This window comes from Epinephelus moara, chromosome 14 (assembly GCF_006386435.1).
Source record: "Epinephelus moara isolate mb chromosome 14, YSFRI_EMoa_1.0, whole genome shotgun sequence".
In the NCBI taxonomy this organism is placed as follows: Eukaryota; Metazoa; Chordata; class Actinopteri; order Perciformes; family Serranidae; genus Epinephelus; species Epinephelus moara.
In genome coordinates this window covers 21877110-22021288 of record NC_065519.1, presented here as the reverse complement: position 1 = coordinate 22021288, position 144179 = coordinate 21877110, and the positions used below count along the sequence as shown (strand labels likewise).

The 144179-nt window shown below is 41.2% G+C and overlaps 8 protein-coding genes across 11 annotated transcripts in view; 4 read left to right on the top strand and 4 right to left on the bottom strand.

Moving 5' to 3' along the window:
• The window catches only part of tmem63c (transmembrane protein 63C), a 44415-nt gene extending 37393 nt beyond the window's left edge, over positions 1 to 7022 (bottom strand). For both annotated transcript variants that reach the window (XM_050061506.1, XM_050061505.1), the window contains exon 1: positions 6934 to 7022. The gene's annotated coding sequence lies outside the window, so the exon portion shown is untranslated. The remainder of the gene's footprint in view (positions 1 to 6933) is intronic.
• A 1511-nt stretch (positions 7023 to 8533) lies between these two features.
• On the top strand, positions 8534 to 13994 carry zdhhc22 (zinc finger DHHC-type palmitoyltransferase 22). Its single transcript, XM_050061509.1, has 3 exons — positions 8534 to 8881; positions 10868 to 11425; positions 11520 to 13994. Exons 2-3 carry the CDS (start codon positions 10870 to 10872, stop codon positions 11798 to 11800), a joined length of 837 nt encoding a protein of 278 aa, XP_049917466.1. The 5' UTR covers positions 8534 to 8881; positions 10868 to 10869; the 3' UTR covers positions 11801 to 13994.
• An 83-nt stretch (positions 13995 to 14077) lies between these two features.
• Positions 14078 to 18889, bottom strand: cipca (CLOCK-interacting pacemaker a). 2 transcript variants are annotated; one of them, XM_050061507.1, is made up of 4 exons: positions 18759 to 18889; positions 17382 to 17498; positions 16756 to 16925; positions 14078 to 16541 (listed from the first exon to the last, which is right to left on the bottom strand). In XM_050061507.1, exons 2-4 carry the CDS (start codon positions 17485 to 17487, stop codon positions 15747 to 15749), a joined length of 1071 nt encoding a protein of 356 aa, XP_049917464.1. In that variant the 5' UTR covers positions 17488 to 17498; positions 18759 to 18889; the 3' UTR covers positions 14078 to 15746. The 2 variants fall into 2 exon arrangements, with proteins under 2 accessions (XP_049917464.1, XP_049917465.1); XM_050061508.1 differs by having other exon boundaries at positions 17382 to 17521; positions 18759 to 18881.
• A 2210-nt stretch (positions 18890 to 21099) lies between these two features.
• pgfb (placental growth factor b) lies at positions 21100 to 38529 on the bottom strand. The gene is given in 8 exon segments (XM_050062514.1): positions 21100 to 22479; positions 22575 to 22637; positions 22746 to 22775; positions 23144 to 23223; positions 23317 to 23513; positions 25680 to 25716; positions 37958 to 38119; positions 38122 to 38529. Coding segments are annotated over 8 exon segments (624 nt in total). The 5' UTR covers positions 38155 to 38529; the 3' UTR covers positions 21100 to 22457.
• A 32823-nt stretch (positions 38530 to 71352) lies between these two features.
• slc35f4 (solute carrier family 35 member F4) lies at positions 71353 to 94837 on the top strand. 2 transcript variants are annotated; one of them, XM_050061849.1, is made up of 7 exons: positions 71353 to 71683; positions 89648 to 89948; positions 91639 to 91858; positions 91969 to 92094; positions 92191 to 92383; positions 93476 to 93565; positions 94120 to 94837. In XM_050061849.1, exons 1-7 carry the CDS (start codon positions 71455 to 71457, stop codon positions 94359 to 94361), a joined length of 1401 nt encoding a protein of 466 aa, XP_049917806.1. In that variant the 5' UTR covers positions 71353 to 71454; the 3' UTR covers positions 94362 to 94837. The 2 variants fall into 2 exon arrangements, with proteins under 2 accessions (XP_049917806.1, XP_049917807.1); XM_050061850.1 differs by lacking the exon at positions 71353 to 71683 and adding an exon at positions 83196 to 83707.
• A 3823-nt stretch (positions 94838 to 98660) lies between these two features.
• On the top strand, positions 98661 to 102085 carry LOC126400660 (uncharacterized). The gene is made up of 6 exons (XM_050061545.1): positions 98661 to 99163; positions 99299 to 99366; positions 99547 to 99606; positions 99700 to 99783; positions 101484 to 101598; positions 101688 to 102085. The coding sequence occupies exons 1-6, from the start codon at positions 98965 to 98967 to the stop codon at positions 102074 to 102076; spliced, it is 915 nt and encodes a 304-aa protein (XP_049917502.1). The 5' UTR covers positions 98661 to 98964; the 3' UTR covers positions 102077 to 102085.
• Positions 102086 to 102160: 75 nt separating this feature from the next.
• ap5m1 (adaptor related protein complex 5 subunit mu 1) lies at positions 102161 to 108627 on the bottom strand. Its single transcript, XM_050061544.1, has 8 exons — positions 108419 to 108627; positions 107610 to 108270; positions 107288 to 107515; positions 107065 to 107204; positions 105462 to 105547; positions 105239 to 105351; positions 104785 to 104881; positions 102161 to 104681 (listed from the first exon to the last, which is right to left on the bottom strand). Exons 1-8 carry the CDS (start codon positions 108484 to 108486, stop codon positions 104599 to 104601), a joined length of 1476 nt encoding a protein of 491 aa, XP_049917501.1. The 5' UTR covers positions 108487 to 108627; the 3' UTR covers positions 102161 to 104598.
• Positions 108628 to 108714: 87 nt separating this feature from the next.
• On the top strand, positions 108715 to 119283 carry exoc5 (exocyst complex component 5). The gene is made up of 18 exons (XM_050061543.1): positions 108715 to 108888; positions 109279 to 109373; positions 110851 to 110998; positions 111129 to 111323; positions 112725 to 112789; positions 113020 to 113048; positions 113160 to 113269; positions 113431 to 113475; positions 113573 to 113713; positions 113797 to 113879; positions 113967 to 114176; positions 114296 to 114443; positions 114537 to 114645; positions 116315 to 116435; positions 116576 to 116662; positions 116778 to 116886; positions 117099 to 117314; positions 118047 to 119283. Exons 1-18 carry the CDS (start codon positions 108862 to 108864, stop codon positions 118233 to 118235), a joined length of 2127 nt encoding a protein of 708 aa, XP_049917500.1. The 5' UTR covers positions 108715 to 108861; the 3' UTR covers positions 118236 to 119283.
• Positions 119284 to 144179: the final 24896 nt, after the last annotated feature.

Here is a 144179-nt window from a genome sequence, read left to right as displayed (position 1 = left end):
TCTGCCACTAATGTTTTTAAATTTTCATCTAATCATATCATCCGTCAAATGGCACAAAATAATTAAAATGTCTGGAACAAGTCCCCCCAATACCGGGCGAGGTACTCAGTGTCCAAATTTGCTGAGTCATTGAGGTCTTCTTGAGTCGCTCTTAGTCTGGCCCCTCCTGTGGGACTACTTCGCCTTGGGAGACCCTACCAGAAGCCATTAGCCCCGGCCAACACAGCTCCCAGGATCACAAGGACATGCAAACCCCTCCACCATGTTAAGGTGGCAATTCTCAGAGGAGCCTGCTGCCCCCGCGACCTGGCCACGGGTAAGCGGATGAAAATGGATGGATGGATGGATGGATGGATGGATGGATGGACGTAATGACTTCTCAGAGCCCATGTTAACATGTTTGAACAGAGCAAGTGATCGCTTAAAAATGGTTGTTGATCCATTTCCTGTCGTTAGGCTCATCAACTAATTGACTTACTGTTTCAGCTCTAATGGGAAAAATATGTTATTTGTAGTTAATGGATTAAAAAAAAGAGCAAAACCACCAGCGTGGTCACTTAAAAATGATGGAGCATCTGGGTCACAGCCAGCTAGACAACAAAGTCTGCTCATACCACAACATCTGATGTACCTATAGGACATCTGCTACTACAAAGAGAGGTCCTGCAGGTACATCAGGGAATACACTCCGACAGTGCACATACAGCAGGTGGAATAAAATGTGTGACAAGGGAGAGGATAAGATCATCTGTGGCTGTGAATATCTAATGCTGCTTCCTGATGTTACAGTAAGCTCATGGCAGCGGCGTGCTCCTTGCTGGTGAGTATCTGTGTATGATACAACAGATACGATGCTGCATGCGTCAGTATCACTGTGATGGACCCCTGTGGGATCGCAGGGAAAGTTCACAGCAGGAATCTCAAATAGCAGGGAGCCTACTCTTCTCAGAAGACAAAAAGAACAAAGCCCAGCCTGTGGTACATAACCGTGGTGGTTAGATGGCAGGTGGAATACAAATGGAGGTTTCACAGTATCACCAGCCGCCGCTCCGTTCTAATATTCTGTTTGTGTTCGATTTTCCGTCAAGAGGCTCTCACCAAAGTGTTTCCTGACATATTTATTCATACCCAGCAGCCCCATGACATGTGGCTGGGGAGATGAGTCACAGAAATACATCTCATTTACTGTATGATGCAATCTTTGATGTATTGCACACACACATACACCTGCACCACACATCTCACTGCCACCACCACCATCATCATCACTACCAGAGAGGGCAGGCAGAGAGTACAGAGGAAGATGTCTGTCTGGTGTTACACAGCAGAGTGAGTGCAATCTGTGGGTTGTTGCTCTCAGATTCTCAGTCTGGGCTCAAGCATAGAGCTAACTCTCATTCATCACTGTATTAATAGCAACAATATACAGTATCCACCTGTGAGACTAGAGATCAAATTGATCTTGCAATATAAAATTACACATGCCATGACAGAAGAATTTATCAGGTTTGCCAGCCCCTATGTAGCACATGTATATTAACACTGCTAACTCAAAGGACACTAAAATCAATAATTCCCAGAAGAAAGAGCACTTTGTTTTCGGGCCTACCCTCAGTCCCGAGATGTACAAATAACCCTCTTATGTTCTGAGCAAAAACAGATTTACAGCTTTTACAATTGCCAACATCCTTTTACCCAACCTGTAGCCACATTATCAGCACAACATCTATCTGTGCGGACCATACCATTATCACAGTTCATGCTGTTTTCACAGACTATGCTGTCACTTAACATGTTTGTAAATGCTTCAGTTTTCTTCCCAATACCAAAATTATGGATCTTTATTTTCTTATAACAATTGCTTCCACACAGCATGCCAGAAATGAAAACCTAATGTTCAAAACGCTAAATATAAAGCATGAACTTCGGAAGCAACAGCAGCTCAAAAGCTATACTGAAACAGCCGAAGGGCATTTTTGAATGAACAGATCACTGCAACACTGCGATTGCATGAACATAAATAACCTGTTTGTGATGCTTATTCTAGTTATGATTACATTCAGGATATGGTATTTACATGAGCACAGAGAAACTGTGTTATTAATATTCCCCATATGCATCTTTAAGAGTACTCCAGCTAACACATTCAGGTTTCTCACATGCTCAAACACATAAAGAGAACACTCCAAAAACTAGGGTTGAGCTGAATACTTGGATGAAACGAGTATCTGCTACAGATAATGTACTTTTTATGAGCGTGAGTATCATATGAGTAAAATGTGTCATTATCTGATGAAGGAACATCTGCATTTGGGTAGCTATGTTTAATCCATTACTCTTGTGATAAGTAGTGATCTGAAGCTCATTTCTGAGGCTGTTCTCTAAGTACTTTTCTCATGGGTAATAGATATCGCAACTTCTGATCAGTCCATATAAATTTCAGGCTTGAAATAACAACTTCAGATAAGGCCCAAATCACTTTCAATTTAAACTCCACCCATGTCTACCATCAACTTCGCCCATTTTAGTACAGTTACAAATAAATTATTTGGTTTAACAAATACAGACACAGATAATGGTGTACTTGCTCATCTCTACCAAAAACCCAATCATAAACAGATAGTTTATGTTCATGTAAACTCACTCATTCAGCTGATTTACTGTAAATAGACGTCTGATTCCAATCTCAGTCGCAGACATAACCAGATGTTTAAGTTCTTTCAGTTACAGACATATACAGTAAAAAGGGGACTTGTTTGATTAATTTTGTTGCGTGTGGATACAAAACAACACGGAGCAACAGGGAGAGAAAAAACATGTCTGGACAAGTGAGCGGACGAGTTGTTTTTTTTTTTAATGTATTTGTGCATTCTATTTTTACACATGCGGAACCAAAGGCTACATTTTCTAATCACTGGCAGCAATTTCATTTTGCTAATAAGCTTTTACTGCAGCAATTTTCTCTTCTACTGTAACAGGGTACATTCAAAAAAGTAAATGACTGAAATGAAAAAGTATAGAGTGGTATACAGTAAAAGAAAACAGACATACATTTTTTTGTAACGCCATCACCTGTTACTTTGTAAGTTGTTGTGTTATGATTGACTATGTTGCTCTTGCAAAGAAAACGTTCTATGTTGGAAAGCATGATTTGATATTGAGGCAGATTGGCCATGTTATGATAGAGTTAGTTCATGCAGGCAGAGGTGGGTTTTTTTGCATATCAAAATGTAGAGTTGGTATTCAATGAATAAAAGTGGGTTTGGGGCAGAAAATTAACTTTTTGGCTAACTGTGATGTAGGAGTAAGAACTTGTTAGCAATTGTGGTAAACTGTTAGTTAGAGATTAAATGTAACAAAAATCAGGTTTTAGGGAAGACAAAAAAAAAAGTGTCTTAGAATATGAGATATCACTGTGTTAGTACGAAGCACAATTTCCATATCACTTAGGTCTCCACATATTAAATGGATTTTTGTACAAAAGTATTTTACTGCAAAAGTGGTTCAGTTGAAAGATGTTTTGACACATTCCTAAATAGAAGACGTACAAAGCAAAGTCAGGCTGAACGGGAGATAATAGACCTGAACTCATCTAACTTCGTAATGCGAGCTCTGAATGATTCTGAGGAAATACAATACTACAAACGCATGAGCGTCGATATCAGATATGAAAGTCTATGATGAATGACTCATTTGTTTTAGGCAGCTTTGGCTGAGACTGTCCCAGAAACACCAGTCAGGATTTTCTGGAATGGTATGACTGTGCTGAATCCAGCAACAGGCCTTTATGATGTGTAGCCTAACTGTAGCAGGTGGTCAGTCGTCTAAGATGTGTTTTAAGCTAAATAAAATTATATATATTTTACTTAATTAACGTCACTTCCTTGAAATAATATTGACACACCATCTTCAACCAAGCTCGATATGTAGTCTCTGTATAGACTATACTAGTCATGTGATTGATTCAGCTGCCTGGCAGAGGGTTATAACCAAGCTCTACTGATTTTAAATCTTTTTCAAACTATATCAAGAATCAAGTCACACTTAAACCTCCTACTGTCTTGATGTCACACGTTACTGACAGGGGACAATATTCATCTGTACAGTGTTTCCATGTGACGCAGAGCAGATAATGTGATTTTGATGCTTTGCAACAGCAGAATAAAGCCGCCACCACCCTCCGCTGGTCTACTGTCTGATGATTGTGTGCAGCTGGAGCTGTCCACCTGCTCAAGGTGCTGAAACAAACAGACTAAAACAAACACCACGGATCCATGGACAGAGGCGTACGCATGATTCTCCCAAACATGCAACTTTCTGTCATCCGCATGTTCAGCAGCTGTTTGATGCTGTACGAGTACATAATATCCAGCTCATTACTACAAGATCTCTTTTCAATCTCAGCTTAGAGTCTCCTGAAATATTAATATCTGTGTGATACTCGAAGATGACCAGCATTCATTTGTTCTCTATTCTTGGGAGACTTGCTGTTCACTCTTACTTCCAAAGATCAGATTTTAAAGTGAAGGCACACTGAAAATCTTTAGATTATCAAACACTTAATATAACTTTATTGAGGTCATGGATCAGGGGTACTCAACCTGCTTTCACAAATTGATGGATGACAAATTGCAAATGACAGGAGGCCAGGGACCAGTTTCTAGGATTTGTGGACCTTGTGGGCTGAGCCAGGACCTCTTTCTGGAATTTTAGGGGTTCTCCTCTGGCAAGTTTTGACAATTAAGCTCCATTCTGATGCTTTTTATGCACTTTGGCACCTTATTTACATCCCAAAAAAGGCATTAAAACATGAAAATATAATATATGTAAGCTACAGGCTGATTAAACCAGTCAAAAAGGAGTCACACCTGAGTCCACCGCACTTTCAATAAAAAACTTACATTTAATATTAAGAGCCTGCCTTTCTGCTCCTTATGTGATCAAAGGGGACCCGGTGGCAGCAGAGCAGCAGCACAAGTATTTCGGCACTGTCTTAGACGACAAGTTGAATATTTATGTGAACACTGACAGCATCTGTAAGAAGGCAAGCTGAGGAGTTTTGATGTAGATAGGACTATCAAGAAAATGGTCTATTCTGCTTTCATCGAGTCTGTTCTTTCTTTTAACATTGTCTGCTGGTTTGGTAATCTCAGCCTTAAAAACAAGAACAAGTTGTAAAAAATGGACAAGTTGTGCTGCAAGATCACATCACACAGAGCATCTATATAAAGAGAGGGTCACCTCTAAAGCTCGGTCTATTGTCTCAGACTCTCAACACCCCCTCCATGTTTCCGATGCTTCATGTTTTGCCTCCCTAAATGCAGCACTAAGCATTACAGATCCTCCTTTGTCCCATCTAATGTCCATGATTTACCCCTGATACTGTCTATTCTGTTTTACTTTTGACTACTGTCTGTATCTCAAACTGCCCCTTGGGGACATTAAAGGTTACCTTACCATACCTTATTATGCAGAAGTTTATCTGCACAACCAGATATATATTTGATAATGTATATACATATAAAACACTCACTGCCTGTTTGATTAAAAGATTTTGGTACAAAAAAGTTTGTGATCTTGATCCTGTCAGTTCCAATAGATTCAATATCAGTTTGACCAGTTTTCAAAGCCTGTTATTGTTGTGAATAAGGATTTTCCCTGAAAAACTTTACGAAATTTCTAAGAAATCTTTTCAGAAGCAAAACATCTCTATTCATTAAATATTCATAAATGACAGCTTGGAAAAACGACAGAGCTCCTCTCTTATTGATGAACAACACAAATTGCCACCACCACTGTCATTTATCCTCGGATGTGATGATCTGTGTATGTACTGACCTCAGCTGACATATCACTAATGTAACAGGGCTCTCTTTGTCTTAAATAAACACAAACAATAACACCTTTCTCCACATGAAATTCTCCTTTGTGCATACTCACTCTCACCATATGGCGCGACATATTCTCCAGCATGCTGCCATGCAAATGCTATGCATGAGCGACCCATTAAAATGTCAAAAACCCATTCGAAATCTGGCATTTTAAAGGCCACTTCCCTTCAACACAGTCAGGTCCAAATGGCAAGAGTTGTAAATAGCACACTGTTGAGTCTGTTTTAAAAATCAGACAAATGCAAGTACAAAATTCACCCTGAAAATGTGTGTATGTTCAGGAATATGAATGGCAATGCAATCATGGGAAAATGAACTCAGCATATGAACAACTATGACCTCAGTTTACCTCAGGAGTGTTTTTGAAAAAGCTATTTTAGGAGGCAACAGAGGCTGTCAGAGAGTGTTAAACATGCTGGATATGTAATTAGCATGGATTCAACAGGTCAAACTACATGTTCACGTGACCAATAAAGGCTTTGTCTCTGTGTACATCCAACAGAACAACAGGCTGTACAGCAGAGAGAAAATAATGGTCACAGCATGGCTGGACACCCAAATATTTATTATTATTATTATTATTATTATTATTATTATTATTACAATGAGATCTCCTAGGGCGCTGATTGAATAGATCCCACTCAGCTGACTCCATGAGGAACAATAGGTGTTAGTGAGCAGATCTGTTTTGGGTGTAATAGTCTGACACGTTGCCAGAAACATCCTCATCCCGACCAACCAAACACAACACTGCACCATGATGCAGGCAGCTTTTACACATCTATAGCCTATTTCACCTACTTCTTAAATCAGATTTATATAAGAAAAGGCGGTTCATTCTTCAATAACCAGACAATTTTCGGCGACTCTGTATTACCCAGCTCACTGCAGCACTCACAACAGTCTGCACACCCACCTTCCTCCAGCTCTGTAACTTGATGAAAACGATTGCGCCATAAATAGCGCATTAAACCCCTCCAGTCCACGTTTAGATCACAGTACGGATACATGACTTTAAAAGAAAAAAAATCACATCGCTCACCTCAGAAAGCTTCCTGATCGCTGGCGTCTGCTGATGATGGGGCTGCTGCTGTGTTTTTTTCCTCCAACACCAAGAAACAAGAGAAACTCCCTCCTACTCAGGGGCCGTCTGACAATTAAACACCTGAAGGCTGCTAAGGGAGCGTCAAGTAATGCTCACACTCCCATATGTTGTTTTCTACTCTAATTTAATTATCATTATATAATTATCTTTAATATAATTATTTTACTACTGAAAATATCATTACATTTCTAAAGCCTAATGATACCAGCAGTGTTTAAGACCATGCTTCAACGCAAGGTAAGCAAAGTGTGGATTTATTCCGCCTGCTGAGTATTAGCAAAATATAATAAATCTGTAACACTAATGTGACAGCACTCTAGACTAAAAGTTGAAACAATTGAGGATGCAATGCCACCTACTGGAAAACTGTCTTTCATGCATTGTCCCAAACTTCTGCAGTCTGATCAGCCCAGACAGACTAAACAAAGATATTTTAAAAACTACACAACAGTATTTAAATGAGTTAAAATAAGCCAGCTACAACAGCTGCTCACACATTATAACATGGATAATAATATTAACATAATAACCAAGAATATAACATGCATAGAGATCTTTATGTGCAAAATTTAAAGTACCTTTAGAATACATTCATTTAAAGTAATTCAAGAGTTAATCTCAGTGGCACTTCCTGTTAAAATAATGTTTATTATTTATTTACTTAATTGGGTGGTAAATAGATTGGGGATAGTTGTATATTAGTTGTAAATAAATTTGGGAATTTGTTGAAATGATATATGAATTAAAAGTTAAAAACACTGTTATTTTGGTCTTGTCTTGTTTTTTAAACATATTTGTATTGGTTTTTAAACAATACATAAACTACACATATATATGCACAGAGCCTTCAAAGGAACAGTCAGTTGAAGAAGATGAAGGGCTTATCAGGGTCCATCCGATTGGCTACAAGATGTAAAATAAATAAATAAATAAATGAATAAATAAATATATTAAATATGACTTACTTCAGATGGAGTTATCAAGAAAGTGGGGATTTAGAGTCTGGCTTCTATAAATTCCAAGAATGGATTCCAAATTCTCCTTAATTTATCAGAAGAGGCATTTAATGTGAGTCTTCGTTTCTCAAGCTTGAGACATCTTTGTTTGTTTTTTAGTATGTTAATTTTTTTTAATTTTTTTTTGTCTCGAAATAAAGTCATTAATTCACTCATTCAATGTAATAAAATAAATAAATAGAATTACAAATAATGCTATTAATAGGCTACTTACATAGGTGACACTTTTACATGTGATTAAATATTTAGAAAGTGATTCTATATAAAAGTATTTTTTAAAGCCAAAAGCCACTCAAGCCAAATGCTGTGACAGAAAAAGAGAAACGTTTTTCTTAAATTATTTATTTTCACACAAATAATTTTATTATCCAAAAAAGGGGGAAAAAAAGAAGTCAGATGACAGAAACGGCTGCAAAAATACACAAACCGTAAAATAAAAATGTCCTAATCTGAATAAAGTGCAAAAACAGAACATGCATTTCCAGAAGTTTTGATTAAAGGTTTTGCAGAGAAACATTGTTATTTTACATGTTTTCCTAAATTATTACGCTCAAACACCATCCATAAAGTGATGGCACTAAAAGTTCAGCATAGAAACACTGTTATTATTCTTTAGTTTATCTGGATGTGGTCTGAATATCCAACAAAATAAAAGGCAGGAAAACTAAAGAATAAAACAGAATAAAATCAGACGCATCCAGACCAACAGGCGGCGGTAGACAAAGAGCACACACCCCCCTGCTGAAAAAAGGACGTCGATGAGGCTCAAGCCAACAGCACCTTCTGTGTGTCTGAATGACCGTGCCGAGCTGTGAGCCGAGGCTCCTTGGTGCTGAAAGGACAGCTCCCCCGCTCTCTGACATCTGCAGGTAGGCAGCCTGGACTCCAGCTGAATGATACGTTTCATTGCGTCGTCATGGAAATCAAATGATTGACGCCATCATCTGTTTTCTGGAGACAACAGAAAACACGGAGGAGAGGAAACTGCGATAGTCCTTGATTTGTGCTGTGTGTGCTTTGTGTCATCTAGGGCATCCATCGGCCTACAGTAGGGCTTTCCATCGTTTTCATATATGAGCATAAAGACCCAGATTTAGGTTGTGTCTGTGGGAGCTCCTTCCTCCCTTCTTTCAGTGCTGTGATTGTGATGTGCACATCTGTTAGTGCTGTAGGTTAGGAGATCACAGAGAAAAGGGTGAGATATTCTTGGTATTCTCAGTGGCCCCTCAGAGTCCCTAGACCCTACTGTGCAAAGAAATTAGTTTTTCTCAGCAGCAGACTTAAATTCTCTTTATTAAATGAGCAGCCGGTTTGTATCTATCTGACCTAATAGAAAGTGTGCTACTTTCTCCGAGATGCTTCATGTAAATAGTCTCTGTTATCTGCCAATTTCCATCAGAACTAAAGTAATCTGCTTTAGTAAGAGAAGAAGATACAGTAAAGTGTATTGTAATATAAATAACATGTTGAAATATGTGGCTTGTTAAGAATTATATATACATATGAGGATGATAAGGAGTTAAAGGTCCAGTGTGTAGGATTAAAGGGGCATCTATTGGCAGAAATTGAATACGATATTCGTAGTTAGATTGTCATTAGTGTATAATCACCTGAATCTAAGAATCATTGTGTTTTCGTAACCTTAGAATAAGGCCCTTACATCTACAAAGAGAGCAGGACCTCTTCCACAGAGCCCGCCATGTTGCACTGCCATGTTTTTACAATTAGGATAATTGGATAATAAGGATGCATTTCTACCACTATTTATTTACACTATACTTACAGTATCATAATAACAATAACAATATATCTGTCTACTTCAGTCTCAGAAAAGTGGTAGGATAGTATTGCAGCTTCCAAATAGAAATAGCCGCCCACAGACACCACAACGGGAGATATGATGAACTCACTGTCTTTGGTTTAGTTTTACTGACTAAATGTGTTTGATGATTTCAGGGTGTTTTGGTTGGTTTTAGAGTTGACAGATTTGCAGGATGTATGGAGAGTTGCTAGTAGCTATGAACTTATGACTATTGTGTCCAAAGAAAACAAACATTCTCCAAATAAACAGGGCTTTACAAAACCAAAGTTCAAAACAGCGGGGTATTAAACGACTTCATCAAACAATTAAAAACTAAGATGAACCAAAAACATGGCAGTTGAAGACCGTAACCCTGTGGCGTCTTCCACGCTCCACCCTTAATTTAGCACACCTGTCTGTAATTACAGATTCCTGAGATGCCAGATCAGGTGGTGCATTACAGTGACTCAAAAAATAATAGGAAACTAGGACTTGCTAGTAATGGGTCTAACAGATAGTAATCAGCCGAGTCCACAGCAGGCCCTTTGTGCCCGCCCACAAACATGTCTTGCCGGATAATTTTCAGAATATTACATGTAAATTATGTTCCCGTCTCATCTTTTTAAGTCTGTGGTGTTTATAAGAGCAAAAGTCTATATTCAACTTCAAGCTTTGATCGCATTTGGGAGGAGTATTTGTAAGTTATTACTTGGTCCTATATGCCGTACTTTGATACTTTGATGTGGGTACAACTTTGATGAACCATAATGGGACATCTTGACTGGATGTCCAAACAATGATCATTGCTGAGGAGGGGTATTCAGTTGATTGCAATCTGCAACATCACCACTAGATGGCACTAAATCCTACACACTGCTTTAATTGGCTGGTGGAGCATGTTTTTTCTTTACTTAGACAAGATAGGATATATTTTATTAACCTAGTAAACCTTTTAAATGTCAAACTGCTGTGACACAGTAACTCCTCTGAGCCTCTTGCAGTTGTCAAAAAGTTTAACAAACATTTTCCTTTCTGTGTCTTCACTCTCACGCAGACATGTTCACCCGGATGTTAAAGCTGAGGCTCCTCAATGCTGTAGCACCTGCCTACTTCTTCATGGCTACAGCGGCCACCTTCGTTTTGCACTTCTGCTTTTTCATCCCAACAATCTTCCCAAACCCGGACACATCACTGAGGGGGTCTACAACTCTTCACACAGTCGTTTTCCTTTTCTTGATGTTCAATGCACTGGGAAATTACATAATGACTATTAAGTATCCTGCTGAGAGCACCAATGAGACTGTGGTTCCGGTGTGTTCGGCGCACTGCTCGGACAAAGTGGATGCACACTACCTCCTGAACGGTCGCCACTTCTGCAAATTGTGCAAGAAAGTAATTCTCAAGAGGGATCACCACTGCTTTTTTACCGGAAACTGCATCGGCAACAAGAACATGCGCTACTTCATCATGTTCTGCATTTACACGTCGTGCACCTGTTTGTACTCCCTGGTTCTTGGTGTGGCCTTTCTAACAGTGGAGTACTCCATCTCCTTTGAGAACCCGCTGACCTTCCTGACTCTTCTCCCTCTCTCCACTGGTTACTTCTTCATGGGTGAGTTGTTTAATAATTCTAATTAAGGCTGATAATTCAAGATACATGTTGACTTCCTGATTATTACATTTTCCTTTTTAATCCTTCCCCCCAGGAACAATCTCAGGCTTGCAGTTATTCCTGGTGCTGATGCTCTACGTGTGGCTGGGCATCGGCCTGGTCTGTGCAGGCTTCTGTTGCCAGCAGGTGCTGCTGGTGGCCCGGGGACAGACCTGGTGTCAGATGCAGAGGGGGCAGCTCGTGGAGAACCGCACGCCCTGGAGAAACAACCTTAAGGATGTGTTTGGTACCCGCTGGATCCTTGGCCTTATCCTGCCTGTGCAGACTGCACAGTCGTGCTCTGAAGACACAGATGCGAATAATAAGCAAGACTGAGTTATAACGTGTCATATCAATAGCTCCTTATAGGTCACACAAGCTGAACAAGTTGTAGAGAATGCTTTCTTGGGATCCATGTGGTGATTGATTTCATATTAAATGGATGCTTTATGACCTTTGACGGAGCAGTATGTAGGATTTAGCGCCATCTAGCAGTGAGGTTGAAAATTGCAACCAGCTGAATACCCCTCACCTCAGTCCTTCCTGTACAAGGTTGCCTGATATCAGACAGAACTGTCAACTCGTTACACTCCTTTTCCATCTTCAGTCTGACATTGCCTCCACTCTGACAAATTTCCGTGGGAGAGGGGGATTTGATTTTACCTAATCAATCACTAGACACCAATGTATCCGCCTGAATCTAGCGTCATTTTAAAAGCCAAAATAGATGGAGCATGGATGCAGAGTGACACATCTTCAGCATTCCCACAGCAGCGTGTCCATTTTGAAATTAATTAATCAGATCGATGCATCCTGTAGTTAAAACAACCCAGTTAATAATTTAGTATCAGTTAAATAGCATATATATATATATATATATATATATAACATTATCACTGCATTATCACTTGGTAAAACTTACTACACACACAGTCTGGCATGTAACCACATGCTTCAGAGAAAGATTCTGTGTAGCAAGTAAAGATCCCTGCTCTGCCCCCGCGCATGTAACACGTTGTGTCAGTGCCCAATGTATTTTGGCTGTAATTCCACACTGATGCGTAGCCATGCCAACATAGTGGGTTTGCCGGGTTGTGTAACAAACTACAATGTTGGGCAATATTGAGAGGGCATGTCGACTTTTGTCAACTTGATAGCAGCAGTCTGTCTTGTCCATATCTGTCATCATTATCATTACTCCTGATTGGTTCCAGTTCACAGCTTGACAACTGTGCTAGTCCTGACCATGGCGCTGATTGACTAGTCCCCCGGTGCATCTGCTGGAATCTGCTGTCTTGTGTCAAAATGCCAGGAGAATCTGTCAACTCACTGACATGGGCTGATTCAAAGGTATGGACCCAGGCAATTTCCTATTGTGTAGGTGAACCTATGGTGCATTGGTCTTCAGGTGCATTCATACCACCAAATCCAAGCGGCCACCTCAGTGTAAAGATGCGAAAGTCTCTTTCCAGAGCCACGGTGTCTTGGTTTGTCTGCTCTGGGCTACTGTAGAAACCTTGTAGTGTAACATGACGGGCTCTGTAGAAGAGGACCCGCTCACTACTGTATGCACAGATGAAGGGCTCATTCTAAGCTAACATGAACGCAATGATTTTTAGTTTCAGGTGACCATACACTAAAGAGACGATGACTATGGATAATATCTGTCAATAGATCCCCCTAAATCCTACACACTGGTCCTTTAGAGAGGTTCATGAAATAGTTAGCTGTTAGCACACATTCCTTTAAGGACAGGAGCCATATATCAGTGTGAACTTTTGAATAAGTGCATAGTGTAAGTGTATCCTTTAAGTAAGTAGCTTGACAAGGCAATATTAGGACTAATAAGTTGGTCATATGGGACATCCAGCAGTTTTACATGCACTACTACATGTTTGCGTCTAATATATAAAGATGGCTTTGCGTAAGTGCATGCATTCACAGCTTCGCTTCCTTCTATCTCGCTACTGATTTGAACGCCTGCGCCACGCGGTGCTCTGAGATTACCATTAGAAGTGTGTTGTTCTCGCACGCTTCCTCGTAGGATGCTACAACGTGACATTCAGGAAACTTACAGTAGTTTTCACAATAATTTTCTTTGATGTTAAGGGCTAGCAGACAAGGAAACTACAGTATGTGTCTACAGCGTAAACTGCCGGGCTCGACACCATTGTTCTGACAAAAAACTGTTACATGTGGAGCCTGATTTCTACTCAAATGAATGTGACTCAGACAGTACAGTATTATGGGGGGAACGTGAAGATGACAACCGTATTATTATCCAGGGTATTGTTCACAATGTGCCATAAACACATCTTTTATGCTTACAGACGACCCCAAAGATGATGTACTCACTACACTGCTAACGATAGGGCCCTCTGTACAGTAATAGTAAGGACTTTTCACTGTTATGCTGCTGCTGCTGCTACAGCTACAGACATACTCAACATCATGTCAGAGATGTTTTGGATTTCAATAAATATACTTTTTAGAGCTATTTTGTCTATTCCTGTTACACCAATAAAAGTATTCAAATCACAAGAAGCCATTCTTTGTTTTTTTAAACTACACATGCTGAGATAGGAGAGTGAAATAAACAACTGAGAGAAAATGGTCTTTAAACAGAGTTTTATGACAGTTCATTATTAGTCAAAGTGACATTTGCTAAAGAAATGACACAGAAAGCACTTTTCACAATAACAAGGAAAACAACAATCTCTGAAAAGTAATCTTAAATAACGTCTGTAACCCCTTTTTTAAAACCAAGGCTATTAGGATTATTTCTTAGTTTAATAACTATTAACGATAAGAAAATAATGTAACAGTAGCATATTGTTACTAAAATAAATAATACAACAGTTAACCTAAACATGTAAAACAGAACCATTTTAATCTTAACTTGTCTTGCTATTTTTTTTCCAAATTTTGTTTCAGAGAAGAATATTAACTCTTTGGAGACCTTTGAGGACATTTAACTTTCTTCTACATGAAGCTCACAATCTAAGCTGCTGAAGCATCGAGATAAGGTGCAAACATGAACATATTCAAAAAGGCACAGGCATCCAGATTAACATTTATATTCACATTGTTTCATCGAAACAGAACGCTCATTTCAGGATAGCTACAAGTTGTAACATCTGTCTAAAAAAGGTGTCGGTAATCTTAAATCTAAAGTGCAAGAGTCTGTAATATTAAACTAGCTGTCATTTCTCTGCCTTGAATTCCTTTAATTTTTAATTAACACATGACACTAAGCTGAAACAGCAGAAATGAACATGGCAGCAACATATGCAAAGTCAAGAGAAAAATATAGGCTACAGTACTTCACTTGCTACAGTTTAAGCTCTCGCAAATGCTTACGTAGTTCCTAAAAGATATCTTTCTTTTTTTTTTTTTTTTAAAAAGGAACTTGCTTCACCAGTGAATTGGCAAACTTGTTATATGTGCCTGATTTGTTTGTATTATTCACACAGCTTTAGTCTTGGTCAGGAACATTATTACAAATAAATAATACTGACACCAAGTCAGAAATTACAAAAAACAAACAAAATGTTATGGTTGTGCCAGCGCTCTGAACTCTCACTGTGAGCTACTCAGCTGCTGTTTCAGAAGAGAAGATGTTCGTATTTACACTTCTTCACAAAAGAGGCATCTTCTCATCCACTTTTATTTATGAACAGATATAAAAACAAAGTATATTTTAAAAAATGGACAAGACACTGTCCTGTCAATCCAAGATCTCAGTAATGAGGAAACTGAATCACAGGCTACATATATCCACACCAGGATTTCTATTTGATTCATAAAGTAAAAATTTTGCTTACATTTTCTCTAAAGCCGTCACATTCAGGGCATGTATGAGGAGTTAACCCCATGTGCCCTCACGTGATGTATACATGCGTTTTATGCAATTAGGAGTTCAACATATAGAAGCCATAGCCCTATTGCAAGTCATACTTGCGATTTTGAAATAGCAGAGGCAAGAAAATTCATTATAGGCAAGGGTTTTAGATGTAAGCATGCTTCTTAACTGCCACTCCCTATTAACGTGTGCTTCGGCTTTACACCAGACCAGCAGTTCTGAATATTGAGATGATTTGTGCTGTCCTGATAAAAGCATGAAAGTTTATAGTTTTGTTTAGTTTAAAATTATTGTTTGTTTAGTTATAATGCTATAAATACTGTTTCACACCAAGTAAACTGTTACTACAAAGATTTTCACATTCAATAAATCATCTTGTGACTCACTGATTGAGAACCGCTGGTCATGTCCCTTGATATATTAGGCAGGCACACTCTGAGCTTTCGCTCCACACTGCTCCTTGTCTGTGTGCTGCAGAGAGAGCTGCAGTTTAGTCCAGAGCTGCGGGTCTCCGCTGCTCAGAGCCTCCAGCAGCAGAGCCGTCTGCTCCTGAAGCTGCTGCAGTTCACCTTGGGTGCGCTTATTCTCCTTGATCAGCTGCTTTGTGCGCATGGTGATCCCCAGCAAGCCGGATTTGTTGAGAATGTTGTAGGTATTGCTGAAACGTTTCAGTTTGTTAGTGTCCACTGAGAGGGCGTCGTCCTGGTCACTATCCATCCTGTTGCTGTCAATATCTGTCCTGTATTCATCTGTGTAGGGGAGCAGAGAGCTGGTCCCTGCCAGCAGGGAGAGAGACCTGTCACTGAGTTGCTCCTGACTCTCAGCTGATTGTAACTGGTTGTTTGCTGCTTCAAAGTTGGAGATGGGCTTGAGGGTAGGCTGCAGTGTTGGCTGTGGGCTGGGGGGGCTGTAGAGTCTGTGGCTGTGGTGGTGCCTCCTCTGTCGCTGGTCATATCCTGACGTTGAACTCACCCTCACCTTGGAGGATCCCACCCTCTTAGTGGGCAGGTCCGCTGGGTGTGGGGCGATTCTGGGATATGACTTGAGGATGGGCATGTAGCTTTTGGATTGTCTGACATTTTCAGAGCCAGTCTTTGGAGCGCTGTTGCTACCATTTGATACCATGGGTTGAAGAAGAACCACCTGTGACTGGGGCATCACTTCCAATGGTGAAGGAAAGCCCCACTGTTTCTCTGCTGGAGCCATCTGGGAAGGCTAGGGAGAAAAAACAACTTTAAGTGTCATGCTAACCTATATGTGAATACCTTTAAGACAATACTTAATCAATACAAGGAGTGTATATAAAATGAACAAACATTTAAAACAGCACAAAATAAGTTTCATCCATTACAAATGACAAGACTTTACATTTACACTCTCTTAGCTGACTTGTGCTCTACACAGGCAGACATACATTGCTGTATTTTACCTGCTTTAAGACAAAGTTATTCATGATGATCATTGGAGAGAGTCCAGCATATGAGCCTCCCATCACAGCCACCTGCGGACCAGCTGGGTCCTGGCCGACTATCGACCCATTCCTTCCTGCATCTTCAGAGTCAGTCAGATCAACTGCACTGAGGTACTCAGAGCTGGCATCTGCGGAAGGCGAGACAAGCATATGGGTCTCGTAATGTTTAAAAGCAACATATTAACCCTTCTATTGTGCACAGCACCTGGAGCAGAACATTAGTAATATGAAAACAGTGGCATATAAGCCTCTCCAGAGCCTCTGTAAAAGGATACCATCAACATGATGAGGAAGGCTAAGCCAAATCCAGGTCAGCCTTCATAGTGTAAATAAAAGTCATAAGAAAAATACAGGATAGCCTACATAGAAAATGTGACCTAGATCCCTACATTTGATTAGGTTTGACCTTGTTTGTGACTTGATAGTATTTTTTTCTCATCAAGGAAATACTAATTATCTGCAGGTACAACCAGTTCACAACACTTTCCACACTGGCAACACTATGGTGCCAACAATAACCTACATTAAGACAAACACAAAACTAAAAAGGAGTATAGTTGCAGAGTAACGTAACTGAACCAAACCTGAGAAGCCTGAATCTCTCTCTAGGTCAGACTTGGATGCTCCAAGGTGTGTTGCCCGGGTGAATGACGGTGTCCTGTGTCTGTCGGGTCTGGTAAAACCGCTCATGTTTGCCTCTTCTGGAAAAAGGGATATTCAAGAGCTGAAAGGTAACTGACGAGATTAAAACAAGGCTTTGACAGAGTTCAATGTGCTTTCTACTTGAGTTCAGTGTATGTAACAGCAATACGAGACAATAGATTGGTTTGCACCCCATACGGACACTACTTAAGACTGAAAAAACTGCTTGTAAATTATTCACACTGCGTTACTTTTATTACTACATTTTAGTGTCTTGTAGCAGAGTGGTTGTAGAGGACATTTCACTGACTGGATTGCTTTCAGTCTAATTAACGCTGCTGTAAATACTTCCTTCCCTAAAATACAATATCTCACTGAAACGGAAACTTTACATAAGGTAAGGTAAGGTAAGGTAAGGTAAACTTTATTATCCCCGAGGAGCATAGTGTGTGTGTTGGCCACACTGTTAAGTACGTTTTGCACATGGGAGAGCTTTCAAATCAAAACTCATCCACCAGCCTTTACCAAGATATCCCTTTCTGGAAGAAAGCCCTGTAAGAAATCTTTTCCCAGCTGTGTACAGCAGTCTGTATATTGTGCTATTACTGTATACGTCACTAAACGTCATTGCTTGGACGTGTGTAGTATTTTTTAAGACCTAATTTAAAGAGAAAGGCTAATGCAGACGCCTACAAATATTGTGTTTTGAACAAGACATTAACAGGTCAAAATATTTTATTACATTTATTAGAAAAGTTGTCCCCATGTATTGCATTGAGCTTCACGTTAAAGAGGCCTGTCAACCTACACAACCAGTCTGATAACTGTAACACATGCTTTTTAACCTAACCTATGTATTTAACATTTACCAACACTGCTGAAAAGACAGCGACCCTAACGGAGAAAAGACGTCAATAGTACCAATAAATATCGTAAGCTGTAAGTCTGACCGCGAAGTTATTTATAACTTCCTAATGACGCTAACGTCACAACGTTAGCTTATTGTTTACACGCGCATCTGTCAACACTAGCTAACGACACTTAACTTGCTGCCAACATTTAATTACCACACACTAGTTAAATTCAACTCGTTTAAACAACTACGCGTCTGTAACTTATAAAAATGTCAGTACGTATAATGCAACATTAGCTAGGTGTTGCGTGTATCCACGACATACTGTCAGGTTGTTTACTGCCCTGCCCCTGCGCTGTTAGCTCATTAGCTGTGCAATTCTAGCTACCGTAGCTTTAGCTTGGCAACCAGCTCGGCGCGAGACTGCCGATATGATATATGGCTGTTATTTTTTTGCAAACCTTACCAATGTGGCCTTTGCTTAAAAAATATCCGTTTATCGTGGCATCCACGGTTAGCTTACGTTATAGTTTCCTTCCCTACACTTGTAACGTTGCTCGACTCTGATCTGGCTGCTAGTTACTTCTTCTTCTATGAGGTTTGAATGTAGCTTGCGTCCTTAATGTCGCATTACTGCCACCTACTGGAAGTAGTTCACTCCTACAGGGCACAGCAGATATTCCTAATCAGGCCTGTTCTCCTCAGAAGCTGAGCTTTGCCCACTTCAGCCTTACTCCAGCATGTTCTTTAACCCTGGTCCTGTTAGATTAAAGATTTTCATTTCTTCCATCATGTCCTTTCTCTCTAATATACACTTCTTACCTAACAGGCACATGTTTCTGGTACCTGTCAGTGTCCCCAAAGACCCCCTCCTCGGTAGAGGTTATAAAACAATGGTTGCACTTCATGTCAAATATGGAGCAAATTGAGTATGAGACCTCCCTCTGAGGCAATACTGAGGGCTCTGATAACCATGGCTCACCGTGATGCAAGTGGTTGCCAAGGAGACTGGTGTGTTCTTCCGGGATTGTGCCAAGGAAAACAAGAAGGAAAGGTCATGACGACAGTGACAGTGTCTGAGGAGCCAGACTTATCTATGGTCTATGGAGGTCTGCACTGCAAATCACACTTTAACCCATCATATCTTTGTTGTTTCAACTTATACCAAATTAAAAACATACATTACGTCATGCTTACTGACGTCTTTTTTATCTAAATATGCATGTTTGTTTTCCTTGTTATTGGCAAGGAAAATATAAAAAGTTTGTTATCTTTTGTTCAAACATTATACAAAAAGCCCTTTATATTTTTCTTGGATTGTGGGGCCTTTGTTTTGCTGTGTGTGCGGCCCCATAAGGCCTATGTGGCTCTTCAGCAGCGAGAGCTGGACTAAATTAAAGGGGGACACCACCTAAATTAAGAAATCCAAAATATTATTTCCATGGCCTAGGAAAGTTCAATCAATGTTTGTGAACATGAGCTGCTCTCTCAAAGCCAAAAACCAGACAAGTAAAAGCTGATTTATGGTTGGGCACTCTGTTGAAAAGTGTTGTGTGACAGAAATTAAAGAGCAGCATGACATTTCCAATTTAGGCCATGCTTCGGCAAAAGGTTTCAGGCGTCTTCATGGTAACCCCCTGTTTTTTTTGTTGTTTTTTTTACGCCATGAGTCTCTTTTTGGTGTGTTTACTGAAGCATAATCTGCACAGACAGCTGTTCATAATCAAACAAATATCCCACTGTATGCTTGTTTTAACATATTAACCATATCTACATTGATTAATCTGCTTCCAGTCTGTCTGCAGATTCCCCCTCACTTATTTTGGTGGGCTGGGAATACACAAATGAGTCAGTAAATGCAAACACTGTTGATTTCTTCCCGCGGCACTGGCATGGAAAATGTTTTGATCAAGTAAATGTATGCTGTCAGTCCACCTGGTTAGGCACTTTGGCAGGCCTATAGACGGCCTCTGTTCTCTCAGCTCCACAGAAACTGCTGCTGACAGACCACTGCTTCTGTGGACAGAGATGCTTAATGCAGGTTGAAGTTGGTGTGGATTCAAAACTATCATCTCCATGGCGACCAAATGTAACACTATCAATCACATTGCATGACATAACAAAATTCTCCAGGTGTGTGACATGAAAGGAAAGTGGGTGCTCTCAGTTTCATCTAGAACAGCGGTTCCCAACTGGTGGGTCAAAAGTGGGTCACGGGTCGATTCTGAATGGACCGCAAGCGACTCATGTAGTGAATTTCCAGCACAGAGGTTTTATTTTGAAGAGCCGTTTCCAGCTGTAGAGTGAGTGACTATGGGACAGCTACTTCACAGAGACAGCAAACTAGCTCGATGACATAGCCAAATGCTAGTATGATGCTGAATATATTAAACTGTGTGGACCTTGAACTAATGACTGAGGAGAAATCTGGCTGGAGCAGTTGGGAACCACTGCTCTAGAACATCTTCCACCATTCAATGTCAGTGGAGCAGCTCCACATGTATACCCTATGACATCACAGATTTGAGTTTAAGCACTCTAGCTTTGGATTTGGGAAAGAGTTGTTCATTTTTACCACTATTTTTGGACTGTCTTAGGCCATCGGAATAACACAAATTAATTTTGAAGAAAGGTGTAGTTGTCCTTTAATTCTTTCTACACTTCTACTATAAATAATACTTGTATTTTATAAAACATTTATAATTTCATAGTACACTATTGTTTGTGAGGATGAGAATGAGAAATGAAATTAGTCATCAGTATGGGTTAGTCTGTATTGAATAAAATAAATCACACAAGAAAAGAAGCTGACAACCATAACAATTTTATTACAAAATAAATATTTAAATGAAATAAAAATACTAACACAGTAGAAATGTTACTTTGCTCGTTTTCATAGAGATTTTCTTTGTGTAGTACGTCAAAAAAAACAACAACAACAAAAGAACATTCCTTAACTACAATCCCTTTCTTACTGCAGTGTTTCCAAAAACAGACCAAGGACGACCTGTGTGGTGTGGGCTTCTGGGAGTCCTCTGTCACCAAGGTGGACACACGTGTGCTGTTTAACAACACAAAGCCCAGAAATGCTTTTATATCTCTGAGAAACTTGCAATCACAGTAAAATAAGAAGAGAGTAATTGCAACTGATACTCTAGTAGGCACCGATGCCGAATGAGTGCTGCTTGAGCATATTGATTAAAGTAGTATTAATCTGCTCGTGCTGACGTCCCTTCTGCAGCCCACGACACACGTCCTGGTGTGATTTGAAATAAACTGGTGTTATCTGATGTGATCCAACCCTCTAAAACAATAAAGAAAGAGATAGATTTCAAAGAACAATTTAGATTTTTGACAGTTTGATATATCATATGCTTAATCTTCTGTGGACGTGTCTTCAGTTGATAGATTTTCTGATAAATATTGCTCTTATTTATGTCTGAATTGACAGTAAAACACTTCATACCCATGACTGGCCACATGGCGCTAGAGAGGGAGAGGATTTATAAGTGACATGTATAAGATTCTAATAAGCTGATGTAGTAAGTGTGACTGACAACACTGTCCTACGTCCATACATTTGTGTAGAGCAGCTTTGAACACTGTTTCCACAAACACTAGAGGGAGACATTTCATTATTACATGTACACAGCAGCTGCACACTCAGTCCAACACACGCTGCTGTGACAAGTCAAGGCTTCTTGGATAATATTCGAACAAAAGATGACAAACTTTTTAAAGGTTGCTAGTCCAAATATATTCAGCTGTATCAATAAATATAGATTTTAAACAAGTGTAACCACCTATAAATACCACAGAAATGACCAAATTAACAATAAGTGATACAGTAATAACTGGTATAAAAGAGAAGGCGTCATCGGTCTGTTTGGTTCGACATTGCACTGGCTCCCAGGGATGTCCATTGTGTCAGGTGTGTAACACCAGTGTTTCCACCAATCAGAACACACTTCCTGTTGAAACTTGTCATTGCAAACACTCTGCCCGTCAGCAGGAGGGCATGTCAGCAAAACAACCCAGCTGTTTGAGTCTCTGGCTGCAGACACAGTATTGAAAGATGAGCGGAGGAGACTCTGGATGCTGTCGCTGGGTTGGAAATAAACAGTGAGCCACACTGCAACGGGGGGGGGTTGGGCCGCCACTGCAGTTACCTGCGAGGGTTCTGGCACCTGAAAACACACGACAGAATAATAATGCCTCTTTAATCCTGTTATTGACAATTGGAGATAATTTGAATGTCATTCATGTAAGATTGCGCCATCACCTGTCACATTCTTTTGGTTTTTGTCTGTCCTTTCTCTTCCTCCCTCTTCCTCTTTGCCTTTTCCTATAAGGGGAACAAAATAGCCAATAAGCCTCCATTCTCTCAGAGAGAAAATTATGTTTCTCATCAACATCTCAAAACTGATGTTATAGCAATTATTCATGTTCTTACCTTTCAACCTTTGCAACAGGTTTCCTGACTCTGAGGAACAAATCAATAAATTAGAAAGAACATCCAGGTGCAATATCATTTGTCATTGTAAGTATTTGCCAACCCTGTCTCCTAGAAATGACGTTTATGTGCTACTAATCTGTTTTGGCAAATACATTTTGTGGGAGACATAATTGCTGGATTATGTTCACTTTTAGTCTAGACTTTTTGCAGATATGTTCAGTGGGAACATTTTGCAATTTGGCGGTAACATTTATCAGAACTGTTTCCTAATTATGTTGATAAAAATGTACCTCAGATAACACTCATTTGCTGTTGTAAATTAGTAGGATATAAATGTAATTTCTGGGTAGGAAGGGTTGTTATTGGCATAACAAAATTATGACTTGTTTTCTTACCTACATTCACATGTCTGATGCTCCACAAACGTCATCTCAACATATTCTTTACCCGGCTCTGATGGCCTGATTTTCAACAGCTGAGGGATGAAACCAGTTCAGATTACAGATAGAAGCAATCACAGCACATGCAGTAATGGATCACACAAGTGTAACAGCGACCCTTGTCTTACCTGCATGGTGACGTTTGTGGTTTGGGTGGGATGGCACTCCAGGTTTTCGTCCCCGCAGCAACCTGCACACCTCACCAGCGGCACACAGGCGGGGCTGTAGATGTGCTCCACCTCTGTCGGGTACTCCTGCACCACCTCCACCAGCTTCTCAATGGTCCGGCAGAAGCTGCGACCCCACACTTCTTGGAACATCAACACTGTGGGTGAGAGTGGGAAGCTGAGTATAATAAATTCATATTTGCATTGTGCTCTGTCCACCTATCTTTCTAGCTTACATTCACAGTGCAGGGTGCAACCAACATCCACCTTATTTGAGCTTGTGTGTGATGCTTAATTAAAAAAAATTACTTCTTGATTTAAACTGCAGTGTTAAAGGAGCTGTATGCAACATGCAAAGCATATCTATGATTAGTCTGAAGTAGTTCTCAACATGGAGGTGGCTGAGCTGGTGCCAAGCAGCTAATGTTGCTTGCTCAATAAAAAGCGCCATCAACTGCATAAGTGCTGACAGAGCTAATGGTTTTAATCTGGGGAAAGCTGCTGTAAGAGTGCCGGTGACTAGCTAGCCATTGGGATACACTCACAGGGACTCACATGCACTAACATGCATGCTCCGCCGGACCATCAACCACAACAATGAGCAGAAAAGCTCAGAATATATCACAATCAGAGGTGGTATGAATTTATTCTCTGCTCAGGACGCCATTACTCCACTATTTCTTTACACAGCAAACAGAAGTTTGCAGCTATATCAATGCTCTGAATGTTGGATACAGCTCCTTAAATCACCATACACAAACAGTATCAGAAATGACCCCAATATTTTAACAATGGCAACCTTATCCGATGTGTACAGAAACATAAAACCAGTTGCAATATGCCAGTGTGTATCCTGTTTTCATTTTGCAGTAAAATGTTTGTGTAATGTACAGAACACTTTCCTGTGGGAGTATATGTGTGAAAGAGTTCCAGTTGCACAGTCTGTGGGGGAGGAACAGGGATGACTACGGCCGAACAAACAGAGAAAGAAGAGAAAACAAACATTGGAAACATGGCCATGAACAAAACCCTGCTGGAGCTGGAGCTGAGTCGCCCCGCAGGCACTTCTGGGACTGCTCTGACCTCAGGGGTCACCGAATGGAGCCTGACACTACAACAGCTGTTTATAAAAGCAGACAGGCTGGGAGGAGACGGCTGGGGAAGCATCTACGGTAGAAGGATGAGGCCATGAACTATAATGTTGTACAGCACAAAGGGCCGGTTCATTGGGCAGCTACAGCTTTTGAGCTTACAGTATACCTGCTGCTGATTTGACCCTTTTTTGATATAAGTCCTCTAACCCATCTGGCTGCAGGTTCTACAAGACTTTAATGTTTGATTTAGCAACATTAATTTACGGTGAAGTGTGAGTGGGAGTAGATTTAAGGAGAGAAAGTAAGCAGTAATGAGTAATCCCTGCTGGCCCCGACATGTCCTTCGACTATCTAAATTCAAATCAAACTCATTGACTAACTTACAAGACGGAAGATATTGATGTTCATATTTCTCAACAGTGCATGACAAACACAGGATGAATGAATACACCTCTGTTCAAAGGTATTTTGTCGGAGCTGGCATCCATTCATGTGGTTTGCATCAGACTCTGGCTTCTACCATAAACAAAATAGTTGGAACTGCTTTTAGTCAGAGGTGGGACCAAGTCATTGTTTTGCAAATCACAACTAAGTCTCAAGTCTTTGCACTCTTGTCCATAGTCAAGACTGACAAGTCCCAAGTCCTAAACATTGGGTTCCATGTCCTTGGTACTTGATGAGGTGGGTGTATTGCTAGGTACATAGGTTACCGATGAGGAAGTAGGCATACTCTCCTTTATATTACAATGGCTTTTTAGCCGATAGGTGGGTATACTGTAACTGGATAGAAAAAGAAGTGGGTATACCCCGTATACCTGAGTATACCCTCCACTACACCACTGCTCTTAACCAGATGTGATGCTGCTTTAACAACAGTGTAATATATTACGTTATCAAAAATCATGAATACTTTGTAAAAATTAAATATATGTGAAAACAAGTTTGTTGGAAGTTGTTGCTTCTGTAATTTTCGATTTTGTACATTAACAAAATTATCTTAAGTATCATTTTTATTCCAGCAGGTCCTCAGTAATGTGAAGTCACTGAGGGCCTGAGGGCTGAACAAAGTTGACAGCATCCAGTCAAACTGGTTCAAACAAAGTGGATTACCTGGGAAATTAAGTGTCGGCTTGCTGGGATTTAATAATGCTAATGTTGGGTGAGTAGGGAAATGAAGGGAAATGAATTGGGGCACACTTTTTAAATAACATACTTATTCTTAATCCTTACCTTCAGTTGTATTGGTTATGCTTGCCACGGGAAGACTCTGCAAAACAGAAAGAAATATGTGGATTATTTTTTCAGGTTTACTGCAACTACATAGCATAGTGTAAAACCCTTAATCATTTTAGTGCATCCAATTCAAATGGTTCACACATTAATAATGGCAAACACATATAAAATAACATGCACCAGCCTTACAGTTAAATACCAATATCTATAGGTGTACATTTCAGGGGGGCGCAGGGGACACGTACACCTCAGTATTGAGAGCATGTGCATTTGTTTCCCTCAATAAAAGCATGAAAGTAGCGGAGCAGTTTTATTTCTTACAAAATAAAGACCGATGCAGAAAAAGCACAAACTGGTGCACAAGAATTCACCAGAATGCAGGATATTAAGGTGGATGATGATCAACTTTTTTTGGCAGAGGACCCCCAAACCAGCTGTTTCATATGTGTACCCCTCCAATGTTAAAAATAAAATAAAATAAAATAAAATAAAATAAACCTATGCCATTGCCAATATCAGACCCACTTTGTCCCCTCGTGGTGGTTGCTGGAATTGCGGTGAAATACAGCGGATGATCGACACCTTTTTTTCCCATCCTGTAGTGGAAAAGTCTCTCCGCCGAGCAGCAGATCCAGTCTCTCATATATATCACGTTCCTCTATGTGCCCAACTGTTTAGGTTCAAAACCTGTTTCCTGTGGTGTAAGACTCAGCTCTCTATTTATTTTCCCATTGATGGTTTCCCCCTCTGTCTTGATTTTTTCCCATCATCCCATGATAAACAGAGTGCATTTCTCATTCGCCTGGGAAAACACAAAACCTCTACTTGACTCCATCTCAGGAAGGGAAATCTAACGTTTGATAAAATACCCTCCAGCAGAAGAGCCGGACCGGCGACAGACAACCTGCTTCCGCAGTCTCCCCTCATCACTGGTGTTACATTACAGTTTTTGTGTAACACACACACCTGATGACATTTATACTGTAACACTGTCTGCGCACACAGTGATTGTGAGATTAACTGAAAGTGCTGGACTGAACATTGTTATATAATAGCACGCAGACAGACAAGGACTTTTCCCAAATGCACCAATAAAGGACTGTTGCTTTTTACACCATCTGTCCGTCGCTAAAATACATCTACTTCCTGTTATGGATCAAAATGAGTTTGAGGGTGAGGATAGCATCTGTCAGCACAGTGCTACACTCTTTTTCCAAACAATGTGATTAAAGAGGAATGTCCTGCTTTGATGATGATGCATTCACACTCACACAAACATTTCAAAGCGTCTTGTAAAACTGTCACTGAGATAAGTGGCAAGGAAGACTCTATATTTGGGACAGATCTGTTTTTTCCATAACAGAACATACTGTACGACAATAGATGCACAAGAACTTCCAGTCAACCACTTAGGTGCAGTCCTCCCCGCATTAGGCAATCTGTTCAAGCATCTCCCTTTTTTTTTTCCAGAGTGGCTGGTGGTCATCTGAATGTACAGCTGTTCCTCAGACAGAAGAGCTGTTCTATAGAGCAGCGTTCATTGAACTGTGTCGGCTTTACAACAGCACCACGGGATAAGCTCCGCTAGCAGAAAGCTGCTTCATTCACAGCATGGGAAAGTCACAGTTCAGTTTAAGTTATTGTTAAAAGTCACTTCTCTGCGGGCATTGATTATATTTTTTTCATCCTCTCTCTAGCAATGCCAGGCTTATGAAATAAATCCTTTTTCCAGTTTTAATTGGCATATGATTTGCACTCTCTCTTCTTTGCCATTGCTGCTCCATATCACAAGGGCTTTTTGGCTCGGGCCTCTCAGTGGCTGCTCAGAATGTGGTAAGGTGGAGAGGATTTTCTGACCTTGGTCATGGGTTAAGCCTTCATGTGGTGAGGAAGCATCGTTGGCACCTCCTGTGGTTGAGAACAGAGGAGTGAGCTGCCCACGAGAAACTGCCAGATTATAAAAGGCTGCATGAAGATCCTCACGTAGCCATTCCTTCCTCCTTGTGCACTTACAGTAATACTCTGTGATTAATGTGGACTGGGAGGTAATTCAGCACTGGTGGGAAGGGAGAACCACTTTACATCAATAAATGTGTATAAACTTGTCTAATAAATCACAGACTCTTCCTGAGTGGTTGTGAGTAGGTTTCTTTCACTTCATTCCCTGATGACCTTTTTTACTGTGTTTTTACTCTCACAGTGTCGTGTGTCATTTTCATTTATTGTTTTCATAGTTTGGGTGTTAAGACCGCTGAGAGTTAACTGTGATTAAAGGTTATACAAATAAACTTCACTTGACCCGACTATAAATTTTTCTACACTTGGCTAATAAAGGAATTCCTCTACTTTGTGTCCTCTGCAGTGCATTTACAACATGTGGGATTTGGGAAATACAAAAACTGCTGCATTTAAAAGCTGCATTCCAATCTAGACTAAAAACAATAACAACAACAACAACAAAAGGAAACTAGAGACCTTTCCCTACTTCTATCCCAGACATGTAAACACCTGACAAAGCACTCGCAACCACTTTTGTGGTAGTTTCCTGCGGCAATACGTGTTGTCAGGAGTGCATTTTGCAATGATGACACACACACACACATACACAAGCTAAAGCAATACCAGCCGCTGGCACGTAGTCCTGATGTTGTTCTGACGTTGTTCCAGCGTTGTTCAGGCTGGTAAAGATCCCTTTTTCAACTCACGCAACTCACAACTGCTTTCAGTTTTAAATAATATATGAGTTACTTTTTTTAATAAACTGCAGGATCATTTATTTTAAAATGCCATAAAAATGAAAAATGCACTAACATTGCCCAGAACAACAACAACATCATAAACAATCATTTGCCTTCAATTTATGATATGAACTGGGAAAGGAAAGACTGCATATCAAGATTGTCGCTGATTTATTGTCTCTTCGTTTCAGTACTAAACAGCCCTTGAGCCAGAGAACTTCTGTGAAGAAGCTGCCACTGGATAATTAACATGGTGGATATCAGGGTCGTGCTCGACCAGCCCACTCTTATCCCATAGTTGTGCAAGTTGTAGTCAGCTCTTTTGCCAAGCAGCACAGTGTATCTCGTGCTTTTAACTGGGTTGTGTTGCAGATTTAGGGGGACATAGTTTGAGCAAGAGGTCAAATTAAGACGAGTATAACATCTATACGCAGTTAGAAATGAAACTGTGCCATTTAGCATTTAAGGGTTTGCATGCTTGATTGCAAAGCTGCTGTAAAAACTAGTCTCTTGTGTTTGTGAAGTCTCTGGTGAAAGTTTGCAAGCTGCTGGCTGAGAGTTCGCTCCATCCTCTGGGTCAGATCAGAGGACCTGTTGTGTCCTTGGGCTTCTGCTGTCAGGCCACAGAGGCTCGGGGCCTCATTACTCTCCACTCCCACACAGCTGAACTGCGTCATCTTTAACCTCTTCACTTAACTCCATCTGTCAGAGGAAGGGCAGCGTGCGTAGGGAGCAAAAGCAAAACATGATGGGGATCCAGCATAATGGTCATGAAAGATTTTTCAACTCTGAGGGTCAAGCTGGGGAGAGAGGGGTGATGGGCAGTTCCACAGCAGGTACTGTGGCCTCTAGCCAAGGGGATCTGGACACCAGCCAACATATTCCACAGTGTGTTTCCGAAAGAGAAACGAAGATGACTTACAGATGAAGTAAAGTAAGGAAAATCTCTTTGCTAGTTAAAGAAGTCGACGTAAACTCCGGAGAAACATAGTTGTTATGATTATTAAGTGTCATTCATAGTTCCTCACACACACAGTAGGTGGTTTGCGCTGACTGCCAAACCAAAGCACTGTCTTTCACCAGAGTTACAGACAGCACCTTTAAGCCTAAATAGATTCTCAGTGATTTATTATTCTGGGGAACTTTCTCCTGGGTGACTGGGCAGGGACATTACGAAGATTTGGAATGAGTCATCTTAAGTTTCTCTTCTCCTTTGAATTGCAAAACAGTGGCAGTAAGAGTGAGCCATGTTTTGTTTCCTGGTCATATGAAATGAAAGGAAGTGTAAGACATGATCAAGCAATAGCAAATAATCACAGTGGCACTCTTTCACTGTAGTTTGAATCCAGGGGAAATGCAAAAATAGTACACACACTGATACAAAATGTAATTTTGTATAAGAAATATGTTTTTCATTAATATATTGTGAATATAGGCATAAAAGTGGAGTATCATAAAAGATTTTTGATCAGGCAATGATAAAAAACACTATCCAGCTTACTTGTAATGTAAGTCTACGGTGTTGGTTGGCAGCATGACTGGCAGTTGGCAGTCTGCTATCCACAAAGTGGGAAATCATAGAAGACACTCAATTAGCTTTTTATGATGATGACAGGCTTGTTGGATCATACCTCTTGCGGTTGACACATTGCCAAAAATGTTTAGAGTACTCTGCCCACAGCGGAGTAAAATCAAGTTTGTATTTTCACCCATTAAATCAACTCCAGTTCTTTTGGCTGAACGGCAGCTTCACAAGAACTTCCCCATATTTGGCATAGAGGAGAGGAATTTCAGTTTCAAATCCTTATTGGTAGAGGGGGAAAATTAGAACCATAAACATGTAATTGCCAACACTTAGCACACAAATATTATTCAGAGCAATACAAGGTGTCAGCTGATGCTCGTACCACTGTGGTACCAGTGAGTTGTGATGTTTTTATGGTCTTCTGACAAGGCTCCTTCATCATCTTTGACAAACAGCTTTCATGCTGATCACGTCCAAGCTGAGTCAGCTGACTGAGAATTGAGAAACAGAATCTCTAGTAACAGGAAGCTACATGAGCTTTGGAAAAATGTCAGTTTGAGAGTTTAAAAAATAAGGAGTATTATGTGCTTGGTTTAATTTGGACTTTTTTTGTGGAAAGTCCCTCTTTAATCTTTCTTAACTTGAGCAAATAATGATCCAAGCTACATTGGGCATCATGCCATTATTTACATTGCTTTCCAAAAGGATCTACTTTCAAACTTAAACTTATTCGGCGAGGGTGACAGTTTGGATAAACAGACCACAGATGAGATGCAGACTTGTGGTTTGGTAATCTCTGTCAACTAAATCTGCTTTTGAGCAGAGTTTGGTGATTTGCAGGATGCATGCAGAGGGAATGTTTTGCACACACAAAAAAAAAACAGTAAAAGTTGGCAAACATCCCAGTTGTAATTCAGACAAGTAAAGCACCTGCATCTCCAATTCACTGAAAACATATAGGCCAAGAGGAAATGTGTCCTAAATTTTGGCTCGACTGCAGCTTGACTCTGAACACGAGACCACACAGGACAGAGAGCACCAAAGCAGAACAAGTGAATACAAACACCGAGACGGCTAGACGAGTGAGAAACAGAGCGACCTCCCTGCCTCACTGATCGTCCTCATCCATCCTTTATCGAGGACCAGATTCCACATCATCAACACCATGACCGCCACATTAATTCTCAGGCCCCTCGCGGAGCCCTGCAGGTCACTGTATCTATTTTCCGCCACTACAGAAGAAAGCCAGCTTCTGTTGTGTATACACAGGGTTGGGTGAAACTACAATGACAGCAATGCCATTACAGGTCTGACAGTATCCAGCTGGGTCTCTAGGGTGGTCAGGTCAGGGCTTGTGATCATAGAGTGCTGCCACAACACCAACAAACTTAAACAAAATATGTGGAAACTGTGCTACAACACTTTTTCAATTAATCTGGGTTAATGGAGCCTTCCAAAACCACAGTTATTCCACAGTTTAAACACACTTTTAGTTAGTGTGTCATGGAGATTTAAAGCCACAGAGTAAATATACAAATGTATTACTGTACGATTTTGAAACAACCAAAACCTCACCATTAATTTGTAACTATAAGGAATCAAAAAATGATAAAAGATGAGAAGACTGACATCACTTTAACATCTGTCTGATGAATATGAAGCTGGAGCCAGTAGATAGTTTTGTTTAGTTTAATTTAGCTTAGTGTAACAGCTGGAAACAGCCTGTCCCAGTTCCATTCAAACAAAATCCACCTACCAGCACCTCTACAGCTCATTAATGGACATGTTACATCTTGTTCCTTTAATCTGTATAAACCAGTGTGTAATAATGGTTTTATGGGGGTTCAAATCCAGTACTATTTCTTGCGCCTGGCTAAAAAATAGCTTGGTATACTGTAAAACAAAAACATTTTTACGCTTCAGTGTTTGTACAGATTAGAGGCTAGTCTTATGCTAACACGTGCCAATTGTCTCTTTGCTCTATAGCTTATTTAAAGGTCTAGTGTGTCAAAGTTAATGGCATCTAATGGCTGCAGAACTGAAACCAAAATGGCCTCAGAGCCACTGTTTGGTTTGTCCATTCTGGGCTACAGTATAACAACATGGCGGACTCCATGAAAGGGAACCAACCCCAAAGGAACAGTGCTTGACTTTGAAGACAATTTTACATAGTGGCCAAACGATGGAATTACAACATCTGGATCCGTCGTGATGCCATGGTTACAAAAGACTTTTTCCCATAGACTTACATTGTGCAAGAGACGGCTGTAAATCAGCGGCTACATTTTTTTGGTCTTCACGACAATGCTAGCGAAATGACTCGTTTCAGTATCGAGATTTAATAAATTTGGTCCAATAACATTTCCAGAATGTAGATGAGCCACATGATGACTTGTTTTATCCCCACTAAAGTTAGTTGAGCACTAAACCGGAAGTTAGCCGCTCGGTGCGCTTGCTAAATGAGCCCCACTGTGCTGTAGATTCGGGTCTTTTCATACAGTGGAAATAGAGCTTTTTTGGCTTCAAGTACCACTGAGCAATTTTTGTAGGAATGAACGGGGTCCCGCCTGAAAGGCTGTATCCAGTGGTCTTTATACATCCACGAAGAGGACCTGCTCCATACATTGATATAAATGGCTCATTCTGAGGTAACGAAAACACAATTCCTATTTTTGTGTGATTATGAAATTATGAAAACATGGTTACAAAAATTATAAACCTTTTTGCACCTTTATGCACAAATATGAGAGTAGTATTAATCTTCTATGTGTACCATCTACCTCTCAGCAAGAAGGCGAATATTAAGTTCCTTCATCAAGATAAAGGTAATTATATCATTTAATATAATAATTTTGTCTTCTGCTGTGTTTGGAAACATTACAAGCAATCATGTTTTCTCTGAGTTGTCTAATTTTTTAAACAACAACAACAGCAACGACACTAAAATTAGGTCGTGACAAGGGAGAGGTAAAGTCCATATAAATGTTGATTTAGATAAACATCATTTCCTCAGTATAAGTCCATTAATGCATGCACAAATGTCCCCCTGAAGACACACACAGGACCACTGTGTAAACCATGCACAGTGTCCGTACACACATACATACACAGACACACACACGACACAGGTCTTGAGATAAGGCTGACCGGTGGTAATTGTGGTCTCTATTACAGTAAACGCTGTTCTCCCTGTGTAAACCACAGTAAATTACATCCAGATGGGAGATTAAAGCTCGCTGTGTAGACGGCTGCCTGGAGCGCCACCGCTCCTCCTCCTCCGCAGGAGGAAGGAGAAATCCATATTTCCTGATTGCAATTGCGGCCCTCCCTTGGGCCGGGACATTACAACTAGAGAGAAATACAACAACAGTCAGCAGGTCACTGCCACTGCAGACATCTGAACTACAAAGATGTGCAAACGTACGAGAGCCAAGGACACAGGGAGAAGGGAGAACCCAATCTTTTAATTTTTGATTGTCAATAACTGAGCTGCATCTTCACCACAATTGTCGCTGTTTGATTCCAAGAAACTGGAACCTTCACCCGATGTTTACTGATGATGTTTTAGGAAATGTTTTGCTGATGAAACCATATCGTAACTCCTGGAAATATGACATCATGCAATCTACATTTGGCTAGTTATGAACAAAAATAGGAAAAACACATGACGATCACAAACACAGAAACATGTGTGCAATGCAGATGGTCAGACTCAAGTATTGTTTTGCAGCAAGTGGTGGCGTAAAGGAAGCACCTGTGCAACGTCATGTCCTCACACACAGACACACAAGAAGAGGCTGAGGCTCACTGGCTTCCTTTTTTTTTGCAAAGAGACATCAGGAACATGCCTCACTGATGAAGTGATGAGTCTCACTGTCTGGCAAAGTCAAATAAGTTAGGCAAGAAGTTTTCCTGTTTCAGGTTTCCATGGTTTTATCCAACAAAAATGCTGTATTTAGAAACAGACACGTGCAAAGAGTTTCATAATCTCATATGAAAAAGGCTTCTCAATCTCATCCTTCACAGATTTTCTTGATATAACAAAAATGTGTCCAAATTCCCAGCACTCAGCTGCTTTCCTCTGGAAACTCTGACTAATGTCAGTCAGGTTTGGTTGTGTTGATGCAAGAATTTACCTGCATTCATCACTATGACAATAAGGAGGAGGTATTGTACACACAATGTTCTATTACATTTTTTTTATGATGTGGGGGAGAATGCCAAGTGGGCAGGAGGCAACAGGTACTGCAGATTTTGGCAAAGCTCTTTCAATCTGCCAAGTGAAGTACAGGCAGGAGCTGAGCAGTGATAGCCTTTACACGGGGCTGCAGTTTAAACACACACACACACACACACACATACACACACACACACACTATACATACAGAGACAGAGCACAATTAAATCCCGCCCCCACTGGAGAATAAACAATTAATTTCACTCCACTGACTTTGTATTGCCTGAACTTGCTTCCTTCTCACTTATATGTGCTAGCAAACAACAGAAAAACGCCTAAAAGTGGCTGTGTGGTGGGATGCACTACCAACAGGGTAAAGAACCCAGAACTAAGTTCTTCATAAACTGCCAAACCAAAAAACTGAGCCTTTAAGAAGACCAAAGTGGATACAGACGTGTGGCACCAGCAAGAAGAATGATAAAACTGTGGGATCCTGACACCGTGCAGCAAGCATTGGGGTTGGAGTTAATTAAGTTATATAAGGTCTGGTTTTGATCTTTGTTTGGTTAAATGACAATCTTAACTGGTGATTTGATCAAATCGTTTTAAATATTTTACTTCTGGCCTTCCGGTGCGATCATTTCCCCATGAAAACAAGGTAAAGAGAAGGGACACTGAGACAGACTGACAATATTTAGTTTGTCAAAATACCCTTTCCTCTCTGGTGGACATAAGGAGCTATAATAATCCTTAAATATGCTGAAATCTTATATTTTTAGGAACAAACAAACACTTTGTTACAGTTTCAGCCCTTGGTTGCATATTGTGGTGCCCCCCCCGCCCCCCCCCCCCTCATATTTTCAGAATATGACGCATTGTACTCTGTCTCTATTTAGTATGTGACTTATACACACAGGAAGTAGCAATAACACACTGAACAGGAGAGAGGAGAGTGTCGAGGAACAAAATAACCGGTGCACGCCATTGGTAACTAAGTGACTGAGAGGTCACCATTGTTCCAAAGGGAAACCCAGGTGCTTCCACACGCTATCATGAGCCATGACCGCCACCAGGACTGTCTCTGACAGAGAGCACACATGACTTGAAATCACAGGACCTGGGACAACATTAATTCTATCAGTTGTTTCAGCAATTTTGATGCTAACTGTTGTACTTTATGTTTTCATCAGCACTGATTCAGATTTTTAATTTGCATACTCAGCTGTAACCACTTCCTCATGTACATGCCTGTGCTCCACCTTTACACTGACCCTAACTTATCTCCACCTAATTACAACACCAGCGGCTTATTGCTTGTCTTCTTGCTTGAACATGCTGGTAAAGAAAAGATTCAAAGGGTAAAGTAAATATGAAAGAACTATTGATGGCTCATTTCTACAGTGGAACAACTACTAGTACCCAGACCCACTGAAAGACAACAAAATGAACATTTATGTAACACAAGAATACATTAATTTTTTTTGGACATTTGTCAAAACATTGTTTGTCTTTGTATAAATACTATAACTTGAAAATTGGACCTCTCCCGGCCTTTAAAAATGACTCAAAACAGCAGGTGAAAAATCACTCTTTGGTTTATCTGGTAATAAACTTGAAGAAGACTGATGAAGAAGATATGAAGATATGAGAAGAAAAGACCTAAAGGGCCACAATAAACATCCCACTTGTTTCATCGAACATATTTAAATGACAGACCTTTGATTAAAAGTGACTACATTTCTACCACACACATACACACACACACACACACACACACACACACTGAGCTATGCTGTAAATCCCTGGTAGTAAAGCAAAATCATAAGCACATGCAGTTAACCCCACCCTCTCTCTTGGCCACTCTCTTAGCGGACATGAATGACTGCATGAGTCATGGGGCTGCTGACTGCAACTCCAGCTGCGACAGTGATGAGAAATCCTCATTATCAATTAGTGGCACATATTTATGGACAGAGAGTCCCAAAGAGAGACATTTATAAATCACATTCCCAACCACACGGCCAATGTTTGCTTTTTCCACTTTGGTAGGCCAGACAGTTTACTGTGAGAGCTGGCAGGACGGACACCTACCAGAAGAGGCTCATTTTGTCACTGTGACTTGAATAGAGCTGCTAGTCGCTTGTGTGCTAAAAATGTGAAGTATTTAGCTCCTCAGACTTATTTATGGCTACATCTTTGGGCGCGTTTTTGCACTAAAGCAGAACACCCCCTCCTTTTTTTTAACATAAAGGAATTAATGGCAACTGAAGTGTGAGAGAAGGGCCGGGACCTCAGAAATACCAAGCTCAGGTCTGTATGTTCTGACAGGTTGATGAATCTCAGAATTTAATGGTTTATATTTGCTGTCAGTCTTTTGGGCATCGGGGGACCAGTTAACCTGCTTCATGTTGAGGGCCCTGGATTTTGTCACTCTTATTTTGACTGAGCACGCCATGAGCTGATTATGAGGATTAGTGGAGATGTGGTGATCCCATGCCTCTCCCACTCACTCTCAACTCAGCAACAGCTGCAAAGTCTCCAACTAGAGAATCTGGTGGGACATGGAGCTTTCTCCAAACTTGAAAGCCTTTCTTAGTATGAGTGTAATATATCTATATGGGCACTCAAGCCTGGCAAAAGGGAAACTGAAACCATCTCACTTAGTTCAACAGGCGGCAGCAGTGTATGAATTGTGACGGGGGCAGTGAATGGACGGACACAACAATGGTCTGGTTTTGCATTAAACATGAGAGCCGCCAGAGATAGCTGCCAGCCCTCCGCCACCTCGGGAGGAAATCAGAGACTGAATGGGTTCAAGAGTCTGAGTTGGCACAAGTCCTGCACATCCTCTTACAAGTGTTTCTACACAGGTCTTTTGAATAAGTTCTCACTCCAGTTTCAGCTCTGTCCTGATCTGGCACATTGTCATTTTAAGACTAAAAGGCAATGCCAGGCAACAGAGAACAGTACATCTTTGTACTACAGTAATCCCCTGCCAGCCTGACAGTGATATGGCCGGCCTGAAATTAAGTTTCAATAGATATTTTTGCACACATACACACACTGGCTTATCTTTATCATGGTGATTACTTACACTGCACGTACACATTTAAACATGCAGATATATGCTGAGATCAAACAAGATGGGAAGGGAAAAGCTGCAGGTGCAGATGAAAAGAAGAGAAACTGAAGACTGTAAAACTTTGTTGCCAGGTTTTACCTGATGCACTGCCAACACTTCCAGTCTGCCAGGCAAAGCAATGTGCCAACTCACCAGGATCTGTTTAAAGACCAGCTAGGCAAGGTATTGCCACTGAAATATTTATAGAAGACTGTTTTATTTTTAAGGAATTTCTCACCAACATATAAATCAGAGTGTTTCCTATAAGGAAATGTATACTGAAAAAGAGAACATAGGCTACAGGGAATAATCCATGTCTGTGAAAAGTATGATGCGGCTGTAATTATAAGCTTAGAGAGCCCCGCCACATAAAACAGTGAGTCACTTTACATCATGTGTTCCACAGGCAGAGAGTGATGCAGTTTGTCACGTTTCATCTTATGAATGAAGTGAGAAGAATGGCGCTCATTCAAAACCCGTACAAAGGCGTCAAAGCACAATGGATCATTATCACTTCATCAGCAACCATATTAAGCACTTCATATGCACATTTTGGGCTGATAACAGACTTTAATAGGCTTTAATATTCTATCTAAATTATTACTTTGTCATTTTTATAGTAGACACATTGCACATACTCTAGGTGAGTCTAATTTTGAGTTAAAATGACAGACAATCCCATCTTCTTGCTGCGCGTAAAGTTGTATGACTTACCTGTGCAGGTGAGAGCAGCAGATGAAGCGCCACCGCAGTCTGGATGACAAGACCGAGTTTCATTTCGCGATGTCTGCGAGTGGAGAGAGGGGGTTGATGGCTCCCGGCGCACACAATAAAACAATCCAACAAAAAAAGTGCCAAACTACTCAGAAAAAGAGAAAAAAAAATATGCTGACTGGGAATTTCCAACTCATCCGCTCCCGGTTCAGAGAATGAGTGCAGTCACGTAGCTCCCGCTGCCGCGTGTAACCTGATGAAATGGATTGTGCTTACTAATGGATAGAGGCCCCAGACGCGATCAGGAGTAGCTGGAGGGCAATAAAACAACAGGCTAATAAGAAAAGTTTTTGAATTCACATAAAAAAAATAATAAACTGGATCATAGCAGGAATCCTAAAACGCCTCTGCAGCATGAAGTGGCAGCCAGTTTAGGCAAAGCATATTCAGTGCACAAAGGAAAAAGAAAAAAGGGAGTCTCTTCAGTCCAAAAACGTGTGGTGGATCCGCTCCATGCGTCAAGTTGCAGCGACAGTTTCAGTTTTCAGTGCTGCTCTGAGCTCCGGTCTCGCCTCTAATTGCCCCCACACTACCTTTTCACTAGCTGACCATTTAAATCTCCTCCCCTTCTCTGTCCTCCCCTCTGCTCTGCTTCATCTGTCCTCACACACTCACTGATGAGATTTTTCTTTACTGCCTCTTTAAGCTGCAATATGTAATGATAATTTATGTGATGCTGTAAATGGTTAGTGCAGGGATTGTGACACTGCTGCTGATGCTTTATTTCTCAATTCTAGACTATACACCCCAGGTGATTTACAGAGTATACACAGACTTGCTGAAAAGCTTCTTCTGAGGACTTTCTGTGGGGGCTACTCAGGCAAGGTAAACATTTAGAGATCTTTTGCAGTGGATGGTACACTCGCTGCTGTTGTCCCAGGCTCCAGGATGCACAGAGATTTTCCTCTGAGGCTTTAGTGTTTGCAGAGACAGAAAGGGAGACTCCACTTGTGTTGACACATAGAGTTAATCTTTAGTGTGAGTCTTCTGTGTTTGGAGAAAGCCTGGAACCAAAGGATTCCTTGTGGGCTTCCACACATTCCTTCAATAGTGCTGAATAGCTGCAGCGGCTCCTGCCATTGTACAGACCACACTCAGGAGTGTGGTGTTTCTAAACATCTCAGACACTTTAAGCAGGACGAACCATCCCCCCATTACCATCATCCCGGACAGAACATCAGTAGGCGCAAACAAGCAGAGATTGTAAAAGACGTTTCTTCTAATTACACTGGGCAGTATCACAGTGCTGTTTTCCTAAATTGTATCTCTACATGGCGATGATGGATGCTCTTCGAAACCCAAGGAGAAGACAGAATGTAAGCAAAGTAAACTGTGGCTCTTTGGGGAGCTGGACTCTACAATTATTCTGTTCTAGCTCCTCTGACTTTGTCACTATCCACCCTGTTGCTGCAGTCTTGCAAGTGCAGATGGACCAAGAATTGCCAAGAAGCTGTTTCCTGACTTTTAGACTTTGGAATTAATACATCAACTTCAAGCAAAAGTAGGGCTACTCTGATGTAGACACATGTTTTGTGTCAAATATTTTGAATAGAAGAGCTAAAGACCATGACATCTCCTCCCTGCCTACAGCAGCAACACAGGCTGTGTTTGCTCAGAGGACAAAGCCAGACTCCTACTGCTGCCTCGCCATCTGCCCAGTGATCTATCTGTGTTTTTAAAGGTGCACGAGCTGATAGGGCCTAATAAGATCACTGAAAATGTTTGCACTATAAATACACGCTGACAAGACAAGCAAACCTGGCTCTAGTGATAGCGTATTCCAGGAGGAGATATAGCTTGAGGCCCTTGTTGCTTTTCCTCAAACCACAATGATAGTGTTAACCCAGCCCAATTGCCAGAATAAATGTTGGCATTGTATGTTTCTGCAAACCGCAATTGTGTTTGCCTTAAAATATCCAGGTTTGGTGGCACAGTCATGGTTTGAAATGCCACTGATGTTTCACTAAATGTCCCAGCTGGTTTACAAACTAACTGGTCAGTGGCAGATTTTCCCACAGGCGGCACAGAGCGCCAAATGTGCTGTGGTAGGCACTGTAACTGGTTCCGATACATGTGAAGGTGCTGTATGCTAGATGACTGTGATGTAGTGCTCACTTACTGTATACAATCATATTCACTCCAGCACATATAAGAAGCAACTTGAAAATCGCCAGTGATATGTTTGTGAATGTCTGGCAAATATGGGGACAAATGCAGACCACAGCGATTGCTGTTAGGTATGGTGTATGGTAACCAGTTAGTTTGAAAACCACTTGGGACAAAACAGTGGTTTTGGTGGCACAATTGCTGCTAAAAATGCAGCGGACGTCTTGCTAAAAACAACTGGTTTTGTTGTTTGTTGCGCTCAAACAGTTGTCCGCAGTTTGACAGTCGTCTCGCCAAGTTGTCACACCGTCCACCACCCTCTCCACCTCCTGCTTACAAACTCAGCTCATATTCATGTGATCAGAACTACATCTCTTGAGAGACATTGATATGATGAAACGATCAAATGTAACATAGCCGTGGTTTGCAGAGACGTACAATGCTGACATTTCCCTCTGGCGACTGCTCTGGTTAACTATGTGTCTTCATGTTGTTGTGTTGGGAGACAAAAAGTGTCTTTCCTGCTTTGATTTTATGTTATTTTGAAAGATTTATTCAAACAAGACACAATCTGAATGATGCTTCTTTAATGAAATCAAGTTCTAAAAGAGAAATAGGCCTCTGTTTTCTGCCTGCTGTGAAGATAGACGAGATTGTTATGATCAGAGATTTATTAAAAAAAAAAAAGTATAAAGAATGCTTGAAAGCTTTTCACTGATCCAGAAATGGAAATATAAAGATCAAAATGTCAACTGAACCTCTTCTCTAATTGGGTTTGTGATGAAGCTTCGTGATTTAGGGAGAGTCAGCTGGTCGCATAAATAAGTCCTTCACAGCCTGCGATGTCTCTTGATGTTGTGAAGACCAAACGGGTGGCTCTTAAAAACTGGAGTGCCAAATTAAGCACATTTTGCCTTTTGCTGTTGACCCCTCATTTTCCCAGATTGCCGAGTAAAAGGTAAACAGATGAACAACATTAATGATGTCCATTCATCATTGTTGGGGCAGCTTTGGTTTCCTCCACAGTGGGGCCTTTTAGGGGAAGGTGGAAGCCAGAGAGCCCCTTACTTTGAAGGATCTCATTAACAATACTTAGAGCCCAGGGAGGCAAAAGTTTCTGTTTATCATCTTTGACTTAAATGACGCTGCTGCTGCTGAATACATGTTTTTAACACTGAAACCGCAAAAACAAATGTTTCAGAACAGAGAGAACGACCTGAACAGGAGGTTTCTGGGATATGATGTAATATGATTTTTCTCGTGTTGGACCACCTGGACAGCAGACCCAAACAGGATACGACAATATTTAACATCCAGACCTTTCTTCCTGTCATTAATTAGATGTGACAAACCATGAATCTTTTCCTCCTGCGCCAACTGCATCATTGTGAGGAAAACTATATTTGAAATAAGTGGTAAATAGGAAGTGCTCCAGCCATGAGTAAAAAGCTGCTTACCGTTGCCTAAGGTGATTAGCATTATATCACAACAAGTTCTTTCATTTAAAACATGTCAAATCCTGTTTACACTTCCGTGCTACATTGACATATTTTTGTCGCAGACGCAAGGTTGTCAGGTGTCATCCTGTTTTCATGCCCATGTCTGTGCATGTCTGAGCATTGTTTCATTCTGTGTAGGAAGCCAGTCAACATGTAAACAGACAATAGGAAGTTATTTTAGTCTGAAGGTATCATGGATCAGTCATTGCAGAACTCTCCAGACAGTATTTAACTTCACGCAGCTGTGTCTTGGACATCACAATGTCAGCCGGCTGTGGTAACCACAGGCTACACGAGGATTCAATTCTTGATGTCACAAGAAAATGTGGCTCAGTTTATTCTGTTTAATTTGAGGAGCAATTATAGCGAACCATATGGCATTAAATCATTACTGAACAAAAGCATAACAGGAGAAACGCTAGCGGAAAGGAGTTGATACACTTCTGTGCTCTGACATGACTTTGACATTTTGGAAAAATCGCTTGTTCGCTCTCTTTTCCCAAAGTTTAGATGACAAGATTAATTCCACGTTTAGGTGTGAGCGTATTTCCCAAAATCCCTTTTAAAGGTCCAGTGTGAAGGATTTGGGATATATCGGCAGCAATGGAATATAATAAGTATGTTTTCTTTACTATATAATTACCTGAAAATAAGAATCAAAGTGTTTTCATAACCTTAGAATGAATATTTCTACTTAAGAAGCAGGTCCTTGTTCAGGTAGTCTGCCATGTTGCATCACCATGTTTTCACAGTAACCCAGAATGGACAGACCAAACACTGGCCCTGGATAGGACCATTTGCATTTGGTTCAGTTCAATCGAACTCAAGTTCCTTTGCCCTGGACACAACAATCGCACAACGCACAACCTGACCGAGACCTTCTTGAAGAGGTGGTCTCGGTCAGGTTACATACGTACTCTGGTGGTGTTCGTTTGTGGTGAGAATATGTTCTGACCTCGATCCGAACGAACTGCAGTCACATTACGCATTGTTTGGGTTAAACATGAGCAGTCCTGGACACATCCAATGCAACAAAGGATTGTTTTCTAGTTGGAGCCGCACCAGCAGTCCTGGACACATCCAATGCAACAAAGGATTGTTTTCTAGTTGGAGCCGCACCTTGTTTTCAAACTGTATGGTTTGACTAAAATGAACAATGACAGCAATATAGTCCACGATGACCAGCGCTAAAATCAACCTGCGTAGTTGTCCCTCCATTATGACATTAGAAAGTGTTGCATTTATCTTGCAAGTGTACTCTTCTTCAACGTTTTGTTTACTTCCCTGATCTTTCCAGCATGTAAATTCTGACCAATCAAGAGCAGCTTTCTTGTGCAAGCTTTATATCTGGTCCACTTGTAAATGCTGCCGTGAGAACATGAACCAACTCTGGGCAACTATAAAACTTTGTGACAAAATTAGTCCCTGATTCAGACCAAAGCAAGACAACTCTAGATCTGAAAGCACCTTTAGTTAGCAGCCTCCCCTGCAACAAGCAGCGTCGGAAAAACATAGATTTTTAAATTTGAAACTGCTTTATTCAGTGTGTTTATTGGGTATGTTTTGAAGCAGAAGAAACCTCTGCAGATAATTCAGCCCCCGGTAAAAACTTCCTGAACATCTGTATGATTCAAAGGGTCAGTGCAGATTAGATTATCAGGGGAACAAAGGTAGTCACTCACATTAGCAGGGCTGAACAGCATCAGAGAAACACTGATTTGTCACGTGAAACTGCTTTATTCAGCGTTTTTACCAATTTTAATTACCTGCTCCATTTGTTTTGGAGAGGTGGAGACCTCTGGGGATAATACGGCTCCTGGTATAAACAACGAACACTAAAGGAATCCTAACCAGGAGTTCACAATTGGCCCACATGAGAAGTTTCAGCTTGTTCCTCACTGCTGGATGCCACTAAATCCAACACACTGCTCCTTTAAGACAGCGATACAGGCACAATGTTTGATTGTTGTAATTGTGGGCAGCAGCATCACATAGTCAAACATTACAACACATTCTTCACTTCACTTCATGTGCAGCTATAGAAACGTTTATTTGAGCTTACAAAAACTTTAATGCCATGTTTATGGTAATTGCATAAGTGTTACACAGCTACTGTCAGTACTCAGGTTTACTTTATGAATGTGCCTGATGTGTGTGTTTTCTAAGGAAACCTTTTAAAACTCTTACACATAGCCCCTGAGGGAGGATAAACTAATTTGAGGTTTTAAAAAAAACACTCTGTAACCTGAAAAAATAAACAGCAGCACTCGAGTGCGACTGCAGTCCAGTAAATCTTGCTGCCTGATTGAGTTCATGTTTACTCAAGTGTCTCCTGCTTCTAGGAATAAATCTCATCTCACTGTGAATCGATCTTAGTGCAACATTTACTGTTAAAGCCTATATTCCATTGGCCTCTGCCTCCTTTATCTCTTTTAATAACATGTCAGAGGGCTGAAAAAAGTCCTGTGAGTTTACAAGGAAGCATGTTTACAGAGTAACCTGAGGCTTGCTGCGGTACACCTGCTGGAGCTCGCAGAAGTGAACATTATATTTACATTAAACATAACGTTGGGGGTATAATTCGAAGAGAATGTTTGAACATGAGAGAGATGTTAAAACAACATCTCATTTATCTGTTTGATAGCTTAGGCTGAACCACCACCAACAGCGTCAACCCATGAACTTGTGAATGTGCTCCACATGTGGGACCTCTTAATGGAGTTTAGAGTATCACCACAGGCCTGAGTTATAACCTGCTCTCTGACTGCAGGACCACTTCCGCGCAGTTTGCGCCGCTCGCTCTTCATTTATAAAGCTAATGGCTTTTACAACTGGCAATGACACTAGGCGTGATAACTCACTCTCAGTGTTGTTTTCCTCTTCTATATTACTGACCGCAGGCCCTTGTTCCCGCAGCTTGTAGAGGTGATGAAATTTTATCTTAGACAAACACTCAGTTTCCTTTTAGAGTGCTGCTGCTGCTGCCCAGCTCCTGGTCCTCCACACAGTTAGTTGGGGGTGCACAGCCTCATGTGCAGGCACAGAGATGCGTAAGTCAGGTCCGTTGTGGATGTTCTGTGGATTCTACCAAACTTGAGCCAGTCGGTCCTAATGAACAGTTTAGCCACTCGTCCAGCACTTTTGTGTTCAAAATAGCTCTCGCACGTAACTGGCCAAACCACAAATTGGCATTTTCTGTTGAAGCCAACAAAATACAGTTCTTAGTCAGCTGTAGTGGTGCTGGAAGGAGTATTTTTGAACTTTGGACAGAGCTGGGAAAGCTGTTTACCCCTGTGTCCAGTCTTAATGCTAAGATAACTAGGCTAACCACCTTTTTGTTTAACTTAGCAAATGTACAAATACAAATGTATCATGAGTGAGGAGCTGGTTAGCTTAGTTAAGCATAAAGACTGGAAACCATGGATGTGTAAAGAGAACTGGATACAGTGTTGAAGGTGGGGCCCCATGCCCCATGCCCCATGCCCCATGCATTCCTATGAAAGTTACTCATCGATGCATGAAGCCAAAAAAGTTTGACTGTAATAGGCTAACTTCCATCGTCCGAGGGGCTAACTTCTGGTCTAGTGCCCCACTAACTTGAATGAGGAATAAATGATTTAATAGTGTGGCTCTTCTAGACTTTGAACGTTATCGAACGAAATGGATCAAATCCCAAAAGTGAAACGAATGTTTTTGCATTGGTTTTGATCATAGGTGTATAATTATAACTAGATACCGGACACCAAGATGGCGCCCATTCAGTCCAGTGGAACTGCTCATCTGCCATACACGGCACAAAAAGTTTCTAGCTTAAGGGTTTAAGGCCCACTGAATATGCGCAGTAGAGTTGCTCCTGGTGGCCCCGACTGCAACTCCCCACTTGGCTCATAGTCCTGAGGAACGTTTTACAAATATACCTCCATAGATCAAAAATTCATAATAGACAGAATCATAATTGACCCTGTTTGCAATTCGAGGTGTCCTGTCAACAGTTTTACAGATATCTCTTTTACAATGATGGTCTATGGGGGAAACAATTTTTGGGCTTGCAGGGTTTTTTTTGCTGCAAGACCACCAGTGGCCACTGGGAAAAATTGGAAACAAAGCTGAGCAGTTTTCCTGGTGGCCTGGTTTTTGCACTAAAAACAATATCCACTGATTTACAGACATCTCTTTCACAATGTAAGTTTAAAGGAAAAAGTCCTTTTGGGCCTAATGGCATCACATGACAGACCTGGAAGTTGTAATTCTGTTTGGCCATTACAGACATTGGCTTCCAATCCTGCTAAACTAGCCTGGTTCTGTCCAAAGACAACAAAATCCAACTATCAGTGCCTCCAAGCTCACTAAATAAAGCTGTATATCAAGTTTGTTTAATCCAAGCAAACCAAAAAAATGTCAGACAGTTCCTCTAATAGCTGAATACATGTTTGGATCTGATTAAAAGGATTACAGGGAAAGATCATCAGTAATTTATGAGGCCTGATCTTTAAAGTGTCTAAACATTAGCAATGCGAAAAGCTGGAATGACTCATCTTAATTCTAACCTAGAGAGACTAATTTTTAAAGTGACTTTGAGGTATGGCGGTAGGATGGCTGATCGACTTTCAGAAGAGGAGCCCTTAGAGAAAAAGTACAGAAGTAGGCCATGGCCTCAGCAAGTGTTAGGTGAAGTTCATCTGTGTGCAACTGTTTACACAAACTGCAGCCAAGCCAAAATTGTGCGCTGGGATTTATTTATGTGTAGAGAAATACATTTACTCAAATAGCTATAGCTTGTAGAACAAGGAACAAGAAAATGGGAGCAGAGCAGGGAGAGGGTGGGTGGAGGTCAAAGAGCAAGGGGAAGTTAATAACTTGAAATAATAAATCATTGAGCCCACTGATGGGAATTTGGCAGCAGTGCTATTTATTATCATCAGTTAATTCAGTTTGCTTAAAAAAATGTCTGAACTGCTCACTGCTTTGCGGCTACTGTGCACTTGCACAGACAAGGAGGTTTCATTACTCAGGACAATGTGTATGTTTGCTGTTTTACTCCTACGATTAACTGTCTGGTCTTGAAGTGTTGCTGCCAGGGAGATGGTGGGACAACCAATCCCAGATGGCGCTATGCCCAGAGGGGACAGATAAATGAGGACCACCAGGGTGGATAAAACAGCCAGACAGGGATGAACACACATTATAGTAAGTTAAAGCAAATGAAACAGACAGAGAGAGGTTTGACTAGTACATCTGAAATCATATTCTCACTTCGCTCAATTAAATGAGCCTTAGTTCTCAGTATGACTTTCCATTTGTAAAGGAAACATTTTCAGTGACATTGGATGATGATTAATTTTCCATTACCCTACAAAGGAAATAAGCAAATAAATACACAACTTCCAGGATGGTGAGGCTGGGGCTGTGAGAAAGGAGAAACAGAAGTAAGTCTTTTCTTGCTCTGCAGTTTCCATTGTCAGCTACACCGCACAGAGACAATCCCTCAACTCATCCACACATATCCCTCAAATATTTGGAAATGGTTGAAGATAACTGCAGGCACACAATAGTGCGCTCTTGCTGATTTAGTGATTAAATTACAATGATTTTAAAGCTGATTTCCACGTCCAAATAAAAGCTGATCACTGATGTTGCTCTACAGCTCCTTCACAGCTCTTGCATTACATCTTATTACATTTGCAGAGGCTCCAACAATGCAGTATGGTTAGCAGATGGATCAGTTGCAGAGCCAAGACCCCTTTTCTTTAGAAACCAACTGTGAGGTCCTTTCAATATACACCACTGATGAAGACCAGGACAACCATCCTGTCCATCAGACTGAGACATCCAAGAAATATCAAGCGTGATTACAGGCGTGATTGCTTTCAGACTATACAAATCTGTTACCGATGGCGAACGCCTTTTATCTCCTCAATGATCGGCTTGGGAAATGATTGAAAGCTTGTGTTTGACAATTCCAGCTGTAAAATCAACAAAGGCGGAAGGCAGGTCTCGTCTGGGGTGTTCGGGAGCAGATCTGGCATTGAGAGTGTTGGGGGGTTAGAAGGTGTCATGATACCACAGTGGAAAGAGCTGGTGTTGAATGAACACAGACCACTGACTGACTCCCAACACCTTGAGCCGTGAACGAGTGAAAATGTGCAGCACTAATCAGGAGAAAATAAACAGAGCAGCACCCCCGGGCGTCATCGTTACAAGAGGAATGAGCGTGTGATGGTGAGGCCTGGACATCATGAGACACAGTCAATACATATTCATGTCAGTTTTCTTTCCTGAATTATCACAATATCCAGGCGGTTCTCACGCATTGTTTGTACATATACCTACTGAAAGGAATACACCACAATTTGAATATAACACATGTAAATAAGAGCCAGTAATTTGTGTACTGATGGTAGTAAAGAAAGAAGTAGTATAAAGAGCAAAAGTCCATGTAAGGACGTAGGTTGGGGTGATGGATGGGTCAAACAAACACAGGACTTTCCCCTAGGAGACAGATGTTCAAGACCATGTGAAACCAAGTGAACTTACTGAGTTATTTTAAGGTACGTCGTCACCATGTTTCCTTGTACTAAACCTGACCTACAAAACTCTCTGTCAAGTGCATAACTTTACCTTGTGGGGGGCTTATTTGTTAGATATCATACAAACCGTTGTATAATATTATGTTGCAATGTCACAATTCCCCCACTAAATGAGACCAGTTGTATGTGGAAGCTCACAAATAGGTCAATAATAACTTATTTTGTATTTTGTATTTGGCTTGTTGGGGGTGTGTCACTGCGATACAAGCAAAGGTTCACTCACTCAAATGTGTTACTCTGGAGCAAAGCCAACAAGGCCTGAGGGAGCCTGCTTACAAATGGTGAGCCTCGGAGGAGCCAGCGTGCTCTGTCTGGGGGACTCCATCCTAATCTCCACGATCGGGGGAATTTTCCCATCGAGATGAGAAGCAGATGTCTTTTTTTTTCTGTCTCGTTCTCGTACTGTCGCACCGACTCTGTTTCTTTCTCCCTCCCTCATTCAGTCAAACCTGGCCCTCCGTCCCCCCGGGGACATGGGGAGGAACATGAGCACCATGGGAAGGGTGGCTGTCCCCGAGCCCAATCACATGACGAAGGAGCCCTTTTTGTGGGAGGCATTGCATTAGGTACAGAGCTGCAAGCACATGGAGCTGGTCCAAGAGCTCCCAACTTTCTCATGGAAAAACACAAACAAGGCGATTTGATAAAAACGTCATGTTCTGGCGATTCTTACTTAAGATGGACAAGTACTGGTTAGCTGGCTTTTCTAGGTGGACTGGAGATACTGTGACTCTACTATTTTGTTCCCAGTGTTGATGTAGGGTTTGACCCTGACTTATGGCAGGAAGAGGAATCATGGAGCTCAGACTGTAGGGACTGGTCCATGCCTCCTCTTCTCATCATGCCTCTGGAGTTGGCACACCACCATAAATACTCAGACTCTCTCGCTCCGCCTCACGCACCTGCGGCTCCCCTGGGTCCTGGCTTTAGCCTCCCAAGAGTCCAACCCCTTGGCTCTTGTGGCTTGGTTGTGACGTGCGTACTCCAGCTTACAGCGTAAACAGACAGAGACGAACTGTGGGCCAGTCACCGGGTGTTTGGTCGTGGTCTGTAAACAGATCAGCAAGAGGAGGAACAGGAGCTCCCAGTGGAGATGAGACTGACTGTCTATCCTGAGGCGGGAGAGCAAAGGAATGAGATATAAGGCTTATATGGATGCCTGTTACATGTCCAGTTACCATGCCATCATCCAAGATAAGGCTTAAAGATTGTGTAGGCAGCTAGGATTCCAGGATGGTCAGAAAGCTCATCCTTCAATCAAAGCAGCAAGGTTAAAGCCCCCAATTTAACATGAGTTTCACCTCTTGAAATGTTTTTGAGCAAGATACTGAAACCCTGAAGCCTCCGTGATGTTGCTCTGTAGCTGAAGAGAGCAATCACAAGACAACAACCCTCTGGAGACAAATAAATATCTTGTTAAGTTCAGTCCCTGACAATAAACAAAATAATTTAATCCAACTGAAGGGGAACTGTGCTGATTTTACACAGTGAAGTCTGTTCAAAGTTTTGGGGAGTACTTCTGCATATTCTAAGTGATATCATTTGAAACAGCAGCAGCTGGTGCTGAAGACCTCAAGTTCACTTGACTGTATTCATAACACACTGAAATCTCTGACCAAACTGTTGGAGGTGGAGCTGCATTGTTGGTAATGTAGGCTCAAGGTAGGAAAAAAAGTGTTGGATGAAAGAGACGATAGAGTGGTGCAGGAATCAGTTAGCATTTTAGCACTCAAGGTTCCCTTGTCTCAAAGTCAAGGGGTTTTTGGTCAGATGCCTGAAATAAGGTCTGTGGTGAACACAACCTTAAGAGACTTTCACGTTTTGATCTACGACAGAAAATACCTTAGTAAATACCCCACCTGTGAATTTTGAAGATTTTATGTGTCTCAAAAAGGTGGTTGCTAACAAGTGGCTAAATGAGACTACAGAACATCATAAAGCCAAACATGGTTTTACAGTCTTGTTGTGGTGGTGATGTTAAAGTTGTGTGATCGTGATGTAGTTCGTTTACAGCCTAACGATAGCTTTTTACTTCTGGCAATTGCATTTATTCTTAAAGAATCATGAAAGTGGTGTTTATTTGTGAAGCTTATCTTGCTGAACAAAACGTTTGTTTGCCACAGAACATTAACCCTAACCCTTATTTTCTGTTGTAATCCAAAATCCAATGGAAAAACCCATTGACTTTTTGATGAGAGTACCAGGGTGACGCTGACTTGCACATCAAACTTCACGCCTTTGGCACTCTATATATCACTGGTTCTGCTGCACTTATTTTGATACTTAAAAAAATGTTTGTTGTGAGTCCAACAATGTAAGAGTGAGAGCAATGCTAAATCAGTGCAGTCTTTTAACTTGTTTTTAGGTCACACTGTGTTACTGCGTCTATCAGATAGAAAACAAGCATGACCTGAACCTGAGCATTTGGGGGAAAGTTTTAGAGGGAAATTCTGGGCAACAGTCAACATATTTCCAGCAAAACATCAGGGAACTCTGTTTGTAACTCTTATCATCTGCCTTGGTTACATTCCATCAAACAGCGTGTAAACACACTACAACTACAACTCTCTTCACTAATGCTTAGTCATTCAGATGCTTTTTAAAATACAGCTTTTTGAAAATATTTTTTCTGCTACAGTTTAATCTCAGTGCATTGTGAGGTGACAAAATATTGATGTCAATAAAATATCAGATCAATCAAGTCTAGAAATGTGTTGACTCTGAACTTAACATGTCTGTACAGTGTACACTGCATACTGAGCAAAACCCAATGCACATCTGAGGCTGGAGCCGAGTCATGGTTGAAGGTTGCTGAGGAAGATTACTGTGTTAATAAGGCTGTGTTTACATTCTACGGCTCCATGTTTAAGCAGACCTGAATGACCCGGGATTAAAAGGAGGCTAGTGGTGGCTTGAAGGCACACACAAACACACACACACACACACACACACTCAGATGACAAAGTGGTGCCGATGAGGGTTTAAAGGCTGTGTTCAGGAAGTGCTGAGTGCTTTCATATCAGCAGGATTGCGGGAATGGTATGCATGTTATCAGACAGAACTGCTCTTTCATTAATTAGACTTATCATTTGGTAAATATTGTGGATGAAAAAAAAGAAGACCCAGACAAACTACTGTTAATAACCACTACTTGGTTTATAGTAGATAACACATTACCTCTTCTCATACCTGAAAAAATTACAACACTCTCTCAAACCTACGTCAGAACAGGTCGATTTCCACTTACTTCCAAAACTATTTATATAACTGTCCCCAAAATGACATATATCAGTGTCCTCATGGTTGCAGTTCAGACACGTCCATAAAGTTTTGAAACAATTGCAGTCAGACAATAAAACTTTGTGGTTAGGGTTAGGCTGCAAAATTAGATGGTTAGATTTAGAAACAACATCATGGTTTGGCTTTAAATAAGTTCTTTTGCTACTAACATAAAATGACTGACTATGTGTCACGTCATATACCTCATTAGCATAATATGCTACACATGCTAGCAGACTACACTACATTGTTCTTAAAAGAACATTGGGACGCAAACACCATCCTCCTGGGTGAAAGTCCTGTGCTTGTTTGACCCCTCCACCACCTGCCCCACACACCCTATAGGGACTTCTTCGATCTTCATACAACATTTCACAGACTTTGTCGCTTTTTATACCACATCACCTCACTGCTTCCTCTGCTCCCATAATAATTACGACATCCACTTGAGGGTGCCACTGTACAATGAATCTAAGTATGGGTCGTAATAAGCTGCTTATACAGTCGACTTACAGATTATGGCTTTTTTTTGGTGAAAGCGGGCTGAAGAATTAGCAGCAATGCACAAATGCACTATAGTTGGGCTTTTAAATCCCCTGAAGAAAGAACAAGAGCTGTGATAGACAGGTCCCAATTGTGAATCTGATTATAGGTCATTCCAGTTGCTTGCAGGCAATATATTTTGACGCCTAAATGTGAAGTAAAACACCCTCAAATGCACAAATGTGGTGTTACTTGTGTGATGGTTACCACTAATACATAAGGACAAATATTCCCTCACCAGAAGTCTGACAGTTGTTTGTCAGAGAAAGTGCTGTGGTTTCAGATAACAAGATGTCAGGAGTAGTTTTGATTTTTATGGCATGTTAGCTAACATCAGAAATGGGCCATAGAGTGATTTAGGTGGGTCTGACCCATATACTTAAATTGGTGCTACTGTATCACTTCAGACGAAACAGTGAGTGACACATTGGAGCATTACAGGAAAATCACCGATACAAGATATTAACTGGATTCAACAAAGAGGATTTCATAATTTGTCAGACATGAATCCAAGACAATCATCAGGTGTCTTTGTGCCTGCGATCAGAGGAGAATCAGTCTGTGGTTTACTACTGATTCTGTATTCTCCCAACATTCAAAAGCAAGCACTTAGCACCCGACTCATCTATCATTTTGACATATTTTGGAACCGAACAATTGCCACTCTGCTCTAATGTTCCTCTGGCTAACCTCTGGGGTCTCTCCATTCGCACTCCACTACACCTGGCTGTAAAGAAACACCAGCCCACAGGCACCTGCGCAGCCAGCACGCTGCAGATGGAGAGATTAATCACGCAGCGGATGAATGCTGGTGATTTATGGGAAACTGTGACAGTGTGGTCATAACACACAGAAATGTATATGTGGGACGGCCTGGAGACTAAATGGTACAGCAGGAGACTAAATGGGCCATTATTTGGAATTCAACGCTGGGACTCAAACCAAAGGGGGTTCCCCTGTCTCTCGACCAGGGGAACTGAGAGGAAGGAGCAGTCCCACATCTACCGCCTTTGATGGTGCTCTTACAAGTGATTCCCCCCTCCCCCTTTGTCCTCTTCCCCGTGGTTTTCATCCTCTTCTTATTATCCTGCTCCTTCCTGAGAGGACATATTCCCACACTGTGACCAGGATGAATCTGGGTCCGCTCTGTCGTGACTTTGTCCACTTTCACCGCAGAGATACCCAGAGGCTTTATGACTCTGCCGGGGGCGAGGTTAGAGGGGGTGAGGGGCTCGCCATCCCAAGGGACCCAGCTCTCTACGGTCTTCCACATAACAGATAAACTCTGACAAATGGGTTCTGGCAAGTGGTTTTTACGCACTCACGTGATATCAGCAATTACACTGGTGCCCCCCCCTCCTCTCCGCACTCTGCCCCCTGTGTCCCCTGGGAAGGCTCTTATCAATGTGAAGAAGCCACTGAAGGAAATGCCAACTTAACTTGAGGAGCCTGCACACTGCTGTTCATCTTCTGTCTTCAGTGACAAGGGATATGCAGCAGCGAGAGGGGGCCACCATGTCTCATAACTATTAGGCAGCATGCCTTGTGGCACCGTGGACAGCCAGCTACAAGATCTGTGTTGTGCAGGATCAGATTACAGGCCTCGGAGACGGGGCACAGAGCATACAAGCAACAGGATCAGGCCGCAGCACGCAAGCATGGGAAATGCGCTCATGAATAGAAAGACCTTTCTACTCAGGGCAGGAAACACAAATCTGCAGATGTTGAACAGCTGGGAGACATCAGAAACTACAGCATGGGAAATAAGTGCTCATGAAATATAGTATACAGCTCTCACAGCTGAGTTGTACATCGAATGGCATGTGAGATATAGTGCTACTGTAGGTATCTTCAAACTGAAAGGAACAAATTGGAGAGGCCAGGTGGAACTGATCTTCTGTTTCTGTGTTTTTTTTTCTTATGTGCATATTCTAAACCCAAAGGAGGCACAATTGACAGTTGATGCATACTTATCTCTTGATGTGGAAATGAGGTGGAAGCTGTGGAAAGTGGAGCACGGGAAGAGATGAGAGCACTTTGTAATTTCAAAGATGTAGGCAGATAGGAGCTAAAATACTACACTCATTGTCTTGTCCAAAGCAGATGGTATCTGGGATGATGTGATGCGTGCAGGCCAAGAGCGAGTCTCCTGAGATGTGGGAAATACTTTAAGTAAAAAATCTTCAAATAACAAGTGGTTATTCCCATGAACTGGTTTCATGGAGGACAAGATGTTATGCTGTTTGGTGCTTATTTTGGTTAGTCGTTTTGCTTTCAGGTGAAGAAACAGCAGTTTTATTTGTATGTGTGTGTGTGTGTGTGTGTGTATATTGTCTTTCAAGAACTGATTTACCTTTAATAGCCAACAGAAAATGGGAAACACAGTACACTGCACATTGCTGATTTACATGTCCGAATCAGAAACATCTGTTACGGTGCACCAGTTTAAGATTTGGAACAGACTGGGGTTAATTGGCATGAGTGTCACTCTACTATTTTTTGGCATAATTTATGTTGGAATATTCTAACGAGCAGTGAATTAAAGGTTAAGGTCCCTGCTATAAATAAACATGTTTTAACGTACATCAATGTTTTGTAAAATTAGGTAATTAAAGTCAAAGTGTGCGTTTGTGCCAGTGAGCATGGGGTTGGTTGGCAAATGTTATGGGGTTAATTGGCACAATTTGAAAATGCTATAACACTGCAAAACAAAAAACAAAACAGATTCATCGCTTCCTGCCCTCCAACTGAATTTTGTATGGCATAATAGTCACATGATTGCAAACAAGCTATAAAAGCAATTTGAGCATTTAATCCAATCAAGAACCAGAAAAGAGGAGCATTTTACTGAATACCTGCTCATTTTCAATACAAACAACATTTTGAAGCATTTCATCAATAGGATTGTCAAATTATGTTAGCCAGCAACCATCACTCATCACAGACTTTCAAATCTTATTTAAAAATGAAGCTGATTCTTTGTCTATTAACCATTAGTATCACATTTCCAATATCTCTTTTCAACAGGGTTTAATGATACATTTAGTGCACTGACCATGTGAAACATCACCCTGACCAAAAAAGTTGGTGACTTTCCAACACATTCTCACTCCTACCTCGTCACATATTGATGTATGGTCATGGACTTCCCATGTGCCAGATATGCAAGGTACCCTGGGTGCATTGGTTGTCGACATTCAGTCAACAGTACACTTCCGTTTTCACAGGAAATTTACCGTTTACAGTCTCTTTCAAATTAAATGCACTATGTCGATACAACCCCACAAATTGAGGGTTTTTTTCCCCCTAATGCATGTGATTGGGTTTAGGCAACAAAAGCACCTCGTCCCTCCGCGTCTTCCTCTGACGCTGCTGAGCGCTGTTTAAGTTTGACAGTTACATACTATACTATGACTTTTTCATGATTTGGGATGACATACTATACTATGACTTTTTTTCATGATTTTGGGCGACATACTATACTATGACTTTTTTTCAAGAATTGGGACAACATACTATACTATGAATTTTTTTCATGTTTTGGACGACATACTATACTATGACTTTTTTTCAGGATTTTGGACAACATATTATACTATGACTTTTTTTTCATGAAATTGATCAACATATTATACTATGAATTTTTTTCATGACTGGGACGACATACATTTGTTTGCTGGTGTCTCATTCTGCAAGTCAATGCCGGATTTCAACAACTTCAGAGTGAGACCAGGTTGGACTTTCAGATGTTTTAACATAGTAGATGAGTTCAGGTGAAAAAAGCAAACAATTCCATGTTAGATTTTTGTTTCTGTGATCTTCAAAGGACCAGAAAATAGCTGTGTGCCAACCAACCCCGGTCTCCCCTACACATAGAAAACAAGATTTTTGAAAAGACCAGTCATTTGCAGTCATTGTCTGACTGGCAGATGTTATTGTTTTTGTGTTTTTATTTAGAAAAATATCTCTGTGCATGCTTGAATGACATATTTACAAGTCTCATAAAAATCAAGAGTATCATATCACAAGCATCAGCCTTGAGCACATCAACTATGTGACCTCAATAGTATAGTTCAATAGCTTCAAGCCTTTGAAAGCCAGCAGATGTGAAGTCAGCCTTATCAGATCGGTGAGGCTTTTTTCTCAACACATTTTCAATGAAAGGAATATTATTAACAGAATTAGGAATGAGCCATCAGAGACATCAGACGTATCTAAGGTCAGCAGTTCACAAACTATGTTGTGGTATTCAACAACAATGAGAAACATTTGGAAAATGCAAAAAAGAAAAAAATATTGTGTAGATAATATGTTAGAAGAAAGGTTTCCATCAGGCAAACATATCCTGCTGGAGTCAGTGTTATGTTGTCTTATCTAATGAGAAAAGTCAGAAAAAGTTACCAGTAAGGGAGAGAAGAAGGGTCAGTAATGCAGTGTTGAGGGAAATCAACGAATGAAAGTTTCAGCCGCCAACGTAAATTCATATATTAATATAAAAGCACATCTCACAATGTATTTCATAAATAAAATAGACACATGACAACAGGGAAATTCAGGATCAGTTTTAAATTCTTTGAAATGCCACAATTCTCTCCATCTATTGAATGACCGACCAAGGTTGTATCAAAGTTTTTTGCCTGTGCACCCATCACTGTCCCTTTTAGGTTTCTTTTTCTTCAGACAGTTCTTCACTTTTGCTCTTTGCTGATCCTGCCCAGGTATCAGCGGTGGTTTTGAAACACCTTGCCAAAGGACTGCAGTTGAAAATTAGCCAGTTGGCTAACAAATGTTGGTTAATGTGCATTGTCCTTAGAAATAAAATAAATGTAATGGATCACAAAATATAACATCGAAATCAAAATTCTATACGGAAAAATCTCCTCCTGCTTTCTTTTAACTAGCTAACGTATTAGGGCTGGGACACCAAAATATCGATGCTACAAACTACTTTTTTGTTTTGAAGGATCAATACCAAAAAAAGGTATCAGTTTCTCTCTTCTACGTTGTAGTACCCATTTACTTCAAGAGTTAAACTGTCTGTGTAAACAACGTTCTGTCACAATAAACACATGTAGTGCAGGTACTCTTTGGTTTTCCACTGCTGTTGTCATGTTATTGCACAGCAGCGTGCATCCAGACTAGTTTAATCTGACGCATAATTGCAGCGATGGCTGAACAAAACAGGAACAAAACATGAGAAAGAGAACTTTGAGGTCCAACAGTAAAGAAGGGAGGAGGAGGGAAACACCTCAGCATCCAGACGTTAGATCTTTAGATTTTAGTTGAATCAGATCTTTAGCATTGGTCAATGTTACATCTTCAAATTGTTACTGGTCATCATTTGCTGTTACTTTAGCAGACTGGATTAATGTATTGTGCTCTTACTACCAATAGGTCGCACAAAAAGTGTCCACAAACGAGGACAACAGGTCTTAGTTAGGAAGAATGCAGTATAAGGTCAAGTAAACTCGAAATGTGATGTCGTCATATGAGGACACAGGGTCTCATAAGGATATAGAAATAGCCATTCTTCTTGCTGATGGTCTCATTTGCTTGTGTATACATATTATAGAGTCATAAGTATTAAATTGACACTGTTTTATACAGTTATAACTGCTTGTAGCTGCTTTAAAGTTAATGTGCACTAAAGTCAGGACATAAATAAGGTCAGCAGACTGAATGATGTCATCCGTGATGTGAACACGTACTTAGAGTCCAAATGCGTCACATGTAAATCATCAAATGAAATTTGAGAAGCTGTGCTATCTGGGATAATTGCAGCCTCTTATTTGGGTAGATTTTACTCAATGATATAATCAATCTCAACATTTTGTAAACTTCAGTATATCTGAGTCATTTGCACAAGCACACAGATATATTACAGTCTGTCATAAGTAATATTGATCATTTTGAGCTGATCAGAGTGTTCCATATGCGGCATGCTTTACAGACAGATTTCATCTCACTGCCTTAGTATAAAAAACAGGGGTTTAGACTCAGTTAAACTTTGGGAGACTTGGCAATCGCTGTAACATCTGAAATTACTCCTAATCTCAGTTCCCAGAAAGTGGTTGGGAAACGGCTTCTTGCTGTGCAGTTGGAGCCCCCTGACTCGTCCAGCCTGTAAATATTCTGTTTTTCGTGAGGTGCCAATGCGATAAGTTTTGGCATGCGTGAGGAAGGTCTGGTTGATGCACAGTGAGCACTGACGCAGCAGGCTGAGGAGTGAGAGGCAGCATTGCTCTCTGGGATGACTGAGTCATGAGTTTTCTGGATATGAAAGTCAGATAAAGGTTCATCTGCCCTTGAATTTAAAGTCACAGGGTTCATAGTTAATTTGGTCAAACTGAGCAGAAGGAAGAGAGCCGACTCTTTAATGTGTGCTAGAAGCTGCCTGGGGATGATGTTCATTTGAGGAGCATAAAATCTACCTGAGAACCAGGATTTTGCCCTAAATTCTATCTTTAATACCACGATTTCTGCATCCTCTGTGCTCTGTCTTTGTGGCAGTTAAATCAGCTCTTATTGCAGTTCATAAAAAGAAAAATGAAAGCTTTAGATTTAAACCCCCCAAGGGAGGCATAAATAGACAGCCTCTTCAGCCAGACGCTGTCTTCCCCCTCTTACAGAATGTATCTGCCGCTCTGTATTAAATTGTTTTAAGAGAGTGTTAACGTTCTTCAATTTACATGTTTTATTCCTGTCATAGAAATATTACTGCTGCTTAATGATGGTGACATAGAGTTCAGTAACGCTGGCTGTTGTACTGTTTTTGCACATGTGAAAACCTTCTCAGTGATTTAATGCTCTACATGAGGATAAGTTAGTGCACTAAAGAGTTCACCACCTAGCCACACTTTGAGTTTTCAGCAGGATTCTGAATCTTCCTCTTTGCAGACCAGAAAGTTTCTGTGAATTAACACAGTGCCTCAGAAACAGATGCCATCTGGTTTGCAGTGCAGCTTGGCCAACTGAAACTTGAGCCAAAATCAAGAAGAACATCAATTAATTCAAAGTTTTAATTTGTAAGGCATGTACTGGATTGTAAAGGAAATGCTTGGAAGTGAATATGATGATTGAAATTAGGCTTTAATTATGAATTCAAATTTTATAAAGGCAGTGCTCTGCATACTGTACCTCTTCACGTTTTATGATCTGTCAGCTGGGCCTTATTCACTAAATTCAGTTTAGCAATGAGGCACATTTTTACTCTGCGACATGAACATACCAAATTATCATTTGCACAGGATGCTGCCTGGTGTTAATGACTTGATTACAACGGTTGTAGTCTCATAACGTCAGGAGCTAGGGGCGATGCAATCTCATATTGGCAGAAAATTGTGTGTTAACTCAAAAGTATGTAATTAGAAAAGGACAAATATTGTAAAGTCTGGGTATTTGCTATGAACACAAATTCAGTCACACAGAGATAGTGCAATCTGACAGTTGTGTTATTTAATGCAATATTTCTTCTGGACTGCCAACAAAAGATTTTCATGAATAATAATCTCACTTAAAAAGAGAAAAACAAGATAATTTACTTGTGGTTTCTCTGATGCTGTCATACTCCTGAGGTGTCGTGTCTGAAAATATAAAATATAAAATCTGAAAATAAAAAAAAGGGACATAATTAAATATTTAAAGGGACAGTTGGTGTTTGGAATCCCTGAAAGGCAGCAGTACATCTGTTGTTAGTGGCCATTAGTTTTAATTGCAGGCAATAATTGACTCTTGTGTCCCTCTAGAGGCAGTTATCTGATTTCCTGAAATCAAAACATAAAAACATACAGATGACAAACCTTTTTGTACATTGCATTAATGTCCCCTACATGAGGGAGCACTGGATTTAAAAAGTCATATACCCGAATGTATCATTAGTGCAGATGAGTGCAGTTAAAAGAAACTTCAGACGTGCTGGCAAAGTGATGCTTTGATGATCCGTCTGTAATGTGCAGCTCCCAGCTGAGAATATCTATATCCTTAAGAACATGTTCTGTCCATGATAAGTGCAAAAAACACCAAACCATAACAAGACTCACTCTGCTTTTCCTTAATCTTGAACATGTTTGAGCAAAACATTACTTTTCTTTCCACTATATTATTCAGTGCCTGTGGGAATGGCCCCAGTTGTGCGATTAGCAGGTTGACCAGAGGGTGGCACTCTGGTAACAGCTGTAAAAATGATTGTAAACAACATAAAATCATGGAACAGAAAGGGAGGATAAATATAGCACCACCATTTTACTCATACTATGGAACCAGGATATGTATTAAAAACTGAGATCCTGAGAATAAAATGCACAAGTTCAGTAATCCTGCTTTTACAAAAACTATGTTTGAGATATAAGAATTAAAAAAGTAAATATATTAATCCCTAATTCAGCTACAGTCAAATTAATTTAAATTAGTGACACTTAAATGTAATATAGCTTTGCTGCAAGCATTGTTTTTGCATATACACAATGCTATAAATATAATATGACTATTTTACGACACTAATGTTCCAGTATGAGAAGGCATTCAGTACCCTGTGTTAGACTAACACACATACACAGTGTCATCTGCAGAACATACAAGAAACAATACACAGGAATCTGTGTCATACAATGATAAAAATAAACAAACAAAACACCCACCACCGTCACGCTCCTTCCTTCGATTCAGCAGTGTGAAGCGGAAGAAAAATCTCACAAGCTATTATTCATTAAAGTTAATGAGATGACACGTGGTAATGGCTGCATGTACTTCCAGTCCATTTAAATTTTTAATGTTCAATTGAAGTGTTTTATCTAGAAGTAAAAGCTTGAATTAGAGACTGAAGCTGTAAGTGTAAGTGTAAAATGCATTCACTGTGTAGTAAATGTATATATAATTATTCATGTAAGTTCTGTTCCAAAGGTTTCAAGTTCTCCTTCACTCCTGAAACAACAGCGTGTGCCTGCCACCATGTATTTCAGTACTTACATGCTTTCTATAAGGACAACGACAAGTTATATTTCCTTCCTCTTTTGCTCACTGGTACATCTATTAGTAAGGGTGAGGGCAGTCTACACATTGACTCTGCAGTTCAGACGATGTTGAATAAAACATTGCACACAGCCAAAGCAAATGATGTATCAATAACCCAATCAGGTGTTGCTGCACAGCATGTGCTTTGGACCATTTCCTGTTTCTGAAAACTCCCCAGAGATTTCGTTATCAGCGAGCATCGATTCCTTCTAAACTGCTCTCTGGTGACGGTGACCATAAGAAAAGAGTGTGACCCTGCATCTTTGCCTCCTTAACGAACTAAGTGGTTTAATAAGTCTGTATCTGAGAAGGAAAGGGGCTTCACGGGGTCAGAGGGGATATGGATCAATGTTTCTTCAAGAACATAGGTGTAGTTTTGGGGGAAAGCAGGGGACACATACCTGGGAATATTTAGAGCATGTGCACTTGCAGGCTCTCACATATTGTTTGTATGCTTTCCTATGAAAAGCAATGCACCCAAATTCATACATACCCCAAGTATATTGAAAGGCTGCCACCACATGACCAATGCACTAACGGCAGTAAACAAGTAAGCAGTCCCAAGCTCTTATGAGGACACAGGTTGGGGTGGTGGATGTGTCACGAAAGAACTGACTTTTGCCTGGAACTTTCCCCTGTTTGGATCCGTGTAAACTTTGAGTGAACTTCGAATCATTTTAGGGTACATCCTCACCATGTTTCTTTTCCTAAACCTAACCACAGTAACGTAACTTTTAGTGTACAATCTCACCAAAATGCAGGAATTTAAGTGTTTGATGCTCTGAAATTTACCCTATACCCCCTGTTTCATGTGTCCTCCCAGTAATACCAGTGCAGATGTGCAACTTTAACTCACTTACCTGTCATAAAACAACTTGCTATTAAGAGATTTAATATCAGGCAGAGAACTAAAGGAATCGTTAGTATTTTGGGAGGAAATACACGTACATGTTCTCTTGTCAAGAGTTAGATAAGAAGATTGATGCCAGTCTGTTAATGTAAGGCTACTGGCAGCAGCCAGTTACCAAAGCTTGTCATTAAAACTGGAAACAGACTGAACATTGAATTTAATAATTCATACTTCCATGATTAGTGCAAATGAATGCAGTTAAGAGAAACATCACACAAACTTGCAGAGTTATGCTTTGATGGTCCTTCTGTAATGTGCAGCTCCCAGATGAGAATATATACATCCTTAAGATCATGTTCTGTCCATGATAACTGCAGAAGAGGGCACGTTGCCTATCAGGCACAGCCCTATATTCACACCTATTTTCACCAGCTTTTATTCTCTGGTTTTATGGTACCAAAAGACTGTTAATGCAACATTATTTAGATGGTGTTTACAGACAAAACTTTTATTCCCTTGGTCAGTGGCTCTACTGTATGTGTTTGAGGGACTATGAAAAACAAGAGTTCAGTGAATCAAAGTGGACACAACGGCTGGAGCCGCTTGGAGAAGATGATTCAAAGCGACACAGGTTCTGACCCACTGGGCTGTGTGTTCAGCCACGCGTCCCCACCACCTCACCAGCCACAAATCTACTAGAACAATTGCGGCCTTTCTTCACCATTCTTCATTAAAGAACAAATGACAGAGGCTGGTGCAGAGGGCTCCGTGGAGACCTTCCAAATCCCTTAATATATCTCGCAGTCAATACCCATCTCAACCTTGAATTCCCAGTGTCAGCATGCCATCAGAGTTCAACGAGTTTGACTCTGGGAATTGACCCTCCTGGCTGATTTCCTCCCGTATTAGATCATACTTAATGAGCTGTGGGGAGAGAGGCTTTAGGCTGAGTGTTCAATGGGACCATTAATCTGCCTGTGGAGCAGAAGAGGGACACCGATCTCTACAGTCAACTCCACTGTAATGGAGCTGATGTAGTGCTGCAGAGGGAGGATACTTCAGTGTTAACATCACAACATTAAAAGAAACTGACCATCCACAGTGAAGTCAGCTGTGGTTCAATGGCTGCTGTGTATTGGATTGAGGTTTATGTCCTGATTAATGGTCTGTTGGCTCAGACTCAACTGACTATACTGCTTCTGGGGCTGATGTCCCTCTGATCCTGATTGTAGGATGTGATGGGGTGAAGGAACCTGGACTTTCTTTGAGAATGCACTTTCTCCTGTTCTATTTATGTCTGTGGGTGTGTGTGTGTGTGTGTGTGTGTGTGTATGTATGTTGAAATCTGAATTGTGAATTACATATAAAAACTGATGTCAGACCCCTTTGCATGGTGTGTTCTTTTTTTAACATAAGCGTGCATGTTTCCATGTAAGCTGAATCTCAGCGTCTATTTGATGGACTGCATTCAAATTTTTGTACAGACATTCATGTTTCCCAGATGACCCTCCTAGTTACTTTTCATCTAGTGCCATCATGAGGTTGACATTTGTGGTTTGAGTGAAATGTCTCAGCAAGTCCTGACAGTCAAATGTACCCCAGAAATTTGAAAACGTAGATGATCCGCTGACTCTGTACAGTCGCTCCATCATCAGGTTACACTTTCAGTTTGTCCAATTAATTGGTTTATGGCATGATAACTGACATTCCCATTATCCTCAGCTGTACTTTGTGTTGCCAAATAGCAAATGATAGCATGCTAACACGCTAAACTCAGATGGTTAACACGGTGAACATAACACCTGCTAAACAGCAGCATGTTAACTGTTGAGCCTTACAGAGCTGTAGACTCTTGGTATATTTCTGAAATCTTGTTATTAAAATAAAATGTTGGTACCACTTTCTCATAAGCCACTCTTTACAGAGGGGTAATAAATCATAACTTATGGTTTTATTAAGAGTCAAAAGGATACTTTGCCAATTTTAAATTAGATTTATATCATAACAGTGTGGGTAGTATGTGTACATGATCTGTGGTGAACTTCCCTCCATCTTGCCAGCGCCCAGATCTCCCTGCTCATCTCTGCTCAAATGCATCATTCACTGGATTTGCACAGGCTCTGGGATTGTTGCTTGAACTACAGATGAATGCCACCACCACTGACACAAAAAAGTATAGAAGTGGATCAAGGGAAAGACCCCCCCATCTGTCTCTCAAACTAAGATCAAACGCCAAAACTAAGTGGCACTGATCACATATAAACCAAGATCCTCCAATTGTGTTGCCTATTTCTTGCCTAAAATGTCTTCAGACACATATGTTTACTTACTGTCTTACCTAAATTCGACATTGCTTGTGACCAGTTTGCCGCCATATTGTTTCCTGTGTCAAAACAGCCAAGGTGGCATTACCTCACCCACCAGCAGGGGCGTTAATTGGTCCACCCTGGTAGTTGTTGGTTTTCTGAGCAAAAGTGAATGCCACAGTCCTTTTCTCTGTCTTCTCTGGTCATACAACACAAAATTCAAAAGTATTTGCATCTTTCTACTGCATTGACAGCCCGCATTTATGAAAAGACCATTTTCTGCAGTGAAATATTTCTGTACTAAATAATTCAGTGAGGCTTTACTGATCTGTTACAGGCCATTTATGAGAGCTTCGAAGGTGTTGTGAAAAATCTTTTTTAGTGGTCAGGCATAAATCCATTTAGGAAACTTATTAATGTTGCTACAGACCTGATGAATTAAAAACTCATTTTTAATGATTTAGTAACATAAACTACAGATCTGATGGTTTATTCGAAAGTGAGAAACTCATCAGCATTTATTAGCTTATTAGTGATCTACAAAACATAGATAAATGATTCATTTACAGTTGACAAAACCCATGAAACTTAAAATCCCTTTAAAACAGTAAAGAGTGCCATCTGATTTTTGTATTGAGGCTGAAAACATTTTTCATCTCAGCATGTTTGTTTACTATAATGCAGTCATTTTTCTGTCAACACCCCAGCGGTGCAATAGAAATAAAATATCTGCAGATGCAATCTGTCGACGAGCATCTGTTACAGTAAACATCCTGAAATCATCTAAATTCCAAGCAGGAGAGAGTGACACAGCCCCTGAGCTAATATCGATGTGGACATTACTAACAACCCTGCCTGGTCAATCAGACTAAATGTCCCGTCCCTGCTGTTGTCGTCCAGCCTTTGCTCCTCAGCCCCCTCACACGAGCGGCCTAATCCATCATCCTGACTGCAGTGAGGAGGGATGAAGCATGCTGAAAAGCTACACTGAGGGATTTAACTTTGTTATCTCCAGAGACCATAAATCTCCAGCAGTCTTCTCCTCCCAGATCCAGCAGGTGAGATTAAACTTCACCCAGAGGAGTACAGCCTTTGTCTACTTTTATAAAATGAGAAGAGAGACACACTGCGTCAGGGTTATATGTTTAAACACAGGGGATAGAATAAGGGATGCATAGATATCAGAGAGATAGTTAACCATGTGACGCACATGTGTACAAGGCTGCTGTGATACTGTTTTACTGCTCAGTCCCTTAAATTAGGTTTACATTAGTATATTGTGTAGTGCTTGAGTTGTCTAAGAGAGCAATATAATGGCTGAATAAACAAATTATCTTAACTTGTTCATGACAAACAATGTGCCCAAATGGAGAGAAAACCTCTCAGTAAATCCTAAATAGACACATTTATTTACTTAAGAATCTAAAACTTGTGTTTTAGTTATTGTTATTTTACACTGACATTTGACCTTCACGGTGCAGAATGATACACAAAGTTCCAAACTAGAAGATATTTTCACATTTATCTGCTGAAGGAGGCCTTCAGCTGTACTTACCTTATATCTGAGTTTAAGACATCATGTGCATGGATGGATTACTGAACAAGCCTACCGGGCAGAGGCCCAGAGGCCTAAAGTGTCAGGGCTCCCCCCCAGGCTTCATCTGCAAAATGTCACTCGAAGAGACACGTACCGACCAGGAAGATTCTCAAAATAACCACAAAAAGATGCAAAGGAACTGCAAAGAGCCACAAAACGGGCAAAACAACCACAAAGAGACACAACAACCAAAAAAGAAGCAAAACCACCACAAAGTCTGTGTTTCTTGCTCCTATGTAGGTGAGGTGGTGATGCCTTGTGTGCATATCCATGTCAAATGACTGTCTCATGTGTGAGTATGATTTCGTGACATCACAACTCTTTTAAAAGTTGGTTCTGATCAAATATCTACATACACAATTTGAATTTTTATGGAAAAACAACATCAGACATAAATTATTTCTCAAAACAAAGTATTTTCATATGTCCGGAGGGGATTTTTAAGGATTTTTTTTGCCTTTCAACCTTTTAAACACCTGTTACACCCAACATGCTCTGAAGTTTCTTCTTCATCTAATAAATGGGCAGCATCTCCAAATGCATCTTATGTTTTCAAGACAAAGACACACACGCTGTGACATCATATACCCAGAGCAAAGACATATACATGAATGAAGGGGAACGAAAAATCTATACAGCACAATGAACGATGTCAAAGCTCGTGCAGTATTCCGTTAACACATGCTTCTCCCTGGCAATCTCCTAATGATGTGATAGAGAGCTTTACTGTAGCAGTCGTTTAGATTGGTGTATTGATTGTCCTTTAACCATATAGCATAAGGTCAAAAGCTAAGTGCCTTTTTATGTCCAGCCAGCCACATGTTTAAAGCATACTGTGATTTCCATTTTGCTGACGGTTTCAGTGACGTGCCTCCAGCGTCGCCTGTCAGGCAACATTAAATCATGTGTACATGTTTTACAATGTACGGCCACATGTGGAGATGCTGACCTTCAGAAAAACGGATACCTAGACAGTTGCTTATGAAATTTTCATGTGCAAAAACACTTCCAGTTTGAGGTAGTAGTGTTATTCAGGCTAATTGGCTGCTGGGTCTGCTGTGTTGTACATGTGACAGTGGCGACTTGAGAGAGAAGAACCAGAGAGTCTGTAGTGTGGACTGTACATACAGTATCCATCTTCCACAAAGAGCATGTTCAAACAGGCATGAAACATTGCAGGGAGTGAATTGGCATGACAGAGAGGCGAAGATCTGTGTATCGTCTATTTTTAAAAACGCAGTCTGGTCATTGTATATTTTATTTATGCGCGGACTGGCATTCTTAAAAGAGAGCAAGCATTCGCCAATCGCCTCCTCGAGGCAAATTAACTACTGTTGCTCAAGAGAGACAAAGAGGAGATCCTATAGGCTGCTCAGTGCTCTGTGAGACTTCACAAGCAGGTGACTGTTTTTCTTTGCATGGAGACAACAAAGAAAGGTCATAGGAGGCTTTAAAGGACATTATGATATTTCATCTTGTGCACAACCACAATGGATAAAGAGGGAAAGTAAAATCAACACTCTGTCTTGTTGTGCAAGAGAATGGCCTCTAAAGTAAGAAGCCAAATATCACATTCTTTGCCTAAAAATTTGATTATCGTACTATAAATCTGTTTCGATAGAATATTTATTTATTCCTTGTTACACTCACATTCCTTTATCTCCCTCTAATTAAAGCCATACGTTACCAAAGAGACCTGGTGATCAAAGTTATTAAATATTTACCAGGCTTTCAAACATGACCTTTGCAGGCCAACGCGCCACGCAGCCACAGTTGAGCTCACTATATTCAAATGACAGCCCCTTCTTCTGCCGAACAGAACCTCTTTCTCTCTCCCTGCTGCACGAGCCAGGTTATCTTTAGTGCACATTGAATATTTATACAGCAGGTGGCTGGGGAGTCGGTCACTGATCTCTAAGGTGACTTGCTGAGCCTCTGTGGGGGGTGCTCGTGCGCTGGGGTTGGCCTGGGATGAAGTCACATGGGACATATTGTCTCCTCGGTGTGTCCTTTTATTCCACTTAGTCAAAAGGATTAGGTTTTATGGCTGAATGCCTACCACGAGCACCGAGGAGAAGAGTCAATGAGCTATTAGAGAGAGGCAGTGATGGTCAAACTCTCATTTATCTCCAAAAATACAACATACCTCAGCATCAAAATCAGAACCAGGATCTAAAAATAGAAGCCACACTCTTTGCACACAAGCTGCACAGAATAAGCACAGCTGTACAGTAACAGAGAGATTTCTCATCACACCACAAGTGAAACAAATAATGGGAAATGTTTAAGGGTCTAATGAGCATGTTATTAAGCTGTGGCCCTTTGATTTATTCTCCTGAAATAGAAGAGGTTAGAGGAGAGGAAGGTGATGCTCATCATGCACAGAGGGGGTTGTGTCCAGGGGATGCTCTGAATACCAATCATGTTGTCGGAGATTGAAGTCAGCCTCATCCTGTCCTCATGGCTGGGGGACAATAAGACATGATATTAAAAAGGATACGAGAAGAATCCTCCTTTCATGATAGCTTTTAAAACATCGCTCCAAGAATCGAATGATTTCTATGGAGATCACTTGACGATGATGAAACTCTACAGTGCAGTATGTGTGCATTTAAAATCTAAAAGCCAGAACTTGCATTGTCACAGCTCATGCATAAACAGTTTTCTTAATGTGGGTTATGGCTGCAAAGACTTTTAATGAGCCCGCCGCTGTCAGAGAGCAATTTTCCCTTTGAGGTGGATTCTTTTTTTAAATGCATTAGCAGCTGATAGAAAATAATAACTCAGACGAGTACCTTAGAATCGAGAGGGGGCAACCAATGCACAATCTTAGCTGTTTACATTTTGCATTGCATAAACTATACAGAATAGTGGAGCACCACAGCAAAAAGTAGGCGACTGAAGAAAACTTTTTTTGGACTGTAGCTGCACAGACTTGTAAGAAAGTGTCCAATAATAAATGAGCAATTCTCAAAAAGCGTGGAGAAACTTTCTGGGCATTGGCATTTCATTGTTGTAGCCACAAAGCTGTCCCTGAACTGAATGTGTGAGATAAGTGCTTTGGAGCACAAACAAACTGAAACAAAAGAACATGAGGTGGAGATTGGTTTAGTAAGTAAGAGAGGGGGAGGAAGCACTTCTGGAGTCCAAGGGCATCATAAACCCCGGCATGTGTCTGCACAACAATGCCAACAGGGGCGCAAATTCTCCACACACTGGGAATCGATTTCACACAGAGAGGGGAGGACTTGGAAAGAGGCGTATCGGAGAGGCACTGAAATACTGCATCTTGTGTTATTGGATTTGGAGCCCAGTTTTCTTTTTCTTTTTCTTTTTTTTTGCGCAGCATCTGCAAGCTGGGGGATCCAGTCGAGTGGAGCCAGCCCGGAAACCTGTGGCCAAGTAAAAGAGAGGAAAGAGGAAAAGAGATTGTTCTGGGTTTAACTTTAGAGTAAAATTCATGTCATAATAAAGGCTTGAAAATAATACAAAAAAACTTTATTTGTGGCATAAAAGCAATGTGCACTAACTTCATAATCTGTCAGCTATTATATTATACTTACAGGAAAACAGGAAAAGTGATGAAAATAACACTTGTGGCTCACATTCAAGTGTAGAGGGGAGTCAATAGCTGTGAACCAGTGTGCGAGACAAATCTGTGCCACATTTGTTTCTCAAAAGCACATACATATTTTATTGTGAACAGCAAATGGAAACATCACCGAGGGGTTGAAAAGGAGAGGCATTAGTCCACAAATATCTGAGACCAGAAAGAAGCAGTGAATGGATGCTGAAAATAGTGTCTTAAAAATACATTCTTGTTGGATATTTTTGTGTGGTGTTAAATGAGGAAATTTATTCAATTGTATTGAAGCTTCTGTCTTAAAAACGACTGTAGAGGTGCACAGTTATTTTAGACTGATTAACCTCCAGTGATTTATTTTGAGAAAAACCTGAGAGCAAACATTTTTTTTAGATCAATAAAACTAACTTCAAAATGAATGAAGCCCCAGATATAACAGGAATATCACAGTCATGCCAAAAGTCATTAACTTCAGCTGTGAGCATGGATGGATTACTGAACAGGCCTTCTGGGCAGAGGCCCAGGGTCCAAAAGTGTCAGCGGGGTCCCTGGGCTTCACATGCAAAATGTTACTCAAACTGACCAGGAAGAGACACAAAATGACCTTTAAAGAGACAAAGAGGATTAGCAACAGACACAAAACAACCACAAGGAGACACAATGACTAACAAGAGACAGAAAATGACCAACAAAAGACAAAATTACCTCAAAGAGACACAAAATGATTACAGACTGACTCAAAACAACCACAAGGAGACACAAAATGACCAAAAAAGACAAAATAACCTCAAAGAGACAAAAAAAAATTAAAAAAAGTCACAAAATAATCTCAAAGAGACAAAAAAAATTACAAATAGACACAAAATAATCTCAAAAAGACAAAGGAATTACCAGAACACACAAAACCACCACAAGGAGACACAAAATTGACAAATAAGACACAAAATTACTTCAAAGAGACACAAAATGACATCAAGGAGACACAAAACAACCACAAGGTGACACAAAATGACTAACAAGAGACATGAAGTGACAGATAAAAGACAAAATTACATTAAAGAGACACAAAATTACTTCAAATAGACACACCATGACCAACAAAAGACACAAAATGACCAGAAAGACATAAAAAGACTTAAAGGAGACACAAAATGGCCTCAAAGAGACACAAAATGACTACAAAGAGATGCAATGGATTACTAATAAACACAAAACAATCACATGGAGACACATGACTAATGAGAGACACAATTGACCAGAAAGACATAAAAAGACTTCAAAGAGACACAAAATAATTTCCAGCAGACACAAAACAGCCACAGTGAGACGCTAAATGACTACAAAGAGACACAAAACCACATAAAGATGCATAACAACTACAAAGAGATGCAAAACCACCACAAAGTCTGTGTGTCTTGCTCCTATGTAGGAGAGGTGGTGGCGCTTCTTGCATATCTATGCCCAGGGGCCCATTGTCTCATAATCCACCCATGGCTGTAAGCATACAGGAATAACACAGTGATACCAAAGGCCGCTTTGACGTCAGCTGTGAGTGTACAGGAATAATTCAGGAATATTATGGCGGTACCACTGCCACCACCAAATATTAAAAATACCACTTATCTGTCTTAATAAACACAGAGGAGTATCACAATATAGAGTATTACAGAGACATTATAGGAGAATCAAATCACCACAAGTCATTATTAAAACCACAGATGCTTTATTTCACTGAGTATTTTTATGATGCCAAATGCCATAAAGATTTCTGTTTTGGGGAACTTGTTATGAAGGCTGTAATGACTGCTGGCTCCTCTGATCAACGCTGCTGACTACAGCCAAGTTTTTCCTCCTCTCCTAATTGAGTTCAAAGCATGTGATAGTAGTGACACGCCCCCTAGTGTTTGATATCTGCCAGGCTCCTGGAGTGTGATAACCTTGCTCTGCGTCCGGGAGCATCACTGAAGGAATGTGGATTTGGATGTGCTCCTCTTGTTGCTAATTGTTGATGCAGCCCCGCAGGGTCTCTCGCATGGTGAGCAGGGCTCTCTTCTGATCTCTGTCCGCTCGGACCTACAATGATACGCACTGAGAGTGTTTTGGAGATTGGGGACCAGCCTTGCATCCGGCTGGAGCCCCTGATGAACACGCACTTGCCGGGCAAGGCGACGCCGACCGGTGGCAGCTGCGCCGTCTTCATGGACGGCAGCTCCAAAGTGACACCCAACGGGCTGCACGACATAGAGGACCGGATCCTGAGGATCACCGGCTACTACGGCTACAACCCCGGATACTCCAGTCACAGAAGTGAGTGCAAAGAAAACAAAGTATGCTGATGGCATCGTCAGTGCATGCGACAATATCACGCCTTTCTTTGCCAGGTGTGAGCTCGTGTGAATTAAAGAAACCACAATTTTATGAGGATGTTTTGTTAGAAATAAATATCAAGGGAACTGAAACTATCACAGGAAACAAAAATGCAGTGTGTGCAAGAGGTGTGTGGAGGAAGAACCTACGCACGCATCCTTTTATCTTGCAAATCAGTTTTCATTTTAATTAGGTTATTACAAAATCCACTATTGCATACTCAGCTAATTGGGATTTAATTACGGCTATTAGGGAGCAGCTTGATGTCAGTCACTGCCACTATGAGCTGGAGGCTGGTCCATCCATCTCTGAGGCACAACATCAGGGAGAGAGAGAGAGATACAAAACAAATCAAACACTATCAGGCTGTGCAAAGTGTCATGCACAAATTACACTGGCATTTCAATTTCAGAGTCAATTGTTTAAACTGTAGCCTCATGTTGTCCACGTCAAACACTCATGTTGGCGAACTCAGCAAACAATGTCTTACATGACATATTGAATTCCAATTGTTTAATTTAAACAATCAATTTCCCAGATGACAAACACAGCAGCTCTTCCTGTGATGCATGTGAATATCGCCCTGACGTGCTTGAGATATTGCAGCTCCTCAATACTTTAAGCTTCTCTATAATTTCCATTTGTCAACGTGGCTTTGATTGGTAGAGCAGTGCTCTGGGTTTTGCTGACGCAAAGACAATGGCTGGGATTGGAGAAGGGAGCTGATGGTGCACTTTGTTCAGGGATGATCTGTAAAATCTTGCCCCCCAGTTCTGTTGAAGTATTGCCGGTGCCAGTGGGATTATAACAAGGGGAAGAGAACAAACATTGCAATGCTCTGCGCACAGCTAATCAGTGGTTTTACAAATGGCTTTATGGTAATGAAGCAGGGCTATGGAGCAGGATTTCACAAGGTTTGCATTGAAGTCACAAGTTCTCACCTTGCTTTATTGGCCTATTCATTGTACTGCGTCAACATGTTTTAAGGTAGGGATGAATTGGTGCATTTCTTAAATACATCCCCAAAAATGTAAGTGGTCATCTATCTGTGAGCTTCTTGAGTTTCAGATGCTGGATTGGACTTGTCACGTAAGCTCTCTAACATCTCCCTCTGGCTGTTACGTAAAAGCCTCACTACAAATTCATGACTTAGAGATACACGTCTGGAAGAGAGAGATACTCCCAATGTTATGACGTTCCTGCTCAGATCAACTGCTGAACCCTGGTATACTCTGTGACACATCACTCTGACAAACTTGTTTCAAGTCTGAAAGGGAAAGTGAGTACGCAGATAGGGCCTCATTCGATCAGTTTCAGCTGAGGCTCATGTGGATGAGCAGAGAGCACCTCAGTGGTTTTTTAGATAGAGGCTGAGGAGAGGGAAATGAGCCTGTCTCTCATTAGCTGCCTCCTGTTTATCAGGGGTGTCAGTTGCAGTAGATTAACCACGAATGCAATCACACACTTTCATTTGAGAATATATCTGCTGGTCCAGATTAATCCATCAGAGGAACACCTTAATGAGGCACCCAAAACTTTAAATTGAAAACAGATTGAACAACTTTAACAGTTCAAGGGCTTCTGAAACAATGACAATAATGCATAACTAATACAAGATTATTGGCTGTGGTACTGAAAATGATAATTAAGCTAATTAAGACTTCTAATGTTGTTTTGTATGTGTACACTTATGCAACAGACTTTAGAAGCCCGAATTCATTGGGATTCAATGATTAGTTTTAAAAGTTTAAATGACCCAAATATTTGCTCAGTGTATTGATACGTGAACGACAAGATCCACTATGTGAATGTCAACATATGCTATCATCATGGGCTAATATCATACATAGGTGTAGTTCTCAGGGGGACACAGGGGACACATCTCCCAGAATATTAACCACAGGGGTCGGCAACCTTTACTAAAAAGAGTCATTTTTGACCCCCCAAAAAATCCCTCTGGAGCTGCAAAACATATTTGTATAAATATCACAAGGTGGCTTCTTCACAGTTGGCTATTTATGGTTATTTGGAATTTTAACCTTGTAGAGATCGCAGAGAAAGCAAATGAAGCTGTTCACAGACTATTCAATTCTATGTTTTCCTCTGAGACTGAAACTTTTTTAGATATGGAATCCATAGCTAGCCTAGCTGCCTAGCTAGGGAGACTCAAGACTAGGCACTGCAATCGAGGTTTGGCAAAATCTGGAGGAAAAAGGCGTCAGGCCATAGATGTATGATGCACACTGTAGTTGACGATTTTTAAAAAAAAAATGGTTCGTAGGTGCAGAATTTCTTTTGGCCTACAACAATGATTCATGAAATTTAAAATGATTATTAAAATTATTTGGATGTTTTTTTGTTGTTTGTTTTTGTCAAAGCCACAGGAAGTTACTGAAGAAGGGCCATAGAGCGGCAGGTTGTCTACCCCTGATTTAGTGCATGTGCATTTGTTATCAGTATATGATGGCAAACTGAATACTTTTTGGTGATTTGGACTGTTGGTCCAACAAAACAAGACTTGTGAACTGAACACAAAACTAAATAAACGGTGCATTAACTGATAATGAAGATAATCCTTAGTTGCAGCTTTTGTTCCTAGTATATAGGCAATGGCGCCCCCAAGGAAAATAGTTTGAGGTCAACATTGCTGCCTTTAGGAGGCTGTGGGGCGCTCATTTATTAAACTAGCCCAAAGGTAGTGGTATCTTGTGAAACTAGATAGCCTAAGGTATCCATTGGCACTAACCTTGTTGGCATTGCTTGTCGGTCAGGGGGTAAATAATGTTACAAACTTAGGCTAAATTTTGGCAAGGGAACACCTGACATTACCATTTGCAAAGGGGTCCCTTGAGTTCTCACCTTAAGATGTCTGACTGAAAATGGGTTCCGTGGGCATCCACTAGTCTAACCTAAACTGGTGAAGGCTTGTTCCCTAAATGTTTTGTCCCTTACAATCAACATACTCCTTAAAATGAAAGGAAAAGGACAACCAGCCTATTTAAAGAACAATGAATCACCTAACATGTGTATACAGACACATGACAAATTAAAACAGAATTGCTGTGGAACTCAAAATGTTAACTTTGCCAGTATTAGTCTGCGTATCAGATACGTACTTATATTGACTGTAAAATAAGAAACTGAATACTAAACTTTCATATAGACATAGGTTTCAACAAGACAATATACGCAGCTGTTTATAGGCTACAGAAACAGCATGATCAAATTCTTGTATTCAGTTATGGCTTTATGTTTTGGTGTGCCACCCCAAGATTTCAGTGGCCCCTTCTGGCCCCCCTATGGAAAAAATCTGGAATATAGGCCTCCATTTGTCCCATCTCATAGCCTCCTGTATATTGAAGCAGACAAAGATGAAAGATAAGGTGTCATCTTGTGTAATTTCAGGTATCAGGAGCAGGTGTGCATTGTAATAGCATCCACACTGAGGCCTATAAAAGCCAGTGTATTTGCGGGCGGAGAGGTTATTTGATTTGAGAGACGTTCCCCATTTCTCTGATGAAATATGCCATCTGTAGCCCCGTGTTTCTCCGTCTATCCATCAACTGATTTTTATGCATGCCGGAGTCGACAGAAGATATTCCTCAGGGCAGCATACTGGTCACCATTTTTCCTGCTTGCACAGCTCTTAAACATGCTGTTGCTGGTGCTGTCACTGCGAAGTAGACTGGTTATGTGCACCCCCGTCTTCCTCTGAAATTCTTTTCATCGTTCTTAGAAACAAGGATGTGAAAAGTCACTTTTGTTTGATGCTGCTTGCTGCCTGAAAGCGTCACATTTGTTTGCTTTGTTTACTCATTTGTAAACCTCAAGTCGAGAATCACACGTCCCTCAATGTGCTGAGTGTCGTTTTCCATGAGGGGTAAGACAAAGGAGCACGTAAACAGAACAGTGGGCTCATCCTGCAGAGCCTATGGGGTAATGATATATTTAGTAAGATTCTTGTGCCAGTTTATTATTGCCACTTGCCATCTGCGTTGAATTAGAAAATGCCTCTGAGGGGGATTGTGGACTACATTTGGTGACAGGCAGTACGGTCGTGATACAATGCCATATGGGCTGTGATATGAAAGATATGAAAGCAAGAAGGTAAACGTCATTATGAACAAGTCTAAACAAGCAAAGTGTGGTATTTCTTATGGTGCCACTGTATGCACATGATATCACGACAACCAACATTTACTCAAGAGAGAAGTTAACATAAAATTGACTTTAAATCAGAAAAAGAAAAGACAGCATATTCCTACAACACCCACTTAACTCCTGTTGGAGCAAACAACAATAGTGTGTGCAGTAAATGCTTCCTCAGCGTCTCCTGGAAAACTATTACAATAATTTGCTGTGTATCTTGCTTTGAGTAGGTAATTTAGAAAAGAGCAAGCCTGTAGTGCTGGCACGCACCCCGCTGGGTAAATAGGTAAGGTGCAGGAGAAATGACAGGTACTTGTAGTGGCACTGCAGCTCAGCACTGTGCCTGTGTTGTTCACAGCCGGCATCACAGCTAGACGGCATCACACAGGCACTCAGAGGAAAAAATTTGATGGAGGGGTGTGAAAAGCAGACATTTATCACAATGGGGCGTGCTGTTGTGTGCACTTCATTCTGCAGAGAAAGTCCGAAGAGATACAGAAAGAAAAATAGCCATGCTTTTGGATCCATTAATTCACCTTTGCAATTTTTAAACTATTTATATCCATGTGTTAACAGCAGGTGAATTCACTGTCTTCCTCAAACATTGCCTTAAACATTCTGTATGTGCATGCACTTATTTTGGACCGTCCCATTCCCATGCCTGCTCACTCAGTGCTATTTATAACTAGCCTAGCGTCGAATGGGATATGAGCTTTGCCTGAACGACTCCTGGAGTGCTGTTAGTTTCACATGCTCCTGGGAATGAGCAAAAACCCAAGTAATGGGTGCAATGTTTCTCCACAGGAGTTACGGAACTGCTGACCTGTACTCATGATACAGTGCAATCGTTCATATGTTGGAGTACTGTATGTCAGGACTTCATATTTTTAGCTGGACCCAGCAATCCACTTCATAGTTGAGAGTTTTCTTTTTCTGTGAGCAATTTTCTGTAATCCAAATGTAATATTACATAATAGAAAGGCACAATACGTGAAAGGTTTGTCATGGCTTTTCCCTGATGCTGAGTACACAAACAGTCTTGTCAGCAGCCTAACACTGCCCTCTTGTGGTCTATAAATTGAACAACAACAACAATAAAAAGTGACCTTAAAAAATCAAAATGTCAGTGCTTAGTCTAATTACTAAAATCAGCATAAATAGATCAATGTAGGCTACTTTGAATCACAGGTCATTGTGTCTGCAAAAAACAAAATGATCCTTAGATTAAAAAAAATGCATTTAATGTACTGCATACCTTGTAATTTTTGCTGTTAGGCTATGTTGAGAGGTTACTTCACCCAAAGCAGTGAAAAACATATATAACCACTCCACTCCACTGGGATCTAGCCATTCAGATAATGTTTTTGCAGCTGCTTTGAGATGTGTGTGAGATTTCTGATGCTACCCCAAATCAACAGAGGTAATTGAATAATTGAATAAAAAGTGACATTTGAATAACTCAATAACAACGTGGGCAACTGCACTGGGGCCCCCACAAGCCCCAAATTAAGCTGACTAATTGCAGATTTGTTGAAAAGTTTGTACAGTATAAACAAAGACAGGTCCTGCATTATTACCTTATCATGTGGAGAGTACTGGTTGGTATTGGGGCAAATAATGAGGCTGCCCTTTACAGTGTAGTCTGCTGTGTACTTAATGGTAACTTGGAGGTGACTGTGTACATGCACAAATACATAATAGGGGCCCAACAGCAAATTACTGGGGCCAGCCAAAATATTTTGACATAAAGTAGGCTACTAGACCATATGACCAATAGCTCAGTGGCCTGAGTACAGGTCAGCAGTTCTGTAACACCTATATGGACAAATATTGCATCCATTACTTGGAATGGATGGTGTTTGTGCCCTGGGGACCCCTAACAGACTAATCCAGCCATGTGCTTTCCAATAATATTCCTGCCACTGCACACACCTCACTGTGAACAGATTTTATTAGGTGTTTCTAGAAGAAATAGGACCTATGAATAAATGGTCTACAGTGATGTCTGTGAATTAACAAACACTGATTGAAAGAGACTTCACTGCATGTTTTAGTGATATAAAAGAATACTTCACTCCCCAAATGATCATTTGTATTTCAATGATTCATTAAGTTGACTTTCCCGCATGCCTCCATGTTGAATGAAGAATCCAAAAATGGAGAAAATGTGATTGAGTTGTTGTGTGACTTCGGTGTTTTACAGGGTTAGTTTAGATACAGCAAAGTCACACAACAGCACAAACCAAATAATCAATCAGGGCAGCAGCAGCTCCCATATTCACTGAGGTAAAATCACAGCTTTTGTCAATAGACTGTGGCTGTGATGAGAGTGTAGATAAGTTTTACTTCCAGTTCAGGTCCCTGTTGGAAAGGGATGTCTGTTTGGGAAGTATACTGAGCATCCAATCGGATAAATGAGACTTGGATTATGCTGCACTAGTTGTGTGAGAATATGTTAATAGATGTTTTAATATAGTTTTGCTATTTTTAAATTTGGAGCTCTTATACTTCAGTTAATCAAGAATTTTCTCCATTCCAACTCTTCAGATTCAGACAACTTTATTTATCCCACCTGGGGCAATTTGTTTAAACAGTTTACCTTGCACACATACTGTCACATACAGTAACATGTAGACACATATATAGATGAGTAATTAAATAAAAACAGAAATAAAAAAATATGTCAAGAAGTTCAGTGGAACAAAGGAAGCTATAAATAACAAAAAAATAATAGACTGATTATTAATAAAATAGATTAAAAAAAAACAGTTACCGATAAAGCAGACAACGCCCTGATGGCAACAGAGACAATTTGCCTGCAAGAGCATGTCCAGCAAAAGTTATGGTAGTTGTGGCTTTCTGAAGGATTTGTTCGTACTGTACATAGTCATGTGTCACTCCATTAATCTTAGAGCAGATTTCAACAATGCTATTTGGACTATCTCTGTCTCACAATGTGAGGCTGTGAAACTAGCCAATAAATAAAGAACACAGGATGCTCTCAATAAAAGACTGATAAAAACAGCAGAGGATGACGGGACTGACAGGAAAGGAATTTTGTTTATGGAGAAGGTAAATTCTCTGTTGCCCTCCCTTCAAAATATCTGCAGTGTTTACATCAAATTTAAGATGTTCATCAAAAAAGGTACCTAAATATTTGTAAGGGGGTAACCCATTCCACAGTTTCATTGTGAACTGATACACAAATTGTCAGTATTTTTAAGAGCCACAAAAAACATTCCATTCACTTCCACTGGTGGTAGTTAAAAGTTCAGCAGCTGATGTATTAAAACCTCACCACATCAAACTATATGCATATTAAGAGACCACTAACACTAAGTGACACCCGGCTGATTTGACTGAAGCATGGTGTGAGCGAATAGTCTCATTGAGGAACATCTGTCCTCATGTCCCTGCCTACGCACCTGTAACGCAACCCATCACATTCACCACTAGGTGTCCTCATCTTTTAATGTTACAGCTACTCTGAGTTGAGTTGATGATAGGAGGTCCAGTGAGAGCAAACTAACAGTCAGGACTTGATTCATGGTCTGTCCAGTCTCCACTACAGCTAGAATAAACTGCAGATAACATTCATGCATCTGTCTCTCGTCTCTCATCCTCCTCCTTCGCTCCTGGTCGTCACTGAGATATGATGGGGAAAAGAGAGGGGCTAAAGACAAAGGAGCGCTCATCATAAACTGAGGAACATCGGTTAATCTAAATGACAAAAGAGCATGAATTGGGCAAGTGCGTCAGTACACATGAGGCCCACTGTTGCTATGGAGGTAAAGAGAGAGGATGTAGTATTTTGTGCTTTGATCTGTGATGCAACAGTATCAGTGATATCAGTTTTCTGTTTATGGGTCATGATGTTTGGTTACTGTTAAAACTGTTTAAGAGAGATATTAATTCAAGTTCATGGTCAGTAGTTTGTAGCGCTGTTGAATTCTAGTGTTTCTCTTAATCTGATAGCGATTAGCATCCTGGGCTCTGCTGACTGGGTGGTTTTTCTGTCCCCTCCCTGTCTAGCTGTTGGCTCCACTCATCAGCAGGGCTATTTTTAAGTTTAACCCTCCTTGTCTCAGGGGATCCATACCCCCCCAGCTCATCCCCTGCTTACACCTGATCAAAACATTCGTTTCAGCCAACATTTTAATCAAGCCTCATTCTCACGACATCATTTAATGCATTAGTGTTGTGCTCATTCTGTCACACTCACTGGCCATGGGAAATAAGTGTGCTTGCACTGTGGCATTTTCCTAAGAATGAAAACAGTGTCGCCTGTTTTCAAAGCGCCTCCTCAATATTGAATTCTGCGTTCAAACAAATATATTACCAGGGTGTTACTGGAATGTGGTCCTGTATTTTTTTTTGTATTGTCACAAACAGCCACATAATAACTGTGCTGTCTCTCAGAGCCTGAGGAATGCACAGAGAAGTGCTCTGATCTGCTATGCTCTCTATGAAAGTGCCAGAAATTTGGCTGATGAGCAGTGGAGAGAGAGCGGCAGGACGGGAGGGGCTTGGAGTGATACTGATGTAATGAGCAAACATGACTGTAAAATATAACACTCATTTAGTGTTCTTAACAAACCAACATAGACACTGCAGTCACTATATTACATGTTTACTTTGAGGGTTTTCTCTATCTCAGGTCATAGTGCGACTGTTCGTGGCCTGGCTAGTATAGATTTTACTTGTGAGAGGGTAAGCATAGCATCAGCTATATTAAGATCATGTTTCAGACTGCATGGCCTCATGTGTCTGACTGCATACACTAGACAATGATATGTTGTTGATGTAAAGGCCCAAGCAATATTTAGGTCCATTAAATCTTCAGGCAGAGAAACCACAGCTGGAGATAGAATGGCCGGAGGGCTTTCCTTGAGATGGAAACTCCTGACCACAGTCCCGAGGGTGACTCACACGGTCCAGACTGACCCTCTACACCTTCTGCTGATGCGAGGGTTTCCCTCTACTGTGCAACAGTAATGCAATTTTTTATTAGCGTAATATCATCACACTGTAAATATTTAATGTCAAAAACACTCTTTTAACAGTAAACGTCCTGCGCTGACATTTTTACTCAAATAAAAGTGAAGAAGCACCAGTCAAAAGTGCTTACACATGGGTTTAAGTGATGGAGCACGGCATTTGTCCGGGCAGAGCACCGAAGTTGCGCCTGCATTAGCTGAGTTGCATCAGTTGTTTTCTTCATGCTTCACAATCATTGGCTCAATCACGACTGTGTGGCTATCAGCTAACCGGTAACACCCAGTCATACTAATGCAGGGGTACAATGCCTCCAACAAGACGTGCCACTTCTCACGATTACTTTGCCGATACGCTCATCCCAACACTGTTTGCTGTTCAACCACCACAACAAACTATTTTTTAGTATTGTTGATTTGACTAGGATTATGTGTCATGTGTGTTTATTAAGAGGGGATTAGTTCTCCCAGCAGGACACTGGTCACTGCTCAGATTCTTAAAGAGCTCCCTCATAAAGCAGAATGTCTGGGGAAATATATTAACACTGCAGGCCTACCTGAACCTCAGTGAGTTCAGCTTGTCTCCACCAGTGTCAGTTCACTGTCCACAAGCAACATTACATGTCAAAGTGCCATTTCATAGTGAGCAGTACTCTAATGTGGGTGATCCAGATGCTACTCAGTCTAACTACTATTCAAGTTCAGGTTCTTTATTCCTATCAAATGCTCCACAATTACACAGAAGCAGTCCTTGGCAATGAATTTCTAAGGCCGCAGGCTCCCACCAACACACTCGTTAAAGAAAGAGAAAAAGTTGCCAAGTGCTGTTGGTTAGTTTTAAGCCCTAGAAATACATCATATATATTTCAAGCGCGGTGGAGCTTCTGCATGACCAGTCTTTTTACTCCCTGCCATCAGATTTGGTGAGAGAAACACTGTAGTACAACATTTTCCTCTAAAACGTAGTAGAGTAACGCTGTAAAGTCTTACAGAGCGAAAACAGGTCATCTCAAATTTAACTTAAGAGCAGTATTTGAGTAAATGCTGCTTTCTGCTGCTGTGGAGAAGGCAAACACGCAGGTGCAGAAAGTGCTGATATGTCCAGTGGAGAAGAGAAATATGATCAGACTGGGAGGACTGACTAACAGAGATAGCATCTACCTGTTTATTGTAGTTACTATGATAAACAGTTAAATCTTCCATACACTAGCAATAAGCCTGTAACATCAAACATCCATTGCTCCCATTATAAACAAATATAGATCATATTTTTACTGCACAAATCATAAGTCAATGTCACTTTAAATCCTGCATGCTGTATTACATTATATGAACATGAACACATGCACGTACTGTACATAATCATCCAGTCCATGTATATATCTACTCACCCACAATTGTATATAGACAAAATTGGTATTTATGTATACTTAAATAATATGTATATAAACACATTTTCTTTCACATAATAGTCCTGTTTATATAATATCTTTATTCGCCCAGCTTTGATGGCCTTGTTTCTAGCTGTTATGTCTATTTATGTGTTAGTACATTGAGAGCAATGCAATTCCTTGTATGTGTACACATACTTAGCCAATGAAAGTGATTCTGTTTCTGAGGAGAGGCAATCATAATGCCAGTAACAGATAACTAGAGAGACTAAGATCTGTGGGACCTATATTCTTGATTTAAAGTTGCAAACACAAGTAGTATTTGTTTAAGAGTAAATTTGAGTTTGCCGTCTGCTTGATACCGTCTTTGGAAGATGTAAATATCATGTGGGTAGCATGTCATAGTAGTGATGTGTAGATGTGTAATAGTGGTGTGAGTACCATGTGGGCAGACACCCCCTTATCGCTCCTCTAAATACTAAAGAGCAGGAGGATTACTCCAGTGGATGACAGATTTTACATGTATGGGACAGTCATGTCTTATGATAGTTACTGATGCAGTGGTAAAAGCAACAGGAGTGAGCTCTACTTATAACCTGACTCTCAAGGAGCAGTGAAGAGCAGGAGATGTGCCAAGAAGAGAGAGAGTCATTGAAAGATGGGGGACAAGAGTATATAGAGAGAGACAGGGATGGAAGGAGTGAGAGCCAGGTCAGGTAGAGAGGGGACGGGAGGGAGGAAAGGAGGGGGCAGCAGCTAACGCAGCATAATTAGCCTGGGCTGCTTGGTTACCTTCCAAACAAAGCTGCTGATTTGTGGAGCAACAGAAGAGGAGGGGAAAAAGCGAGTGAGATGGAGAGAAAAGACGAGGGGGAGGATAGAAAGAGATGAGGGGAGTGATTGCGCCATGCCACACACACTTGAAGCTCAGTCTCCCTTGGAGACAGTGGCAGCGCTGGATCACGGCATGACAGTGCAACAGTAGAGTCTCCACTTCAGTGCACTTCCACTGAGCTATCTCCACTGAGCTGTGTCACTATCCAGACAGACAGAGAGAGACAGAGAGAACGAGAGAGCACCAGTAACAGTGAGAGCGCCGGGCTGGAGAGGAACGGAGAGTCAGGACTGGAGTGCAGGGGAGACGACAGAAGAGTTTGACAGAGATCCGGGAGGAGGGGGGCAATCAAGAGCGTGAAGAAGAAGCGGAGGAGTCAGGAGTCTGAGGATGCACGGAGCTAACAGGAGGAGCTGCTGAGCGTGCAGCAGCAGCAGCCCGGGCACACTTACACACTCACACACATATACATACACACACCTCCCAGGGAAGGACAGTGTGTTGTGCCCCCAGTGGAGGATGAAGAAGCACTCAGCCCGAGTGGCTCCTCTCAGCTCGTACAGCACTCAGGTCCTGACCTGCCCCATCTCTGAAGGTAAACTGAAAGGATCAGAGAGGCCTTGGACGCTATTTAAACTAAACTTTGTATACTTTGTGTGTATATGTTAGCAGTTAGCGAGTTATTATCAACATTAGCTCGGAGGCTGCTTAAAGTACTTTTTGACAGCTTTTACAGTTGACAACATATTGTTTCCCATAAGATATCATATGCTCTGAAGTGTTAAGTGTACAGGTATTTAAATGTAATACAAATAGTGTTATGTGGATGTAGTTAACTTAAGTCAGTGCTGTGCTACATTTACTTTGAAAGCATGATAGCAGAAATTTATATCAAAAGACCAGCTACTGGCTCAAACTGTTTCCACCTGGACTTTGTGACCTCTGGATGGTGTAAAGAACACATTTGTTTCATTTCGGTTCCCTGCTGGCAGAGTTGAGAGGCTAATGTGTTGACAGGAAGTGTAGTTGTAGCTGCGGCATGTTTTTGGCTGCCCAGCACTGATGTAAAATAAAACCAAACGGGCCCCAAGTCAGCTGCTTTCACATCTGTTCACCTGTCGTCATCTAACTGAGCACCTCTCTTCAGCATCCTCATCGCTAAAAAGCTTTGACCCTTACCTAAATCCCTCCACCTTTTACTTTTGTAACAGAGATTACAGTGATACCGCTGTCATCATAACCATCTTCAGACCTGACTTAGATTAAACACTTAATGCTGTTTGACCTGTAGTGAGCCGGCCTGATGCTGCAGACCTCACTGTGAGCTTTGTATTGAATTCAGCAGGGGTCCGTCCATCAACGTCACTGGCATGCAGTGTCAGTGACGGGGATAAAACACAGAATGGATTGAAATGTGAGGTTTGAGGAGCACACTGCGTCACACAGAGCGGATAAGCTCTGTTAATGGGTGCCAGCAGTGAGTGATCCTATGCAGCACTGTGATTTCTGTAATGAAATGGCATGATGTTGACACTTTCAACTTTTTGTAGCCATAGTGGGCCAGTCAACCATGTTTGAATTTTTTATATTTTTTTTTTTAAGTCTGGAGCGTTAAGTCTAGTATTGATTAGCATTTTAGCCCACTTATAGCTTAAAAAGTATAGATTCTTGTTTGAAAGATGTGGGATTGAGCTTGTCTCAACTTCACGTTCATCTCATACTAATGGCAGATATTTTTATGTGTTTGTAGAGAGTTGATATTTTAACATTTAGACATTTTATAATACTTAATGTGATGCTTAACTACAAAAAGGATGCTGTTCTTTTTCTGAATCATCTTTATATAAAAGAAAGTGGGCTCATAATTATGCTCAAATTGTTTCTAACAGCTGGTGCTCAGTTAATAAGTCTAAGTACTTTAAGACTGCGACACTTCAATTAGAGCCAAACAAGTACACTTACTCTGAGTTGACTTAAATTAACCCCAAACAGGAGTTTTTCTACTTAAATGAAGTATTTACCGCAGTACTGTGCTGACAGTCTGTCAGGTATTATTGTTTCCTTTGCAACTTTTTAGCATCAATGTTAGTCAGCAATAACTCTGTCTGTTATGAGAATACAATGTTGGCCAGCAGAGCTGCTTTTATGAGGCAGGGGAATAGTAGAGTTATAATATTACTGCATCTTGGCACTAGATCAGCCTGTAGTGGCTTTTACCTCAGGACAGAAGAGCCCGTATCCAACACTAAAAGCTTTAGGTTTTGTCGGTGCTTTGAAACACGAACCATCTTGCTCCGTGGAGCAGGAGAAGGAAACATAAAGAAGAAAAAAAAGGAATAAAAGAGCTGCTTCTCTTTTGCAGAAATACCAGATCTCAGTTTTTCCAGCTAGCAACCACCAGGCTCATTAGGTTGATTAAGAATCCTTGCTGTGACAGAATGTAATTAGACCAAATCCCTCGATGAGCCTGTAGAAAAGAAAACAGTATCGCTGTTGAGCATTTTGCTCTCACCAAATGCTGTAGATCTGCTCCCAGGTGGGATATACTGTAAGGTGAACCGTTTTATGTGAGAGTTTTCTGCGGTGATGGTTGCAGGCTGTAATGAAGTGAACGAAAAAAGAACAGAGTCTGGCCCAGTTGTCGGTGCGAGTCATCGTTAATTTAACACTTTCTTGATGCTTAAGGTTTTCGTTGTAACTTGTAGTTTAAAGGTTTCTATGGTCTCTTGCTTCAAACATGGTGCTGTGAGTGGAAACTTTTAGACAGGCTCAAGGCCAGTGCTGCACTGGCGCTGCGACTCATTACATTTAAGTACCGTACCTTGTACAGTTTTGAGGTGCTTGTACTGAACTTGAGTATTTCCAATTTATGCTACTTGATACCACTCAAATACATTTCATTTTATACTTTTACTCCACACATATTTATCTGACAGACAGTTACTGTTTACTTTTAGATTAAGATTTTACAAACAAATTAACATAAGATAAGGCTATAGATACAAATTTCCCTTCTAAATGCCTTACATGGATTTATTTAAATAACCTTTCGAGACTCAAAGAGGAAGAATTTTCTAAAATTTCACAAAAAAAAAATATATTAGAGAAAAGTCCAATATATGAATACAAATTTGTGTAACTTTTTTTTTTCCTCCCTCCACCCATATTAATAATTTGCCCCTTAGATTTATCTTGTGACCCTTTGGAGGCAGCCCAACCCCAATATTGGACTAAACTCAGCCCAGATGCCAGAATAAATGTTGGCATTGTAGGTTTATGCAAACCAAACCTAAATTTGTACTTTTTATATGATAGATTTTTACATTTCATGTGAGGAAATATGTTGAAACTTTACATTTCTTTACGTTTCATTTTTCAGTTTTAAAAACAAATTTGTTAGGGTTAGGAAAACATTATACCTTGGCTGCTATCTTGCCCAGGTCTCACGCCATCACCTTCACCTCCTCCTTAGCTCAACACGTAATCTGAATGAAGTCACTTCAGAAATGCTGATATGATGCGTCTGAAACTTTCAAATGTAAAATACTTGTGGTTTGCAGAAACGTATATTGCCAACATTTTATTCTGGTGACTGCTAAACTGCATCAACTGTATACAACTTTGTAGGCCTATATAAAATAGTCAAAACAAGCTCAAACATGAGCGCTTACAACATCGATACATCAGTGTAAACAGATTGTTCATTCTCACTGTTGAGGCAGTGAGAATGGACTTTTATAGTTTAAAATATTATGATGTATCAGTCAGTGGGACCAATTTTCTGTAGCAGGAGTACTTTTACTTGTGATACTTTAAGTACATTCAGCTGTTAATACTTTTACTTAATTAGGATATTAAATTCAGGACTTTTACTTGCCATTTTTTACATTGTGGTGTTGGTTCTTTTCTTAAGTTAAGGATCTGACTACTTCCTCCAGCGCTGCACTGATGTGACTCTAATCTGTGACTTTATATTCACCATTGTTTCTCAGATATGACAGTTACAGCCGTGTCTTATCGTTAATACTCTTACCAGGTGCCAGCGATGATCTCATGCATTCATTAAGCTTATAAAGTAAGTTTGGCTAGACTGTTGAGTTCTTCTCTGAACAAAAGAAGTGGCTGCAGAAAAGACACTTTAGAGTACAAAGTGGCATCTCAGCACTCTGAATTACTTAACACAGAAAAAAATGAATCTGCTTTGTTGAAGAGTTTGTGCTCCACACTGGGTTATGGGCTTCTTTTGGATGAAAGAAAAAAACAATTTCCTCACAGGTACAATCCACTTTCATTAGACCTGTCAGTGACACTGCTTGTACTCCCATTGCTTGACTTCCTGCTGAGGTCTCATTGCTGATAACAAACAAAAGATTATCAAATGCAATAATGAGCATCCCTGAGATGCCCTGCGACTGTAGAGGGGAGATACTTCCAATACTTCCAGTGCTTGCTGCAGCCATGGTAGAAATGGCAGAGCTTCACGTGCTGAGCTAGCAAAGAGAGCACAGGCAGCAAACATCCACATGTCATCTCTTATTCCTGCCCTGGTGTAAATTGATCACGCTGTCGAAAGTTAAAGAACGGATCTGAGCTCTCTCTCTCTCTCCGGAAATGCTCACACTCACTGCACTTCACAAATTATACAGCACAGTTAGGGTCCACTCAGTCCCGCAGTCCATTAAGGCACTGGGCCAGATCAACCATGCGTCACTGGCTTAAGATTAAAAACAAGTACCCTCTTTCTATATATAGCCTAGTTCTGTAGTTTTAATGTATAATTTTTCTGCTGATAATACCTTACTCTTTCCCAGTTACTCCATAAAGTTGTCATGTTCCAGTATATCACAAAGGCAACATTTCCATAGCCTAGTAAGACTGTACCAGCAGTCCAAACAGTGGCTGCCAAGGTTGACATGACTTTCTTGTGGAATGTCATGTGGTTAGGTTTACTCTTGCTTTCTGGGCGTCGGGTTTCTGTGCACACCTGACTACAACGGGTGTACAGTACGTGCTGCATCATGAGGCGGCAAAGCTATTTATGACATGCACAGCCACAATGCTAACCCAACACATTTTCAACAAAGCCTTGCCTTGTGCATCAGCGCCTTTACAGCAAGAGATGCAAACTGTGGTAGTGACCACGGAGGGCAATTGATCAATAAATGCTTATGTGCTGGACCCAGGCCAGAGAGACAAGCTACACCCTGTATATACAGTGATACAATGCATTAAGAATATGCAAAGTGTGGCTAATATAAATGATCTGTGAACAAGGCTTGTGCACAGCAGTGCAAGTAGGGCTATGAGCTAAAGGCTAAGGTAGGTATGCTAACATGGTCGCAGTGGCAATGCTTAAATGCTTGTCAGGCAAGTTATTGTTTATCATGCTCACCATCTTAGTTTAGCATGTTAGCGTGTTAACATTTGCTGATTAGCACAAAACACATAGGCTGCATTGCCAGTCTCATACTTTTTCCTTTTGCTTTTAGTGGCTATACTGTAGCTGCCCTTAAACAGTGTGCACACATTAGGAACGTACTACTTCATCATAACATTGCCCTAAACTTTGACCCTCTTGCTCATAATATGAGGATATGGATATATTATATCCATTACCTCGGAGATAAAACAAAATGCCATTCGCAGAGCTCGCCAGAGATCTTACATATTTTATTCACAACAGCAAAATTGTACATGCATTTCTCTATCATTGTTGTTTTCTTTTTTGCTTTTGGTAATCTTAATAATTATTTTGTTCACTTAAACCATTGATATTACTATTATTACTAATCGACTGGTCATCTAATTCTCTGTCATCTGTCATTGTGGCTTCTGACAGCTGGCAATGAGCTGTCAGTGACTGCGGTTCAGTTGAGTTGATGTGTTGGATACGGGCTTGATGCTGGCTTTTACACTGCAAAATGTGACCTGATGTAGTAGAACATCCTGGTATTTTTGGCACACTGCATTTGACATACTATGTATTGGGACATACTGAATCTTTTTCTGGCATACTAAATAGTATGGTGGTACGGTATTGGAATGCACAGATAGTCCAGCTCGTGCTGTTATCATTAGTTGTTCAGGTATTTGGTCAAAACCCAAAGTATTGGACAAATTGAAATTTTGATCTAATGATGGCACTAAACAAAACAAATATGAACCTCAAGGTGGTACTACAGAAAAAGCCGGATGATTCCCCAAATTTATCCTCTCGACTCCATGGATATTTACCAGATTTTATGGTAATCCATCAAAAAGTTTAACTAAAAGCCATTAGTACCAACCTGATGAGGGGGACCACATAGGGATTTATCCTCTGGAGACCCTGAGTGTTTGTACAAAATGTCATGGCAGTCCATCCAGTAGTTGTTAAGATATTACTGTGTAAACAGAAGTACAATTTTAGAGCCAAATAGCTTCATAGCTGGGGCTCTCTGTTCTTATTTGCCTTTGAAGAGGAAGTAGAGCCCACAAGTAGAGACGCTGCAAGTCATTTTCTGTAATTATCTTTTCTCCTGTTGTCTCCCATCAGGAGAGGATGGTTCAGAGTCTCATGCAGAGACACCGGGCAGCGAGACCAGTGGAGAGAGCCGGTCCTATCAGACATGTACCAACACAGCTCTGAAGGTGCTGGGTGGTCTGCTGCTGGTGCTGTGTGTCTCCTCCTCCTGGGTGGGCACCACTCAGGTGGTTAAGCTGACCTTCCAGTCGTTTTCCTGCCCCTTCTTCATCTCCTGGTTCAGCAGCAACTGGAACATCCTCTTCTTCCCCATCTACTACTCCGGACTTGTGGTCACCACACGGGAGAAGCAGACTCCCATACAGAAATTCAGGTAAACTGCTGACAAAGTTATCTGAATTCAAATAAAGACGATTGTATACTTACTTAACAAATGCACAATCTGCCAAATTGGATTACTGAGAACATTTTACAGTAAGCTTTTGCATTATGTGTGCTTGCCACTGTTACTGCTCTGTAAAAAACTCATAGCAGACAGACAGAGGATTTACAGATGTATCAGTGAGATCCATCACCAAAATAAAGAGATAGTCATCTGGCAGTTGTTGTTAGTTATGGTTGTTGAAGAAATTTCAGAGCTGATGACTTAATAGCTGAAGAAGACCTCAGGAGATTTCCATGGATCACGCAAAGTATTTAATGAAGACTTGATTGAGGGGAATCACAGCTCACCATACAGAGTGCAACACTGTGTATGCAGTCCAGAGATTCTGACGGTGTCCTTGCCCAGTCCTTGCATTTAACTCAAACAGTATTCCCTTGCAAGTAATTCCATGTTCCTAAATAAGATTATTCTGTCCTGATCTATGGCGATGTGAAGTTTCTATTGGTTACTAACTTTAAACAACAAGCACACTCATCTGGCTCGCTCTAAATCACCTTGACTGTCTAACAAAATACACATATCTAAAAAGAGACTTCTCTGTTAAGCCCTGAGCATAGGGCAATCTCCCTTCCCCTTAACCTTTGGAGCTATGGCATTGAAGCCCCTGGGCATCCTTATCTGCGCTGCCATACTCCCTCCGCCACAACTGGGAGACGATAGATGGAGAGCCTTCATAACAAAGGTCAAGTAGCCTGACCTCTAGGCCTTTTTTAGGCCTTCTGCTGACCCGACTGTTACCTTAAGCATAACTATCATCCATTTCCTTTACTGACCGAGGCTAAAGGCTGTAACACAACAAATTTCCTTCACAATGGTGACAACACATTGTGAAGGGCCATAAAGTGTATCACACTCAGTAGTTGAGAAGTCCCTTTTGTCCTGTTCTTACACCTATTTTCCTCACTAAAATGAAAATAACTAGTCATCTAGTTAGTTAGTCCACTGTTTTAACAATCACCAACTCTGGTTTGGTCGAAATAAACACTTAATTCACCAGGTAGGTGTGAAAAAAATGCTGATCTGCACGCTGTTCATCCCCTTGGTCTCTCAATGCCTCTCAGTGGCTCTCACTCGTTCTTCAGAGCCAGCTACAGTTTCAGCTTACATGTTTCAACAAACACACAATAAATGGCAATAAAAGAAACAGTTACAGTAATATTTCAAAAGTAATGAAGCGCTCATTTGAAAACGTATTACTTCACTGCCCACAAGTTGGTTTGTTTAAACTGAATTTTATATGAAAGTTAGCCCACTACAACAGTTGCAGTGGCAAAAGTACCCATATTGTGGTTGTGCTCTGACCATCCTGCTATGTTGATGTGAATGGAAATTTCCGTTCTACTCTCATTCTAATACAAAAGTAAACCAAGTACCTGTTTTCCATAAAAGTTCCACTAGTGCCCCCCAAGAGGCCTTTCTGCTCTTTACACTCATTTGGAGCAAATTTCTAACCAGCTGACTGTCTATGGGGAACAAGGCAACCAAGCAACCAATATTTCCATCCTCAAAGTTTGTGCCTCTTGATAACAAGGCTAAAAGCCTAACAGATTACAATGCACTGCCAATAGGGAAAAAACAGGATGATATCACTTCCTCTGTGATTTGTTCTTTCAAACAGGGAGTGCAGCAAGCTCTTTGGGGAGGATGGGATGACGCTCAAGCTTTTTGTAAAGAGAACAGCACCCTTCTCAATCCTGTGGACACTGACCAACTACCTGTACCTCATGGCCTTGAAGAAACTGACCGCCACTGATGTCTCTGCCCTCTACTGCTGCCACAAGGCCTTCGTCTTTCTCTTGTCCTGGATTGTTCTCAAGGACCGTTTCATGGGTGTTCGGGTCTGTATGAAAACATGAATGATGATAATAATAATAATAATCTCAGGAGCCGTTTTTCTTACTTCTGAGGAGTTCTAATGCCTCTGATTGCTCTGAATCTCTACCTACAGATTGTGGCAGCCATCATGGCCATCACAGGTATTGTCATGATGGCCTATGCTGATGGTTTCCATGGTGATTCCTTTGTGGGTGTGGCACTGGCTGTGGGTTCGGCCTCCACATCAGCTCTCTACAAGGTCAGACCACATTGCAGTTTGAACAACTTGTGTTACGTGACTTTAAATACTTGTACAGTCCTGCTGTAAATTATCAGCTGTGTCCTCACCATCCAGGTGCTGTTCAAGATGTTCCTCGGCAGTGCTAACCTTGGAGAAGTGGCTCACTTCCTCTCAACAATGGGCTTCTTCAATCTCATCTTCATCTCCTGTGTGCCCCTCATCCTGTACTTCACCAAGGTGGAGCACTGGGGCTCACTGTCCTCGCTGCCCTGGGGATACCTGTGTGGAATGGCAGGACTGTGGCTGGGTGAGAGTGCACGCACATCCCTGAGAGAAGAGTGGAGATCATGGTTTCACCCATGTATTTCAATGAATATGCATATTCAGGACACTAGTTAGCCAGTTAGCACATGAACAACATAACTCCATCTTGTAAAACAAATGATATTTACTGTGCATTAACAAATGATAACATAAACAAAAGAACATTTTCTGCTAGCTCAATGGCTAAAACCATAACCTTACCTGATATAACAAATTTGTTTCAATCTCACAACAACTTGACTTGGCCTTTTGTTTACTTTCCTCACTTCCATTTCTCTTCTTGTGCACTGAACTGTCTCTTACACTGATTTTACATGCTGAACTGGCTGAAAGCAAGCTGATGAGGGCCAGCTAGTGCCCAATGATGTGGGACACACTGCAAAAACTAGGGCGGCAGATGCTCACGCAGCCGTTGCTAACTGACTGCTGACTGACAATTGGGTGTGTCAGGGCCCTAACAAATATGTGAAATTAGTTTTTTTCCTTCATAAAATATCTGTAAAGATAATTTCTATATATTAAAACACATATTAACTTGCGAGCAGTCCTCTTTTTCACAACCTTTGCTGGCAGTTGCTACATCATTTTTGGTGATTTACTGCCACAGACTAACAACAGGATGTAAAACACACCAGCTGCATGCCTGTGTATCCTACTAAAAACATGGCTCCATGTTAGTACTGCTGGTCAAGAAACTCCACAAGGTACCCTGTGGCTTTGGATGTAAAATGTCAAAAAAATTATAGAGACCCTTAAGTCACAAAAAGTGATTATCAATCAACTTTCGGGACTTTAGGGGCTCTGTAGAAAACAGTGAAAAATACCAGACAATTTCCCAGAGCCTCAGTTGACATATTTAAATAGCTTGTTTTGACTTTTCAGTTTACAATCTTGGAAGACAGACAGAAAAGCAAATTTTCACATTTAAAAAGCAAGTGACTATTTGGTATTTTTCCAAAAAAGGAACTAAGGGATTATCAAAATTGTTGCTAAATAATTTTTTCTCCATGGACTGATTAATTAATCAACTTGTCGTTTCAGTTCTAATTAATTTGTACTTTGATGCCTTTCACAGTGTTCAACATCTTGGTCCATGTTGGTGTGGTGCTGACGTACCCCATTCTCATCTCAATAGGGACACTGCTCAGTGTGCCGGGCAATGCAGGTAGGTTTTATTAATGTGGCTCAAGTATTACCTCTAATTTACTGATCATTATTTCTTGATAATGGAAATTAATATGATTGTGAGAGTAAATGGCCCCACATACTGTGGGTTTTTGTTGAGAGGTCAGCACTTAGGGCCACTGTAGCAAACAGATTACACAGCAAGTCTGCCTCTCTCGTCCTGGAAACCCAATCATCAATGTGCCTCAACAGACCCTGCAACTATTCTCTCGCTGAGGGAGGATCAGGTTGCTAAGGCGACACTAAATGCCTGCAGACGAGTTTTCTTTAACCACGATGGACTGTATGAAGGTCAGTGGGTTACGGCAACTCGTCCCAGGGCTCCAGACCGCAAAGACACAGAGGATAAAGTGGATAGCTTGTGCTGATTATAAGCCGCATTTGCCACACTCATCCCCTCCAGCCGCAGTGTCCTGTGGTTTATCTTACTTTATGTAATTAATCTCAATTTGTTTTTGTTTCTCCCCCACCCTCCTTCCTTGTCCTGCTCTTCGGCTCCCTCTTTTGTTCCTGTCTTTCTTTCACCTGCTGTAGCCGTAGATGTTTTGAAACATGAGGTGATCTTCAGTGTGGTGCGTCTGGCAGCCACCTGCATCATCTGCCTGGGCTTCCTGCTCCTGCTGCTGCCAGAAGAGTGGGACTCAGTCACGCTGCGTTTCCTGGCCACCATCGCAGACAAGAAGTCAGAGGAACACGGCGAAGAGCTCACAGAGTCCAGCGTCCACACTCGAAGCCGCAGTCGAGCAAACGGCACTGTCTCCATTCCCTTGGCGTGACATGGCTGAGTTCTGCTAGTCTTGAAGCACTGTCTGCTCGTGTTCCTCCACGGCCCGCCCAGGAGGTGTGGCGGGATGTTCGGTCCACATGGACTCTCTATCAGGAAGACAGAAAGTATTGTCTTGAACTTCACTCTGGTGATGCACCTCTGTCTCCATAACTTCACTACAGGAGGAGAAAAGGAGGACATTCATGGATTTTGCTAACTGAAAGGGTGGAAAGTGTTATTTACTTTCTTGAAATACTCGCCACGCTCAGTCCTGTTCCTCGCACGCACCCAAACCAAGAGCTGACTGGCCTCCCCTGACCTGCTCTGCGGACTGTATTCTGTGAATATAAATATTGGCAGGGCCACTTTGGCTCAATCTTATATGTATTTATGATATTTATTTAGAGCTGTATCAATAAGAGTGTTATTTTAAGTCTTATTGAATAGTATTAAATGAAAGAATGGCAATTATACTATGCGTAATGTACAGGCTCTTTTGGTTTTATAATAAAAGACTTAAAACTCACATTTATAGCAGTGTATTACTTGTTTAAAGATATACTTCACCCACAAAGTGACCATGTGAAGATCTACTAGTCATGCTCCATTTCACTGAACTTGTGATTCGCATGTCTCCACAGAAAATGGCAACATATTGATTTGTTGATTGATTGTGGACAAATTTAACAACAGCAAAACTATACAAAACCTTCATTTACAAATTCTAAAACATATTCTCATCCCAACTCATCAAATACTGCCACTTTGTCAATGCACCTACCTGTCAAAACCTGACGCGCTACGTACTCTCCTGTGTCACTTTAGGACATTCAAAGATGGTGTGTTAGTTCGAGCTTGTTACATGCATTGTGTTTTTAAAAAAAAAAACAATTCATTTTAAGGTTTGTTTCCGTAACTTTTGATAACAAAAGACTGTGGTTTGGTTTACAAAAAAACATCATGGCTTGACTTAAAATACGTCAAGTAAATAAGTAAATAGTTACGTGACATACATTACAGTATGTGACATAAGTCACTATTGTAGCACACTACACATACTAGTACTTTACATTGTTATAATTTTGGTTTCACACAGGAAACAAACAGTAGGCTCCAAGTTGAAAGTCTGGAGTTTGTTTGATCCATCCAACCTATAGTACTTTCTCGCTCTTTATACTACGATAGTTGCCAGTGGCGTTACAAACTGCTGCCGACCGGTACCATTTTGGTAAAAAAAAAAACCTGAAAGCATAAATAAGTTTCATTGTCGGGTCAGTTTTAAAAAGTAGAGTTTTAGTAAAAAAATCAATATGTTTGCCGTTTTCTGTAGAGGCATGCAGGAAAAACTAAGTCAAGATAACACGGCACGACTAAGTGATAAAACAAATGGTCATATTGTGTGTGATGTTTTCCTTTAATTGATGACAACATGAATGTCGCTAACTCCTGAATTTTCTAACTATAAATCGGAACCTTCTGTAGATTTTTCAGTAATTTCTGTATTGCTTGCAATCCTTCTGAAACACCCCAAATAAGTTACAATTATAAGTTTGTATTATTATTATTATTTACTTTTATTAATATAACTATTATAATACTTATTATTAATGTTGTTTGTTGTTATTTGTGTTGTCATGGTGGACTTGGACTCCTGGCCTCGTCCTGGCTACGGCCCTGCTTGCATTTTATTACAAATAAATTCGCTCTCCCACTTCTAGATAAAAATGACCATATGGTCTAATAATCTAATTATGTTAAAGTAGATTTAAAGTGAAACTGAAACTGTGGATCAGCCCTATCAGAGTGTATGAGAGGCAGACAATTGTTTCAACCATATCCTTGTGCTGTATCATGACCAGATATTTTTAGCAGAATTACGCGGTGCAGTTCATACAATATTAGTAATCTGTTAAGTGCATTGCATCGATTTAACAGTGATGACTTGCAGAATCCTCCTCGCTATAATATATTATGCAATGCTTTTCTGTGCTGCACTTAGCTGTCACTTACTGACGCACACATACACACACATGCACTGCACACTGAAGAAGATTGATAACGATTGTTTCTAGTATAATTTATCCTCCTTCACATACACACACAAGCTGTGGTAATAATGCATACCTATGACTGGCAATAGAAGAAGCCCACGGGACATGTTTTGCCTGTGGAGCACGACACCGTGATAGGCACTTGTCAAAATGACTTTCTAGTGTCACATAACATGGTGGCAAAATTACAATTTAGTTCAAATAGTGCCATTGAGATGATGAGGGTGCCAGGAGAATAATTTTGCAGTCTTTCTACATCACACACACATGCACACACACTCCCATGAGTCTACACCACGGTGCCGTAATGGTTGCTGGAGCGCAGTCAGTGAGTTGAGACCTCTAATGAAGCATTTGCTGAGGTGACACTTTCAGCTAAACAACAGCAGCAGCATTAAACATATTAAAATAAATGAGCTAGAAGCAGCAGAGGAATGTGTTATGTTCAAATCTTAATTCCATGATCTGCTGGATGCTGATAAGAGAGGCCTTACGTAGGCTGCTGGATGTTAATACAGCTTTAGTCACAAAAACAGATATTTATTCACATTCTTAGATGTGAGCTGGGCAGAATATACTGGAAACAACAATGTGAAAATGTGGAAAATTACAAATAATTAGAGAACACTGCTACAAGGTCATATTACAGGTTGAATGCCAATCAGCATCATTGGCTAAAAAAGGGCCAGCAATCAGCACTTTGAAGGCAACATGAGACAAGTAATAGTGCTCCAAAGAGGCCAAAACACTGAGTCCAAACTGCGCATGCATCACTAAAAAAAAGATAAATAATTTAAATGACAACAAGACTAAAAGCCTTCACCCATGCTTTGGTAAGCTTAAATGCTACTGTCAGCATGCTAACAATCTCATAATAGTAGGATTTTGATGCTTAACAGGTGCAGTGTTTCCCATCTAAGTTTTTTGTGTCAGCATGATAAAATGTCAAATATTGGGAAATCACCAATTACTTGTTTTTTTTTCTGACCAACAGTTAAAAACCAGAAGTTATTCATTGTTACCTAGTGCTAGAGAAAGTACTCAGATACTACAGTATAGATATAGACCAACTTTGTTACAGGTAAAGAACTGCATTCAAAATTTTACTGTTCTACTTGTTTTTAATATTTTTTAACTTTAAGTAAAAGTGCAAGCTGCAAAATAAAGTATAATCTACTCAAAAGTAGGCCTCTTATGCTATCATAATAATATAGGCTATGTCCTAGTAGCCTATTGGATTATATTTACTGATGCATGACTGTGTTCATTACTTTCTATAACCTTCTGCTGTGTAGCTTAACGTTTGATGGTACATCATACTTTATAAGATGATTTATGTTTTGTATCAATAATTTAAACATGCAAAGCAACTAGTAAAAAGAACATACAATAAATTTTGTGGAGTGAAAAGTAGGCTACAATATTTCTCTGAGATGTAGTGGATTTGAAGTATAAAGTAGGAGAAAATGGACGTACTCAAGCAAAGTACAAGCATCTCAAAAGGTTGTACATAAGTACAGAACTTGAGTAAATACGATACGATACGGTGCTATACGATACGATACGATACGATACGATACGCTACACTATATTGGACTCACGGCCTGCACAAGTATAAATGTAGGCTACATAGTTACACTTACCACTGGTGTTAGAATGCTAGCATTTGCTAATAGCACCTATTTAAGTCAAAGTTGAGGCTGGTGGGAATGTCAGCAGTTTTGCAGGTATTTGGTCATAAACCAAATTTTTTAATGATGGCAGTACTAGATGAAAGGTCAGGGCATAAAAGCTTGTACAAATTATTTTCTGGGCACCATGGATATCTGTACTACATTTCACTTTAATAACCAGCAGTGATGTGATGAGCAGTACCTAAGGGGCTGATAAAAGCCCATTTAATATGACCCACCTTTGTAAATTTGTTTCCCCCCTGTGGTTTCCTGAGCACTCACACAGTCACATTTTTCAGTCGGTTAACAACTTCCCAAAGAACCTGTCTCTCTCCTCGCCCCTCTGGGCTTTCCAATATGGACGGGGTGCAGTGAAATAACAAGTTCTTTCAAGCATTAACTTATGAGTTACAAAGTAACCTGTAGGGACAGTTGCCATAGAAACCTAGCTCGTTATAATGAGAAAGTCAAGTATGAAGGCAGAGATGAAGTGCACACCTACTCTTTAAACCGCCACCAAAAGTGTTGATAGCGCTTGTACTTTGGCACCAGACAGAGAAGCTTCGGGACAAACATTAAGTTCGCCAGCAGGGGAGATGTGAGGACCACCAGGTTTGTTTGGAAGCGTCTGGAAGTAATGGGGCAAAGTGGAGAGTCCGTTTTAAACATTAGCTTATTCAGTAATTGACAAAGTTTTTATTAGGAGAGGCCACAAATCCACCAGGAAATCAACACCTAGATGGGAAAAGTCTGCAGAACAAAAGGACCTACAATGATAGAACCTGATGAGAAGACATTATAAAGGTGAGATTAGTAACTAAGAGCTTACTAAGAAAGATTGAGCTGAGCAGAATTTCAGCTTGTCAGCTTTGGGACAGGGAATGAGACAATGGGCTCCACAGGCTCCAGACCCAGACTGCGTAAAGTAGCTCCATGTAATAGCCTGCAAGAAGAGGGGGCACAGCCCGAACCACAATGGACCCTCCCTGCTCTGCCGGTCACTATGGAGCAACCGTCAGGATCTGTAGGGCGGAAGAAGACGATCTTACCTCCACTGAGACAGGAAATAACTCTTTCCTCTCTCTCAGGTTGGTAACTCTTTTGTCTCTAATATTTCATTCACAATCAGGCTTTATTTTGCAGACAAATCTGTGATGTGATACTAATTCTGATACTAGATAAAACTATGTACATGCTGACGCTGTAAGACCCATGCTTTGCAGGAAACCTCCCACCAAAGCAAAGTAACAATCCAAGCATCATTCACTCCCATCCACCCCGAAGACCCCAGGTTAGCACAGCAAAATCAGCTGCCTGATATAGTTGAATAGGCTATTCTTGTTGCCTGATACACATGAGAAGTTCCTCATCTGTTCAATCCTGTGCTGGGACTCTGGCAGACATAATTTTGCATTATTGGTGCTGACTGGTTGTGATTTTACCCAGACATGCCATCATTATCTCTCCTCAGGCACTGCAACCACTGGCCCTTCAAATTGGCCACACAAGCACTGCCAATCACATTGCCATGGTAATATAAAAAAGAAAGAAAGATTGCTGCTGACTGTCCCAGCATCACTGCCCCCATGCCATCTCAAAACAAGGATTCTGATGTTTGTTGTAGGGCAGGGACTGCAGAGATGGGGGTGTCCACCTGTTTTCTACAATCGACCGGACAGGACACTCTGGCACCGGCAGGATGATTCAGGTAAGGCATCTTGACAAAGTACGGATGAGCTGAAGTGCATCTGTAACATCAATAATTCAGATCGTGCATTTTTATATTGAGGCAAAATTAAAGTGTGCAGCAGTGCTTAACAGAGATGGAAGGGGGAGAAAGAGGGAGAACAGAGAGAGACAGCTGTGAGTGCGGGCCTTTCCAGTCCCAGTGGGTCTGATTAAAGTGTCTATGGAGTGGAAAGTAGGGTGGTCTACAGCCATAACTGGCCCTCAATGGGATCTATTTTCAGGGTGCAGGGAACAGAAAAGCCCCATACAATTAGATACATAGTCGTAGAGACAAAGAAAAGTAGAGTCTGACAGTCACATGATTCGTTCTATAGAGTGGGTTACTTTCAATCCATGTCTGTCTGCAACAACGTCAACATAATTTTGTTCTGCATTCAAAATCTTACTAAAGAAGTTGTGTGCTGGATTTACTATGATCTGTTGGCAGAAACTACAATATTCATAACTATGTTTTCATTAGTGTATAAACACCTGAAACTAACAATTGTTGTGTTTCCGTTAGCTTAGACTGAGCCCTTCATATCTACATAGGGAGCAGGTCCTCTTTCACAGACTCCACCATGTTGCACCGCCATGTTTCTATAGTAACCCAGAACCGACAAACCAAACACTGGCTCTACAGAGGACTATTCTCATTCTTATGTTCTCTTCAAGTTGGGTGTGTGGAGGGGTTTTCAGTTGGTTGCAATCTGCAACCTCACTGTTGGATGACACTAAATCCTGCACACTGTTCCTTTACATAAAATTACACACATACTGTTTTGGCTGCATGCAATGGCCCAACACCTTATTGAGAACTTTATGTTGGTTATTCCTTTAATTTGTCTGCGAATGTTATCAGCTAAAAGTACTTTAAGCCTCAAAATTAATTGTACTGGCCCCAGCAGGATGACCATAACTACCATTCACAGAGCAAGAGGGGTCACTGAATGGTTTAATGAGAATGAAAATGATGTGAATCATACGCTATAGCCTTTGCAGTCATCAGATCTCAACCCAATTCAACACATACTGTAGGGAGTTTTTCTGCTGACATGTTGAAGCTAGATCAGACCAAAAATTTGTTAAGAGACACGTTTAAACATACAACAGCAAGTTGAGTTGCAGGTGACACATCAGCTGGCTAGAGCTGAACTGAGACGGGCCAGTTCACACTGCTGCAACATTTCTTTGCAATGGTCTAAATGTACTTTAAGCATACTACTGATGCTAATTTGAACCTTTTTATATACAGTTTGGTATTTCAAGTCTGTGGTTCCCAATCAAAGGGTCATGAGATAAATCTGGGGGGTTGTGGGATGATTACTGTACTAGCAAAAAAGAAAAAAATATCTAGTGCTTTGAGGAACAACTTACAACTGATAGACATCTGAAACTTGATGAGGGGACTGGACACTGCAAAAGAGGTTGAGTACTGGTTTAATCTGTGACAATGTATTTTACAAGATTGTCAATTTTTTTTAAATGGAAAATCTGAAAAATAACCAGTAACTATAGCTGTCAAATAAATACAGAGAAGTAAAAAGTATGATTTGACTCTGAAATGTAGTGAAGTAGAAGTACAAGATGGAAACACACAAGTGAAGTACAAGCAACTCAAAGTTTTATCTAAGTAAATGTACTCACTGTAGCTGCTTTCCACCACTGGTTTCCTTACAGGGAGGATTCCTGGAGGCCCAGACAGCTCTCACTAAACAGGCTCATCGCCATCGGCGAGCTCACCTCCGACAAGCCAGAGAGCAGAGACGACATAAAGTTGTCTACACAGTTAATGGTAAGTCTGTAAAACACTACTTTAGGAAGTATAATTGAATGTGGTGATTGGTTCCAACATCACTTTGTCATTTCATTTGGCCCCTTTAGGTGGAGGAACAAACACAGAAGGCATGCAGAGGCTGAAACTCGTGAGACGGCCCACAGAAAGAGACATCTTCTGGGATGAAACCACAGGAGAAAGCCTGGACCCCAGCTGCCTTCTGGACCCAATATCTCTGCCTCGCCTCTGTGAAGAGAGACAGCCAAACAAACAGCTCCTGTGGGGCAGGGAAGACAGGAACCAGAGAGATCAAGCTCAAGGTCCCAGAGACAGAGAGGAAACAGCTCAACAAAGTGGACACAAGGGACTGAGTTTGGGAGTTGAAGACAGAGGTAAAGCACAGAGGGAAAGTTGTGAGTGGCCTGATGCTGCCAGAAGCTGTCAGACAGCGAGGATAAGAGGTGTAGGAGGGATGTGGGACTATAAACTGGACTGAGGACACTTAGTCAGCCAACTTGCAATATAAACAAAACTCTTGATGTTCCAGGGAAACTTCCTACATGGCTGAGTTTATGACGCCCTCTATGGGTGAAAGTGATGTCTAACAGTGAGAAAACTTGCAGTCGAGGCAGTGGAGCTCATTTAGCCTTCCTACAATATTGATAGCAAACATCCAAAAATACATTGTGTACTTAGTTCAAAGAGTTGGGATTCAAATCAGCTGGCTTTGAAGCTTCTGCTCTATTACTGGGCATTTTTATAGAAATTAGCACAAAAGAATCCCTCGGAATAAAGATCTACCATTATTTGAAAAGATCCGTGGCTCTTGAAGAATAATTAGACTGAAAACAGGAAACTGCTAATTGCACCATCATTCTTCAAGTGGTCTCCCTGAGGCCGCCTCTTGGCGGGTTTAGAGAGGCTGAGAGGAACTGGGATCCTACCAAACACCTGGGGGCCACGGTGGCCCGACAAAAGCCTGGTCCTCAGGCACGGAGTGTTAGATGAACATTGGAGGGATCACATTGCACAGCAGGGGGCTGGACGGAAACTAAACAAGCTAAGATAATCTGGCGGTGGTTGAGTAGCATTATTTTAACAGAAGAAATGAGCATTAAGCTGTATTAAAGAAATGAGAACAGTCTAACATGAACTTTATTGTACTCTACCACTGGGTGTCATTATTGGGCTGAGGGACACAGTGAAGTAAACTCCCACAGTTGAGTAGATAGCAGTGTCTGTAATATTGTGGTACATGTTATGGTATAAAAGATAATTTCGAGAATTTAAGGCTATGCAACCGTGTGATATATTAACATGACGATCCATGCTTTCACAAATTTATTTGAGCCTGTTTCATTTCGATGATTATCATACAAAAGTGTTAATCCCTTTTCTGTATTCATGTATACAAGACTAAACAATGATTATATAAATAAATAATGATTCTGGAAAACACTGAATTAAAGACCCCAAAGGTTTGAGCTGAAGGCATCGGAGCAGAGCAGCACATTAAAACGAGTCCATCTACTTAGCAAGCCATTCAATCAACAAAGCAAAGTCTGCCAGTGAGAGGCCACTGACTGCAGACTTGAGGAGCCAGACTGACCACATATTGGGATACTGAGGAGGATTTAGAGTGGCCCAACTCTTCAAAAAAAAAAAACTTCTCCTTTTCCAGTTCGCTAGCCACACACACTGGGCCTTAAAGCCAAATCATCGTGGAGTTGGAGAGCCGCGAGGTCTCGGTGTCTGCCACTCCGTACTGCTACATAAAAAGAAGGTGAAGGATGCCGTGTGAGCAATTGGTTCCAATTGACAGAGGATTGGTCATGGTCAGCCTTCTGAGTGGAAATCCACGTGAGAATGTAGCATTTGGACCAGCAAGGGGCACAAGAGGCCAACAGCAGACAATGAGGGCACTCAGAGGAGTCTGGCTGCTGTGGAATAGTGAGGCACAATCTCCTCTGATTTAACCCTTCAGTGGCTGGTTATTCATTTAACTTAATACACTGAGGTGGAGCTTTCATAGTAGAAAGGTAACAGTATGAAACTTCATAGTATAGTATAGTTAAAATAATAGTAAACTGTGAGAAACATCTGGAACTAAATGCCCCTCTTTAAATATTTTTTATAATTAGGTATTAATTATAAAGTGGTGTTTGCACTTGTGTTACAATAATCAAGATCAAAATAATATAATTAAAGTTCTACATTAATTAAGCGCCCACACAACCTCAAGAGGTGACTCAACCATTTCCATCCTTGTGACTTTTTCACCAATTAGGCAGGTCCTGCTCGCTGAATGGGACCGGCTGCTTTAAAGTCTCAGAGGGCCAGAGGGTCAGCGCTCAATCATAGTCTGGCTGGAGAGGTTGAGTGTTTGAACTAGCCACTAGTTGACAGGGCGGGGATGGGGTCAAAAGGGGTGGGGAAGTGATTGGTGGAGGGGGCAAAGGACTCCTGCCAGCTCTAAAAGAGGAGCCTTTTGTAGCCAAAACACTGGCCAGAGCAGCCTGGCCTTTCACAGCCCAGCCGCCCCTCTCCTCCAGGCCCACAACAGCTGATGACAAGGCCCCAGCTGCTAATTATCCGGCTGATGGAGAGTCACTGAAGTGGGACTGTCAGAGCGAGGGGTGGCCCTTGTGTCTGCAATGGGATAAATTTGAGGGAGGGTGAAGGTTGGGGGATAAAAGAAGTTGGCCTACAGGGGCAGATTTTCTTTAAAAAGTAACCATCCATCAACGAAATCAACACTTCTGCCAGTCAAAGTCTGCACATTGTGAACTGTACCGAAGGAACATAAAATGATTCAGTGTGTTGATCTTTCAGTCTTTCTTTTGGCCTGCTATTTACATTTTCTATCATTTGTGAGCTCTGCAATAACAACAGGTGGCAACAAATTCATTTTGTGGGGTCACATATCCGGTCTGGATCACTGTATTTGTTCAACAGTCTTCAGTCCTATCACAGTATGGTGAACCAAGCACCTTTCCACTGCCGTCCTTTGTATCCATGCTACAGCATCATCTGCCCAGAGGATACCGGAGCAGTTCCAGTTGAATTCCATATGAAGTACTCTTTCGATTGAAGTTCGCGGGCTGAAAATAAGACAGACAGACAGACAGACAGACAGACCATTTTTTGGTTTTAAGAAAATGTGCATACAGCAAAACATGTGATACAAAACTACTGTGAGCTTACATGTTATAATCCGGGGTTTGGCAGAGGAATAAACCTGCACTGAATGCAGGTCCACACAGCAACCAGAGAGCGTCATGTCAGGCACTTTGAAATACAACTGTGAAGATAAGGGCAGGAGTGTTAGGACAGAGTATTAGGGCCACATTGAGAAAAAAAACCAACTAAGATTTTAAGAATTAAGTCATAATATTATTACAATTAAGTCAAACTATTTCAAGAAAAAAAAGCTGTAATGCTACATGATTAAACTCTTACATTTATTAGGAAACAACTCAATATTTATGCCAGAAAGTCAGGTACATGTTATAGAGTGTCGTAGAGTGGTAATGATTTTAAAATCTAATGATTATATATTAATAAATCCCTTATCCATTTGACCTTATCCCATTAGCTGTCGAATGATTCAAATCTTTCAATCAGGCTCTTCTGATTATCACCACACAGATTAACTTACTTTGATATAGGCTGTAAGTCCTGTGCAGAGGGGGTCAGAAGGTCCCCGTGTTGGCCCAGAAAAGCTGATCTTGCCCTCCATTGTGACCTCACGACATTTAGGAAACTTTTGTCCTAAATATCAGTTAAAAGGAAAAGTCATCATGAGTTCATTTTTAAGTACACAGCATTATTAATATGATTTTTTTTTTTTAAACATTGATGTTCAGGAGCACAGTGCCTACCGAGGCCCCAGACCAGCAGGTTCTTCTCCTTTGAAACATCCAGTTGTCCAGAGCTCACCTTCAAATCCACAACACCCATGTGATCCCTGCACAAGACGCAGAGCCCACATGCAGATGTTAGCACAAACACACTGATTATAAGTGGTTGGGTTGAACCACTTTAATCAACACAGAGGCAACTTATAAAAATTGATTTGACTCAGGAGTACAGTTTATCTAGATTGGATCATTCTTAAAATGAGACAGATTTTTTCCTCTCTGCTCTACAATAAAACCCACAGGGACAATGTACTGTAAGTGTATTTTATGATGTAAGAACTGGACAGTAAAAGGAGCTACTGATAAAACAGATGTTTTTGGAACAACATTTCTGGGACATCTCTGCAGCTGAGTTTGAGACTTGTAGGTTAGGTTATTAGGTTTATTACTCGGCTGTTGGAGGACTCATTTATTCAGCTAAGACAAGTTATTTAGTGCACTGTAATGAGACCAGTGATGGTGTTTTGCAAAGAAACGATGTTACAAAGGCCCATGTGAGAGACCATAAAACAGTTATGAAAGAAAATGTTTTCAGCAGCAGATAATAGCAATAATATGTCCTTAGTGTAATACGTGGTGTTTCTAATATTAATATTTAGTAATTCAGCAGTTTTTGAAAACTAATGATCTCATTGATGTTTTTATTTGATTGCCAGCGGGACTTCATTTTACACTAGTTTGCCTTCATAGCTGGAAAATGATTGCATCCGTAGTTAATAAAAACAATTATCCAACTTCTATATCTATAAATCATTATGCTTCAACTCTTTGAACAGAAAATCCCACACACTGCTCTTGCTCAGCTTTAAAATGTATTCGTAACACTAACGCTTCAGTCCTCCTGGACCTTCGTCAAGAGTGTTCAACACCATTATTTACAACACTGAGCTTAAATAGATATTGCTCCCCCAGCAATGTGTGAGATTTTTCTGCTGAAAGACTCAAGTGATATTTTCCAACACATCTGCATCTGAGACAGTTGGATGTCTCAGATACCTTTCTTCAAACTAATTAATACTCAGAGTCTAAGACAGAAAGGCGCCTTATGGAACTTCACATATTTAGTTTGTCATGACACAGATTTCTGCTTCGTGTAAACACAACACTTTAAAAAAGAGACTTCAGGCTCTGATTGGATATCAAGAATAACCCTCAAAGATGGCAGACTGTGAAGCATTTAACCTCTTTGCTCTTCACCCAATTGCCCTGCGACTGTAACCACAACTTTTTCTTTACAAGAATATGTTAAAATTTCCCTTTACGTATATTTAGTGCTTAGGAATTTAGCACATATTAATATATAAGTGGTTTTGAATAAGAGTATGTATAACAGTAATGTGTAATATACACACACAGAAAAAGACTGTTAGTTATACTCTTCTGGTTTTAATATAATTTGGTTGTTTTGTCTGTAAGTTTCTAATCTGCTGTCATGTCTTTAATGTTTTGTAGCTGACGTTCTGCATCAACTAATGGGGATCCTAATGAAATCATTACATACAGGAAACAAACGCTGGCAGCAGGTGCTCAGATCTAAAAGAGCACATCTTCCTGTGCTTCGTACCTGTTAAAGAATGGCAGGTGTGCTTCACAGTACTCAAAGCTGTTCTTCACACTCTCATGAAGTTTGAGAGTTACTGACACATGAAGCTGGTTCTCTTCTTCCCTCAGCTGATACGAACCGAGGATAGGGGGAACTGGGACCTGATGAAAAAAAGGCAGGGATCACTTCAGAGATTAGGACTAATATGTAGTATTAGAAGTATTTTAGTGTGAATGTTTCATACCTGAGATGTATAGCTGCATAGTCTGAAAGGCTCCAGAGGAGGAGAGAAGGGGAACTTATATGGCCCAGAGAAAGCTGAGCCATCACAGTTATCCACACTGCTGGCACTCAGGATACTAGGATCCAGTGAAGTGACACAAGGATGGACTAGGATGTCCTGAAGTGGTGAACCGTTTGGTGGCAGTGTGAGGGTCACCATCACATTTGGGAGCACCCCTTCTACTTCACACTGTTGAGAGAAGGAAGGAAAAGAATGAAAACATGCAAAAAAAAAAAAAAAAAAGTTATAACATTACTTGCTTTCCTTTACACCGTGTTCTTACTTTGCATGTCACAGTGCCATAAACGTCCCACAGGTCCTGTCTGCTGCGGTTACCATACTGCATGGAGCGCACTGTTTCTGTCAGTGCCACATTCACCACAGCTCGACCACGGTGGAGCCCCGTCTTCCAGGCTGGCTGCTTCTGGTTCCCAGCAGGAGTGGGCACTGTTGGTGTAGCAGGTGCCCCCAGTTGTGGCACATCCAGGGGTGTGCCAAGTGGACAAACCTGCAAGAGCACAGAGGGTAGCATCGCCAGGCGAGAGGCCAGCCCCTCACTATCAGGCTTAGCCCCAGAGCCGAGGAGAAAAGTCTGCAGACCTGCCAAGAGTGTGAGGCCCTGTGAGACAGACAGCAGGCTGGCGAGGGGTGGCCGTGGCTCAGCAGGGGCATCCACTAAAGGCAGGCAAGCTAGGGTAAGAGGCCCTTGTGCGATGGCCAACACTGGCCAAAGTATTCCCTTTCTAGGACCATCCACATGCAGCTCCAGGGCTGGTGACCGCTGACGATAAAGGCAGTCATCTCTAAGAGCTACATAAGGCTTGTCTGGGTCTGACAGCCCTAACTCAGTAAGCAGGAGCTGCAGCACAGTGTTGTCTTCTGGGACTTCTGTATAGGAGGAACCTGCTAGGATCTTTGCACGGTGCTCCACAGTAGCAAACCTCCTGTGGGGGGAGACACAAGACATTAAAACACTTCTGCAGGCTACAAGCAGTGTGGCAGCTGAGATTTTACGACATTAGAGTGCTGCTACGGTGCTGCTAATGTAAACAGGAAGTGAAATATGACAGCCATTATAACTCATATACATACCTTGCAAAGCGTATTGACACATTTTCTCCCTTCTCGTGAGAAATAATCCACAAAGCACGCACACTCATCTGTCCGGCTGCACTTAACTCCTCCAATTAGAAACTATTCTTTAACTTCAATACTAATATTCGCATCTCATCGTGTGTTTATTAAACAAATTCATACACTGAGGAGAATTTAAATGTAACGCAGCAGCTTACTTCCTGTTGTTGTCTCATGTGACAGTTACCACCAATCACAAGACATCCGCGCATGCGCACTAACAAGCCGTTATTCCCACCCTTCTCCACCCATACAGGAAGCTGGATTGCTAACCAGCTATCTGTCAACAAAGGGTAAAACTGTACGAAATCGGGAAATCCATGTGGAAGTCGGCGCTGTTGCCGACTCCGAGCTCCTTCCTCTAAACTGCGTTTCCCTCCGCCGCCAGCTGACTCCTGAACATGGCGACAACTGCTCAGCTGTTCGAGGTAAAAATGACTGCTGCACCGGAGAGCTGTGTTAGCTGTCAAGCTAGCTAGGTTGCTAACTATCATTAACGGTAGCTTAACGGTCCTCATTCATCCTCCGTGTGCATAGAGGACATATAATGACCCACGCAGCCGTCGGTAGATAGAAAGATAAGGACTAATATGGTTTATTGGAGTTATTCGGGGGTGACGTTAATGTTACTGACTGTTAATTTGCTGTCAAATTAAGACAAATGCTGTTAAACGTCATAGCAGGGTGTAACGCTGTTTGTGTTGTAGGTTAGCGTCAAGTCTATTCTTCCTCTGGCATTTCGAGTAATAGCTGGTGTTGTGCGGATGTTTATGTGTGAGGTTATTAACAGTACACTCATCACTTCCTCTCCTCTCCAGGAGCCCTTTGATGCAGATGAGTACATCGAAAGGTTGGCATGGAGGACACCTGGAGGAGGCTCCAAAGGAGGAGCTGAAGCATTTGACCCCAAAAGGTACTCACATTTTACCATACGCATCTTCCTGTCCCAGAGCATGAGTCTGTAACTCAGTAGGTTATCATACTCCAGATTTTAACCTTGACTCATTTCCACACAAATATTTACTGTCTCATATTAATTCAAAAACAAAGCACCAATATTGTCCTATCAAGAATATTTTTCCACAATGTAGATTTACTACAGGGTGATTTTGAATCCATTGAATTGTATATTCTTGCATGCATATTTAACTTGATTACTTATATGATAGTGACAAGCACATTTCTCAGAAATGCTTGCTTTTTTTATTGCAAATAATATAGCTTTATAAATAAGCAATGCCGCTTTTTCACTCGTGTCTGCAGACAGTGTAACATAGCTGATCATCTCTAAAATAATGCATTCTCTTGGTATGACTTATTACTTTCCTCCTGACCTATTCCATGATATAATTTATGTCTCATCCTTTCAAATTTTTACTGAAGTTGATTGGATGTTGACATAAAGATATTCTTCCTCTATCAGGTCAAGTCATGCTAATAAACCAGAAAATACCCACATCGCTGCACATTTTCCTTTTCCTGCAGTCATTGTCTGAACTTCTAAAAGCCCAACTTTTAAAAGGGTTAAGTGCAAAAAATGGTTTCAGCTTTACTTAAACATAATTGAATGTGTTTTAAGTTTAAAGTTTTTTTATATAAGTTAAGATTCTTTATTTGCAGATGTCAGTATCAACTTGCTAAATAGTGAAACAGAGTTAGCCCTCCTGCACTTGCCAAAGCTCATCTTAGTCTCTTCTATGCTAATTTAGTGTTTTTGATGGTTGGGTTGGAGAAAAAACAGGAAATATCTACGTTTGAGATATTTTTCATGGCATTTTCACTGCTTGTTGTTGTGTTTACACTTGGGGACCGAGTTATTTCTCGTAAGCAAAAATGCCATAACAGTTTAACTATACTGTGGATCCATCCTGCCTTATCTACTTCCTCCACAAAACTGTTGCCACCACCTCCTCGGAAGCTCTTAGCGACGAGTCAGAGACAACATATCTGTGGAGGCCACCATACTGTGAGTCACCAGCCAGGGAATGAGTGTCTATTGGGAAGGGATGGGAGATGTCTTTAAGCTGTAGCCAGTGCTGAGGGAATTAGTCAAGAGATTATACACTCATCATTTTGGGATGTTTCCTACTCTGTGAAATGTGGTGCTGACTTAGAACATTTGCTCTGCAGTCCTGATGGCACTTAAAATGCAGCTGACGAAGTTGCTAGTTTTCAGAGCTTCTTAAGTCTGGGGACCCAGGAATTAAGCCTCCGGCACTATTCTATAACTAACTATGACTATAACTGTGAGGTCAGTGGGACAGATTTAACCTTGTGGTACTCAATTACTCCTCCAGAGTAAGAGCCTTTTTGTGTGTTTTACCTGTGGTGTATGTTGATTAGACCACTGTGAAGTTCTGGATCTACAGTCTTTCTGTGTTCTGTGATAGGCTGTTGGAAGAATTTGAGAACCACATAGAAGAGCTGAAGCAGTTGGATGAGAAGATCCAGCGACGGGTTGAGAAGCTTGAGCATCAGTGTCACCGCGAGGCCAAGGAGTTCGCCCACAAAGTGCAAGACTTGCAGAGAAGCAACCAGGTGTGTTGTAGGGTCAAGTAGTCAATAACACCCACCTGAATGTCTTAGAACTTTAAGTACTGTTTTAGTTTTCTAATCACAGAACGACTTTATCTTTTCTTCACATTCTTTCTGTTCTTTGTCATTTTAGGTGGCCTTTCAGCATTTCCAGGAGCTCGATGAGCATATCAGCTATGTGGCGACCAAGGTTTGTCACCTTGGTGACCAGCTTGAGGGGGTGAACACACCTCGGCAGAGAGCTGTGGAAGCCCAGCGTCTGATGACCTACTTCAACGAGTTCTTGGATGGAGACCTACGCAGTGACGTCTTCAATAACCCAGACAAGGTGAGAATTCTACATATGCTCCTTCCATTCACTTAAGTGGAGGTGTGTGTGTGTGTGTGACCAGTGACGAGGACCCCCACTGTGACGCTGCTGGAGGTGAGAATGAACAGGATTATGAGGTAAACCATCCATATTAATTTGTCAAGTTTATCCCTTTAGTTGGATCCCTCGGCTAATTTGGATTAATAAACTGTCATTTGCTGTCTGACAATAGCTGGCTGATTGACTAGCATGGATGTCAACATGCTCATGTCAACCCTAATTGCATTTACAGAAGGTTGTCTGGGAGCGAGAATTTGGTTGGTCCTCAGCTTTGTGTCGCATTACAGCAGCAAAGAGCTTGTGGCATTATAGTACGTGTAAGGGCGGTGATAACATGCATGCAGGAAGATGAGATGCACACTTTAACTCAGTTCCTGCCTACACAGGGACCATGTTAATGTTAGACAAGTGACCCCGGAAAGTTTGATTTTGCAGTTTTCTAAGTGACAGTAGAGAGATTGGGATGCTTTAGATTAATTCCTGTTAGCAGCAACATCATTAGTGGATGCAGAGCAGTGAGTCTGGAGGTCAATCCCAGAGACGAGAGCTGGAGATGGAGCTAGTTTTCCGGAGAGGCATGCAGAAATATCTGGCCAGATTCCTTTTCCTGAGCATACCTCCAGACGAGGGGGAAAGAGGAAAGCTGCAAGTGAATAGCTGAAGGGGGATGGCTTTGCTAATCCTTCTGAAAGGGAGGGCTGGGCCGCCAGCGTGGAGACAAGTGCTGCTAAACCCTGACTGCAGGGAGACGGCTACATTACTTACATGGGATTTAGCTAATCTTAGCTGGGGGACAGATACTTAGAAAACCTTCGCCGAGCAGAAAGGCTGGATCCTCCTCACGGGAGCAGAGTAATGATGTTAGCTGAGGCAGGCATCTGCGGGAACAGAGGAGTTGCGGACGGCGGGCCTTTCGTAGGTCTGGGGCTTTTTCAGCCAGTGTGTATGTCAGGAGGGGCGGGGGAGGGGGGGTTCTCGACAGGGCCCCCTTTTTTAAGACAGATATCCCTGGCCGGACAGATTATTGAAGGCGATTTAGACTCCTGTGGGATTACAGCCCATTCAGAAAAGGCATGCCAATATAGAGTTGGATGTGCTGCTAAGTCAGGACTGCTGCTGTTGCTGCTGCCGATGCCCAGGTGAGCGCAGCCTGTCTGTTATCAGCTCCCTGTTCAACACGGGGAGGTGGAGGAGGGCAGCTCTAAAATGATGATCCCCCAAGTGGAGACACCGCCGGCGGCCTGCCAGCTTTCTGTCTGGATGTCCACCTCTCGTGGTCCTGTCGTGCTCTCTCTCTCTCTCTTTTTGCCTCACCTGACTCTCTCTTTCTCAACCTCGCTCCTTCTCTCTCTCCCTCAGATTAAGGAGGCTGCTGATATTATTCAGAAGCTGCATCTCATTGCCCAGGAGCTGCCGTTCGACAGGTGAGTCAGGCATCCTGGAGGCAGCTTTAGACAAGAGCACTGTCAAACAAGGGGAAGGTGGTGTATTAGTGATTTAGATTATTCCTCATAGAGTAAGCCCCACGCAGCACAGATCGAGTATTATGGCATATTAATTCAGTATCGTAATATGTTTCTAGTAATTTAACAAACATAGCGGGATATGATTTGTAATGGTCTCCTTGACGAGTAATTATCTTCTCCTCTGACAGATTTGCAGATGTGAAGGCAAAAATTGCAAGTAAGTTTGTAAAAATACTCATGATGTCCCCATTACAAATACAACAGAAGTTAGCTACAAATAATGACATCATTTTATGTGTCTTTGTGTTTGTTTTGTGCTTCTACCCAGGTAAGTACCATGACTTGGAGCGGCAGTTAATCCAGGAGTTCACAGCTGCCCAGCGCAGGGGTGAGATTGGACGTATGCGGGAGGTGGCAGCAGTTCTGTTACATTTCAAGGTGACCTGGAAGAATCATATTTGATGTCTACATTTGATTTTTAGTTCACATATAATCTAAACATCAGTCTTTAGTCTTTTACATCTCTAAACACTGCTTTGTATCTGCACTTCAGCGATGTAATCTTGCAGAAAAGTAACTTCTGGGTCTTTTTGTTCAAGGGCTATGCACACTGTGTGGACGTCTATATCAAGCAGTGTCAGGAAGTGAGTGTAAAAAGTTTGTCTTATACATAATATTCCACTTTTTTGTTGACCATTAATATCCAAATATTCCTGGTTAACCCTTTGTTTGTCTCTTTAGGGGGCCTACGTGAGGAATGATGTGTTTGAGGACACTGCAGTCCTCTGCCAGAGGGTCAACAAGCAGGTTGGTGAGGTTTTCAGCAGCCCAGAGACTGTTATGGCCAAACTCATCCAGAACATCTTTGAAAACAAATTACAGGTATTTTCATAACTTATTATTTGTACAGGTTTTTTTTAGACGTGTTATTTGTCATGTTACATTTGACACCTTTGTGTCTGCAGGCCCACGTTAGGGAAAAACTGGATGAGACGCGACACTCTGATGTAGAACAGTACCTCAAGAACCTCTATGACCTTTACACCAGGTATTTAACTTGTTCATATATTTTTGATGCACTTTCTGTTTACACAGAAACTTTCTGTTAACACACTTTATTTTCCATGTTCTCCAGGACCACAACATTGGCCACCAAGCTGACAGAGTTCAACCTGGGCTCAGACAAGCACACTTTCCTGTCCAAGCTGATAAAGAGCATCTTCTCCTCATACCTGGAAAGCTACATTGACATGGAGAGGGAATACCTTCGCACTCGAGGTGCCATGATTCTGCAGCGCTACTACGACTCCAAGAATCACCAGAAACGCCCAATTGGCACCGGCAGGTCAGAGTTTGAGCCCACTTCTTTCCCACAACAGGAGGTGTTAGGATTAATTATTTGAATATGTTACAGGATAAGGATAATGTTGTTACAAATTAATTATCATCTGTGTCTCTTTACAGTATCCAAGAACTGAAGGAGCGGATCAGGCAGCGCACTAACCTCCCACTTGGCCCTATGATTGACACCCATGGGGAGACCTTTCTGTCCCCAGAGCTTGTTGTCAACCTGCTGCAGGAGACACGTCATGCCTTTGAGAGATGCCACAGGGTGAGACTACTAAAAAGACGTTTTTTACGCTGAGAAAATCTTGGGAGCTTAAAGAGTTAAATGTGTTCCCTTTCTTTCTGTTTGGGGTGACAGCTTTCAGATCCTTCAGACCTGCCCAAGAATGCCTTCTCAATCTTCCTGCTGCTGGTTGAGCATCTCTGCGTGGAGCACATCGACTATGCCCTAGAAATCGGCCTCTCAGGTACATCTAATACAGTTCATTAGAACCTTAATCTGTACACACTGTCTGTGTTGATGCTTATTTTAGCTCTGTCCCAAATCAGGGACTGGGTTCTTTGAGGGCCGCCAGCCACAAATGTGTGTCCTTTGCTGGACCCATATAGGCTCAGTCTACGTCTCCTTTCTAGATAAGACAGTCCAGCAGTCTGTTGATACCAAAATCCAAGTTAGCACAAGTTAACATGTTTAACATAAACACATGATGGGAAAATGGGAAGCAAAGTACTGGATCAGTGGTAAATATATAGAACTTTTATATATCTGTAAAATTCTGTAGTTATAGTATCTAGACTGCCAGCAAGAAACAGCAGAGACTGGAGCAGATGCTTCATTATGTAGAAGCTGCAGTGCCTTTCTCATTTGTGTACGAACCAATGACTCATGACTACCTGAAGGCAAATATCTAATGTGTCCTCAAAACCCATGCAAAATATAGCTCAGTTCTTGACCGCTTATGGAGGAGCCTCCTCTGCCTGTTGTGATTCATTTGGTCTTTAAAGAGCTGTATGCGACATTCAGAGCACATCTATGATTCAGAGTCTGGGGCGAGATAGTGTGCACATGGTTCTCAACATCACTGTGGCTGAGCTGGCAGCTAACAGTGCTAACTCAATAAACAGCACTAACAATGGCAACAGTGCTGACTTAGCTAGCAGTGTTAACCAGGGGAAGGCTGAAGAGGATGGGCGCAATGCTTCTGTGACCACACCATCCCAATATTGGCACTAACCAACGTATGAGCACAGGGCAGAGCAGCTATTAGCTAGCCAGTGGGATACATGCATGTGTGGCTTGATAGTCTACCACAACAATAAACAGAGAAGCTCAGATAACAACACACACATGGGGTAGAATGACTTCACTCTGTGGTCAGATGCCATTACTCCACTATAACTTTATATAGCAAATAGTGGTTTGCTGCCATATTAATAATCTGAATGTTGCATATGGCTCCTTTTTAAAATGTGAACTTTAAGATGCATCATGGGGTTTTAAACGTGTGATGTCACTGCAGTTGTTTTGCTTCTAACACCAAAAGGGAAACAAATCACATGGGGGCCATTCAACCATGGATACTTAACAAAATGATACACTGTTGGTGAAGTTACATGCACATACTACTGTTCATAGCCTTTTACTTTGTCAAGGACCAGATGATGCTTGTTACTATGGATACCATTCAGTGACACAACCAACAAATTGTGTTGCAGTTAACAAAAAAAGAGAAATATCTAAGTTACCTTGATGCACGGCAGGTTGTGCCTCTGTGGCATTTCTTTTCACTCCATATGAGGCTGAATACAGGAGGTAGCTTATCGTTTTCAGGCAGCTACAGTGGAACTAAACATGTTTATTCATCTCCCAGTGTGCAATTCATAATGTATATTCTCCATCAAAGAAATGCAACACTGATGTCCGCATAGTTTGATTGCTTTCTCTTCACTGTCTGATGCTGAAGCAGAACATTGCTGTGAATGTGGGGGTTTTTTTTATGTTGTATTTCTGTGGTTTCAACCCGTAGCGAGCAGGCAACAGTGGTTTTCCGTCTTATGTGAATCATATTGATTTATCCTTTCACCAACCTTTTGGTTTATTATCTGGACTTCTTTCTCTCTTTCTTTGATCTACAGCAATTCCCTCATCTGATGCCAAGAATGCCAACCTGTACTTCCTGGATGTGGTTCAACAAGCGAACTCTATCTTCCACTTGTTTGACAAGCAGTTTAATGACCAGCTCATGCCTCTAATAAGGTCAGTCATGGGTCAGAGGTTCAAATTATTTATAAATTCCACAGTATTTGGTTATTCTATTGCCACTGCCTCTCATTAACACATACTTCTTAGAAGAAGGGAGACTTGTAATTTTACCATTTTAAAATCGTTGTCTGCAGCTCATCTCCAAAGCTGGCAGAGTGCCTGCACAAGAAGAAAGAGGTGATTGAACAGATGGAAGTGAAACTGGACACAGGAATCGACAGGTCAGTGTGTTTATAAACCGCTCTGACGTGATGTGTTTCACATGTGCAAACAAAAAAACCTTCATATAGAACAAAGAATAGACGTTTTCAAATGTGTTTTTTCTGCTCCACACAGAACAATTAACTGCATGGTGGGGCAAATGAAGCACATCTTGGCAACAGAGCAGAAGAAGACTGATTTCAGGCCTGAGGACGAGAACAACGTCATGATCCAGTACACTACAGTAAGAGATACCTCAGAAGACCTCAGCTTCCACCACTGAACCCACATGCAAAACTAAACAAATCAGCAAATACAACTTGCAAATCACTCACATCTCCCTGTCTCGTTGTTGTTCTTCGAATAAACTGAGCGCTTTTGAATTGCCTTTGGTTTTTGTCAGTTGTTTTGTCAGCATGTCTCCCATGTGTCCCTGTGTGTCTCCCCGCCCGGCAGGCCTGCTCCAAGGTGTGCGCCTACGTCAGTCGGCAGGTGGAGCACGTGCGGAAGTCCATGGATGGGAAGAATGTGGACACAGTGCTGACGGAGTTGGGCGTTCGTTTCCACCGGCTCATCCACGAGCACCTACAGCAGTACAGCTACAGCTCAATGGGAGGCATGCTGGCCATCTGCGACGTGGCTGAATACCGACGATGCGCCAAGGATTTCAGGGTGAGCAAGGGGGCATAGGTCCAGGATGCACTGGTCACAGGGCAAAACACGACTCCACCGATAAAGACCCTCGTTGTGTTTGTTATTACATGAAGCGGTTAGGTTAATTCAGGTCAACGCCTTAATTGTTTGGTAATTCGACACATTCAGTGCACACAAAAAGGGCTGCAACTAAGAATTATTTTCTTTATCTCCATCAATTCCCAGAGCTTAAAGGGTCAGTTTTCAATAGCTTATTTTGTGACAACTGTTTACTGTGACAGCTGTTGAAATGTAATTATTTTGTATTTATTTATTTATCCTTTATTTAGCCATTGAAATACAAGATCTCTTTTTCCAGAGAATCATACAGAAAAGCTGCAAGTTCTCATGTAGGAGACACTGGAACCTTTTAATGTTTGACATTTTTATTTGATAAATTATTTAAAATGATTAATGACTTAAAAAATATTCTCGTAGATAAATTATCTGTCAATTCTGTATGATTAATTGTCCAATCATATCGGCACTACATACAAGTAAATGCAGGAATGGAGGAGATGGGGCATGTTTTTCAAGCACTGTTTGAGATGTGGGAGATTAGATATGACAGGTTGCATTTAAAATTACTGGTTTATGTCATGTTTTGCACTTTCACCTACAATGAAACCTGTGATTTATAATTTAGAGCATTTGTCATGACAGTGTATAGTTTACAAAGTGTAATAGTTCATGTGCTTGTCTGTTCTCCAGGTCCCTCTGGTGCTGCAGCTCTTCGACACACTCCACGCCCTCTGTAACCTCCTGGTCGTCGCCCCCGACAACCTGAAGCAGGTCTGTTCAGGTGAGCAGCTCACCAACCTGGACCGAAACCTCCTGCACGCCTTCGTCCAGCTCAGAGTGGACTACCGTTCGGCCAGACTGGGCCGACACTTCAGTTAATGACTGATCCAACACCTCGCTGCCCTCCGTCCAGTAACCCATGCTTCGATGAGACGATGCACCTTGGAGATACCCACCCCTGCTTCAGAGAACGCATCGGCCTGGTCCCAGCACAGAGACTGAACTGGGATTGCTTTGTAAATCCCGGAGACTGAGGCCACTGCTCCTTGAATGTGGGAAATGTGCATTTTATTTTTTTCATTGTTTATTTCTCCAAGCTGAAGAAATTTAAATGTCTATTGACTTAAGATTTGTTTTTAAATACTAATCAGCAACACCAATCCACATGGCTAAGATCTCTGACATATTATAAGTAAATGGACAGCGTTGATTTCTGTGCTTAAGTAAAAAGAAATGTTTTTTTGATTGTGCCAAATATATTAATTCTGTGGCTGCAGTTGCTCACAGGAATAGACCCTAAAGCTGCTGTTAGGGGAGACTGTTCACAATCTGTGCATCAGGCCTGCAGTAGCACTATGTATTGGGAACAGCTACCATTTGTAATGAAGTGTAGGAGGCCTGGCAGAGACAGCCCCACCATGCATGAGATATAGAGCTCTGTCTGGATAAGAGGGACACATGACCACCTCTCTAACCTCTGACCTCTGACCACAAAGTAGAGGTCAAGAGGCCATCACAGAGAAGTGTGATCTGAACTGTTAACAGGTCTGAGAACCTCTGGAGGTCTGGGTGGTCCCTTCATAGGCTACAATGACCGGTGTGATGGGTCAGTGAGTATGTGTCACTGTAATTGCACAGATCAACACTTGCTCATCCAGCAGTGCACACAGTCCAAAGACATTGTTGGCTGGATCTGCAGTGTTTCTGGGTCAGGGGACATTGAAATGTTGACCTCTGCTGATGGAAACAAACTAGAGGGGACTTCATCACACATGGCTTATTTGGTCTCAGTCTCTGTCTTCTGCACTAAAATAAAGACGGCAGATCATGTCCCTGATGCCTGAAGCTATCCCCTACGCAAAGCTGCTCCCACTGTACTGCTGTTTACCTTAATTAGTGACTCATTAAAAAAAAATGTTGCATTTTATTATTGTCCCTCTTCTCAACATCCTTAATAAACGGGGGAGCTGCGAATAGAAAGTTTGGCCCGTTCTCTCCTCGAATGTCACTTTCAAAGTGAGATGAAACAGTCTTCCTTTCTATAGAAGTCATCAAGTATTCATGGGAATTCTTGCCACCAGAGTAAAGTTCTTTCTTAGACTTCAGGAAGTGAGCGGAGCCAGAGGGGATTAGATATCTACGAGTTGATGAATTGTGTGCAGTAGTCATGGACTGGGGGAGAGCCGGGGAGATAGAGACGCCTGAGAGCTCAGTTCCAGCTCCGGCTGGTTAGTGTTGTGTAGAAGGTACACACAGTGCTGTGCAAGTTCAAACAACATAATTAATTAGGCTAATATTAATATTATCAATGCCACATAAATTCAATTCTCTCAGCCCTAATCACAACTGGATAGCTTGTAAAAATTATTTTGTTAGGCCCTGATGCAAACAGTGGGTCTTTTCCAAACATTTGAAAACTATTTGTTTTTGCGGCGATTAATGTGCGCGGCGCAGGAAGGGGTTGGGGGAGCGGAGCCGGGCCAGGGACGATAACTGGTGTGGAGACGAAGGCAGAGGCGCAGCCTGGCCCCAGGGACTCCCAGCACAGGCACATGGAAGAGGGGGAGGGATGTGTTTTTTGGGGTGGGTGTTTGAGCAGGTGGAGGGGATTAGCAATACTGTCAACACTGGAGAGCTGGATAAGACTGTCCTCTCTTACTCGTCGGTTTGAGCAGCTCTTGCATACACATTCAGACACATAAAGACGCCAACACGTACAAACACAGGGGCGTCAGGACAGGAGAGGGAAACTTATCTGTGGTTGAACTGACCACGGACAAGTTGTTCATGTTCCATGTTTTTATTCTACATCTTGTCGAGGGGTTTTCCTGTTGCAGGAGTTTTAAATGCCCACATCCTTCTATAAAGCCAGTAACACTCAATGAGCAACATTAAAATGTTTTCCATTGTCATTTAGATGCTTGGAAACCATCCTAAAAATTCACAGTATTAGGCTCTAAATTAATACCTGTACTCTGAGTCCCATCCAGGAATCCACCTGTTTTTTTAATGCAGTGTTGGTTTAAAGGTTACCCCAGTAAATTTAGTTTTCAAGCAAAGTTTTCAACATGTTAAGGTACACTGAGGCCACAACCCAAATATTTTGAAAATCTAGTATGATGAGTCTGATGTTTAGATTTGAACAGGAACATCTCATGTGCATCTTGAGTCTGTAAAAACACGCATCCATGTTGACGTTAAGATTCAAATTTCATAATTCTGCAACTAAATCCTTTTTCCCACTGACCACAGATACCCTCATTTGTTTCCCCCTTTTCATGCATCTCCCTCCCTTTGTCTCCCCTGCCAAATCATCAACCATACTTTCCCCTGTCTTTCCACTCTTTCTGCACACCCGGCTAGTCCTCCAACATCCCATAAATCCTCGCTTTCGGCGCATTGCTGCTACCCCAACTAGGCCGGCCCTCCCTCTGCCTCCTGGAGCACTGACAATAAAGCATTACAGCAGTCAATCCATGTCAACAACAGCTTTGCTTAATTCCTGCTAAACACGTTTAAACTAAATCTTCACCTAATGATGCATAATGATTTGCTCTTTAGTGTGCTGGCGGGCTCGTATCAATTTCGGCGGTTTATTTTGCCCGCCATCGGAAAGATGACTCAGGTGGTCTAGCTGTAGCAGACAGACAGGGACGGTATTAAGGATCCCCCTGTTAAAATTAGTCAGGTAATTGTGACGAGGCACACTGCAGAGCGCTGTACAAAGCACGCCTGGGTTTCACATGCAGGTAAATGCTCTATTTTCAAACATAAAGTTCTGCATTTCTAAATCATGCAACAGATGTGATCAGTGTCAACTCTTTGATTATTTAACTGCACAGAACATCAGAGTATAAATCATGAAAATAATATTGTGCAGGTGAGAATGGTGTATAAACTGGGCATCCAAAGAAAACACTTTGTCCTTTTCAAATCTATTCTTTAGGATTTCCCTGCAAGAGACTTTCATGATGTGGGCACACAGCCAGGCCCTCTGATGTGATGCAGATGTTGCCCTGGCCTTGACCTCCTGCCCATACGATGCCGGGGCCAAAATGGCACAGGTGCCGCGCCACCTTCAGTCTTGGGCAGCCGGGAGCTGCACTGTGCAGGATGTGAACGGTGCCAACTCTCCTCCTTTGCTCACTTTTCTCATTATCAAGGTCTAGTCTAATGGGGGCTTAATGAAACTCTCCCTTGATTCCTGCAATCATAACACAACCGTCCTTTTGATGATGCTGAACTAGTGTCCCTTTTTTTTTTCCACCCTCCCCCCACGCTTTCTCTCCTATAAGAACACTATTAATTCTCTGCCATAGTGGAGTGTTTTCCAGTGCTATTTCCTGGCCCGGTGCCTGTGCCTTGCTCTCTCTTGGCTGGGTTTGTCTGGTTGACTGCTCCACAGGAACAGACTGGCACTCTAGCTGAGGGCTCCAGGGTCTGCACACACAATCCACTAAACATGTCTCTGTGTGAGGAGCTGCACTGCTTCCGAAATATGAAGTAGGAGTCCCGATTTGCCACATATTAAGCCTATTTAATAAGCTGCAATTATAATTACTCGTGCACTACTCTTTATTATTTTTAACCTGTATGGCTATCATTTTAGTAGCAGTTGTAGAAGCAGCAGCAGCAGCGTTATATGTTACAATTAAAAGTGCAAAAATGCACATTGTTATTTTAATATAATATACATGCATGCATGCTTAACATCACACAACACACACCCACTGGCTGTCAAATTGGCAGATGTACAAATACACGTATAAATGCATACTGTACACGCCACATATTAAAATCACACAGTGACAGTATAAAGAACAAATTGATTCTGATGGTTAAGGGACTTCAGTGCTAAACGCATTCACTCACAGGGCAAACAAACATCTGTTTGTTTGTAAGGCCTATGGCCCTCCTAACCCACTGATGTTGAACCAAGCCTGCACACATGCCAGAGAAACAAATGAGGTCTCTCTCTCCTCCACTGAAGATGAAACACTGCATCACCAAAGCATGTGCATTTGTCTAATCAAGCTTTTGCCTGCGGCTACATTGAATGTAAATGAATAGGCTTGTGTGTGCCAGCCTCTATTTCTGTTCAGACTGGCTGGTGTTTGATGATGAAATGGTGCAGCGAACATCAGACAGAAGGGGGCACTAGTGCTCCAGTGTTGCTCTCCTCCCCTGTGGAGCCCTCTCTTCCTCAGAGCTCCTCACAATGGGGATCTGCCTGAGGGGGGAAATGTTGCTTTTTTAGGTCTGTGAGCCCATATCCCTTAATCCCCAGCCATGATTGACAATCATGATTTAGGGTATATGGTGTCCCATTCTAATCCACGAGCAATGATTTCATTTGCATACCTTCCGTACGTGGCCTCATTTTGGAGGAAACGGCTGCCTTTGTAAGTGATACAGAAAGAGAGAGGGAGAAGCTGAACAGAGTGAGTGCAAGATAGAGAATAAGGAGGAGAAAGAGAATGGATGGGGGAATGTTTGTGTGTGTTTTTTTCTTCTTCTTCTTTTTGCCAGAAGGAAGATGATAGCAGTCTCCATGCCCAACCAAACATCCTTGTATATATGCCTTTCCTCTGCAGCACTTTCCCCCTGTCACACAGCCTCACACACACAATGCACGTGCATATTCAAACTCTCGAGCCCAAGTATATTCAGAAATGTAAAGACGTATGGAGGCGCGGGGAAACGGAGGAACACACAGAGATGCTCCCTCACACGATGCAAAACTAAATTGCTATTTGCTCATTTTATAACCAAGTCAGGCTTAATTATAATCATGGGAGTTTGGGAGTTACCGTATAATCTCTAGAAGGTATTAAGAATTACCCAGAGCACACCACAGTGAAAAAGAAACAAATACAAATACGTACAATTATTTCCCAGTCATAACACCCAGGGGAGTCTGAATCAAATAATGCTCAGTGTTTGGTATGCCCACAGAGACCATTCATCCTCGCTTTTATCTACTGAGGAAGTGGAACACAAGTGCAACACTGGATAAAAGGTCAAAGGGGTCACATTTCAGTGTAAGGTAAGGGTACAAATTAAAGTTATGAGATGTAGAAGGTAAGATAAATTAATTGTATGCCTGGATATAATCTGATACTGAATATGCAAATATATTTAGATTTATTTAGATAAATTACGTTGCTCATAATTTACTAAGTGCAGTCTGTCTTTTAGACTCGATATAATGTATAGAGTAGTACATTTCAGTCATTTTAGATAATGAGTAAATATATATAAATTCAGAATTACACCGCTTTTATATGTAGTTTGACAGTCCAATACTGAAAAATGAACCTGGAATTACACTATTACTTGCAATTTTATCTTATATTGTTCTGTTATTACCACAAAAATATTAAATTATTTAAGAAATAAATAAATAAAAATTATCATGAATTATTTTTAGGACAAATTATATGACTAAGAATTAAAATTGTATCATTCCAGATTGCGTTATCTTGATTTAAGGTGTGAGGTAATCCTATAATTACTAAAGACAAATAGAAATATATAATAATTGTGTCATTTTATTTTTATTTTATCCCCCAAACGAGAATGCAAGTGAGTCAGACATTATAAACACATACAATGCAACCATTTTTATATTTTACATCAATGGAAAAAGAAGCCTGATGCCTAAGATATCTACAGTATTTCCATTTGACGAAATGATAATGCCATAAAAACATGAAGTGAGTTGGAGCATTTCATTCAGAGTGTGATTTATAAAAGAAATATAGTATGCAGTGATATATATTCTAATGAATAATTGGAACAGCTGATATTTATGTATATGAAACTATCACACAGTGAGGCGTAAGATGATTTTAACAAAGCTACTTAAGGGGAAACAAAAGCAGCAAACTGTGTGTTAAGAGGTTAAACCTTCTTATGATTTCACTAAAGATTACATTAAACGCACAGCCTCCTGCTTTGCACCCATTTACACGCACACATCAACCCACACTTTAAATATTCTAATGACAATGATACCATTTTCAAAACAAATGTCAAATATCCCTCATCTATATTTATCTGATTTTGAGTCCCCGAGGCGGCGCTGCCAAGGTTATGCTTACAACTGAAGAAAGAGATAGTGAGCGAGCCTCTTCCCCCTAAGTAATCACCACCACCACCACCGCCACCACCGCCACTGCATACTGTACCATCTACCCATCCATCCCTTTCCTTCCTCTCTGACTGACTGAGCCTGGCCAGGTCTCTGTGACAGAGGACTCCCCTTTGGAACAATAACAGTCTGATAATCTCCTCTTATCTCCAGTGTGTTTAGTGCCTGGTTAACAGGCTGTCTACTTGATGGGTGTCTCTCCACGCCTCCGCCATAGGGGAATGATCATGTCATCACGAACCTGAGGAAAAAGAGCAGTGCTCTAGTGAATGATAAAGCAGGGAGGAACTGAGGGAAAGTCAAGCAGGGAAAATGAATATAGCATATGTTTTAGAATGTAAAGGAAATAATGTGCATGATTAATTTGTGAAAATAAATATGTGTGGCACTTCTAAAATACTTTTCACTCTTAAAAAATGAAATCTAGCATGACAGTGAGAGCAGGTGTGGACAGAGTTGTGTGCATCTACCTGTCCTAAGTTTCGTACCCCTCTAGCCTCACCCAGCCCCTCATCCAGGGTGTCAGTGTGGGAGGTGGCGTGGAATTAGGCCGCCTGAGGGTGTGAGCACTTGAGCATCGCACCCATCATCCCACCTCCATGGGCCATCCCACCCTCGTAGCACTGTTTACCAGGCCTGGCCTAATTGATTCCCTCTCTTTATCTTTTTACCTCCTTAATTTTGTTATTAAGTGTGCGGGAGAGGCGCGAAAGCTCCTCTTTTTCCCATTTTGAGAAATTATACTCTTGTACTTGATCCAGCTAACAGGATTTTCTTAAATTACTTTATAAAAGACCATCTTTTAACTTTCTTCTTTCTCTCTCTATCCATTCATTAGCAGGTCTGCCTCAAGGCCTGCTCACATCAATTTCTTGGGTTAAAGTTACAAACTTAGGCAGCTCAGCTCGACGCTCACGGTGGTTTGCGGACGAGAGGGGGTGGCTGGGGGTGGAATGGGGACGAATTATTAATTTCTGAAGTATTAGAAAAATAAAGAGATTGAATTAAGAGTATTGGTCCTCTGTTATCCAGCATGGCTAGCCTCAGGGACTTACTGTGGTGGAGGACATTATGCAAATGCCTCCTCTCTCTCTCTCTCTCTCTCTCCCTTTCTGTCTCTCATGCTATCATCCATTCTCTCTACCTCCCTCCCTTTTTCCCCCCTTTCTCTCTCTCTTTCTCTCTCTAGCAGTCAATCTCTGCTCTCTTATAATCTTTCTCTCTCTGTCTCTTTAATCTTCATCACTCAGCAGAGACAGAGACAGTGTGGAGAGAGTGTCTCCTGTCAAGGCAGCTCCTCTTTGGCTCACTGTTCTCTCCTCCTGTCTCATTCATGAAGGGTTGGTTCCCAAAACCTCTAAAAGCAAATTAAAGGTCAGGGAGAGGGGGCCAATACACCCACAGCTCATAATAAAAATCAAGGTTTTAAAGATGCTGCAAATGACATAGAAAGCTTTGCATTCTTTATCACTTCATCAGTGGTGAGATGTATGTATAGAGTTATCTGTGGTTTGGATCCATTGGCTTTATCAGGTGTTGGAGTCCTGGGCTGAAGCACTTGAGGCAAAATAATCTTTATTTTTCCTTGCAGCTTTAAATGTTAAATCATATGATATCTTATCAAAGGGGACACTGATTTTACACATCAAAGTCTTTGCTAGTGTTGAAGAGTACTATGTGAAAAAGTTATGTAAATATCTGATGAATTTAATCAAGCAATGTCACGTAAGTCAGTGTTGGTCGAAGCTTAAGTCCACGAGTTTGCAAATGAAAAACAAAGGACTGTGAGGTTACAACTAAGTGTTCTTAACAGACTTCTGTAGCATCATCTCATCTCTGCTTGAGGCTAGTAGCTCAAGGCTTCATAAGCCTGCTCTAGCATAACAAGAGACTGTATAAAACTAATGGAAGAAGCCACTGTGATGTCACCAGTCTGTTAGTGGACTCCCATTTTTGGCATTTTTTGCCATTTACATCTTGGACTTTTTGGAGACCGGATGTGTTTTTGTGATCTGAGGTGACCAAATCTGCAAGAGAGGGTGGAGCTTTGGGGGAGTGAGGGGTAGATCTGAGTCAAAGACTTTGGGGACACCTCGCAGACAGCTGTGCACTCAAAGCGACCACACCTTTAATCATGCACAACTTCAAGCCTTAATTAAGGTGAGTTATATAAAAATTCACCCCCATACAGTTGTCATCAGTGTTAAAATTAGCAATAGAGACCGAAACAGTTTTTTGTACCAGGCTGTGAACATGTCTACTGTAAAGTTGGGCATTTTAACATTGGGTCTGTGGGGATTTACTCTGTTCTGGAGCCAGCCTCAAGTGGCCATTTGATGAACTGCAGTTGGCACTTCCACATTGGCATCATATTTCAGCCCTGGAGGCTGCCACTTGAGCATAGCACACCCAAATCTTTGACTAAACTGTTTGTGGCCGAGTTGCATTGTGGGTAATGTAGGTCTTTTTTTTGTTTTAAACTGTCCATCATGAGTCTGACTGTGTTATCAGTAGAGTTCTCTTTTAATGGTGAAGGAAGGGTGGGAGTGGGAGGTGGTTAGGTGGGGTTTAGAATGAAGGACGTGTTTGTTTTACACATGATGACACAGAAACCAAGTTGGAAGAACCTTAATATTCATGTATTCTTATTATTTGTTATATATCAATGGTCTGTTGTATCATGAATAAATGAATTTAAAATCTAAAGTTTTCAAAATGCAATCAAAATGGTGGCTTAAACAAAAACAAAGCTATGAACACACGTACTCTCTTAGGGCCTGCGACTACAGGGCTTTTTGGATATGTTTGTCACAAATATTAATAAGAGCAAATAACTTTGAGAAGTAAAATATTGAATTAGTTTTTACTATTAAAATATCTCAGGGTTTTAGAAAGACAAGCAATTTATTTTTACATGCTTTAACATCAGGAGATATTAAAAATCTGACTCTTTGAGTGAATATTTTACCAGCCAAATCATATTTTTTACAGGATATTCAATCTTTCAACCTTCGTTTCATTATAAAACATTTGTTGTTTCAAGTATTTGACTCTTTTTTGAAGGAAATAACGTGCATCCATAGATATTTGATATAAGATGTGACTTCACAGTTTATTGCAGTTTCCCCTGAGCACTCGCTATTTTGCCGGAAACACTCGCTGGCTTCTTGCGTCTTCACAGAATATTTTTGTTCGTACACCCCCTGGTGTTTCGGAGAATATTGCAGCTAACAATGTGTTGCGCATAAATGCCTTCGTGCACGCTAGTAGCTTGCACACAATCTGTAGAGGCCTGTATTACGGTGTCTCATGTCAGTTTGCTTAACCAGGAACAGGGGCTGCAAATATTCCTCCACCAGCTATTCAACTGTCCTTCTTGACTAAACTAACAAATAATATCAATAACTGCTGACACAATTGTCCTGTAATAGCATAGTAGAAAAATAAGTTAAGATTCCTTTAAATGCTCCCATTTTTCTCAAGTACAAAAACCTATAGATAGAATCAAATCTTCACATCTCTCTGTTGATCTTAGGCTTCTCCTCAATGTTGATCTTTAATCCAATACAATACCACAAAGTACTGAATATTTTCTCATTTGCAACAGGCAAGTAAATGCACTAATGCACTCATCATCCATGAGCCATAAAAATCCAGATAGCCTAAGCTGACATGCAAAACTTTGGTCAATATTGATGTTTACTCAGGAATGCTGATGAGGCCCAAGTCCAGTTAATTAAACCTTAATGGCAGAGATAGAAGACGAAGGAGAAGAAGAAGGGGCAGCGTGGATGATAAGAGGAGGATGGCCAAAGGGGAGGCAGGGAGGAGGAAGAGGAGGAGGGCAGCAAGGCATGGTGTCAGTAACAAGGCCGGTAATCTTACAGCAGGAGGGGGAGAGGTTCCCAGCAGCACCGGTGGCATCCTGCTCCAGCGGCGTACGCGGCACTAGAGGCAGAACAGACAGGTTTGATGTTAGCAAATATTGGCTTTGTGCAGGACGTGGGTGTACTCTCTTTGACACGCTCATTGCATATTCAGAGACAGATGTTTCCGAGGACGAGGAGGAGGAGGGCGGGAGGCTGAATGAAAGGCCTGAGATGGCAGAGTTGCTCTCGGAGGAGCAAGTAATTGGCCCCTCGACGGTAGCAGCGACAGAGAGAGGCACTTACACACACACACACACACACGTACACACACATACCGCTTTTCCCTCGCTCATCTCCTCTGCCTCTCTTCCCAGATCTGATAAAGGTAAACGTGTAGCAAATTTGTCATTTGATGAGGGAGGATTTCCACAAACAGAGCTGACATGATGAGCCTGTGATCTGCCTGTATGAGAGTCAGCAGGGGCCCAGGCAGGCAGAGATCTCAATCCTCCCTCTTCCTCATCCCCCCCTCTCGCTCTGTGCCTCTCTCTTCCTCACATACTGTCACACACACACACACACACACACACTTGGCTGTGTTCACATGGAGCCTCAGTCTCAGTAATTGCTGCCTGCCATCCATATCTTTCCCCTTCTCTGTCTCTGAGTCCCTCGCTCTGCTGCCGTCTATCTCTCCTCCTCAGAGACATCCTCCTCTCCTCTTTCCCCGTTTCCTCTTTTCTCCATCAAATAAAGGGCCCGGCCCTCGCCTCAGCATCACACTCAATTTCTGACTCTTTCACTTATCTCTGGGCTCCATGCCTGCAGACTGCTCAATTATCCACACTCACCTAGCTTCCTCCTCTTCTTCTTCTTCTTCTTCACACCCATGCAAAAAAAACCTCCCTCAAATATTTCCAATGCCATATTGACAAGTTAAAGGGGTTAATGGTCAAGAGCTCAGTTGGAGACACGAGGCGAGTGTTAAAGTTGCAACATATTCAGGTGATAACAGCCCCAGTGGAATAATACAGGGATTTATGAGAGGGTTTTTGAGGGACTCATATCAGATGGATTCAGAAGGACTGACTTTAATGAAGTTTAGTGACGATGGCCTATCCAGGCTCCTCAGCCAGACATTGACCTCCATTACCACAATCATTCTCACTACAGTAACCCCTCCGTAGAGATTATGAACACACTCTTTCAAAGTGATCACGAGACCTTCCTCTGACCATAAAAACACATCTTCCCCATCCCACCACACCTAATTGCTCTGCACTTCTGCAATCCTCTTCTCGGACGTACACCCCCTCCTTCTATCCCTCTCTGATTCTTTCTCTCTCTCTCTCTCTCTCTTCTTTTTTGGAGTCTTTTTCTCTCCATCTGATCTGAGAAGGAGTCACTGGGTTTGAGCCTTTCCACTCAGAGGTAATGGTCCTGCCTCTGCCTAGTCCCATGACTCTAATCCTGGGACTCGGGACCCAAGCTACTGCTCGACTCCATGCTGCCTGCTCAATGCCCCTCTGTCTCTCTGAATGGCCTCAGCTAACGTTAACCCTTTGGCACGATTGCAAATGAATTGTTTAGCATCACCAAAGTGGACAAGGCTAGACAAGGTAGTTAAAGGACTGTTAAGGTTTATTACATTATTTAGGTCAAGTTTTCATAGTGTTTTTAAGGGGAGTACACTTTTTTTGCTGAAAAGTTAAACGAGGAGATCAGTACCATTTTCATATCTGGTATTTCTAAAGACGAAGCTAGAGCAGCAGCCAGTTGGCTTAGCTTAGCATAAAGACTGAAAACAGGGCGAAATAGCTTGCCTGGCTCCGTACAAGGGTGACAGTATCCACTTCACAGCACCTTCAAAGCTGACCAACTAACACATTATATCACGTTATTACACAGCTTACTCAACACTGATTGGTCAATTATAGCACTCTACGGTCTGTTTCACTGTGACATCACACTGACAACAACAACCACTTCCAGGTAGACAACTGGCGATTGATTTAGATTGTGGAGATATGTGAAATCGGCAAACTTATTGTCATTTACAGCCTTATCTGTAACATTTAAAAGTATATAGTTAAACACTGTGGTCCAACCTGTCTGACATTATTGCTGTGCTTATTTTATGTACTGTATTTTATGCTTTGCTCACATCTTTGATAAACCAAATCTATTGGCAGGAAAACTGAGCATGTACTGCTGTGGATGCGGCCGCAGGAAAACATATTTTAGCCACCTAAAAAAAACAATATTGATGGAAATGTATGCTGTATTTGAATATTCTCCCTTTACCTTACACATAAACCAGTCGCGGGTGTTGTAGACCAGCAACTCCAGTGTTCTGCTCACTAAAAGTATTGTTTTTGTCAGTGGAGTCTGGTAGCTTTGATATAACAGCTTCAATTCCATCATAAAAGGCTGTCTGATGACAAGGTAAAGCAGTGACAATATTCCAAATATAGCGTACACTTAAGCTAATATCAACTTTTTAGGTGGGCCTTTATCAAGGTGGCTAAAAACTACTCAGCTGAGGCAGCGCTTGCTCAGTGCCATTTTATTTTATGTACCTGATGTGAGTGTTTTCTAACCGGAAGTTACTGTAAATAAACACAGGGATTTTGTCTACAGCAAACTGCGACTATGAATAACAGATTATGGATGCAGCTGTAATCATAGACACTGGAGGAAATGCGAAAATCATTTTTAAATCAATATTTTGTGTTTGATTACTGATTTATTCAGTTTGTAGCTGTTTCTGTGCTGCTGAATAGGAATCTTGTGAAAACCGTTTTTTAACTGAGTCAGGACAGTTTTAACTGTAACATGCCTAATGTTACTTTTGATCCCTTTCCTGTATACATAAAACAAATTGATTAATTAATAAGTGGGTCAGTGCACAGCAAGCTGGATATTCTTGGAAAAATAAACCCTTTCAGGATCCTGCATTATCCTGTCAGAGTTTATTTTGCAATAATGACATGTTCACTGTACATCATACCTAACATCTGTAATCGGGAGCAACAACAGGCAGACAATCAAACATTAGGTAAAACTGCACAAGAGACAAAAAGAATACTAATTGTAGATAAACAAAGTGCAAGCATATATGAAGAATTACACATTTTATTGTGTAAGGGATAATTACTATTATTTCAAGTGCATTTATATTATGTGCAACCTCCAAATAAAGTGGTGTAGGTAAGAGATGCATCCAACCAATCCAGGTTTTTCCCTCCAGTAAAGATTTCAAAACTACAACTCGTGGTATCTGCTGATACCAATGAACAATCTGATACTACTGCCCTATTTTTTTTCCAACATTTTAAATTTATGCACCTCACTGTGTGGACTTCATTATAATCATTTTTATGCAAGGTAATGTGAGGCTAGGGATTGCTGTGGCACCGAAAATTAAGTCAGTGGCCCAGTGGGACTGAATAAATGAAGCTGAAAACTGGACATGATGAACAAATTGTTTTTAATGTGGGCCTGTCACATCAGTATTGACACAGATACTGATGATTCCTTATTTTAGGGCTAAATTTTTGGATATTCAACAATTTGTCTGATCATCTTGCTCCAACAACTTCATTTTATGATGGTGTTGATGTTCTCCGATCTCAGCAATGAACTTGGTGAGCACAATGTTATCATTACTGATACATATAATGGCCAAAGCCTGGAAATATGACCCAAGTTGTAATAAACTGGAATTATCCTTTAAGGCCTGGAGCTCCCTCAGCCAACTGTCTGTTCTCTTATGTACATTTTTCCTGTTTATTAAGGCACGGCACCCTGAAACATCATTAGGAGAAAAAAAGCAGTGCTGCCTGGGAGAGGTCTTCTGTGGTGGGAGAGGGGAGGAGAGAGGGAGGAAGAGAGAGGGGGAGCTCAGAGGAGAGCTGAACTTTGTTAATGGAGTATTTCTCCGTGCAAGTCACTCAGCTTTGAAAGCCAAGCCCCCCGGGTGAGGACTCTGAAGCGCAGGAATCAGACATGCACAATCAGTTCCACTCCTTAAATCTCCTTCAGAATCATATCTTTTTGAGCAGCCTTTCCTTAATTTATTTCTCTATCAGTTAGTGGGTTGTGATCTGGCGAAGTGCTTCGGGAATAGGAGGCACCGCTGAATGGTGAAATGGAGAAGGTTCCTCTCTTTCTGTTTTCTGCTCCCTCGCTGATTTCCACACACACTCGTACTCCCTATCTCTCCCCCTGTGCCCTCACCATCCATTTAGGCAGCGCCTCTGACTAATTTGCCCATCACGCTTGCTGTCTGGTCCTTTACGGTTGAAGATGTTTTGACGTGTCTCTCTCGGCTCGCTCTCTCCACTGGCACTGTCTCCACTATGATTAAGAATATTCTGATAATAAGCAAATGCCAAGAGTCACCGAACGGCTGAGGAATCTGGAGTGCCACAGCGTGAGAGAGTGTGTTCCTCTGCATCAGTGGAAAAAATGTTTAGAGTGAGCGGTGCATGCACAGCATTTTCACTCAAAGGAAATGTAATCCAAAGTGCAGAAAGAGCGGGGCTTCTAGAGGGCAGATTCTTTATGCAGAAGATGAAAGAGGCGCACACTTACAATGTTCATTTATATCTCAGATTTCACATTCAGATCAATGACAAATGGAGTCATATCACTTATTGATCACAGCTGTTTGTTCAGGAGAGTTAAGGTGGATTTGTAAATTGCAGCTTGGATGTGGGTGCCACATACGTGCACCCACGTGGCCTTTCCGCAGAGCTCGAGTCAACGCCTCCTGCCATCCAGCGGCTCACTCCGTAGGTCGCCCTGTTTGACTCTCCCACAATCCCCTTGGAAAAAAGGGCGTGTCAAGGACAGGAAGAATGTGCCAGGCCACCGCGGAAGCCCCCACCAACCCCAAACCCAAACCTCCACCCACTGGACTCACCAAGTGATTAGTTGGGGATTAAAATATTTGCTGGGCAAATATCTGCCTTGGCTGTCTGACCCAACATCACAGTTCAAAGACATGGGCTTAACCAACTTTTCTCTTTACTTGACAAACCATCAAGACATCCCCAGACCACACCCAGTACACAGGCCATGAATCATTTATGACCTCCAGAGAGAGAAAAATAACCCTAATTTCATGTAAAGCTTTGCATTTAAACAGTAAATCATTTGATCACACTGAATATATGTACTGGGTGTGCTGCATTTGGAGCTGAAATGCGGAGAATGCAAGTGTTGATGGGTCATGTGCTCCACTGAAACTGAGGTAATTACTAGGAGGGTCTAAAGAACATAAACATGTATACTGTGGATTACTGGAGACAGAGTCACTGGCTGCTGGAAAACACAAACTGTGTGCGGTGGTAGAAGAATTAGGCTCTTTACCTGATACTACAATGTAAAAATACAAGTAAAATTCCTGCATTCAAAATGTTACTTAAATACAAGTACAAACATGCAATCAACCAATTGTATTTAAAGTATTAAAAATAGAAATAAATTAAGCAGCAAAGTGGCTCTGTATGTATTGTATTATTATTGTAAGATTATTAAATTGAGCTAATTTTAACAGATTTAATTGTATGGGTATTTTAATTGTATTTCAATTTAATTACAAACTGATCACATGTTTTGTATGTGAAATTTTCATGTGCAAAGTAAAAAGTAACTAAAGTTGTCACTTAAGGGCAAGGCAGTGGCAATCCTAGACTCGCCCCTGGAGGGCCCAGGCAAAGAAGTTGTCTGTATAACAAGTACAGGTGTCCAGCTGACATAGGTTGTCAGAAGGGGCCCCACTTATGCGGTTTTGAGGGCAGCAGCCGTGCACTGAAGTTTAAGTTGTTATTGAAAAAAGTACCAATATGCTTGGCCATCTGGGGCCCCTTTTCCCAAATTTTCCTAGTGGGGTCCCCAAACATTTGGCTGTTTTGCCTCTCCTAACAGTGGGCCCCTGTGTAGTTGAGTGAAAAGTTCTATTTTTACCTCTGAAATGGTAGTGAAAGTATAACATGTGGTTGAACTACTTCACCCCTACTCTTCAGCTCACTCTCTTAGATCTAATATGCTAAATATGTTGTCTGTCCCTCGCACTCGCCTTAAGACCCGATGGTGCCTTGCTAGCTGTGCATTTTTACCAAAGTGGCTCTTGTACTCACTTTGTCCTTATGTTTTCTTTCTTGTTGTGAAGCACTTAGTAACCTTTGTCTGTGAAAAATGCTATATAAATACATTTTACTTACTTACTTACTTACTTACTTACGTAACATAGCATGGTACTTTAGTAAGTGTACTTAGTTGATTTCCACCCCTTACCTTGTGAAACTGAAATACCTTTAACTTTTAGAATTGATCCAAGACATCCTTTTTTGTGCCCTTTATTTGCCCAAAGAGCTTCTTCTTCTACTCTGTTTTCAGCTTACTCTTCCTCGTCATTATTAATAATATCATATAGCTAGTGTTAGTAGCAGTTTTAGTGCTATTTCTATTACAAACAATTAGGCCTAGAAAGTTGTTTTGTCTCAGCAAAAATAATAGATATATTGAAATATGACAAAATACTGACAATAAATCACGTATAAAACTTGAAGTTATTTTCAAAAGACTGAATATAAATAAAAAAAGACAGATGTACATTATACAGTAAGTCTTAGTTCTATATCGCGCTGCAACAACCAATCATTTTTACTGATTATTCTGCTGATAACTTCCTTGATTAACTGATAAATTGTTCAATCTTTGTAATGTCAGAAAATAGAAAAAAATTGCAAATCATGCAAATCATTTCCTAGAGCCTATGGTTACATAATCACACTGCAACTAGCAGTCTGAAAACACCCAAAGACAAAGGAAAAACTATTTTTGCAACACAATTAATTGATTATTATAGTAGTTGCTAATTAATTTTGTGTCAACCAACTAATTAATCAAAGTTAGATATATGGATACTGTATTTATGCTGAAAACATTATTTAATCTAAGGCAAAAACTGTACCACTGAAGATAAACTCAATGCTAATGAATTTTTAAAAAAATAAATCATAAGAAATACGTAAATTATGAGCTTTTAAGAGCAGTTTATGAGTACTGAGGAAACATCTTTTTTTTTTTTCAAATTTCCACATAAAGTGCTGAATGCAGGGGAGACGAGGAGAAGCTGCCAAGTACATTATTACCCCTCAGGGCCGAACAACACGCACCCCTGGGGCCTTACATCACTCAGCAAATTAAGAGCGGGCTCTGTGGCTGGGGCCGTCCACCTCAGCAGCCTCCACCTCCCTGCTGAACAATACAACCTGCACTACCACCGCAGAGCATTCATCTCAGCTCTATGCCTGGTCTTGTTATTCCTTTATTATGAGTCCTGGCCACTGACTCAGGGGGCTAATATTGTTTTGCTTCCGACGGTCATTTGGCACTGAGTGTTCTTAATTTCTTGCGCCCCCTCTCTCCATCTTACCTTTTCTTTGTGTCTTGTGAGGGTGGGGGCAGACGAGGCATGTCGGCAAAATGCAAAGGTTTAATTACTTTTTGTTGAATTAATTAAGGAGGAAAAACTTGTTCTTGGGGAACAAAAGTGAGGCTGGCTGGAGGCAGTGGTCGAGAATGGGCGTGGGGCACAGCGAAAGCGTCATAGTAGCCTGGCAGCCGCGGAGGATTTAATTTAGAGTGGGTCTCCTGGAGGGCCCATCTACCGGAGCCCTGGGCCCTAAATCGACCACTTGGAGGCTGTTATTGGTACCAAGCTTACAGCTATCCATCACTGTCACACCACCCTCTGAAAACCAGGGCACACTGGGGAGAAACTGCATCAACACTTGTGGCTTCAGGAATCTAGAAGTCACTGTCTGCAGGGTGGGTGCTTCAGACCTGAAAATTCAACATTAACTTCTTCCTGCGCCTGAAGACAGGCTGCTGTGAATTTTGTAAAAATAAACAACAAAAAAATGAACAAATAAATAAATAAAAACAACTCTGTAAGGAAGAAAATACGACTGTTTTGTTAATTTGATGCATAGCCTGGAGCTGCTGCATTGACAGAACAAGAAGTGAATTTGTTGATACATCAAATGTTTGTTTTAGTTTTTACACCCTAAGGGCTGTCAAGTTTGAACCAGCAAATGCACTCATATGCCCCAATAAAATCTCTCTCAATACAGCTGCAGTGAATTTACAGATTGTGTGGGGTATAAAACTCTTCTGTCTTGTACAATATGTGTCTGACAAACTAAACTACAGGGTTCACAGTTAAATCAGAATACCTCTCAGTTGTAAAATAGTACACCAGATTACCCCTGTCATCACTCACCATAAAGAATAAAAAAAAATAAAAGATTAACCTCTAACCATCCACTACTCTGCCTGATTTGTAAGCTGTGCATTAAACAAGTTGGGACCTAAGACAGAAACATCGCAAATCTTTGCTACCATCTTAAAACTCACCATCCAGTAGAATACACAAGTCTACAATGACTCCATCCACAAAGAGCAGCTGGACCAAAACTTCTACCATGGTGAGCAATGTCACTACCTGATCTGTACTCAAAACCCTATTTGTTCAGGTCCTATCCTCTGCCCAATGGGCTGTCCAGACTGTAACCACTGGATGTCAGTGCCTAACCCCAACCATCTTTGCAAATGCAAAGATTGCAGATTTATAACTGCGTCAGCTCAATGCAGAGTATGCCATAGCCTAAGCACGTGGCCTATGCCTGAGCATTTATACTTGTGCATTGCTGTGTTTGTGTCACTCTGCAGTTATACCTCTGAAACACTAGTTGGCGGCAGGATTTCTGTGAAATGCTGTGAAGTTTAGTTGATTCAAAACACACCCAAAACCCACATTAAACATGGCTTAATAGCGACAGTTTCAATTAGAAGTACACAAATCAGCTTCACTATAACTGGCAGCATTCACAGACAAAGCATTCGTCTTCTGCTGGACACATTTTCCCCACAAATACAACATGCTAATGTATTTAGCACAAACCTATAGCATTTTACATTGTATAAATTAGCCTAGCAGCTAGGGGAATTTTCCTCTACCCACATGAAGCCAGGGACAACAGCAACATTTAACAAAGGTAACGTTACAAAATTTGGCTCCATTACAAACTCACAAGGTTCACCGACAAAACAACTGTCTTATACTAAACACGTTTTCCAAACAAATACAACATGCTAACGTTATTAGCACAAGCCTATGGCCTATAGATTTTGTCTACTCATATGAAGCCAGGATAAATCCCGAAGTATAAATCCCTAAAGGATGAATCACAGACAAGACATAAATGCTATTTTGTGGGGGCTTTATTGTCTTCACAATTTATTGTTTCATATCTGTGAAATAAAAGTAAATGCAAGCTTCATTTCCACTGAGGGAAATGGTTTCAGCTTAAAAAAACAGACAGGAGGTCTGCGTCGCTGCCACGCTTCATCAACGTCAACATCAACATAAATGTCAACGCAATGTACGTACGGCATCGATTCGATGCAGAAGTAGACAGTTTTAGATGCTTTGGATGTGTTGGTAGGCAGATTTGCTTACTTTTGGACAGGCTTTATGCTATGCTAAGCAAACTGTAGTTTTATAGTTACCTTGCAAACGTAAAAGTGCTATCAATATTCTTGTCTAACTCTTGGCAGCAAAGCAAAAAAAGCGTATTTACTAATTATTTCTTTAAAATATGATGTCTCACTACCTTTAAAGCAGCCTTGATGCCAGTTTGTGAAACCTGTATGTCAAAGTCATTGCAAAGGTGTAACAATAAAAAAAAAGGTTTAATTTAGGCAGATCTACCCTCAAAGGTAGTGGGTGTTTAAGGGTTAAACAATAAGATCCTATATTATGAGACCTATCCTGTCATTCTTTAGCATTAAATTTGACACCCTCACTTTTTATCTTTACTTTTATGACACAAGTGCTCCCTTCAGCATTAAAAATAAAGAACTGTGTGTACACCAGAGTTGCACTGGGTGTGCAGATGATATTTTGTGACTTAAATTTGTGGATATTTACCTTTAACACAAATCTTCTCAGGTGTCTGTCAACCAGATAACTGCTATCTCCAGATCTGTTCTGTTCGTTGCATTTTGGGGCCTTGTCCAGATCTCTCAGACTTCCTGTTTCTCCCTCTTATCTGGATCCACTGGCTCACATGAGTGCTCCAGTGTGCCTCTGCACCCTGGTTTCATTTTGGAAACACTTATCTCTATGTTGCTGAGACTTTTTTTTTATCCTCCTGTCCCTACTTTGAACCCTTATCTGCCTATCACGCCATAATGTAGATGTCCAATAAAGACATGAACATGAGATTCTTTCAAACACATGAGAAGATACTTAGCTTGGCAAGCAAGATAACTACACGATGTGTTGCAGTGTATTTGTTTTTTTGTGTTTTTGTGCTTGTGGCAAAGGGGGAGGGGATGGCTGTTTGAATACTACATCCAAAGTGTGCATGACAGAAATATCACCAAATTAGATGTCTCTAATCCCTCGGGAATATGAATTAGCCTGGAATGAATCAGTCCTCAAATGAGTAGGTGTTTTGAGGAAAGAGAGGCACTGATATAACACGCTGGAGCCAGTAAACAACAATCCACAATGAAAATACAAAAAGGAAAGCGAGTGCGGCTGCCAGAGGAAGATGCCAATGAGATCTGAGACATTCAGTATCACAAACAATGAGATAGTGCCATTGTCAGCTGAGGATTTTTAGTTTCATGTTTCTTACCTTTTGGCTTAATGTGAACAGAATCTCAGGGAAATATGGCACAGTTTTTCAGCTTCTTGGTGAGGGTTTTTACTTTTGTTTGATTTGTCAGAGCATCTAATATGTGAAGTTTTAGTTCCAAAATGACATTTATAGACAGACTCTGAATGGCGCTTTGTCTTTTTTTAAATAGAGATGGAACCTCGCTGGACAAAACAGCCTCTTGCTTTGATGTTGAGAGTGGGGGAAAAAATGAATTTGAGTTTTTTGTGATTTAGTGGAAGTGGGTTAAATGTAACTGGTAGATGTGTTCATGTCGTCACTGCCAGTGATTCAGTGATCAAAGCTGCTACTTCTGCAGCCTTTGGGTTTGTCAATGTGCGTGTGTGTGTGTGTGTGTCTGTGTGTGCGTATGTGTGAGCTGAAGAGCTGGTGCTGAACTAATGCCTACCATCGCCAGGGTGTAGAGTTTCTCCTACCGGGTGGCCGTGCAGCCCCTTAGCTCTGTGTCTCTCCATGTGTCTGCCCACCCACAGTATGGAGGTGTTCAAATCTCCATTGGGACAAATCTGCATCTCTCTGGCCCACGGCTCCCTCTCTCCCTCCTCTCTCTCGCTGTTTCTTTCTCCCTAACACACACATAAACATACACAAAGATCCACTCCTCCCATATGATGGCTGGTAAATGTTGAGGTGATGGCGGCCAGAGTTAGAGCTACTACAGATTTCCTTTTCAAAAGCATCAAACTGGTTTTGGAGGGTCAGCCAAAGTGGTGTGCAATTCTTCACCTTTCTCTCCTTCTTACCTCCACTAAAAATACTCCATACACACATTCACACACAGGCATCAAAACAAAGAGTTGTTCATGCTGAAATATAGCGGCACTCCCCTGCCAAGGCTCTGCAGCCATGCTAATGAATTCAGGGCGGCGTGGCCTCCAATCTAAAAGTGTGCACTTTTTTAGAGGCACCATCTTCCCCTTTAATCACACTATCAAGTTGTAAGATCAATAAAGCTTAGTGCTTAAGCTCTGTTTTATTTTAGGGAGGAAAATGGAGGCAGTGTACTCTGTAAATGTTCTTACTGGCACATGTGAATTTCTTTGCACTCAAATTAAGCAGGATTAAGGAGTGCGGGAAGGGGGGACAGAGAGGGTGGGGTGGTAGTGGTGGGGGGGCACCGGCGTCTTCAGACTACAGCTCATGTGACAATGGCTGAGTGTGGTCAGCCAGACTATCTGTCCAGCAGTAGGCAGCAGACGTGGGAGTTACAAGGTTGCTCTGTGTTAGCACAGAAGGACTGCCTCACTTCAATGACACGTAGAGATGGGTGACAAATTAAAAGTAAGGTGTTGGGCCACCACAAGCTGCCAGAACAGCTTGAATGTACTTTGGCAAAGTCTGAAACCTAGCTTGATAATCAGACTGAACCGCCAGTTCAGTCAACAAAATGACTTGCTCTCACTTTTAGCTCATATTTCTAAACATTCTTGCCATTTATCAAAGAAATATATAAATTTATTTCTGTGCATGGACATTCACTCACACTGGGCGTGTGCGTGTCAATGTGAACAGGAAGCAGATTGTTTACTCCTATTAGGCTTACAGAAAATACTACAAGATAATACAATACTACAAAAAATAAGATTGTTTTGCTTGGACTGACAACAAGGTTGAACTGTTAATGAAAGTAACACATGAGTATAAGGGCTCTTTATGCTCAATGTTGGATATGGAGACGAACTAAGCCTTCTGTCGACACTCTGTGTTCATTTCATCATGTGCACGTTCTCTGAAAGCTCACGGATACAGACGAGCAGTACAACTGGAGATCGTGGAGGCAGTGTAGCATAGTTCAAGCTTGATATGACTGTAGGAGACGACGAAGGAATTTAAATAATGGCATAACATAAGGAACTAGTAATATTGTGAAAGAATTCTCTGTCCACGTGTTGGGATGTAACATCATGGCAACATAATAGCTGCACAGATCACCGCCGTCTACAATGCTGCCTCCATAAAGGGTACAATATTATAACTTCCTCCACTGTCATCTTATTTGTTGTGTGAAACTTCTGACACTCCCTCCACTGCAATCTATTGGCTGTATATGTGCCAACATAATGGACGCATGGAAGTATGAGGGCAGTGACGTTAACAATGTTTGAAATGGAAGTACCTATTTTTGTATGTAAAGGGAGTATGAATGAGCCTTGAGGGGGTCAAGGCGATTGGGAGTCATTACGAAGCAAATACGGCCACATATCAGAGCAGTACTGGCCAGGAGCATTATCCATCCCTGGAGGACACCATGGCAATGGGAAAGGAGAACCCACACAGGAAGGATAAATAATATGTTCTGCTATAATGTTCTGACCTGACAAGCTGTGATTGATAAGACCCAATCGGGAAGCATTGGGTGTCTGTGTCATCTAATTCAAAGGTCTCTGTTTCTGCCAATACAGACTAAAACACAACCCCAGAGTTTTCAAACTAAAACAGGGTCAGCAGTGTTTCCAAAGGTCTTTGTTTTAAGGGTTCTAACATGGCGGAGTAGTGTGGACTGTAACCAAAGCAATAGGTAAACATTTTAAAACGAAAACATACTAATGTAGATGTAGCCATAATCCTATCCTCTAGGAACTGATTGGTTGGCTATTTCTTCAAACAATAAGTGGAAACACTGGGAGAAGCCAATCTGAGATGTGGGCAGCAATTCAGAGGTCTACAGCAGGTTATTCTCAGAATATTAAGATATTCTGTCATCGATGATGATGGTCTGAATGAATTATGTTTGTCTCATTCATGAAAGGTTTTCATTTAAGTTTTTCACCTGTCTTTAAGATATAGCATTGTCTGTGTCCTTTGTTTCACCATAAACTTGTCAAAATCAACACCAAATGGGGAAAAAATCAGTTAATTGCTTATTCAAGTCCCTTCAGGAATAATTTGTCTTTATTTTAGAGATACTGACAGAACTGAGATGTCATCACCCAGAACCATTAAGTACATTTATTTCCCCATACAGAGGAACACGTGCATGGTTGAGGAATTATCTAGTATAAAAGCTACGTATACCTGTGAGTTTCTGAGGCTACACTACTCCTGAAAGTATATAAAGACAAAAGCAGTACAAGTCAGCTCGAGGAATGGCTGGTGCAAGGCAACAGCTTTATATAATAGTCAGCAATGTTCAGTGTGACCAAAGAGTGATACAGTAGCTCGAGGATGCCTATAGTTTGGTGCACAGACGGATGAGTATAGAGTGAGTTGTGCCTCAACTAAAACAGATTTGACTTTTCAACCAAACCTTGTTATTACCTTCCATCTGTCTTTTTTCCTTTCTTTTCCTCTCTCTCTCTCTCTCTCTCTCTCTCACACACACTCACATAAACACTCACACACACATCTCCGGCTCATGTTGACCGAGAGCAAATGAAAGCAGGCAGACCCAGAGAATGGATGAGGCTGCGGCCACAGTGTGAGGAGGGGAGGAGGCCCCAGTGTGCTGAAATAACTTAGGCCCCAAAAGAAATGAGATCCAGGCACTTATTTGTCAGGGTGTCTGCCTGCTCTTTCCCCGTCTCTGCACTGTGTGAATATGCATGAGGATTTGAGAGGTATAAATAGCGGAGGTGTCCATATTGCCACTGCGTTTTCCATCAGCACAGAGAAAGGCTTTAATGGGCTTATTATGAACCGCATTACATCACCAACGGCAAATTACAAATTCCTTAAGGGAGAAGGAAAAGGAGAGCTTACTCTGTGGCAAAGTTTATGCAGCTGACAAGTCACATGGCCCCATGTTTTGGTTTAAGTGGAGGCGTTGGTCCTATGGGTGCCATTTAACAGCTGTAATGTAACACCATTTAGATCTTACTTTGTCTCCTTAAGAAACATTTGTTAGTTTGCTGTTATACCGGAGCAGGTTGCATCTTGATCATAAGATTATTACTGAAAAATGCACCAGCTTGGGTCAACTCTTCTGTGCATTTATAATTGATCTTCATACCTGTCAGTGGAGACCAGTTTTACACCAAAGGGTCATTTCACCAACATTAAAATGTTTGCTTATTTCTGAAATTTCTGCCTCGATGTCCCGGTAAATCTGTTACTCTCTACTATAAGATACAGATCTCACCTCGAGAAATAGTACCTCTCTAAACTCTTGACATTGTATTTTGAGTAACTGGGACTTTGAAACAGACAATCTTACATTCATTCATTCATTTTGCGTAACTGCTTATGCTGTAGGATAGGATGAAAGAGAGGTGGGGTACACTCTGGACAGATCACCAGACTATCACAGGGCTGACACATAGAGACAGACAACCATTCACACTCACATTCACACCTTTGGACTGTGGGAGGAAGTCGGAGTACCTGGAGAAAACCCACACTGACACAGGGAAAACATGCTAAATCCACACAGAAGGGTTCCCCCACCCTGGGGTTTGAGCCCCCCACCCAGAGTTCGAACCAGGAACCCTCTTGCTGTGAGGCGACAATGCTCAACACTGCATCATCATGCCACAATCTTAACAAAGTGAAAGGAATCTTTCATTGGTGCTCTAATGATTTTACAAAAGAAGGAAAGCTTTATTCATCACAAGTACAAATTGATTACAACTCAACCTGTAAAAACAATGGTATAATGTCTTCTATGGCTCTAGAGGAAGTGTTTTTAAGTTGCGCATGACAAAACAGACATGGTTATTTTCATTAAGGGTCTAATGAGTTACACTTTAAAGTTGCATTATGGGAATAATTATAGGATCCTGTGTTTTTGGCATTTGACCCACACTAAAGAATAAACGTTAGCATATTGCAGCCTCTGCCGCTTTGATTCCCACCATTCTTGTCTTTCTTCAATCCACAAAAGTCCCCAATATTAGTCCAGAAGAGATGGTATCTAGCTTCAGTATCATGATGTATTTTTAAGTGAAACAGGACAGGCAGATGGGACATATAACTCCATGGGCAGGTTATGATGTTGGGAGGAATTTGATTTGAATACTGACAGCATGTCATAACAAACATGGAGAACTAGTATACACTGGGATATCAGTATCTGGCAGGGAGAGAAAGACAAAGCTGATTG

What these genes read in the sequence shown, in the direction of transcription:
- ap5m1 (XM_050061544.1), bottom strand. Translation starts at nt 108,486, where the DNA reads ATGAGTGTGCGTGCTTTGTGGATTATTTCTCACGAGAAGGGAGAAAAT. An exon ending in TATGCAGCTATACATCTCAG is followed by an intron (nt 107,205 to 107,287) that starts GTATGAAACATT and finishes TTTTTTCATCAG; the next exon opens with GTCCCAGTTCCCCCTATCCT. An exon ending in CAAACCCCGGATTATAACAT is followed by an intron (nt 104,682 to 104,784) that starts GTAAGCTCACAG and finishes TCTTATTTTCAG; the next exon opens with CCCGCGAACTTCAATCGAAA.
- exoc5 (XM_050061543.1), top strand. Translation starts at nt 108,862, where the DNA reads ATGGCGACAACTGCTCAGCTGTTCGAG. An exon ending in GAAGCATTTGACCCCAAAAG is followed by an intron (nt 109,374 to 110,850) that starts GTACTCACATTT and finishes GTTCTGTGATAG; the next exon opens with GCTGTTGGAAGAATTTGAGA. An exon ending in TCATGATCCAGTACACTACA is followed by an intron (nt 116,887 to 117,098) that starts GTAAGAGATACC and finishes CCCGCCCGGCAG; the next exon opens with GCCTGCTCCAAGGTGTGCGC.
- slc35f4 (XM_050061849.1), top strand. Translation starts at nt 71,455, where the DNA reads ATGATACGCACTGAGAGTGTTTTGGAGATTGGGGACCAGCCTTGCATC. An exon ending in ACCGTTTCATGGGTGTTCGG is followed by an intron (nt 91,859 to 91,968) that starts GTCTGTATGAAA and finishes CTCTACCTACAG; the next exon opens with ATTGTGGCAGCCATCATGGC. An exon ending in CAGTGTGCCGGGCAATGCAG is followed by an intron (nt 93,566 to 94,119) that starts GTAGGTTTTATT and finishes CACCTGCTGTAG; the next exon opens with CCGTAGATGTTTTGAAACAT.
- cipca (XM_050061507.1), bottom strand. Translation starts at nt 17,487, where the DNA reads ATGAGCGGTTTTACCAGACCCGACAGACACAGGACACCGTCATTCACC. An exon ending in GAGAGATTCAGGCTTCTCAG is followed by an intron (nt 16,926 to 17,381) that starts GTTTGGTTCAGT and finishes CGCCTTCCGCAG; the next exon opens with ATGCCAGCTCTGAGTACCTC. An exon ending in ATAACTTTGTCTTAAAGCAG is followed by an intron (nt 16,542 to 16,755) that starts GTAAAATACAGC and finishes TTTTCTCCCTAG; the next exon opens with CCTTCCCAGATGGCTCCAGC.
- zdhhc22 (XM_050061509.1), top strand. Translation starts at nt 10,870, where the DNA reads ATGTTCACCCGGATGTTAAAGCTGAGGCTCCTCAATGCTGTAGCACCT. An exon ending in CACTGGTTACTTCTTCATGG is followed by an intron (nt 11,426 to 11,519) that starts GTGAGTTGTTTA and finishes CCTTCCCCCCAG; the next exon opens with GAACAATCTCAGGCTTGCAG.
- LOC126400660 (XM_050061545.1), top strand. Translation starts at nt 98,965, where the DNA reads ATGGGCTCCACAGGCTCCAGACCCAGACTGCGTAAAGTAGCTCCATGT. An exon ending in ATCCACCCCGAAGACCCCAG is followed by an intron (nt 99,367 to 99,546) that starts GTTAGCACAGCA and finishes ATCTCTCCTCAG; the next exon opens with GCACTGCAACCACTGGCCCT. An exon ending in AGTTGTCTACACAGTTAATG is followed by an intron (nt 101,599 to 101,687) that starts GTAAGTCTGTAA and finishes TGGCCCCTTTAG; the next exon opens with GTGGAGGAACAAACACAGAA.